This window comes from Tamandua tetradactyla, chromosome 4 (assembly GCF_023851605.1).
Source record: "Tamandua tetradactyla isolate mTamTet1 chromosome 4, mTamTet1.pri, whole genome shotgun sequence".
Taxonomy (NCBI): Eukaryota; Metazoa; Chordata; class Mammalia; order Pilosa; family Myrmecophagidae; genus Tamandua; species Tamandua tetradactyla.
This window is the reverse complement of record NC_135330.1, coordinates 124,023,212-124,167,390: the sequence shown is the minus strand read 5'-3', so window position 1 is coordinate 124,167,390 and position 144,179 is coordinate 124,023,212.

Genomic DNA, 144,179 nt, shown 5'->3' with positions numbered 1-144,179 from the left:
TTCCCATTGGTAAAGCCTTTGTCATAGAAAGAATTAACATCTCTGTACAAGGTCTGCATGTGGTACCACACACGTGCCCCTGTGGCATCAAAATGGAAGCCAGGGGTTGGAGTTAAGACACATGGCCTCAGTATGTAGTAAGATACTGTCTGGTTGTGCCTGCATATGGCTCTTCAGAACCCTCACAGACCTGACCCCTATAAGTCCAAGTGGACAAGAAATTGATGAGGGTAAAGGAATCTAATGTAATGCATCAGAAACACTCTTTTTTTTTTTTTTTTTTTCATTGAGACTTCCCATCTGTGGTTCATTTCTGCCTAGAACAGAATTCCCTCTAGCACTGCCAATTTCTACTAATGCTTTGGAACTCATCCTAAGTATTTCTTTCAGATAGAAGCATCCCATGACTCTCCTCTCTTCCTCCATGGACTTAAGTGAGGTGTCATGCTTTAATATCTTACGAGACCATTATGTCTTCTCCGCTTAACATATATCATAATTCATACCAATAGTTGCATTTGTAAGAATATTTATTTAATGTAAATCTCCCTATCTATATGGAATATCCATGGAAGCAGAGATCATTTTTCTTCAATAATATATCCCCCAGGTAAGAACAATATTTAGAACTTAATAGGTGCTTAATGAATATTTGTCAAATTAATAAATGAATTATTTTTACAATGATCTCTTCTTTGTCCTAATCTCCATTAAGAAGAGGTTATATAAGTATAAAATGTGTTTTCACAAGATAAATTGAGTATCTTCAGTCCACCTACAGTTTCAGGACAGTTTGCTGCAGTGTTAAGAAATGACTGAACAGATTTATTATTTACAGCAAATTCTGACAACATTTTTTAATGTCTTATGTAAAAGAATCTTTGCACACAAACTCCAAAGGTTATCAGCATATTGATGGACAGTTTTAAAGAAACAAGAGTTTTGCTTTTTACTTTTTTGTCAAAGTTCCTTGCTGGTACCCTTTTAAATTCAAAGACTAGAACTAACATAATACATCTTATCAATTAATATGAGATGCTGAATGTCAATTATTATTATTATTTTTTTTTGCAAGAGCAGGCACCAGGAATCGAACCCGAGTCTCCAGGATGGTAGGTGAAAATTCTGCCACTGAACCACCAATTGTACCACCCTGAATGTCAATTTTTCATTTCAAGAATAAATATTTTTAGAATTATATATTCAACTATAGCTGCCATAATTGTAAAATCATCCTTGTAATGATTAAATGGATCTTAAAGTTGGAAATATTATGTACAAAAAATATGGAGAAAAGAACTATAGCATGTTGGTTAAATATATATGTACAGATATCAAAGAATCCTGGTTTGGAATACAGGTTCCAAAACATACTAGGTATTTCACTTTGATCAGCTTTATTAACCTCGCGGATTGATTTTTTTTTCATACAGAAAATTGACCTTGCCATATGTCTTAGTTTATCGGCTACTAAAACAAATACCAAATAATGGGCTGCATTGAACAACAGGAATTTATTGCCTCAGGGTTTTGAGGTGAAGGAAACCCTGATTTGAACCCTGATTTCAGAGATATTGAAATCTGAAAAGAGAAAAAACAAAGGTTATCAATTGACCTAACATTGATGAAGTACAAAGGAATTTTGGAGAATTACATGAGATTATGAATGTGCAATATTTAACCCATATCTGAAATGTCAGAGCTTAATAAAATTGGTAATAAAAATGCAAATCTATACTACTATCTTTAAAATAATTGGGAGATATAATATAACCTATTGGAGTGCTTTTCTGTTCTATACCATGTATTTTCAAAGATTTACTTTAGAACTGGATATAGTAAGGGCTGGTTTAATCGTTTTTCGTTTTTTTTTTAATCATTCATATACTTTTGTCCTTTCCAATCATTTCATTTGGTTTCAAAATTCTAGTGTAGTGCTTTTGACTTTATAATAAAGAAAAGTGAAAAATGACTAAAGTGAAAACATTCTTTAGGCTTGCAATCTAAATGTGTCTGCCTTATTTTGATACATAAGCTTATTCATTATGTTGAAACTTGCTTGCATGTTTAAATAGATCTTCCATGCTTATACACTTGAGTCTTGTTTTCATTTAAACTTCTAACCGTCTATCATATTTCTCCAATACTTTCAAGATTCTATCATAGGGCACAACCCTACTTTGATGATTACATGTATATTTTCTAGCTATATGCATTTTTCTAAATCAGCCAGGGTCTAAATAAAAGAACGTCTCATTATACATAATTTTGTGAAGTACGTATTATTGTAGTTCTCTACTTTTATAAATCAGATAGGTTTTAACTCATTATAATAGCAATGACTGAAAAACCTACCTACACTACAATAAATTACTTTTGTTTTACAAATCTTTTTGTAATATATGAGATGTCTAAACATAATACTTTCTGATTTAGCAATAAAGCAAGTTAGTTCTCTGGTTTGTTAGATGACCAGTGTGAAAACCCTTAGTTGCAAAAAATAATAACTGGTTTTTCTTTTACTGTTCATACATTTTATATTTGTTTAGACATTTCATGCCATAGGAAAATTTTAAATCATCTCCTTTCCCTTCTGTTTTTGTTTTTATGCCTCTTCTCCTTTAAATTACTACAGAAATTGGATAAAAAATTAGGCACATTATTAAAAACAAAACTTCCATAAAAGAACATATTTATGTAATAGCATGATTTTTGAATTAATGGTGAAAAAGCCAACATATTTTGCAACTACCTGATAAAAATGTTAGTCTACCTTGGTGTTATTAAAAATTGTGATTACCTTTTATTTGTATACTTAAGGAGATAAAAGATTTCCATAAAGGCATGAATAATAGCTTGGGTATGAAAAAACACTGTGGGATGAGTTAATTACCTAATTGTAATAATATTTGCTGGTACTATCTTTGTTTTGGTATAAGAACCTAACCCTAGCATTATAACCACAACAAAATGTGTTGACACACACACACTCTCAAAATACACACTACACACCCACTTGTTAACTCACGCACATAAATAAGCAAAAGACAAGACATTCATATTTTTAAATATCTACCTGTTCTGTGGGGTTTGTTATTTCAAAATAAATGTTCTCAAGATCCCCTATTTATTAACTAGTCGTTAGGGACACAAACATTATCATTTTCTTCCTTGGCAACAGACCCCCACATTGATTTTTTTTTCTTTTGTTTTACATGGGAGGCTCCGGAAATCAAACAGAGTCTCCCGCACAGCAGGTGAGAATTTCTGCCATTGAACCACCATTGCACAGCAACCCCTATATTGAATTTTTAGCTGTCATGTAAACCCTCTACATAAAAACTATATGCTACTTTATCCATTGAGCTAAGTGTGGAAAAGTGATAAAACTGGTGTGGTATGATCTATATATTGCGTATACTTCAAAGGTGCCTTTAGAAGGTGAAGGATAGTGGTTTTTCCTCCTTTTCTCCTTCCTGCTTTCTAGAAAGTAAATGTGAAAGCTAGAGTTTGAGTAAGTCCCTTGGACTACACTCTGACTATGGAGGAGGAACAAGATATAATGTCTTCTATTTTTAATGCTGTACCCACATCAGCCTACTACTTGATTACTTTTATGAGAAAGATTGAACTGATTTTTCTGCAAAGCAAATTTTGTTTTAAGTTTTCCATCACAGCTTCTAATATTGATAGAGAAAGTGACAGTTCCTTTGTTATAACATAGTTAATTTTTTAATTGGACAAATAACATTCTTTGAATTATATTCTTTTGTCTTCCAACCCAACATTTTTTTTTTGTTCTTTAAACTCTAAAATCACTCAGCTTTTGCCAAAGATTTAGAAAGGTGGCAAAAGTGCCTTTCCCATTAACAACAAGAAAATTCAGATAACAAAAAAAATCAGAACTTTCCTTGAACCCATCAAGAGCTAAAATTGGGAACAAAAAACTAAAAATAAACAAAAGTTAAAGTTGGGGGGCCAACTAATAAGTCTGAAATCCAAGGAGTAGAAACCACCTTCAAGTAGAGGCAGGATTTGAACCTTGACTTCCCAGTGGCACTGCATAGGGGTAAAGGATACTCGGCAATATATAAGTGAGTGAAAAGGAATTTAAATAAGCTTTTTATGAGTGGTTAAAAGTATGGATGGACATGAAGGTATGAAAGCTCTACTGAGTATTCATAAGAATGAATCCAAGCAGAACCTGATCCTGGAGCCACTCTGGATGGTGATGGCCTGAAGAAGTAGACGGGTTTTTGTGATGGGAAAGGCATGAAACCCTATGGCATGAAAGCCTGAAGCCAGGGAATGATGAGTAGCAAAACCTGTCACCCCAGGGTACGACTGCAGAATGCTTGTGATTGGGGGAGGAATAAAAGAAAGAAATCCTTCTAATGCTGGGTGACAGACAGGAAAAAAGTACTGGACACAGGTTGATCCCATACTAATCTTAGCAGAGGTTTATTCCTGCTGAAAGATAGCAGGAAACTATCTTCTTTACAAGATCTACCAAAGAAACAAGGTAGAGTTTGGATGCCAGAGAGGGCAGAGTGTATCAACTAAGAAAGTCATGTTCAGTTTCATTGGACCTCAGGGACTGAGATTGACAGGAGTGTATGCCTCCTGTATTAGTTAGGGTTCCTCCTACAACCAGACTAGCAAACTATGGACAACAAGCAACAGCAGTCTACCGCTAAGGATGGAGAAAGGATGTGCAGAGTGTTAACTCCCTGGCATATACACAAAGGGAAAGTCAAAAGCTGAAGATGGAATGAATACTGATAGTCTGGCATCCGAGGCCCTATCTAAGAGCAAGGTAACATTAAAAGAATTTGAACCTGGTGGTGCATGAAGGTAACCACAGAAACCATAAAACCCATCTAGGCTTAATTCGCAATTACATTTATTCAAATCCCCTCTTTCCAAACAATCACAACCGAGCAGAAGTTTGCACATTCACGGAATGATATACTATTAAATGTGAACATTCTGAGACATTCAAAAAGCAAGAGAAAAGCAATTCACTTCTGAGAGACAAAATAATCAACCGGACCAGGTTCAGAAATAACACAGATATTGAAACTATTGGATAGTGAATTTCAAATAACTATGAATAATATTGAAAGAGGTGAAAAGGAGGAAAATGTGAATGAACAGACAGAAAATTTAAGCAGAAAGATGAAACTATAAGAAAAAATGTCAAATGGAAATGCTAGAAATATAAAACATAGTTTCTAGATGAAGAATATATTAAATTCTCCCCTATAAGCTTGATTCATCAGAGGACTCAATAAATTTAAACATAATTCAGTAGCAATCAATGAAAATAGAACAAAAACAGAAACTCACAAAACTTCAAAAATCTTGATTACTGCAGCTTTATAATAAATCTTGAACAGTGGAAGTCCTACAACTTTACTGTCTTTTTTTTCAAAGTAGTTTTGCCTAGCCTATAGACTTTGCATTTCCATGTGAAATTTAGTATAATTCCATCAATTTCTACAAAAAAAAAGCTTGTTGGGACATAGATTGAGACTTCATGGAAATCATAGATCAATTTAAGGAAAACTGAGGTCTTACTATTGATTCTTTCAATTCATGAAAATAGAGTATCACTTCATTTATTTAAGACTTGTTTATCCCTGTCAGAAATGCAAAATCTAGCTTTTGTTTGGAAAGATCAATAAAATTAATAAATGTCTGGTTGGAAATATTAAAAACAACAGAGAAAAGACACAAATAATCAATATCAGGAATGAAAGGAGGGGCATCACTATAGATTCTTCAGATATTAAAGGGATAAAAAGAAAACATTATTATCAGCTTTCGTGCTTACAAATATGACAGCTTTGATAAAATGGTCAAATTTCTTACAAGTCACATAATATCAAAGCTCTTCAAGGAGAAATTCATAACTTCAAGAGTTTAATATCTGTTACAAATATTAAATTTATTGTTTAAAACTACCAACAAAGAAAACTCCAGGTCTTGATGGCTTCAAAGTTAAATTATGCCAAATATTAAGGAATAAATTACACCAATTTTATATAAAAACTTCCAGAAAGTAGGTGAAAAGATCACACTTCACAGTTCATTTCTGCCATTACCTGATATCATTACCTTGATACCAAAAACTCACTGTGTCTATTTAAAGTTGTTTTATACCCGAGAAAGGCCATGTCCTTTCTCCTGATTCAATCTTGTAGGAGCCGCCATGTTTCTTTTAATCCTGATTCATGACTGTGAGGTGGAAACTTTGGATTGTTTCCATGGAGATGTGACACACCCAGTTATGGGTGGGACCTTTTGGATTGTTTCATGGAGATATGACACACCTAACTGTGGGTGTCACCCTTTGATTAGATGGAGATGTGACTCCACGCATTCAACGTTGGTCTTGAAAAGAGGAATCCTTTGGAGTCTTTTAAAAGAGGAGACATTTGGAGAAAGCTCAGAGCTGACAGAGACACCGCCATTTGGAGATGCTTGGAGTGTGGGCAGAAAGAACAGATACCTAGACTAGGAGGTTTGATATCATCACCATGTGCCTTTCCGTGAGATGCTAAGCAAGCCAGAATCCAGATTTTTGACCCAGAGGGCAAAAAGTTAAGGCCTGCAAATGTTTAGAGAGGAAACCACTAGAATCAGAAGCTAGAAGCAATGGAACCAGGAACAAGGACCAGCAAATGCCAGCCATGTGCCTTCCCATGTGACAGACATTGGCCTTTCTTGAGTCAAGGTATCTTTCTCTGGATGCCTTAGTTTGGACTTTTTAATGCAAACTGTAAACTTGTAACCTAATAAATTCCCTTTTTAAAAGCCATTCTAGTATTCTGCATTCTGATAGCATTAGCAAATCAAAACACTTAAAACACCATACAAATATCTCTCATGAAAATAAATGCAAAAATCTTCAACAAAATATTAGCAAGTCAAATCCAGCAATATGTGAAAATGTTAAGGCCTCATGACCAAGGTAAATTACTCCCAGCAATGCCAGGATGGTTCAACATTAAAGAAAACAGTGAGTCTAATATACACCCTGTGTTAGACTGTAAAACCTGCTGGAATGCAATATAACTAAAATGGAACACCTTTAAAAAGGGGAACTTAATAAGTTGCAAGATTACATTTCTAAGGAAGTGAGAGTGTCCAAATTAGGGCACCGACAAGAGGTTACCTTCCCTCTAGAAAGGCTGGAGGGTTTCCAGAGATGGTTCTGGAACACCTCTGTCAGCTGGGAGGTCATGTGGCTTTATCTGCTGGTTCTTTGCCCCTGGTCTTGTTGCTCTCTGTCTCTGTCCACGTGGAGGTTCCTCACTTTGCTTCTTTGGGGCTGGTCTTCATCTCTTGACTTCTCTTGGCTTGCTACCAGTTCTGGTTTGCTTAACATTTTATGGCAACATCTGCCGGGCTCCGAGCATCTCAAAACATCCGTGTCTTTTTTCTCCAAGTGTCAGCATCTGTGTCAGCTCTGCTTTGAAGTGTCTGTCGGCTGTCTGTTGGCTCTGTTGCCCTTGTCATTTCTAACTCTCTCCAAAATGTTTCCTTTTTATAAGGATCCCAGGAAACTAATCAATTCCCACCTGGAATGGATGGAGTCATATCTCCGTGTAATCAAAAGGTCACACCCACAATTGAGTATGTCACATCTTCATGGAGATAATTCAATCAAAGCTTCCATCTAATCAGGATTAAAAGAAACAGCTGCCCCACAGGATCAGGATTAAAACATGGCTTTTCCGGGGTACATAACAGCTTCAAACCAGCACATACCCTCAACATAGTAAAGAGGAAAGATAAAATAGTCATCTCAATAGGTGCAGAGAAAGCAACTGGCAAAATTCCACATGTATTTATGATAAAACATTTCATCAGACTAAGATCTAAAAAGATTTTCCTCAATTAGATATAGGGAATCTACAAATATCCTATATTTAACATAATAGTTAATGGTAAATCTTTAATCTAGTTTCATTTTACAGATTCTTCTATACACTGCAAAATGTTTAAAATTTTGAATAATAGCCATGCATGAAAATAATTTTAATTGCTGGCATTAAAATGAATGTCCTAAGTTTTAGGTGATGAGAACTCCCAAAGCAGCAAATTTCTAATAACACCCTGGCATTATGCTGCAGGCAAGGTGCACATGTCTAACTTGATCCGCAGCAGGGTCAAAGCGAAAATTCCATCTATGAGGAACTTTGATACTTTCTAATTGATCATAATGTTCCAGCACAGAAAATGATTGGCTCTTCCTGATTAGCATAACTGGAAAAACTCTTTCTGGCAAGTGCTTGAGTCATTGTGGTGAAAGGGCAGGGGTGCCATACTTAATTCCCAGATGTGTCCCAGATCACAGATTCAGAGGTTTTCAAACAAGAGAAAGCCAAGTATTCTGGTAGAAGGACACTGACATTTCCATGTGCAAATATTAGCTTTTCCAAAATGGTTAGCAGATATTGTTAGTACTAGGGAAAGGGAAAAATACATTTCAAGAGATTACTGGATACCTGCTCTGAGCAATTGCTAATCCCTAGCGAATCGGAACAGCACTGTGGTCCAACACTGGACATCAGGTTAAAATGCGATTTGTATCTGGCTTGGTCTCTCTATAGGTCAATAATGTATCTAATGGATATTCCCCATCCTCTGAGTGAATAGTTGGAATAGGCATGCATTAGTCCTGGATGCATGGAGTAGGGCTTTTGTGATGGGAAGGGTAAAGTGGGAACCTATGAGTCTAAATCCCCCTGTCAAAAGAGTAGCACAAAATAGGAAATCACAGGGATCAATGCCAAGGACCTGAATGTCAAGGTGAAACTTCTGTTAGATCCATGTATAACTCACTGCTTTGGTCTGTACTGAAGACAGATACTGCTTTCTTTCTTTTCTTTTCTTTTTTTTTTTTTAATTTACATGGACAGGCACCTGGAATCAAACCTGGGTCTCCAGCATGGCAGGAGAGATTTCTTCCTGCTGTGCCACCGTCACACCACTCCTTTTTCTTTTTGAAGACACATAATTCTTGGGAAATGACAATGAGATATGGTTAAATTAATCAAGTAATGACTACTAGTACAGATGATGTTCTAGAAATAGTCACATTATTGGGTCAGTTTGACACTGTCATTGCTACTTGATATATGGCTATGCACCTGGAAAATGGTCATCATTCCCCAATAACAAGAGCAAGAGGAACCCGACATAGTTTGCAGTCACCTAGCAGTTAATAGAAGCACACCTTCACTCATTACCTCTGGGTCATAACACCTGGTTCACTTCACGCCAATCAGTAAGAAGGAGGAGGTACCTTAAATGCCTTGACAAGACACATGCATACTAGCCAGTAGAAGATATAAACAAATATTTAAGGGTCTTGTATGTCAATGAATATTCTGGGGATATCATTTCTGCTATAGGTTCAAATAACCCCTTCAAGGAAAAATAAAATTTGTAGCCCTTTATTTTTCCTACCTCTTAGAGATAAAATGGTTTCTAAGATTCTGAATATTGGAAACAACAGAACACATTCTGCTGTGTTCCTATAACTCATTAGCTAGTTAACCCATTAAGGTCAAAGCAAGAGAAGGCCAGTGCATCTAGGCTACAGAGCAGTAGTGTTTGTCTTCTACTTGGAAGTTATAGCTAGTGAATGTGGCCTTATAATCATTTGTAGAAATAATGAATGAAGCTGTTCCCTATATATTATTTGACATATACACAAATTTTACATTTTCCTCTCTACTAACTCTGTTATTTAAAGTAAAATGTGTTTTGAAAGTTGAGTTGATAATTTAGGTATATAGGGGATACCAACCAAGAATTTGCTTGAATAGGAAGAGGAATGATTATTACCTAGAGTTGTATATAGTGATTGATAGAATTTGGAATCTTTCTTTTTGTCTAGAGAATTGGTGAATCTTTTTTTCCTAAAATGCATTTTTTGTAATGCTTGAGAGATTATGTTGCTACTATCATATTTTGCAAGTAAACAAAATGTGGAAGCGTATGCATGGATGTTGAATGCTCAAAGAGATGGTCTGTGGTGAATTTTGTAAATTGGCTCAATTGTTTCTTCAGCATGCCTTTCAATAATGAGAAGTCTTTGGCAGTCAATAAGATTGCACAAGTTAAATAAATTCCTCTGATATTTGTTAAGTAAGATATAGTCTGTCTTTCTGCCGCTCTTTCAGCCAGCAATACAAATCACAGGGAGGTGGCAGTTCAGAGGAAACATCTGTTGCTCAGTTCAGCATTTCAGTATCTGGTAACTGCTTCATGAGTGTTGAGAACTTCAGGCAGGGGAAAGGATTCTTCTACTTCTGAAGCACAACCTCACTTTGACAACATATTCTAGACATCATTAGTTCCTGGAGCAACTGTCTGGCCTCTGCTCATCTAGCCAACTTAATAAATTTGTAAATGCCTAATCCCCTCTATTAAATGTTTTCTGTTCAAATATCTAGGGTGGATTCTGTTTCCTATACTAATTTTATCTCTTTATCTCTAAACTCCCTTCTGCCTTCACTTATATCCTCTGTTTCAAGAACTGAACTTTTCTGAACACATGATGTGTTTTCATAATACATATTTTAGAATATTATCTTTCTCTGCCTCAAAACCCCCCTTTCCTTCTGAAAAATACCTTCTCCCTCTTAAAGAAAATGGTGAACAATTTCTTTTGTGAAGCCTTACCTGCAAATAGTTGGGCATTTGTCCTTTGATGCTCTCATCGTTCTTTTCACACATTCATATAGTATGTCTTTATCTAGAACTGTCATCGTTTATTCAAATTTCTTTCTTGAGGAAGTCGCTTATGCCTTATTAACTTTGGTATCCCTCATGTCCAGCATAGGTCCTGGTACACAGCAGTTGCTATGTATGAATACCTAAAAGTATATATGAGTTTTTTATATGAGTACCTAAAAGGACACAATTTCTAACTTTGTTGATGAACTTAAATGATATATATATGCTTATCTTAAATATTAAAAAGAAAAACAAAATAGTACTGTATTTTACTTCTGATTTAGGTACTTGTATAAGCTGCCCAATTAGAGTTGAAAAAAGCAAGCAAATTATGCTACAAATCAGGATCAATTTCTAATTCCAGTGAGTTGAAACGGCTGACAGTACTATATGTGTTAAGGAGTAGGAGGGTGGTTGTTTGGGAAGCAGAAAGTAGCCATAGTGTTCCAGGTTTTAAAGTTGTAGGTGGGAGGGAGTCATTCTGACGGGGATACATTCTATTCTGCCAAAAGCAGGGAGGTTTGTAAACCCACTCCCACTGAAGCCACAGATGGCATTAATGGGTAGCCACAGGAAGCTTTGGCAGGCATATTGTAAAAACTGGACAAGAGCCACCACTCCAGCATTTTCACAGGCGTGTGGAACAGCAAATATGTAAAAAGAATGACAGGAACAAAAGGTTTACATTTAGTGGTAATCTATTCCTCAGAGACCCTAAGTTAACTAACTGCATACAGACGTATAGTATTTTATTTTTGTGTGCGTGTACAAGCTGTTGGTTGAAACTGATCCAAACAAAAGGCCGACTATTTCCTTCATGGGATCAGAAAGAAAGATAGTCGGGCATCTTCTTTTTAGTGAAGTTGTATAGTTCTAGGATAGGAAATTCCAGAATGATCTGAGAGCAGGTCACATGAAGGGGCATGCCAAATGAGTCTCAAGTGCCAAAATATCTGAAGCAAGTCTTGAGAGTCAAAATGCTGAAACAGAGAAAGGTGAGAGAACCAGGGAGGTTTATAACAAGGAGCAATTGTTTAGTCAAAAAAACACTGTCACCGTAGATAAATAAACTAGAAAATGGTGGGTGTTGCAACGATTGATTAGGTCCACATATTAGGGATGAGACTTCTGCAGACACCATAAAATATGGTGAAAGCTAGTGGCCTGTGTGCCTTGGATTAACACAGAAAGAAAAAAAGCAAACTCAACAAAAGAGGGCCCTGACCAGAATCCAAGTTGAAACAATTCTCTGAATATTTTCTGTCTAGAGATATATGAAGTAAATAGCATGCTGATTAAAAGCATAGCCCGCAGGGTCAGCTCTACCTGCTTTTGAATCTGGTACTTGCCATGTAATTTTGTCAAGTTATTTGATCATTCTAAGCCTGTTTCCTTTTAAAGAAATTGTGCTAATGATATTTATTTCATTGGGTGGTGATTTCTGAATATTAGTTCTAGTTGTTCAAGGCAAATTAACTGTTTGTTAGTGTATATCTATGATTCTTTCTGCGGTATCAATTCAGTTATTTGCAACTACTTAATTTTTGTTACCTTATCAAATTTTGGGTTAGTAAAACTCTGTGAGGCAAGAATAACTGTGTAAATGCAATCAATTGTTGCAGTCAAATTCCTGGTACTCACAGATGGAAAACCAGATGAAAACTATCTTTTACAAAATGAATCCAAAAACTATTCCTATTTTGAGGTATCCTTTTTTACCCCTGGGCATTGACCCCAAATTTCTGTACTCTTAATCTACTTAAAACAAAATATTTCTGTAGTTTTAAATGTAAGTTTAGTCACCTTTCATTACATAGTCACAGGAAATGTAATCACCATTAAATTGAGTTGCCATTTCACTTGCAATATTTCTTTGGATCATATTTACTTGAAGAGTAAGTCTAAGTTTTTCTAAGATCAAGTATTTTCCCATTAATTAAACTTAAATAGCAGCATTAAAATCTCTGAGAACACTAGAGTCATGTAGAAGAAGGTCACTTCATAAATTGAATGTTCACAAAGACTGAGATTATTCAGTTTTTTTGGCTTTAACAAAATGTTGCCAGTCAGTAACTGCACTGTTGAACTATTACCCAATATCCAACAAAGTGAGTGTATAATCACCCAAATCCATCAAAAGAAATGGCATATTGATTAAGCAGTTCTACAATCTTTCTTTAGATTACACTCCAGCAGACTTCCTGAAAAGTCAATGGCAAACTGAGAATCAAATAAAGGAAATCTTTATAGTGTCCCCATTGATTTCCAAAGGGGCTTGGAAGCTTAAAGCCCACCGAAGTCCCCAGTAGGGTGCTGTGATTCTGACTGTTAGGAAAATAATCAGTATGTAAGCAGAAGTAAAATGAAAGTGGGAAAAGATATCTCATATTTAAAGAAATATAAATAAACACATTCTGCTTCTATCTAATAAAATCCTTGCCACAGCATTCTAGTATTCTTTTCAAGTCAATGGATTATTGCAGTATGCACAAAATGTGTTTGTTTTATAAACTATTGCTACCATGAATACATGCATGTGTGTGTGTGTAAGCACATCCATGAACACGTATGTATGTGTATATATATACAAAGATGTGTATACTTTATAAATAAACACAAATATGTGTATATATAAAATATATATGACAGATCCAAGTTTTAAATGAAATGAACATATTTGAATATTTTATGAACATTTTGTTTCACTTGGACTGAAGGGGAAAATATGGAGAACACATTTTCTCCATTTAAATTTTTAAGGGAGTTTCCAAAAATCCTTTCAAACTTTGAGAAAAAATGTTTTTTTAAATAACCAAAAGAATAAAAGTCCATTTCTACTTCTTGCCCATCAATTTCTGTGAGCAGAACAAACCTTTTTTTTCACTATATACTGCTGAAATGAGGGAATCGGAGCAGGATTGAATTTCTACGTGGCCTAAGAAGTGGCTTCTGGAGTTAGCACTAATTCTGCGTCCCACTCCCCTTGACACAATTTTTTCCTGAAAGATCTCTCTACTCAGGCTGATGCCAAAGTAAAACTGGGTCAGTCCTGAATCTCACTCAGGGGTTATGATTTAGCCATAGTATTGGTGATCATCTGAAAAGGCAAAAACATAGAGTGTCAAAGAAAAAATCTCAAACCTCCCAAACCAAATAAGGGTCTCATTCATTTTCCTATTCAATGCATTTAACATTAACAACCTGCTCTTCACCACCACCACCAGCAGTTAATTGCACCATAATTGAGCTCCTCTTTAAACTCTTCACTAAATCCTCACTACTTATATGGAATTTGCCCTCAAAAGGTCAGAAAACATAGGTAGCAAAAAGCATGGCCATCTAGCTCTAAATAAAACATCTATTAGTGCCAGTGCTGGAGATAAATATTAATGTTCATTATTGCTGTTACCGGACATTGATACAAACCTCAATGAATTTTGGGCAAAAGGTTACAGGGAAAAAAAAAACTATATAAATAATAATCAAAAAAAATGTTTGGCTACTCAAAGCCATATGATAAAAGCACAGGTGAAAATAATTACAGTAAAATTAATTAAGGAATTCACAAATTTTTTCCCCCTGAAACATGCTGGTAATTGAGAGTAATTTTTGTTTTTGCTTTTTTTTAGTTAATTAGAAAATTATTGCAATTTACTAATTCATTTGGAAATGTATTTTCCTCATGTAAAAACAAATGAACTCTGCTTCAAGTTGTAAATGGAGTCAGCGAAACAAAAACTGCAAAAACTTTGTCATCAATGCTGTTAATCAAGTTAAGTGTAATAGCTGCCAATGGAATGTGCCTTAAATATCACCTAAGAGCCTTTAAAGAATTGTGACCATGCAGAGATCCTTTAATGACTGACAGATACTAGGAGGTTGTCAATACAGCAGGTACCATATATGAGAAGCTGAGCCTCATAGACATTAAAAAATATAATCAGCAGCTTACGGAATAAATGCAGCATAAGCTGTTCTCAGAGTGAGCCCCACCTGGACATAGCAGTGAAAAAGGAGAATATTGTAATGTAAAACCCTGTGTTTATATAGATCATTTCCTTGAAAAGCTCTTAAATCCTTAACAGATTTTGAGTTCATCAATCCTTAAATTCTGATAGAGTAAGAATTGTAGACGTATGTAATCCTCAAAGTAATTATTTAGTGATCCAAGAAAGACAATTTTCTAGAAGCCTCCTCTGTTTTATGAATAGCTATGTGATCTTGATAAGGGGATTACTTTTGTTAGAAAAACTCAATCTCCAGATGGTTGGGAAACAAAGAGTATATAGATTTATCCTGTTTCACTATACATATTTCTATAAGGTACCTTAAATCCTATTTGGAACTCTGTGGTAAATAATTGTAGAAAAGATCAGGTCCAGGGCATCATATTATTCAGGTGGAATGCATGGTAATTTATATATAAAAAAACATGAACCTATCAGACACCCTGATTCTGAATAATACTTTTCCTGAACATCAGATTAGTCAATTTGAAATGTAGTCTATGCATCTGAATTGTCTTTTCTATTTTCACTTCTTTCCATTCCTAATGTCACAATCACAGTCAAGTCCCACTCAATGTCCAACAATCACAGCTTCTCCTGCCCCCAGAATGCAAGTTTCAAGGCAGCAGGGACCTTTGAATGACAAGTCCCTACAATATCTGCCTCAACAGTGGGAGCTGAATAAATATCTGCCAAGGGAATGAATTGACAAATGCCTGAAGAATAGATGGATATTTGTGTCATGCAACTCTACAACTCGTTCTGCACTTAACCTGATATGCTCATTATATTCTTATTGTACCAGACAGACTTTGTAGCTTATCTTTCCTCATTTCATTTCCCTTGATAAGAATGTCCTCCTAAAATCTTTTACAAGTGAAAATCCTATAAAATTTTAGGATGAAAATTGGAATCTCCAATAAACCATATCTTTTTTACGCTGTAGTTCTTGCAGATCACTTGTTCCTGTCAACATTCATTTAAAATTTTAATTTATCCTCCAGGTAATTGCAAAGAATGATCATTGTTAAATTGTGTATAGCATATGCTATATGCTCATTAAAAAAATAAGTTATACAGAAAATCAAGAAAAAAAATTAAACACCAAACAACCCACATATAGAACTTATCTTTAATAACATGTGTAGATCATTCTATGTGGAAATCTCTGGGAAAACATAATTTACAATGAAATTTGCTCCTAACCCAGAAACTTCTCCTCCTAGTTAGAAAAGAAAATTTAATTATTGAATAAGCATTAAGCAAGAATGTGATGCATCACATGCAAGAAATTTTGAAGAAGTCTGTCCCTTTTGTATAACTAAGCAGTTACAACTCATTTATATAAAGTTCTCAAGATAAATGATAACTAGTCCTTATAATTGGGATGTCTTTGGGTTTGTGAATTGCATCTATCTAAAAGGATTATAAAACTTCTTACATCACTATGATAGGTAGATAGCTACAATTAGGAACAATCACCTAAATTAAAAACTTTCATGGAACTGGGGACATGAGGATGCTAATTTCCATAATGTCTGCATTCAGAGAAATGGTTCCCAGGTCCTTGAGAAAGACATTCCTGAGTTGTAAAGCCCACCAGAGGCTTACCTGGCTTTTAAAATTATTTATATACATCTGAAAGGGCCAGAGAAAGGACTTACCATTAAAAGTTTTCTAAAGAATGCTCTAAAAAAAGTGAAGAGGGCATCACCTCTTTCCTTTTTAGCACCAGGGAATTTACTCCTACATATGCAGATGAAATTTTTAAAAAGAAAGAAAAAAGTAAGAGAAAGAAAGAAATAGATATACAGTATATTTTAGGAAAAAAGTAACATATTTTCATGTTGATTTTAGTGAAAATTACTTAATGTTTTAAATGTAAAAAAAAACGAGTTACGTTTTCTCATTTTATTCCAATAAACTGAATGGAGACTCAATGACTATTGACATGTAGATAAATATTTCATCACAACTACATATATTAATTCCTAAAAATTATTTATAAATCAAAGAAAAATATAATTCCAGAGTTACTACGATATATAAACTATGGGTTCAACATTACACATTATCTATCATTTCAATGATAAAAAAGATGTGAAATGAATAAAATACGTTTTCTAATTTCCTTCTACTTACAGGCTTTTTATCTTCTATAAAAAGCCATAATGCCCATAATTGTTTGCTCTTGGTTCTATATGCCTGCTCATTACTCTCTACAGGTATGGACAGGTGGATGGACAGATTAATGAATGGATATCGCTAACTGACACTTGTTCCATGGCTTCCCTGTTTTAGAATTTATTTTTTGATTTATTGATTATTTGGCTGGATTGCTTCATTGTTTTTTTTTATGTTGTTGTTGTTGTTATTCAGAAAAAGAGCTCAAAGTTATTTTTTCTTTCTTTTTAATTTGAGAATATCTGTCTTGTGCAATTATACATGAAGGAGACCTAGATTGAACATATAATCTCAGGCCACGCTTTCCTTCCTGTAGAATTTTGTAAACAACTTTCCAATAACTTCAAATATTGTATTGATATGAAGAATCTTATGTCCAGCTCATGCAAAATAATTTTGATACGGCAATAATGAATCAATAAACTGGGAAAGATGGTGATATGAATACAGGACCTTCACATGTAGATTTAGAAATAACTGAAAATTGTAAAAATAGGGAATTCATTTTTCTTGTGCATTTTTATAATTTGAGTATCTAGCTGCATAAATTATAAAAGTAAACTGGTCATAAATAGAGATCAGGAGGGCCTTATAAAGAAGGCAGCGATCAACTCAAAGCTTTCTTTTCCGTGAAAGAGCACTTTGAATGAGGACTGAGACAATGACAGCGCTCCCCTCCCATCATGTTCACCCACCAAGTTTCACAACTTGCAGGCAGCAGTGACAGCTTATGGGTCTAGCCCAAACAATAAGTAGAAAGCTGTGGGGCAAGATTTCTCCTGAAGACTTTGGTCAAGAACAGCAAATGACTTCTTAACATGGACATGGTATGCAAGAGCATTTCAGGGTTTCTCTGTTAGTTTGAAGCTTTATTTACCCCAGAAAAGATCATGTTCTTTTCATCTATTTGTGTGACTGTAGACCTATTGTAGGTGATTGGGTTATTTCAGTTGAGATGTGACTCACGCCATTCAAAGTGGGTCTTAATACTCTTACTGGAGTCCTTTAAGAGAGGATGAAAGAAGCTAAAAAAGAGGACACAGATAACAGAGAGGAAGCCCAGAGATGTTTAGAAAGAAGCTGAGAGAGGAAGCTCTTGAAGCCTGAAGCTGGAAGCAATGAAACCCAGGAGAGGACCAGCAGATGTTGCCATGTGCCTTGCTACCTAACAGGAGCCCAAGCTTGCCAGTAGCCAGTCTTCAGGGAGAAGATATCTTCCTGTTGATGTCTTAATTTAAACATTTTTCACAGCCTCAGAAATTTAAGCTTGTAAATTAATAAATCCCCATCATAAAAGCCAACCTATTTCTGGTATATCGCATTATATCAGCTTTAGCAAAAACAACAGATTTTGGTACTAAAATTGAGATGCTCAGTTTGCAGTTACTGAAAATGCTGGCACAGTGTTAAAAATGGGTAAGAAGAAGATTCTGGAAGAACTGTAAATTTTTAAACTAATAAATCCCTATTTTTAAAAGCCAGTCCATTTCTGGAATTTCATCAACTTTAGAAACCAGAACACCTTCTTACTGACCTGAGTGTCTAACTAATTTAGGGCTGTGGAAGGAAAACTGTAGAACTATAGGAAGATCTCAGAGAAGTAAGAATTTTGCAATGACTATCCCCATTCCTTAAATACTTTATTTTCTGGATATGTTATTATTTTCTTGTATATGAAAAGAAAATTATCAGGGGTGCAAGAGTAGTCCAGTGGTAGAATAATCACCTGCCATGTGGGAGACCTGGGTTCTATGCCCAGTCCATGTCCTTCCCAAAAAACAAACAAACAAGCAGAACAAACAAAAAGCAATCAACCAAACAAAAATTGAAAAATGGTGCTGCAATAACAGAATACTCACACGGAAAAATAATAAAATGTGACTCTGCCATAAAACACACACACACACACAAGGAGAATTCTCAAAGAATAAACTAATCATGGTTATACCAATCAAGTAGATCATCTATTCAGATTTACAGTAGCCAACACATTTTTTTTTAAATGCAGGACTTTTATCACAGTTTTAGAATTGTTCAATTTTTTATTAGTGATTTTGATACATGAAAGAGGAAAGAGTGAATTTCCTGTATAATACGAAACTGTTGAATGTAATATCAGCTATATATTGTGCAATGCAGAACACTAAGTGAAGAGTCATATATAGGAATATATTAGGAATATAGTCATATATTGAAGATTAGGAAATACTGCAAAGTGTAAGCATGTACCAACATAAGGAATCACTGTAACTATTCAGTTTCAGTTAAAATTGTGTGCTGAGAAATGGATTAAAAAAATAAACATTTGATATAAATGTAGCTCAGTGGAAATTTCATATATTTTTTTTCACCTGAAATACCCTTAGAGGAGTTTGTCTTAAGACTAAATACGATTTAATTTACTCTTTATTTTCTATTTTTATTTGATCTTTCAACAGGAGTAAACATAGTAACAGGAAAATAACAGCCCTAGTTGCATAAATTGCATACAATGTGCCAGATTCTATATTTTCTCAAAACAGAATAATTTCTATAATTATTGGAACAATTTTAGTAAAGAAAATTATTGTAATTTTGTATCTTAATTATTTAAATAGTCAAGTTATTTTCCCCCTTAAATGTTGAATTTCAAAAAAGTTTAACCAGAATTTGCAGGCACAGATTTGAGAGGAAGAAGATTCTGATTTCTCTCATTGAAAGGCTTACGTATTTTAAATTCATAGGTGTTGAGCAGAAAGATTACATCTTTTACACAGTCTGTAAGGATCATATATAATTTGTAATATATCAAGTTGAAAGTGACCCAAAGAAGAGATTTTGTTCCTAGTTGTGAATTTTAAATAGAGTAAATTATAATATTGCACATAATATCTTTGTTAATTCTGTCTTCAAGAAAAGAAATAAACTACAGGATCATTAGAGCTTTTTGTGAATTTAATGTTTATCTAGCCTCTTACTATTTTCTAAGGAATAGTTTTCAAGACTTTCTATATTTAGGACATTGTCATCTGCAAATAATGAAAGCTTGACTCTTTCTTATCAATGTGCATGCCCTTTTATTTCTTTTTCTTACTTAACTCTCTGACTAGAACTTCCAGCACAGTGTTAATAACAGTGGTGACTGTCAGTGGGCATACTTGTCCCATTCCAAATCTTCGAAGGAAAGCTTTCAGTCTTTTGCCATTGAGTGCAATGTGAGGTGTGTGTTTTTCATATATGAGTTTTATCATGTTGAAGATATTTCCTTCTAGTTCTATTTTTCTAAATGTTTTTATTAAGAAAGGATGGTCAAATTTGTCAAATGACTTTTCTGTATCAATTGAGATGATGCTATTTTTTTCCCTTTATTTTGTTAATGTGGTACATTATATTAATTGATTTGTTTTTTTATGTTGAACCATCTTGGCAAACCTAAGATAAAACCCACTCGATCATAGTGTATAACTTTGAATTTACTAGTGAATTAGATTTGCAAGTATTTTTGTTGAGGATTTTTACATTTATATTCATTAGCGAAATTGGTCTTGAACATTCTTTTCTTGTAAGTATCATTATCTGGCTTTGGCTTTAGGGTAATGTTGGCTTCATAGGTAGTGTTTCCTCTTCAATTTTCTGGAAGACAATGAGCATGATTGGCATTAACTCTTGTTGGAATAATTGGTAGAATTCATCTGTGAAGCCTTCTATCCCCGGACTTTTTTCTGCTGGTAAGTTTTTGATGATTGATTTCATTGTAATTGTTCTGTTGAGGACTTCTATTTCTTCTAGAGTCAGTATAGGTTGCTCATATGCTCCTAGGAATTTGTCCATTTCATCTAGGTTGTCTAATTTGTTGGCATATAGTTATTCATAGCATCTCCTCATTTTTTATTTTATTATTTTCATCTTCTTCCTTTTTTCGTTGTCAGTCTAGTTTAGAGTTTGTTAATTTTACTCATCTTTTCAAAGAACCAACTTTTGGTTTTGCTGATCCTATTGTTTTTTATTCTCAATTTCATTTATTTCTACTCCAGTCTTCTTTATTTCTTTCATTCTGTTTCCTTTGGGAACAGTTTGCTTTACTTTTTCTAGATCTTCCAGGTGTGCAATAAGTTACTTGATTTTAGTTCTCTCATCTTTTCTTAATATGTTTAGGGTTATAAATTTCCCTTTCAGCACTGCTTTCGCTGCATTCCCTAAGTTTTGGTATGATGTATTCTCATTTTCATTTGTCTTGAGCTATTTACTGATTTCCCTTTCAATCTCTTCTTTGACCCACTGATTTTTTGAGTGTGCTATTTAACTTCCATATGTTTGTGGACTTTTAGTTTTCCTCCTCTTATTGATTTCCAGTTTTCTTCTATTACGGTCAAGGGATGTGCTTTATATGATTTCAATCCTTTTAAGTTTACTAAGACTTTTTTTTTGTGACTCAATACACATGGTCTACCCTGGAGAATGACATATGCATCATTGAGAGCAGTGTTTATCCTGCTGTTTTGGTTTGCAGTGTTCTGTATATGTCTGTTAGGTTTAGTTCATGTATCACCTTATTCAAATTCTTGGTTTCCTTCTTGATCCTCAGACTAGATGTTCTAGCTAGAGAAAGGTGTATTCAAGTCTCCAAAATTATTGTAGAGACATCTCTTTCTCCCTTCAGTTTTGCCAGTGTTTGCCTCTTGTATTTTGAGGTTCCCTGGTTAGGTGTATAAAAATGTATGATTTTTGTTAGTTCTTGATGGATGGCCCCTTTTATTAAAATAGAGTGTCAATCTTTGACTCATAACAACATTGGATTTAAAGTCTTTTCTGTCTGGTATTAGTATAGCTATCCCAGCTATTTTTTGGTGGCTATTTACATGGAAAATCTTTTCCCAGTTTTTCTTTCAAGCTATTATTCGTGTCTTTGGGTTTAAATTGATCCAACCTATAATTGGATCCTGCTTTTTATCCATTCTATCAATCTGTGTCTTTTGATTGGAGAGTCTAATCCATTAACATTTAGTGTTAATACTGTAAAGGTAGTACTTACTTCAGCCATTTTATGCTCTAGTTTTATGTGTCATATCTTTTTGCATCTCTTTTTTTACCCTTTTAATTTCCCATACTGATAATCATTTCTTGACACTACTTTAAGCTGCTCTCTCCTGTCTTTTCCTTTCATTCTGCAGCACTCCCCTTAATATTTCTTGTAGGGCAGCCCTCTTGTTGATGACTCTCTCAGGTTCTGTTTATCTGTTAATATTTTAAACTCCCCATCATTTTTGAAGGACAGATTTCCTGGATAAAGAATTTGGGGCTGGCAGTTTTTCTCTTTCAGTGCCTTCAGTGTATCATACCAATGTCTTCTTGCCTCCATGATTCCTGATGAGAAATCAGGATTTAGTCTCTTTGCAGTTCTCTTGTATGTGACAAATTGCTTTTCTCTTGCTGCTTTCAGAATTCTCTTTATCTCTGGCATTTGTTATGGGACTCAGTGTAGGTCTACTATGATTTATCTGTTTGGAGTGTATTGTACTTCTTGGACATGTATCTTTATGTCTTTCATAAGAGCTTGGAAATTTTGAGGCCATTTTCTCTCCCAATATTCTTTCTGTACCTTTTCCCTTTCTTTCCTTCTAGGAAACTAATGTTGCATATATTTGCATGCTTCATGCATCTCTCAAATCCTTGAAACATTGCTCATTTTTTTCTATTCTTACTGCAATCTATTCTCCTGTCTGTAAGATTTCGATTCTCCTGTTTTCCAGCTTTCTGATTCTTTCTTCTGCCTGTTCAAATCTGCTGTTGTATGCCAATACTATATTTTAAATTTTTCTACTGTGTCTTTCTTCCTCATAATTTCTGCTGTTTTTCTATTTATATTTTCATATTCTTCCTTATAGTCCTACAATATCTTCCCAATGTCTTTTATATTTTTAGCCCAATTTCCCTCTTCAGCTGAATTGATTCAGTAGACCTGTTTGAACTTCTTTGATACATTGTTCCAAATTCCGTGTCTCTTCTGAGGTTAATTTTTTCCCTTTATTGGGCCATATTTTCCTCTTTCTTAGTATGGCTTTTAATTTTTTGCTGAGGTCCAGGTATCTGATTATCTTGATGAGTTTGCTTTTCAGGCCAGCATCTCTCTCTTAGCTAGGGTTTTAATGTTGATTTTTTTGTGTGTGCTTTGGCCCTGCCTTGATGCTTAGTTGCCTTTTTCTAGACATTTAGAATAGCCCAAGTTTAACTGATGAGATTTTTAAGCTCTTCTTTATCTGATATGAAGTACAATTTTTGAGATTGCACTTTTTGTGCAATTGTTTCACCTCTAGGAAAAAGTTTTCTTTCCTCTGTTCCTTCTCTGGGAATCTTGACCTGTTCTGTTTGTTTTCATACAGAATTTTCTCCCCAGCTCCTATGATTTGTTTACATTCTCTCCCTCACTCAGTGCCCCATTTTTCTTGTACTTTTCTGTTCTGGGAACAGTTGGTCTAACATAGTTCTATTTAACTTCACCTCCCTTCATTTTTCTCTCCCAGAGGCTTTCTGCCTCTTGTTTCTTTCTTGTTAGGGTCTCCTGCTTGGGGAGCCAGTGGGGTCAATCCAGAAAGGTGGATCACTCCAGAAAAGTCTGTTTTGTCTTTAAGTGGTCCAACTCACAGAAACTGCACTTTCCATCTGCAGCGTCTCTCTATATCCCCTCACTGGGGGCCCATATGCATGTGGCATCTACATACAGTTCCTGTCTGGGTCTGTGTGGACTTGGGACCCAGTGCCTAGATATGAATGGAGTTCTAGCATGCCCCTGTGAGTGTCTCTGAAGTCTGTAACCACAGTCAGAGGGAGGGGTGCCAGTTTATCTGTCTCTGAAGGACTCCCAAGCTGCATGTGACCAAGGGAGAGGAATAAGTGAGAATGATGTTCTGGGATAGCAATTTTCTACTTGATATTTATCTTTCTCTCACTTTAGCATTTGTGGAGTCCTTCTTCAGTCTCTATATCCTCCAGAGTTTTAGGTACGTGAAATTTGTCCTCTAGTCACTGAATTTCTGGGAAGTTTTTTTCTCAGGGAATTCTTTATTTTGCCATGTTGAGGGTGCCACCCAGCATAGCCTTTAAGATCATTCTTCTCTGAGGATGGCTTATCACTGGAGCTGGAGACTGGAGGACTGAAGAGACTTACTACCCTCTTTTCCTGATGTCAGAAGTTACATGTCCTTCAGGTGGGAGTACAATCTTTGTCATCTTGAGCGTCTGCCAAGTTAGCCATGCTAAAAGAAAAGTGTATTCATGGGAGCTGTTGAACTTTCAGAATCTCGTTCCTGAAGCACTCCATGTGACAAATGAGCTTGCTTAAGTGGGAAAACCTGAATCTGTCATTGAATCCACTTCATCCCCTTCTGCATGATGATATCACGTGGAAATGATATGTAATTAAGAGGGAAGGTGCATAGCAAAATTGAGACTGAACTTTTTTCAGCCTCAGCCAGGACTTCAACATGGTCTTTTCTGCCAAGTGGGAGCCAGCTCAGAGTTCACTGTACTTTCAGTCTGAGCTGGTTTTAGACTCAGGGCTATTTGCCATATATCTTCTACAACTTACCTTAAATGTCTCACTATTACCACTCTTCTTACAATTTGCCTAAATTCAGCTTTGAAGCTTTTCTCACTAGTATCTCTGATCCAAGAACCATATCATCTTTTCAATAAACTTTTATTTTCAGATAAATTCAGAAATCTTAACTCTTTCCTGAACTTTGTTTTTTTGAACTTATTTTTATTAACTGTCCACATGAATGTGACTTGAAAATTGACTTTTTCAATATCCAATACTAATGTTGAAGTTTGTTCATAAGGTGTGTGCTTTTAGCTTACACTGATATTCACAATTCCAGGTATTAAATAGGGTTCAGAAGGATAGCATACTTTATCTTCTTCTGTGAATATGAGGCCCTAGAGTATAATTTTTCTATAATTTTTTATAATCCTCATCAAAATGTTCCACAGAAATAATTTTGATGATAATGTAAATTTAAATTTTATTTTGAAAAACTAACTTACACTTCTCAAACAAGAAAGTAAATTTTAGGATTATAAATGATTTTTCAAAAATGCTACTAATTCATATAGATGCCACATACTTCAGAAGAGAGGGAAATATAAGAAGACTGAAATATTAGAGAAAGCCATATAGAAAATAAAAGTCTTGAAACTGGAAATAAGAAAAAAATTTTGGTCTAGTACTTGGCTTAATAGTAAACAATATATAAAAATAATATTTAAAACATTAAAGTAAAAATGGAAAGATAAATACATTGGCATGATGAAGGCTTCTATGTGTATAAGTAAACTATTATAGATATCATCATAGAAAGTCAACAGACAACATTAAATTATAAAAGCTCAATGCAAGGTATGATAACTTAAAAGTATAGTGATAACTAAAAGAGTGTTTTTCTCTTAGAAATGAGTTGGGGGAAAGAGCTTTGAGAACTTTTAAAGTTGTTTAATTTTTATATTTATTGCCATATAACATTTATTTTAAAAAATAAATGAAAAGCATACATTTGGCTAAGGTCCTACTTACAGTGGGTTCATACCCACAGGATTGGATTACATTTAAGAACATTTTGGGGGGTTCATACAACTTCAAACCACCACACTCTCCATGCAGCTTTCTTTTGTTTCCTGAGTCTGCTAATGCTTGATGCTAGATATACCCCTTTCATCTATAATGGATGGTATTTGGACCTACTGAATTTTATATATTTATAGGTGTGACGAAATCCAGATCATGATGAACAATTCTGGCTGCATAGCTTCTATTTTTTTTTTTTTTTTTTCTGGACCAGGGACCCATCTGGAGGTTGTAGGTTTCTGGCAAGTTACTCTAGTGCCTGGAACCCTTGTGGAATCCTATAAATTGCCCTAGATGTTCTTTAGGATTGGCTGAAATGGTCCTGGTTGGGGGCTGGCAGGTTATGATAGGTAGCAAGGTCTACCTGAAGGTTGTGTAAGTGCAAGTTGCAGAGTAGCCTCTCGACTCTTTTTGAACTCTTTCTGCCACTGATACTTTATTAATTATACTTCTTTCCCCCCATTTGGTCAGGTTGGAATTGTTGATCCTATGGTGCCAGGTCTGGATTCATCCTTGGGAGTCTTCTCCCATGTTGCTAGGGAAACTTTCAACCCTGGATGTCATGTTCCACATAGCAAGGCGGGCAATGATTTCACTTGCAGAATTGGGCTTAGAGAGACTGAGGCCAAATCTGAGCAACAATAGAGGTTCTCCAGAAGTAACTCTTAGGTATATAGGTAATCTAAGCTTCTATGCTACCTTCATAAGTTTCACAGTAGTAAGCCTCATGACCTATTAATTTGGGTGATCCTAAAGTTTGGCACACTATCAGGGCATTCCCTGATGGTAAGGTTTAAGTTCCATAGCTTTTCTCCCCTCCCTCAGGGGACTTTGCCATACTTTTTGATTATCTGGTTAATATACTCTAGGATGTTTCCAAGCATTACAATAATCTATACAGGATTAAAGGTTCTCTTTCTCATTCTGTGCTCTCTGCATTTCACTTGTTCAAATGAGCTATATACACCGTTAGATAGAATTAGATTATGCACTACAGAAAATGTCAGTTCCAGATCAAATAAACCTTTCTTCCATTGGTCTCAAAGAGTATGTGTGGTTCTAAAATATATGCACTGTCTTCCTTACCCCTATGTTCTGAGTTACTTTAACTCCAACCTGTTTGGCTTCATTCTTATCTCTATATATCAGGATATATATATAAAACAGCCTCTCAAATCCAGAAATAATAATCACCACTCTGAACTTAATGTGTCTGCTCTAAAAGATTGCAATCTAGGCCCCTGTTTTCTTATAAGCATTTTCTAAAGGTGACCATACCATTGTTGTTTTGTTTTGTTTTTTTGTTTCTGGCTTATTTTGTCTCACCAAATGTCCCACATGTTCATTCATCATTAAACTACTTAGGTAAAATGACACATCTTGCACAATGATGGTGACTGAGGCTACTAATGGATGAGCTTAGGTAGTCCACACTCATCCTTCAGTATCCAGTTAGTTCTACAGCAGACATATGAGTGAATCAAACAAAGATAGGATGAGCTCACCATCCTAAATAAATCCTTAAAGATGGCATTCACTTCTGCCATTCTCAGCACGATATGGTATTGTTCTCAGTTTATTACATTCTGAGGGATTCCACTTGGCCATTTGACTATGGTAGTTAAAGATAAGAATGAAAATTAATGAAATAAAAAAGAAACATATTTGACCAAATCAGCAGAGACTAAATTCAATTCCTTCAAAAATCTTTAAAAGATTTACAACCCTTAGGAAAACTGATGAAAAAGAAAAAAAACACCACAATATCAATAGCAGGAAGGAAAGCATATAGTCTACAGAGCCAGATACCACAAGAAAACAAAATTATAGACCACTATCCATTATGAATATAGATGCAAAAGTCTTCAACAAGATACTAGCAAACTGAACCCAACTGCACATTAAAAGAATTATACACCATGATTTAGTGGGATTTATCCCAGGTATGCAAGATTGGTTCAACATAAGAAAAAATCAATTAATGTAATAAACTATATCAATAGAATGAGGGGGAAAGACACATGATCATTTCAACTGATGTAGAAATGACATTTTAAAAAATCCAGCACCCTCCCCTGATAAAAATATTTTAAAAACTGGGAATGCAAAGAAACTCCCTCAGCATGATAAAAGGCATACATGAAAAGCCCACAACTAACGTCATACTCAACGGTGAAGGACTGAAAATTTTCTTCTAAGATCAGGGACAATGCAGGATGCTCACTGTCACCATTGTTGTTCAATACTGGATGGGAAGTTCTAGCCAGAGCAAATGGGCAAGAAAAATAAATCTTATTAGGATATACTTAACATCTCTGTGCCAAAAAAAAAAAAAACTTGAGATATTAAATGAAATGGGTAAATTCTTTATAAATATCTACTCCCCAAAATTAATACAAGAAACAAAATACAAAAAAATTGATGCAAGACAAAATATGAAATATGGATAGAACAAATAATCCAAGAATTATTTTTGTGAGATGTTCTAAGTTTAATAAGGACATTATAATAAAGGCACAATTCAGGCTACTCAGTCCCCTGAATGTGGTTGCAAACAAAACAAAACAAATTTTTAAAAAGCCAACAATCCAGAATTAGCAAATATAATCTAAACATCTGTTAAAAGAACACAGTAGCTTTGATTTATTTGAGGAATATACCTGGCTTAATTTACAAAAGGAAAAAGCAATCAATGTTGAAAAATTATCTTATTCCCTTAATTTTACATAATATGATAAAGTTTATCTTCAAAAAATATAGCAAGCACCATAATTAAATTGGGAAAGGCTGAAGAGCCCTGCCTTCTTGCCTCTGCTCACTCTAGGAATGTCAAGCATCACTCTCAAACACTTCCAGTTATAACTGTATCAGGAGCTTTGCTAATGCATTAAGGAAAATGTATTTAAAAATGCATAATGATTGGAAAGAAAGAAATAAAGCCGTCATTATTAGGAGAGATAATGGGATTATGCAGAAAATTCAAAGTAATCTACAGTGAAACTCTTAGAATAAATAGCGTAATTTTAGAATATGTTTGCATACAAAACCAATATAAAAATTTCAATTTTACTTCTATATGCTAGCAACAAAATTAGAATGTGAAATAAATCATATGCATGAAATACCTAGGAATTAATTTAGCAAACATCGAATACCTAAAAATTAATTTAACACAAAGTTTTAAGACCTCATTATTGAATAGTGTCTAAGATATTTTGATGTTATCAAGTCCCTCAAATTATATATACTTTCAACAGAAAATTAAAAACATATAAGCAGTACTTTCTGAAATTGGTAAGTAACTCTTAAATTTATATACATTGCAAATAGGCAGGGATAGGTAAGAGAATCTTTAAGAAAAGCAACAAAGTTACAGAACATGGTCTATCAGCTATCATAATTTATTATAAAGACAATACAATTAAACCAATAGGGTGATGGCACAAAGGAAGAAAAAGACTAATATAACAAATAGAGTCCAGAAACAGAATAGACCATTTATATTTATAGTGCACTGTTTTTATTAGATTTATGATATGTAATACTGTACTACAGTGAAGAATGGTTGGTTTTGCAAATAAATGGTACTGGATCATGTGTATAGCCATATGGGAAAATATAGCTTTGACCCCTTTCCTCACTGTTTTAGTTGGCTAAAGATGACAAAATGTAATATACCAGAAATGGGTTGGCTTTTACAATGGGGATTTATTAGCTCACAATTTACAGTTCTAAGGCTGTAAAAATGCCCAATTCAAGGTATCAACAGGACAATGTTTGGACTCTGAAGACAGGCTGCTGGCATCTTGGACCCCTCTGTCACATAGGAAGGCACATGGCCAGCATCTGCTGTTTTTCCCTCTTGGGTTTCACTGTGTTCAGCTTCTGGCTTCAGTGACTTCCTGTCTGTTTTCTGTGGGCCCTCTCTTAGCTTTTCAGAGGGACTTTTTCTGTGAGTTTCTCTGGTTTTCTGTGAGTCCTTTGCCTTCTTATAAAGGACTCCAGTAAAAGGATTAAGACCCATCTTTCATGAAATAACCTAATCAAAAGGTCCCACCTATAATAGGTCTACACCCACAGGAATGGATTCATTTAAGAACATATTTTCTGGGATCCATAAGGCTTCAAGCTACCATATTCCTCAACTATACAAATATCAGTTTCACATGGATTAGGGATCTAAGGTTGATAAGTATAGCAATAAAGCTCTGAGAAGATGATAAAAGAGAGTATTTCCATGGCTTAGGTATAGGCGAAGATTTCTTAACATTAAAATCACAGTTTACCAATACATAGAGTCTTACTCTAAAAATACGACAATAACAAGTGGTGATAATGTAGAGCGACTGGAATTCTCAAACCCGACTGGTGGGCATACAAATTGCTATAATCAATTTGGAAAACCTTTTAATAGCAACTGCTAAATTTCTAGATGTATATGAAATCTGACCCAGGAATTCCATTTATCTGTATGTGCATAAGAGGAATGAGTACACCTGAGTCATCAAAAAATGTAAAAGTGTGCTCAAAATAGCAGTATTCGTTATAATCCCAAAATGGATTCTAAGCAAATGTAAAATAAGCAGCTGTAAAATAATCTACCCTATTATAGCATATTTACAAAGTGAAATATTATAAACAATGAAAATGAATGAACTGTTATTATATAACAACATGCAAGAATCACATACTAATGTTTAATAAAAAATGCAAAGCACGCTGGTGTATGCATGCGATTCTATTTATAAAGATCAATTACAGGCAGAATTAATTTATGACAATACAAATCAGAACAAGTGTTTATCTTTCTTCTTACTCATCTTTCCATCATTTATATATAACATTCTGTAAGTTCTTCAAGCAGTATCAGTGTTCTTCCAGTGTAATAACACTCAAATTTATTTTCATTCAATTTTTCTTTATCTTTAATGTGAGCACCTGTTTTCTCAGCTCTGTTGTCTCCATTATAGTGGGGCTCACTGCAGGGTGGCAAGATCCCGATATTTGCTTTGAGGATGAACAAGCCCACATGTGAGATTTGGAAGTTAGAGTTCTCTGTGCTAGGATTTAGGACATAAGTTCTTCTATAACAAATTGGTATTTACATCTTTTTTGCCACTGCCATTGTGTGCGTGTTTCCTTCAAAAATCCACTAACTCATCGAGTGGCTGGACCGAAGAATTATTCGGTTATCACTAGGTCCCCTCATGAAAACATTATCTAAGAGTGTCATAGATCAAAAGAATACCTTTAACATATTCATACTCTGATGGTGAAATTGAATACTTTGATTTTCAGTATTTCAGTATAGTAAAGCAGAGAAATTTTATATTGACACCTATAAAATAACAGCAAAAATATCCTAAACCAGTATTAGAGTCCCTTCTAATAAATTTTCCTGTGATAAATATTTTTGACTACTCTGATCATTATTCATTATTGTTAACATAATCATTAATTATTGTTGGTCCTATAAAGTAGGACTTCCAGTAATAAGTGAAATTTAGCATAGAAAAAAAATTTTGCCTTAATTCCCTGTAGTCACGGCTATGGAAGCAAACATTATCTCTAATGCACAAAACCTCATCTCTAGTAAAAATCCTGCTTTTCAGTTTTATGCCTGTGCATTTAGATAAGCAGAGGTTAAGAACAGGAAAGAAACAGAGGGAGAAAGTCCTTTCCTGGTACTAGAGCTCACCACAGGGTAAAAGCAAAGAGATTAATATTACATTGCATTTAGCAGGTATCCAGGTCAAAAATTACCCAGCTCTGTGGAACTGCCTTATGTTACTCCAGCACTACTGGATCACTAAGTCAATTGGATGTGGTTTCTTTTTGACCATTTCCCTGCCTCCTTCCAGGGGCCTGCTGTTTGAACAGCATAAGAATAGCAGCAAACATGGAGAGAGAAGGCTAAGTTCAGCCCTGAAGAGAGAATATACGTGGTGTGAGAATTGAGGGCATAGATGACTCAGACAAGAGTAAAAACTAAACTGAAGTTTATGTGTTGTTTGTGTTCATCTTCCTTAGTTAGAAGCAAAATTTTGTTGTGCTTAAATGTCATTATGCAAGGTCCAATAAGTCTGTCATTGTTTAGCAGTCATTTGGTCAAGAAGGATCCAAGTTTTCCATATTTCAGAGAAAAACAGCACCCAAGTTGTAAATCACATCAGAATAAATATTATGAACAGTACAATATGACTAGGCACAATACAATATGGCAGGGAACCATAAAATATCCCTAGCCTGTATTGTTCTTACAAGAAAAATATCCTGAGGTTTTAAATGCTCATTTCCTCCAGAGTTCGCTGGCCTGTTCTTTGACCAAAAGTTCAAATGGTTCCTTAAGAGAGCCGGTGTGTGCCTTTCCACTTGGGGTTTCATCCAGCGGTGCGGTCACCTTTCACACAATGCGCAAGGTCCTGGGAGCATGGGACTGGACACATAACGCTATCAGCTGCTTCGGATCCATTAGCCTTTGGGACCTGTTGGCTCTTCACCACTATGGATGACTGCACTCTTTTTGGCCATACACGCCCCAACGCACATCACCATAGAGTCAGCTTATCCCTTCATTTCCCTGTGTAAACTTATTCAAGTAGAAATAGCTGTCGAAGAACTGACCTCTCAAATCCTAATGTAATTCTCATTCCAGTTTGTATAGGCACACCCTTCATTTCTCCTTATGTCTTTTGGTGATCATTCAGAAAAGAGGCTCCTTGAAGAGACAGGTAGAAGATAAGATGAATTTTATGTCAGCATTGCCATTGTAATGAAGACTTTGAATTTTTATTTGGGTATTCCTTGAGAGCTTATAAATAGCAGTCATTTATTAAAGTTAACAAATATAGTTAAGTACTTCTTTGTGTTACTTAGCCTCCATCAACTCTCAAATAGTCTACCCTTGTCACAGTGAGTAAGATCCTTCACAGGAGGTCATCTGAGGAGGAGTAGAGGGTTTAGACTCAGGTAGCTTTACTTTGGTTTTCTACATTTATCCACAAAGTGTCCTGGCAGAAGACAGTGGTAGAAGACGGTTCTTCAGTTTCCAAGGTAATTGCGATAAGACTTCTTAAAATGTAAAAGAAATAACTTGCTGGTACTGTTGGAGATTTCTTCTGACTGTAAAAGTGAAATCACTGATATTTTCAGTAATTCTTGGCACTTGGTTATACAACTTTATCCCAGTGATCCAAGGAATCATGTCTATGGACTTTCTCTCTATTGCTTTATTTATTTATTTGATGGTAACATATCTCACTTTTTCGCAAATGATCATTTTCTGTATAAAGAGTCCAGAAAAGGCAAATGATCACTTGGTCACTTACATAGCACAAAGAATCCAAAAAAGCAGGGGAAGAAGTTCCATCTGGCTGATCTCCTTAGGTGGCCAAAACTGAACATGGTCAGGTCAGTAGATGACAGCTTCCCACGCCCCACTTAGTGCCAAAGAAGAGAGACAAACCCACACTGCCTGAGTGTGGTTTTTATCTACCTCAGGGGAGGGTTCCCTGGATTTCTGCTCTGATAAGCATCTGGGGCTGCTTTTTCTTGGTTTCTGTATTTAAGAACTGGTTGGGCCTTTTTTTTAGACACAACATCTCCCAGGTTATAAAATAGCACACAATAGAAAAGGAGGTGGGGGTGGTGGAAGACCTGAGGATGACTTCTTAACAGGTGTCTGTGATTCCCTTAGTGACTCCATTGTGCCTCACAGGGCAGTGGCAGGCTGTAATAAGTGATGGGTAGACAAAGGTCCTGTTCCACCTGGCATCTAAGGTAAAATGTGGAAGTGATAGTGGGGAGTTGGAAAATACTCTCTTGTCAGCACTCAGTGGTAGAGAGACAATTCTCTTTAAGGAAATCTGGGTGCTGTTTGAAGGGAAGATAAGTAGCAGGAATCCTTGGAGTCATAAGGGACCAATGTAGACAGTCACTATTTCCTCCAGCCTGCATGTGGGAATAAAATTTCTATTTAAGAGGAGTTGTAAACTTGAAAGTTGTTATGCCAGAATTCTAGTTGTAATGAAGACTTGAGGTTCATTTACACTTTGTGTTTGTTTCTTTCTCCTTTAAGCTACAAGAATTCATTATTGAGTGCAAACACTAAACACTTTTTCATCTAAAAGATGAAATAGCTCGCCAACTGCTTATCAGCTGAAAGCAGTTTGTGGAAAATGTTCAAGGAACTTTTGAAAATCTATTTTATTTTCTAAAGAACAGTATCTCAGTACCCACGTGCTACTTACTGGAAACATAATCACACCAAATGTTGTCTCTTGGCTTCAAAATTATCTGATTATTTTCTCATATATTTTGTCATGAATAGACTAAGTTCCTGATATTTGAAGTGGGTTTTATTTCCATCATTTATTTGGACAGTTAAAGAGCTAGATATCGAAATGAAAATGTTTATTATTTTCCTTTGTTATTGTATAAGCTGGAGATAGGGATAAGGGCAGTGATGCAATGTTGAAGAATAGTCAGGACTAACTGGTATCTTTCATTATACTCCAGTTATCATTGAAGCATACTGAAAATGTTGGTACTGTCTAAAATGCTGAGTCAGGAAAGCAACCTGCTTATGGCAGTGTGTCCAGGAGAAATGATTTGGGAACATCAGATCTCAGGGGACCTGAAAGGTCTTCTAGAATTAAAATTTTCTGAAGTAAATCTTATCCGAATAGGTAAAAAATAACGTTTAGAAGGTTTCAGAACCCAAATGTTACAAAATTTCCAGTTTGTAACATAAACTAGATGTGTTTAATAATAAATAAAAATGTGATTTAGAGGGTTTCAGAGCCCAAAGGTTACAAAATTTCCAGTTTAGCAACAATAAAAACCATTGATTCCATTAGATGACTTTGGTTTTCCCTAAATATATGCTTTTTCCCAATGAATAAAAATGATCCAAAAAGTATGCATGGAAGTTGTGAGTGCCATTTTGCAAACATTTTGTGAATTTCAAAAAAACAAATCCTCACTACGTTGGCTTCCTGTTTTGAAATCTGTTCCTTGGGCTGCTTTTCAAATCTTTTCACAACCAGAAGTGTGTTTGGTTCCTCAAGTAATATGTTAATCAAGTAAGGTTGCTATTTTATTTTTAAATGAAGACAAAAGAGTCTAAGGTGATCAAAGACAATTTGCAATATGAAACTTTAATGTATAAATCAGGTCAGGATTTCATTCTTATCACTTCACTTTTAGACCAGTCTATAGAAAAACTCAGTAATGGTTTTAAAATAACTTCCAAATTAAATATGATCATTTCTTCATATATTTCACACTGTTTTCTGAGAAAAGATGATCTGTTATTAGTGTTCACAGCAATGCTCATTTATCATGTTATTCTGCTATAAAAACTCTTGCAATAAAGATATGTTGTTCTCTCTTGTGAGAATAATTTTTGTAGACTGGGAAATGGCTGCATTGTTTGATTGGAAAGGAAAAAAAAAATAATTGATGGTATGTCTCCAGCTTAAAAATTTACAGGGAAACAAAACATCAAATTAAAAACTACCATAAAACAATAAAAATATAGACAAACCATTATTTAAAATACATCACCTTAATGAATGAGCAGAAAACTGGTATATGCAATATGAGAAAGAAAATTGGTAATGGGGGTCAAAATCTCTTACTTTCTAAGCCATTAATCCTCTTGCCTAACAGTTCAGTTTTGTAATTCTGAACAACAGGTCTACATAAAGAAATATATTCCATTTCCCAGTCATAACCATAGGTTAGCAACATTGAAGTGGGGGGGAAAGCAGCCAGACTCCAGCTTGACACTGGGTCAAGTATTGTAGCTCACTTCCCATCTAAGCAATTTGTCTCATTCTCACTACAAAGCTCTGAAGATCATACCCATATATTACGGAGCTTGATGTTAAAAATTATCTTTAATGCACTGTGAAATTGTAGATGTGAAAAATATGTTACAGAGTTTCAGGATATTGGTTATACTTCCTAATGAAAAGGTTATTAATTCAACAGTTAAATGTTATTTCTCATTTTGGTTAGTCCACAAGTCTTCTGTTTTCCATTTAATGTATATTCTGTCTTATCATGGTATACAGAAAACACATTTTTAAATAAAATAGGCAAGGGAGAACACCATATCATTCTTTCATAATGTTTTTTCTCTGAAAAAGAATCTGAACGTTTGTAGACACTGGCACTCTTCCACATCTCTTACCAGAACATATTTCGATGTTTCTAAAATGTTTGACTATTTGTTAATGTATCCAAGAGCTTATGCAGAAGTTTCTTCATCATCTTAAGCCCATCTGCTCTTATTCCTGCCATGTTGGGTAAGAGATTTAAAAAAATTAATTTTAACTAACAGAAAATCACTAATTCTCCACTATACTATTGATATTTTGAAAACTCTTCTTGAAAAAGGAGACATTTTAGTTCACATGTTACAAAGACAACTTACTTTGCCTTCTAGTAATTCCTTGTGACTTTAGAAAAGGATTTTGTTTTTCATTTGTTCTTAAAATATCTCCACTAAATCTTTTGTATCCTTATTTTAGCAATCAAAATCTTACACATGGTTAATGTTAATTTAACAAATCAATGTTTTGGTGATGATCCAGTCCAGAGAGTTAAAAATCTTTTTCCTGCAGTCATTAATCCTCTTGTGCAATATCTAGGTTTTATAATCTTGAACCACAGGTCTCCATAAAGAAATATATTCATTTTCCCAGTAATACCCATAGGTTAGCACCACTAAAGTGTGTTTGTTGCCTGTGTTGGGTGGGGTGGGAGAGGTGGGAGCAGCCAGGCTCCAGTTTGACATTGGGTCAAGTCTTTTAGCTCACTTTCTGGAACACTTCCCATTTATGCAATTTGTCTCATTCTCACTACAAAGAAATGAAGCTCATTATCCAGAGTGAAAAAGTCACTAAGGAAAGGAAAATTTGATCGTTCAAAATCAAAAATGAGTATTTTGCTTCACCTATTGGGAATCTATATCAGCTTCAAGTTCAAAAGAAAAAAAAAAAAGAAGTTTTTTCTTATTTTCTAGTGCCCCTGGCCTGTCTTTTAAATCTCTGAAAATGATGTCCGATAGAACATTGCTTTATCGTATACTTCTAAGCAGTTTTTAGGATGCATTGTCTTCAGACCCTGCTTTGGCATTTCATAAATCATGTTAGAATATTGTTTGATACTTATGAATTACTTCACATTTCATTTAAAATTCATTTTTTTTTTTTAAAGGAAAGACAGAGAGAAGGAAGGAAGGAAGGAAGAAAGGGAAACATCTTTAAACATTTTCTTGTTTTATTGTATTTTGTTTTTCCGTTTTTTGTTACATGGGCTGGGGCCGGGAATCGAACCGAGGTCCTCCGGCATAGCAGGCAAGCACTTTGCCCGCTGAGCCACCGCGGCCCGCCCTAAAATTCATTTTTAATACTTGTCTACAAGCATGTCATCTGTTAGAAGTAAATCTAATTATTTTTTCATATTTGATATCACTTTAAATCATTTGTAAGAAGAAGTTACAGGAGTATTAATAAATATTAGTAAACATACTAGATGGTCATAGTGCATGATAAACTACTGGTTCAATTATAAAAGACAACCAAGCATTAATTGACAACACAGGTAAGATTTTAAATTTTCACAAACAAAAATTTACCACATATTTTTCAAGAAAAAGTACTTTAAGTATATGTTTAGAATTTATTTTTAATTATCATTAAAAGTTGTTTTTAATATGTGACAATATTTCAATAAAAGAAAACCAAATACATTATTTTACAAATCACTTGGTTGAAGAATTTTGCATTAGATAGCCAACCAGTATTTTTACACATGTGAATATTCACAATCAGATCCATGCTTTGTTTACTCAGTACTTGATTATAACACATTTTATGTAAAAAAGAATTGCCCTGTGGAAGTTTAGCTTGAGGAGATAATAGTGGCAGAGTACAGAATTATGCCAATTTGTCAAATAATTTAGATCTAAAAACACATTTTGCAACAAAACAGCTAACAAGAGCTCTTAAGTTTGTTTCTATATTCTTCAGAGGTTTATATTTAAATATTAATATTTTAGTTTAATAAAAATAGGGTATACTCAATACAAAAGCTTTTCAAATAGAAGCACAACAGAAAATCATTTGGGGAGTTAATTGTAAAGTATATTTTCTTCATTTTTAGTTTATTTCATAGACTCAGAAATAATATTCCTCATCCACTTTAGAAAAGTAATATTAATCAGTTGACACCACACCATCTCATTTCTTTGCATTTGAAAAAAAAAAAAAGGGAAGAAAGATTAGTATCAAAATTCATATACTCAGAAATAACAGTTAAGAGCAAAGACGATACATAAATCAAACCAGCAGATTGGCAATCAGGCAATGCACACTGATTTAAATATGGATTTTTAGAAGATTATAGTTTCCATACATACGATCTAAATCATTTGATAATCTTAGCAAGCTATTTAACTTACTGTGAAAGTCCCAATAAGCTGAATAAAACATAATAATTTTTTTCAACCAACATGCTGGCATAAATTTACTCTTCCTTGCTTTCAGTAACTTTGCACTATGGGAATGCCTCTGCCTCCCTTTTATGAAAAAAAAAGCATGTTAATTTTGAAATAGATAGGAAACCCTAATGATTTGTCTGCTAAATTAAAAAACTTTAACATTTAGAATGCATTGACAATGAGTGAGATCCAAGTAAGTAGTCGATCTGATTAAGTTCAGAATTTCTCCCTAAGTCTGAAAAAACATCAATGATGCACAAATAGGTTTTGCTGTTTTACAGAACATATTTGAAAACTGAGTTTAACTTTAGCTCTGAACACATTACTGGCATTATTTTGACAGAACATGATGTTTAAACACAAATGGAGAAATATCAGTTTCTATAAATACATTATCAAAGCAGCATTTTTCCTTAAAATAATAATACTAAAAAAAAATCTTACACAGTTTAATATGTCATTTACATGAGTAAATTTCAATCATAGACTCTAATAGAGGAACATAAGCTTGAAATTAATCCAGCATAATTAGTTAGCCAATATGTGAATCTTTTCCCTCATATTCATATCAGGTTGTCATTTAGCTTTGTATATGGAGAAAAAACAAGCATAACAGTATTAACACCACCTAATTAAGTGGCTATCCTTCCCAAAAATATTCAATGACTCCACACTGTCTAAACAATAAAATATAAACTATTTAAGATCAAACTATTTATTATCACATATCTCATGACCATATCATCTCCTCCAGCCAAACTGTCTCCACTTTGGAATGTGCTTTACCTTTTTTTGCATCATACCTTTGCATAAAGACTTTGCTAATCTTTTTTTTCCTTGCTCTTATTTCCACTGGTTCATGAAAGCCTAGCCAAAATTTTCATCCTAATCATAAGAGCTATGAGCAGGGTTTTTTCCTAAATTTCTAGTTTTCTTTTATTATCCTCAGGACTACTGATAATTAATAGAATGTTTGCATACTTATCAAGATTCTTTAAGGAAATTTAAGGCATTTGAAACACTCTCGCACAAAGATAAATCATAATTCTGCTTTTAATTGATGAACTTATTAACCAGTTTATTGTTGATATTTTTATTTAGTGGCATACTGTGAGCTTCATGTTATATTCATTTATTTTATTGTGTAGCAAGGACTGAAATACTTATATTAAAAAATGTTTCACAACGTGTTTATATGCTACAGTCCTATTAGTTTTTTTATCAAATAATCCAAGAACCTATTCATTAATTCTATTCCAAATAGCTGAGTCAGTGATTTTGTTAGGCTTTGATATTTTGTTACAATTTGTTTCTCAATGTTAGAATAAATCCAATGATTGTATACAGAAATCAACTATAATAATTTTTGTGTGTGATAGTACTAAAAAAAAACTTACACAGTTTAATAAGTCACTTACATGAGTGTGCTGGTTTGAAAGGATGTACAGACCCTAGAAAAGCCATGTTTTAATCAAAATCCCATTTCATAAAGGTATAATAATCTCTATTCAATGCTGTATGTTTGAAACTGTAATCAGATTATCTCCCTGGAGATGTGATTTAATCAAGAGTGGTTGTTAAAGTGGATTAGGGGAGATGTGTCTTCACCCATTTGGGTGGGTCCTGATTAGTTTCTCAAGTCTTATAAAAGAGGAAACATTTTTGAGAAAGTGAGAGATTCGGAGAGAGCAGAGAATGCTATAGCACCACGAAGCAGAGTCCACCAGCCAGCAATCTTTGGAGATGAAGAAGAAAAATGTCTCCCGGGGAGTTTCATGAAACAGGAAGCCAGGAGGAGAAGCTAGCGGATGATGCTGTGTTCACCATGTGCCCTTCCAGATGAGAGAGGAACCCTGACTGTGTTCACCAAGTGCCTTTTCAGATGAGAGAGAATCTCTGACTGTGTTTGCCATTTCCACTTGAGAAAGAAACCCTGAACTTCACTGGTCTTTTTGAACCAAGGTATCTTTCCCTTAAATTGGACATTTCTATATACTTGTTTTAATTGGGACATTTTCTCGGCCTTAGAACTGTAAACTAGCAACTTATTAAATTCCCCCTTTTAAAAGCCATTCTGTTTCTGGTATATTGCATTCCAGCAGCTTAAGCAAACTAGAACAATGAGTAAATTACATAATTGCATGTGCCACATTACTAAGTATATTTGGGTCAGGAGAGAACATCTATTTTCACTAAATATTAAAATCCACTGCTTCTAATTGTTTTGATCTGATTACTGGAATTTTTCACACACTAACTTCTTTTTCAATATGTGTCAATTGTGTTCACTGCCAACATAGCTCCACATATGGGGCTATAGCCATAAAACATGTCCCCTTGGCTCTGTGACTTCTGACTTATACCTAAAGTCCTAAATTCAGCAGCAATATCAGATGAGTGGGATGAGTTGATGCAGTGGGTGGGAGAAGTTCCTCTGAAAAATTATGTGTGAAGAAAGCTAGCAAAAACTTAATTATATAAGAAAACAATGGCGAAACAAAAAGTAACCTTTCAAAGTCAAACTCACTGTATTTCTGACTCAACACTGCCTAAGTCATGTAAAAGTCACCAACACTAGAGAAAGTATGATGGAGATGAAGATAAGTGGAAAGATACAGTGTACTTAATGATTAAATTACAAAGATTACCAAAAAAAAATGTAATTTTTTTACTAGATTGCTAGATTCCTCCTTACCATTTCCCCCCAGAGCTTAGGAAAGCAATTGGTTTCCTTGTGTGTAAGCATTTTAGCCTTATAGAAAATCGATGTCTGGGTATGTTCTCACTCCAACTTGAGAACAACCATCTTCTTAAATGTATTTTGTACACATTAGCTTCAATCTGTTTCTAGTCTTATTCTATGCCATATCCTTACTCATTTCATCATTTTTTGGTAATTTGGACTAGTCGCCATATTTCACATTCTTATCTCAATAGAGAGGTAGCTAGGTAGATAGATATAGATTTTAAGCAGTTCCTACTAAGTGGCCATCTTTTCTACATCAAGTTACAAGCTCCATAACAGTCACACAAACCAGAAACGTTTTCTCAACTTTCCTAAAAGTTTTCCTGGAGCACTTTCTTAAAACTTTTTTTTCCTCATTCTTAAACTCCTAAAATCTTTCTTTAGAATGTAATTATATGTTGCTTTTATCAACTTTACTAAATCAAAATAACTTCCTTTTTTTTTTAGTTGAAACCAGGCTTTATTTCTCCTCGTATTGCTTACAATTGTGAGCCCCAATTATTGCTCACAAGAATTCACCAAAAATGTGTTCATTTGATTAATAAATAGAACTTCATTATAACAATTATGTAGGAAAAAAATAACACGACAGGCTTATATGAAGAGGAACACCCTGTATATTCCTACTCAATAACTAAGGGTGTTACAATCAGGCACTTTATAATAGTAGTTACTATAAAATCAATCTTTCATATCTGTTGACAATTTGTAGTTTGAAATAATGCAGGCAGACTTGTTTTTCCATTATTTTGATTGGTGATCTTATTAATATCTCTTCACATCTATTTTATCATCCAAGAAAGACAGCTTTTAAATATCCTAGAATCAGCAAGGATTTGGAACCTTCTTCCAAGCCAAAATAGTAAGGTAAATTTCAGGAATGGACTAGGGAATTGTCAAAACTTGGAAGGAAAGAGAAAACCAATAAATTTTCATAGGTATCTAAAATTTTATTCAGGTCAGGGAAAAAGAATAACAAAAAGATATTTCTAGTATCAATTTTTACAGCTCTGCAGTCATAGAAGGTGTTCAGTAAATGTTTTGATTGTTAATCTAAAAAAGTCCATTATCAAAGAAATAGAAGCAGTAAACATTTTGTCTTCTATCACATAAGAAGGAAGACCTTTTCTGCCCTTTAGTTGATGTTTCTCGTTTTTTTGTCAGTGTTTCCTGGAGTGAGACAGCATTAAGGCTGATTAAGCTGGTTGTTAAAATTAAAGTGCACTTATCAAAATAAATGAACTAAGTACCAACAAAGAAATTTGGGAGTTTAAAGAAAATTATTTTAATATTCTTTCTTTGAGGAGCACACTTTGGAAACACTCTGTGTGTGAGTGTTTGTGTGTATATGTGTATCGAATTAGTAATTAAAATTATGGTGATCCTTTTAATGAGACTATGTATTAATAATTAATGCCAATTAATTAATAAATCAATAATTTATTGTATAAGAAAAGATAATGCATATGCTAGTTCTTTGCTCCAGATAACAAAGGAAAAATGCTTTACATCAATACACACTATTTTCTATATGTATTTTATCTTCGAAATTCACTGGGTATTTCAGGAAGGACTGGAATATCTTCTTTTGAGGGCATAACATGGCATGGTAGAAAGCTTCCAGGAAGTTAGGACAAAAAAAATATTTTCTACTCAAAGGTAAATGTAATGGTTCTGTTATGGGTAAAGGGCAGTACAGGCAGTGGAATTGTAGAGACTTGTTTTAATATGACTACTGTCACCAATTAGCTCTATGAATATACCCAGTAGTTAAAATCTCTGGGATTCAATTGAATCACCCATGGAATGTGATAAGATTGTATTTGAAATGGAATTACAAATGCCTGATATTATTTTGTAATTCGTCCTTGTCCACATGTTTAATAAGAGGTACACTTACTTTTGGGACTCCTGAGGCTGCCATAACTTTGTAAATAACTATTATTTTGCACTTGGTGTTTTTCCTTGAAACTTGACAGAGAAACGTGCAAAGTTCATGAGCTTCATCTGTGTTTTACAATCTTTAGAGTCTTTAGACTAGTTTCCTGGAACTGAAAGACTACCAGTAAACTAGTCCTCAGTATCCAAAAAATGTATGTCCCATGTAGAATAAACACAGCTCCAGTCACTCGATAATTGGGGAAAAAGCATAATGGAAAAATCAGGTGTTTCCTTTGTTAGGAGTTCATTAAGTATTCTTTTAAAATGAATTTTGTTATTACTCACTGAGAAATTATATATTAATAGTTCTGTGAAATTAGTAGGAAGGAAAACTCTCAATCAATGGGCCAAGTTATTTTTTTCAATGAGGAAATCAATGTTTAAAGAATAAAATGAATTTTAAGTCTTCTCACTGTGTAGTGTCCAAATCTAAGCTTTCTCCAAATCTCCTTTTACCTCTTTACAAACCACAGCTATTAAAACTGAAAGTCAGCACAATTCTTTGTCTTTGAGCTGCATTTTTATCTGTAATATAATAGCTAACATTTGTTGGCATGTCTGTGTTGTATATTATGCCAAGACACTTTACATGCATTGTATCATATAATTTTGCTCCAAACCCTATTCATTGAATATTTGTTGAATGCCTACTAGACAAGGAACTATTTTTCACACCATGTTATTAAATTATAAATAAATAAATGATCAAACAACAGACAATATATAGCTCATGTAGTTGGTTTAGGAACCTTGATTATTCACATTTTCCAGAGAAGGAAATAGACCAGCAGAGGTGATATGAAATAGTGACTGAGCCAGGGTTTGAATCACAGTCTGTTTGAATTTGAAAGATCATGTACTTTGCTTCTTCTTAGCATGAAAACCTGGGGTATGATGGACATTCAGCTAATTTTGATTGTTTCTATAAAACAAAGTTATTAATTTTATATTTTTAATTTTAGAAAGGTAAATTTCATTTTTATATTATCCAGTCAATTTGGCCTCCTAAAGACAGAAACTATACCTTATTAAACATGGGTCTTCATGGATTGGGAAAATTTCTGGCACATAGCAGTCTTTCAATAAATGTTTTTTGGATTATGGCTTTTATCTTTGATGAAACCCAAAGGGAGGCAGGTGAAGTGACTTGTGCAAAGCTGTTAATTCCTATAATTTTATGACCCTGCTCCATGTACCTCTGACTTCCCCAACCTGTGGCTAGCACAATCCTTCCTTCTTTGTGTCTCAAATTCTTTAGGCTCCAATTTTTATCTTTCTAATCCTACTCATTTCTACCTCTACACTTTCTTACTGTTTAGCTCCCTCAACTGCTTCCCTCATACTTCTCATTGTAACTCTGGCTTCCACCTCTCTGATACCCCATACATCTTGTCATTCTCTCTATACTGGACAACAGGTGCTCAAATTTCAACTACTACTACACAGCAGGAACAAAAGTATTAGTTTTATCAAATAAATCACTAAAGTAGTTCTACGATAGAGCCTGAACCCTATAACACTTTACATATATATTTCATCTGGGGCTTATCAGGTTTTGCCTTTTCAGAAACAATAACTTATTTATACAAGTCTCCCACTGCCCTCCTAGATTGCAATGTGACTTTCAGGATGGGATTGTGTCCTATTTTTACCTCTATGGTTTGCAGCATGTAGCAGGGTAGCTCATACATAGTAAGTGTTCAACAAATATTTATTGAATATTCCATTTTCTTCTCTAAAATTTTCATGTTTGTGAATCTAAGAAGGTTCACTCGAGCAATCAGTCTACTTATGAAACATTAATCATTGTCTATTTTCTTACCTTGATAGATATGGCTTTCCAAGTCTCTGAAGGGGTGATGACTTTTCTAGCTTTTCTTTCCAACAAAAATGATAGCTGATACATCACTATGTATTGTTATTCATATTCTGTATATCTATAACTGGTTTTGAATAAATTTCTACCAGTTGAAAATGTCTTAAATATAGTTTGTGATTTAATGCATCCTATAAACCATGGTCATCTCTATCTGGGGGAAAACTTTTCAAAGAAAAAAATTCTTTAAGCCTCATCAAAATCCCAGAATAAAAACAAAGAAGAAAACAAATGAAATAGTGGAGATATTTAAATGAATTAAGGAAATAGAAGGTATAAAACTTTGTGCCTATCTTAGTTCCATTTCATGTTGTTTAGGTAGTCACTTAACCAATGAAAGGCTTCAGTTAAGTATTTTGAACATAAGCAAAATTATTTGTTTAAATATGTTATGGTTGGGTTGTGTCAACTTGGCCAGGTGATTGTGCCCAGTTGTCTGGTGATTGCACAGGCATTTCATGGCTGGTTAATAAACTAGATGTCTGGTGTAATAATCATCAGCATGCTGATTATATCCATGGCTGATTACATCTGCACTTGGCCAAGGGAAGGGTCTTCTGCAATTAGTGACATTTAATCTAATCAGTTGAAGGGTTTAGCAGAGAAGTCAGAGGAAAGAATCTCCCTCCCACCTCAGCCAGCCAGCCTTTCCTGGGGGATTCATTAAGGATCTTCATCAGAGCTGTCAGTTCATGGTCTGCCCCATGGAATTTGGACTCATGCATCCCCAGAGTTGTATGAGACACTTTTATAAAATCTCATATTTATAAATACTTCTTGTCAGTTCTGTTTCCCTAGAAAAACACTGACTAATACAGCTTGGCACTGGGAGTGGTTCTTGAGAAACAGAATCTTAAAAATGGGTTTTTGCGATTGGTTTTCTATTTGGATTAGACTCAAAGGCACCAATGACTCTATTTCCAATAATCAAGATGGCACTGACAATCTGTTCTAGTTTGCTAGCTGCCAGAATGCAATATACCAGAAATGAAACAGCTTTTTAAAGGGGAATTTAATAAGTTGCTGGTTTACAGTTCTAAGGCTGAGAAAATGTCCCTATTAAAACAAGTCTATAGAAATGTCCAATTTAAGGCATCCAGAAAAAGATATCTTGGTTCAAGAAGGCCAATGATGTTCAACAGTTCTCTCTCAGCTGGAAGGGCACACAGTGAACATGGTAACATGGTGGTGTCTGCTGGCTTTCTTGTAGTTCTACAAAAAAGGACTCTCTCCAAAATGTTTCCTATTTTAAAGAATTCCAGTAAGCAACTCCGCCTTCAATAGTTGAAGACACACCTCCATGGAAATCATCTAATCAAAAGTTACTACCTACAAATTGGGTGAGTCACATCAATCAAAATGCTCTCATCCAGCAACATTGAATGAGGATTAAGGGACATGACTTTCCTGGGGTCCACTAGATTCAAACCAGCACGCAGTCCATGGCATGAATTGGCAATAGAGATACGCAAAAATCACCATTTGATTCTCCTAACTGTATGCTTATATGAGTCTAGGCTCTGGATGACAGCGTTTTTGACACCTTAGCAGAATTTTGAGGAGTTAAGAGGTATATTTTGGCTGGTTGCTTTTAGATACACTGGATACAGTTATAAAATAAAGGGATGAATTGAAGCCTTCAGATTTGTAACTTAAAAGCTATATGAAAGATATAAAAGTTGTTATTTGTGCCCTGAAAGAAAATATTATTTCCTGTGGTAACAGATTTGAGATCTCTAAAAACCAGGCCCAGAGTCTCATTATGTGAGTAGCAGATTTACAACATAAGCTAAAATCTCAAACTTGCAGGGTGTCTTCTGTTAAAATAAAGGCATTGATGAGAAAAAAATGGGATCCTAAAAATTGAGAAGGGGGTACATGGGTTGACATTGATGACAATGGGGACGCTGGAACCCTGGATCTGCTGAGCCTTTGCTAGATAAACTACTAATGGTCTGCCCTGAGGAAACAGCTTTCTAATCTCCAGCCTGCCTTCAGGAGATAGCTACCTGACCTAGTCTGCTGTGAGGAGTCTCCCATCCAAACTCCACCTGAATAGATTAAATCTTCAGTACCTGATAAACCTGTAAATACCTCCTATGGGAAACAGTCCTCACTCTTCTGTCTGGAGAGATTAATCCTATTTAACCAGATGAAAGTGAAAGGAAATGGCCCCAAAAGTCTATGGCCCCACTACTGCCACATTACATTTTCTTTCATAGCCCAGAGCTATGACCTCTTGGGGAGTTCCTTAAAATTAGTTGACTGAGGAAAAGAAAACTCAGGCCTGGTTTGCAGATGGTTCTGCACAATATGCAGAAACTACCTAAAAGTGAACAGCTGCAGCTCCTTTCTGAGATGTCCTGGAAGGAGAGTGGTAAGAGGAAATCCACCCAGTGGGTGGAAACTCAAGCACTGCATTGATTGTTCATTTTGCTTATAAGAAAACTGGCAAGAGGTACATTTATATACTGACTCATAGGCTGTTTCTCATGGTTTGGCTGGATGACCAGGAACTTGGAAGGAGCACACAATTGGAAAATTGACACAAAGAGGTCTGGGGAAGAGGTATGTGGATACATGTTCTGATTTGTTAGCTGCTGGAATGCAATATACCTAAACAGAATGGCTTTTAAAAAGGGGAATTTAATAAGTTGCTAGTTTACAGTTCTAAGGCCAAGAAAAATATCCCAATTAAAGAAAATCTACAGAAGTGTTCAATCTAAGGAATCCAGGGAAGATACCTTGGTTCAAGAAGGCTGATGAAGTTCAGGGTTTCTCTCTCAAGTTAGAAGGTACATGGTGAACACGGTCAGGGTTCCTCTCTCAGCTGGAAGGGTACATGGTGAAAATGGTGTCATCTACTAGCTTTCTCTCCTGGCTTTTCATGAAACTCCCTGAGAGCATTTTCCTTCTTCATCTCCAAAGGTCGCTGGCTGGTTCTCTCTCTGCTTTGTGGTGCTGCAGCATTCTCTGCTCTCCCTGAGTCTCTTTCATTCTCCAAAATGTTTCCTCTTTCACAGGATTCCAGTAACAAGTCAAGACCCACCCAAATGGGTGGAGACACGTCTCCACCTAATTCAGTTTAACAACCACTCTTGATTGAGTCACATCTCCAAGAAGATGATCTATTATAGTTTTAAGCATACAGTACTGAATAGAGATTAGACGAAATGGCTGCTGTCATGGTCAGTTTCATGTGTCAACTTGGCCAGTGGTGGTGCTTTTTTTGTCTGGTTGAGCAAGTGCTGGCCTCTCTATTGTGATGAGGACATTTCATAGAGTTGGGACATGGTGGCGTCAGCTGTATCCACAGCTGATTCCATTTGTGGTTGTCTAAGGGGAGTGTCTTCTGTGGTGAGTGATGCTTGTGCTTGGTCTGGTCACTGGAAGCCTTTTGGGGAGGATTCAGAGGAAATGGGCTCTCTTCCTGCTTCAGCTGGCAAGCTTCTTCTGTGGAGTTTGACGAGACCTCCATCGGAGTTATCAGCTTCATGGCCTACCCTGAGGATTTAGGACTCTGCATTCCCACAGTTATGTGAGATACTTTTATAAAATTTATATTTGTGAGTGTTTCCTGTTGACTCTGTTTCTCTAGAGAACCCTAACTAATACAACTTGGTACCAGAGTGGTTCTTAAGAAACAGAAACTTAAAAATGAGTTTTTATGAATGCTTTTCTACTCTAACTGGACTCAAAGGCACTAAGGACTCTGATTCCCATAATCAGAATGACACTCCCAATCCATGGAGTGAGTTGGCAAAAGAGATAGTCAAAATATCACCATTCAATTCTCCTAATGCTTCACTTGTAAGAAGCCAGGCTCTGGGGGATAAGGCTTTTGACATGTTTATACAGTTTTGTGGAAATAAGAGATATAGAGATGTTGGCTTGTTGTTGTTAGATACACTGGATACATTAAGAGTGAAAAGGATGGGTTTAAGGCTTCAAACGAGAAGCTGAAGTGTGGTCTGACAGACGTAATAGTTCTTATGAATATCCTGAAGGAGAATGCTATTTCCTGTAGCTGTAGACTTGAGATCTCTGAAAATCAAAGTCAGAATCTTATTGTTAGAGTAGCAACTTTATAATGTAAGCTGAAATCTCAGTGTTGCATGGTATCTGCTGTTAAAGTAAGGACATTGATTGTAAAGGAGTGGGACCCTGAAAAATGGAATGGTGACATAGGGATTGACAATGATGTTGGGGGTGAAGTTGAAACCCTAGGTCATGCTGAGTCTTCTCTAGATAATCCTGTAATAGTCTGCCCTGAAGATATAGCCGCCCCACCTCCAGCCTGCCTTGAGGAGTTGGCCACTCAAACTCTTCCTGAAGGGATTAGCCCTAGAGTGATTAATACTGTTTCACCAGATGAAACTGCAAATGAATGCCCTGAAGCAAATGGCTTTGAAGATATTTCAAATACTTTTCATGTCCCACTCCCATCACCCCTCATTTTTTCAGACCTATAACTAGACTAAAGCCCAACAGGCTCCTAAAGGTGAGGTAAGAAGTATCATACATGAGGAGGTATGTTATACTTCAAAAGAACTATGTGTTTTCCAATTTATATAGACAGAAATCAGGGGAATATGTGTGGGAGGAATATAAGGCTGGATCAGGCTGAATTTATTGATATGGGCCCAGTAAGCAGAGATTCTGCATTCAATGTTATAGCTCGAGAGGTTAGAAAAGGTATTAACAGATTGTTTGGATGGTTGGTTGAAACATGGATCAAAAGGTGGCTTACATTACCTGAGGTTTAAATGCCAGAACTTCCCTGGTATAATATAGATGAGGGGATCAAGAGGCTTAGAGAGATTGGAATGTTAGAGTGGATTTATCATGCAAAGCCTGTTCTTACATGCCAGGAATGTCTGGAGGATGCACCTTTTACCAGAATACTGAGAAATAAATTTGTGAGACTAGCGCCATCATCTCTGAAGAGCTCTGTAGTTGCACTTCTCTGTAGGTCAGATATTACTGTAGGAACTGCTGTTACTGAGCTGGAATCCTTAAACACAGTGGGTATGACCAGATCCCAAGTTGGCAGAAATCAGGTGGCAGTACTTAATAACAAAAAAACAGGGTAGATGTGGCTATTATAATAGACAGCAAACTCAAAGCAGGAGTCACAATTATATGACTTGCAGAGATTGGTGTTATTGGCTAGTAAATCAAGAGGTACCTAGAAATATGATAGAAGGGGAGTCTACTAAATTCTTGTTCGCACTGTATAAACAAAAGACTTCTAAGTCAAGTGAACAGAAGTCTAACCTGAATTACAAAAACACAGAGTCACAACCCCTTAATCAGTTTCCAGACTTGAGACAGTTTACAGACCCAAAGCCCCTTGAATGAAGGGGAAGCCATGTCCCTTTGGGGGAGAACCCTATTACACTGCCACAAATTTATACTGTTAATCTTCCTCCAAGCCTTCCCCAAGGAGACCAATGTCTTTTTACCAGGGCAATTGTGCACTTGGGAAAAGGAAGTTTTCTGATACTTCAGGGATTATTAGACACTGGTTCAGAAGTGACATTAATTCCAAGGGACCCAAAACATCACTCTGGTCCACCAATCAGAGTGGGGGCTTATGGAGGTCAAGTGATCAATGGAGTTTTAGCTCAGGTCCGTCTCACAGTGGGTCCAGTGGGCCCCTGGACCCATTCTGTGGTTATTTCCCAAGTTCCAGAATGTATAATTGCAATAGACATACTGAGCAACTGGCAGAATCCCCACATTGGCTCTCTAACTCATGCAGTGAGGGTTGTTATGGTGGGAAAGGCCAAGTGGAAGTGACTAGAACTGCCCCTACCTAGCAAAATAGTAAATCAGAAGCAAAACCAGATTCCTGGAGGGATCACAGAGATTACTGCCACTCTGAAGGACTTGAAGGATTCAGGGGTGGTGATTCCCACAACATCCCCATTCAACTCTCCTGTCTGGCATGTGCAAAAAACAGATGGGTCTTGGAGGATTATGGTGGGTTAACAAAAGCTCAGCCAGGTGATGACTCCAATTGCAGCTGCTGTTCCAGATGTGGTATAATTGCTTGAGCAAATCAATACATCCCCTGGTACCTGATATGCAACTATTGCTCTGGCAAATGCTTTTTTCTCAACAGCTGTTAATGAAGACCATCAGAAACATTTTGCTTTCAGCTGGCAAGGTCAGCAATATACTTTCACTCTCCTACCTCAGGGTTCTATCAACTCTCCAGCCCTATGTCATAATCTTGTCCTCAGGAAACTTGATCATTACTCCCTCCCAGAAGACATCACACTGGCCAATTATATTGATTATATCATGTTGATTGGACTGAGTGAGCAAGATGTAGCAACTACTCTAAACTTACTGGTAAGGCATTTGCAAGTCAGAGGATGGGAGAAAAATCCAACAAAAGTACAGGGGCCTTCCACTTCAGTGAAATTTCGAGGTGTCCAGTAGTGTGGGGCATGTTGAGATATCCCTTCTAAGGTGAAAGATAAGTGGCTGCATCTGGCCCTTCCTAGGGCCCACAAAGAGGTACAATGCCTAGTTGGTATCTTTGGATTTGGTAACAACATATTCTTCATTTGGGTGTGCTACTCTGGCCCATTTATCGAGTGACCAGAAAAGCTGCAAATTTTGAGTGGGGACCTGAGCAAGAGGAGGCTCTGCAACAGATCCAGGCTGCTGTACAAACTGCTCTGCCACTTTGGCCCTATGATCCAGCAGATACAATGGTGCTGGAACTGTCAGTGGCAAATAGAGATGCTGTTTGGAGACATTGGCAGACCCCTATAGGAGAATCACAATGCAGACCCTTAGGATTTTGGAGCAAAGCCTTACCATCTGCTGCAGGTGACTACTCACATTTGGAGAAACTGCTTTTGGTCTGCTACTGGGCCTTAGTAAAGACTGAATGCTTAACCATGGGCCACCAAGTTACCATGAGACCTGAATTGCCTATCATGAGCTGGGTGTTGTTTGAACCACCAAGCCATAAAGTTGGGTGTGTGCAGCAGCACTTTACTGTAAAATGGAAATGGTATATACGAGATAGGGCCAGAGCAGGTCCTGAAGGCACAAGTAAGTTATATGAGGAAGTGGCCCAAATGCCCATGTTCTCCGCTCCTGACACATTACCTTCTCTTTCCCAGACCAGAGCTATGGCCTCTTGGGGAGTTCCTTACAGTAAATTGACTGAGGATGAGAAAATTTGGGTCTGGTTTACAGATAGTTCAGCATGATATGCAGGTACTACCCAAAAGTGCACAACTGCATTACTACAACCCTTTTCTGGGGTGTTCTTCTGGTCTACAGGTTTTAGTTCCAAAAGGGGGAGCACTTCCACCAGGAGAAACAACAATAATTCCATTGAACTGGAATCTAAGACAGCCACCTGGTCACTTTGGGCTACTCATGCCCCTGGATCAACAAGCCAAGAAGGGGATTACATTATTGGCTTGGGTGATTGACCCTATTGGGGGAAATAGGACTGTAACTACACAATGGAGGTAAAGAAGAGTTTTCTTGGAATATAGGAGATCCCCTAGGGCGTCTTTTAGTACTACCCTGCCCTGTGATTAAAATCAATGGAAAACTGCAACAACCCAATCCAGCCAGGACTACCAATGGGTCTGAAACCTTAGGAGTGAAGTTTAGGGTCACCCCACCAGGCAAAGAACCATGGCCAGCTGAAGTGCTTGCCGAGGGTAAAGGAACATGGAGTGGGTAGCGGAAGAAGGTAGTGATAAATATGAACTACGACTATGTGATCAGCTACAAAAATGAGGACTGTTTTGTTCATGTTATACTATTTAAGTTGTAAGATATCAAGCTTAAGAATGAATATTACCCAAGGATTTGCAACCTTTTCTGGAGAGATTTAATGTGTTTCCGTTATATGCAGGACAGTTGAGTATTGTTAGGTGAAAGAAAAAATGTGCATTTTATTGTTTTTTTTTTCTTTAGAAATTAGGTATGGTTTAAGGTGATATGTATAGCTACCAAACTGACAAGGGGTGGACTCTCATGGTCAGGTTCATGTGTCAACTTGGCCAGGTGGTCATGTCTGTTTGTTTGGTTGAACGAGTGCTAGCCTGTTTGTTGTGATGATGATATTTCATATAGTTGGGTCATGTTCATGTCAGCTGCATCCACAGCTGATTCCGTTTGTGGTCGGCCAAGGGGAGTGTCTTCTGCTTCTGCAGTGGGTGAAACTTGGTCTGGTCACTAGAGGCCTTTTGGGGAGGATTCAGAGGAGATGCTTCAGCTGGCAAGCCTCTTCTGTGGAGTTCATTGAGACCCTCCATCGGAGTCGTCGACTTTGTAGCCTGCACTGCAGCTTTTGTACTCTGCCTTCCCATGGTTGCATGAGACACTTTTATAGATTTTATGTTTGTGTTTCCTGTTGATTCTCTTTCTCTGGAGAACCCTAACCAATACAGCTGCTTTTACAAAATGGGATTAGGATTAAAACATGGCTGTTGTAGTGTACATACATCCTTTCAAACTGGCACAATACACCTTTCTGAGTGAGCAAAAAACATGCAGATATTTGTGTCCCATGTTAATGCACACCAGAGCATAACTTTGGCAGAGAAAGGTTTTAATAATCAAGTGGACCATTCTGTGGATAAGAGTCATCCTCTTCCCCCAGCCACTCCTGTCATTGTCCAATGGGCTCATGAACAAAGTGATCATGGTTATGGGATGTAGGTTATCCATGGGTTTAGCAACATGGACTTCCACTCACCAAGGATGACTTCGCTACAGCCACTGCTGAGTGCTCAATCTGTCAGCAGCAGAGACCCACACTCAGTACCTAATATGGCACCATTCCCCAAGGTGATCAGCCTGCTATCTAGTGTCAGATTGATAATATTGGACCACTTCCATCATGGAAGGGACAGTGATATGTTCTAACTGGAATAGACACATATTCCAGAAATGGGCTTGCGTTCCCTGCATGCAAAGCTTCCACCAAAACTACCACCTGTGGACTTTTGGAATGCCTTATCCACTGTCATGGTACTTCACACAGCATTACCTCTGGTCAAGGAACCCACTTCAAAGAAAATGATATGTGGGAATGTGCACATGATCATGAAATCTCTGGTCTTACCATGTTCCTCATCATCCATAGGCAGCTGGATTGGTAGAACTGTGGCATGGTCTTTTGAAGACTCAGTTGTGGTATCAATTACGTGACAATTCCTTGCAGGGCTGGGGCAATATTCTCCAAAAAACTGTGTACGCTCTGAATAAGTGTCCACTACATGGTGCTGTTTCTCCCACAGCCAGGATTCATGTGTCCATGAATCAAGGAGTGGAGATGTGATTTGCACTGCTTACTATCACCCCTAGTGATCCACTAGAAAATTATTTGCTTCCAGCCCCTGAAATCTTAAGGTCTGAGGTCTGCAGGTATTAGTTTCCAAAGGAGGAGTGTTCCTACCAGGAGACACACAATGATTCCACTGAACTGGAAGCTAAGACTGCCACCTGGCCACTTTGGTCTTCTCATGCCACTGGAATCAACAGACATGAAAGGAGATAAATGTTCCATCTGGGGTGGCTGATCCTGATTACCAAGGGGAAATAGAGGCAGCTACACAGTGGAAGTACAGAAGTGTTTTCCTGGAATACAGGAGATCTCCTAAGGCATCTCTTGGTACTATCGTGCCCTGTGTTTAAAGACAATGGAAAGCTGCAACAACCCAATCCAGGCAGGACTATCAATGGCCCTGAAACTTCAGGAATAAAGGTTTGGGTCACCCCACCAGGCCAAGAGCGACAGCCAGCTGAAGTACTTGCTGATGGTAAAAGGAACATGGAATGGGTGGTAGAGGAAGGGTAGTGACAGACATGGGGATTATGATGGTATGAATATTTCTTCCTTGCTTTGATATGAATACGTGTATATTTGTACATAAAACATTTAAATATCTTTGTTTTCTTCTCTATCTTATCCTCTTATCATATGACATAAGTTGTATTGTTCAGGTAGTAGTATTTAAGTTATAGATTATCAAGTTTAAAGTGTATGTCACCTAAGGGCTTGCATCCTATTCTGGAAAGAATTAGTGCATTTTTGGTTTTATGAAGGACAACTGAGTATTATTAAGTGAAAAATATGTCTGTTATTGTGTTCTATTTAGATATTTAGCATTGTTTAAGGTGACGTGTATAGCTGACAAGTTGGCAGGGAGTGGACTGTTATGGTTAGATTCATGTGTCAATTTGGCCAGGGAATAGTACCAGTTCAAGGAAGCACGAGCCTTACCATTACTGTAAGATATTTCATGGCTGTTTAATAAACCAGAAGGCTGGTTCATTAAATTATCAGCAAATGGTTTACATCCATAGCTGATTCCATCTGTACTCAGCCAAGGGGAGTGATGTTTAATCTAATCAGTTGAAGGCTTTAAAAGTGAAATCAGAAGAGAGAAATCCTCTATCTCTCTGTTTCAGCCAACCAGCCATTCCTGGGGGATTCATTGAAGACCTTCCTCAGTTATCGTCTCATGGCCTGCTCTATGGAATTTGGATGCATGCATTCTCACAGTTGTGTGAGACACATTTGTAAAATCTTACATTACAGGTATCTCCTGTTCTCCTTAGAGAACCCTGACTAATAGAAAGTAAATCAAATTTAACTGAGATGGCCAATTAAAAGTATTTCTATAATCTTTTAATACTAAAACCCATATTTTAAGGTAACATACGTATAAAAGTGTCTTTAAACCCTCAGAATTCCTGAGAGCACTGTCCTGAACCACTTGCAAAAGTGGTTAAAAAAGAATAGCAAGGAAATCTTTGATTCTAACTTCTAAAAATAGATGATCTAATTAAGAATCTAGGACATCTATATAAACACCCCAAGAAATATATCGGTATTAATTTTATTAAATTATGAAAATAAAACAATTAAAACTGAACAAATTTCTTAACGTTTTACAAGTATATGTAATTTGTTTATTTCTAAGTTTGGCTATGCTGCTCCTATATCCATAAGAATCCACCCAAAGATCTCTAGTCAAAATAATCAATTTCCGGTCTTCAGTGTTTATCCATCTACCGTCTCCAAATCTGTTCATTTGATGAGCAGCCACAACCCCTTCTGACACCCAGAAAGAATGGGAATCAGAATTTATTCCATTTGACAAGACTTGGTTCTAATCAGCCAGGGTTGTTTTATTAATTATTACCTTCCACTATTTTGATTTTTTTACTAACAAGCTTAGGGGCAGATCTGCTATGGACTTGGAATCGTTACATTTATTTGTCCTAAATTCAGTACAGTATTCACTTAACTGTATAATGCTATCTCTGGATGTCTGAGTCACAGTATTGCTCATTAATTATCCAAGTGAATTGAGATCTCTAACTATTTTAATCATGATTTCACTGTCTGCAAATAGAGGGGGTATGAATAAAACTATCCTCAATATCCTTTTCACATCTAAAATCCCATTACTAAATTTCTGTTTTTCCATCTTCCTGTTTATAAAGCAGTTTATAAGAACACTGCAAGGGTTAATGAAATAATGTGCAGGAAATGTTTTGAACTTCTTGGGAGAAAGGGACGTTATAATTTTCTTTTCCAACTTGTCTTTATACCCATTCCACATTGCTAATAATTGCTTCTCGTTTGCTTATATATGTGCACAATAGTACTATGGAAGAAAAATGATATTCAAACATGATGCAGTCTCACAGGATACTCAACAAAAGTGATAAAAAACTGAAAAAAAGAAAGTGCCAGGCTATGAGTTGGTTGAGTGTCAAGGAAATGGAAGTTTTGTACTTTCTTGTGGTAGATTCAACTTATTTGACCTAGCAATATCACTTTTCCAAAAAATTTTTATACAGTCAATTGAGTACTCAATTAGTTTTCACACTGTGCTATTTATAGATTATATAGCATCAAATTCTTGCTAAGTATTTAAGCTTTTTTAGGTATATTGACACTTTTTCTTAGCACCTGCAAACTGTACTATAGCTTCGAAATATCACGATGAAGCAAGGTCAATTGACTTTATGAGTATGCAATCCAAAATTTATTACAAACTGAGCTGTGTTATTCTCTTGTCCTAAAATGTTTGACAAAGAGAAAACCTCTCTAGCAAAATAAGAAAACAGATGACCTCTGAGGGTTTTTACTGTTCTATGGTTTCATGCATAAAAAGGGCTGCCTAGAAATGGGAAACCCTGCCCCATTTTTACCAGGATACTAAAATAGTAGATGTAATTATTTTAGGAAATCAGGTGGCAGATTTAAAGTTGAATGACACTCCTCAGTGTCTTTCACGTCTACCTAGAAAACTAAAACTGAAAGCAAGGCAGCTAAATAGGTCAAATAAATTAAGCTAAGTCTACAAAATGAGACTGGTTTCCAATTTTTCAAGTTAAATCTTATTTGAATAAATATCACATGGAGAGAAACCGACAACAAAGCAAAACCACTTTCAGTTGAAATTATTGTCCTCAAGATAATCTGAAGTCCCTTATGTTCTTAGTCTTAAAGATAAGGGACTTGTTATATAGTTTACAAAACTTGGACCATAAGAGAGTATGTTTGGGTACATCCATACTCCAGAAACAGAACATAGCACTGCTGAAATATTCAGCCTGGTGACAGTCTTGTCCCAGTGGAATCTAATATTTGACAGAAATATACTAAACACAATTATAATACTTTGATATAACTCTGAAGTTTGTAGTACAGATCATCTTATACTTTGTGCATTGAATTGGTGGTGATCAAATGACCCAAACTTCTTAATATAAGACAAAATGATATTTAAGACCAATTGTACCTGGATATAATGATAGCAAATATCCAGAATAGAAATGTTATGAGCAGAAGACAAGGTCTGTCTGAAGGACAGTGTTGTAACTTATCAGACAGCAAATCAGTACTTGCTGGTGGGATCTATTGGAATCAAGATTCTTCCAGAAAAGCATAGTTTAGAATTACAATTAAATATTTATGAAATATTTCTTAGATTTCTCTATGGATTTCTCATTTGACTGACTCTTTTCTCTTACAATGTGCTTCACTTCCTCTCAAAACTATAGCATCTGCTACTTGCCTCTGACGTAGTGGTACACCAGGTTTGGAATTATATACCAGCTTCCCTGCCCCCCAAATTAACCCATATTACTTATCATTGTCTTCCCAGAACCTAACACAACACCCATCATGTGGTAGTTAAATGTATTTTCATTTAATTGAAATGACCTGGTCACTTGGTCAAACATAAAGTTTCATATTTCATTTTAAAAAGTCATCAAATTAGTAACTGAGCACAGTTCAGTGACCAAAGTAGAGAGTACAAAAATCATAGAATTTCTATTTATCATGATTCATGAAATATATTTAAATAAACAGCAAAGTACATATTGATATCCTTAAAATGGAATTGATTTTCATTCATTCATATCTGAGTAGTATTTTACTACCAAATATACACATATATTTAAAGTTCCATGGACAATTAATCATGTAAAACAATGGATTAAACAAAACTAAAATAGGTTGCTTTCTTGTAGGATCTTTCTGAATACGTAATATATAACTCTGGAAGGAAAGATATAGGATAAATAGTTTGCTAAAATTTAACAAGAAATATCAACTGAGCTATTAATCTTTGTAGTATTATTTGGACTTATCTGCATTGGAAGTTCTTCTACAATTATAGTGTAGGTTGAAAATATTTCTTTGATATCAGGTACATTTAAAATTACTTCTGTATCTACCTATTTCTCAGATTTGCTTCTTCTTTTAAAACTTAGGCTCTTTGAGGATATGAACTATTCTTGCTTATGGACACCCAATCTAAAAGAAAGGATTCAAGGAAATTTTTTTCTATGATATTAGATAAAATCTTGTCATTGACCCTCCATATGTATTTTGCCTTTTTGTCACAAATCCCAGAATACTCTATACAAATAAGTTGCTTCTTTCATTCTTCCAGAAAAGCACAAATTACACCCAGGATGAATCATAGGATACATTCAATTATGAGCATTAACTTGAAAATGGTACTATGTATGTAATTAGTTTTTTTAGGCTTCATAATTCATTGAGTGCTATTAAGTAAAATGAAATGCTGCCTGCATTGGCATTGCCAGAAGCAACTCCTCTCAGTCAAGTGACAGGGATTTTCCAAAAGTTAAAAGTAAAAGCAGGGACTTGCTGAGAAAATGGAATGTATCCTGCAAAAGTTACTGCTTAAACAACAATTGGGAAAAAGCTGGTTTCATTCCAATAGAGATAACCTTTCAGAAATAGACAAATATGCTATAATAGCCAATCTTTGCAATAAGCAAGCCAATGTCAAACAATTATGGCAACTTCCCCCTTTGGAAATTCCCCATTTGACTTTATAAGTCAATGTATTTTGCTAGCCTTTTGGGACTCTTAGTTCAGTTCACGATCTCCCTAGTTTAACAGTTTGTTTTCCGATAAATCCTATGTTTTGATTATATTTAGGGCCTTATTTCTTCTGACAGTACAAACATATAAGCAGTTTATTTTCTTCCAATAATAGCATTTTGCTGTGCCATTGGTGAGTAATTACCCTTAACAACAACTCATTCTAAGTAGGTAACTTTTCAGTGACCCTTAGTATTTAGAGTAATCTAATTCCCACTATTAAAAACTCAGTCCTAAAATAGATGATAAAGATTGCGATGGTATAGTCTAGGAATGCCTAGGGTGTATTCCTAGATTAATAGGAATTATAGTGACTAAATGTACAAATTAAAAAATGTTTTTGCATGAGGAAGAACAAAGGATTGTTATTACTGCAGGGTGCTGAACATAGATGGTAATTAATATTTTAAAATTTCAACTTATGTGTGAGACTAAAGCAGGGGATGTTTGTTTGGTACAAAATTTGTATTTTGACTAGTGCATCTCCTAATATAACTTATGTAGAGAGTTGGTTGAACACCATAAGTGCATGGAACCGTGGGTAGCACATGAGATTTTGTTGGTTTGTCTGGGGTGATGCCCCGATGAATCCCAGAGTGATTTGATCAGTGAGTGGAAGGGTGCTTGCAGGCTTGCAGGGTCCCCTTCAGGGAATGGTGAGAATGGGGGAAAATTCAACCTCCCCAAGTTGAATTCTTGATGTTCTCGTGGGCAGTGTGGACAGCCAAAGCTATCGGCTGGGCCCCCAGTCTTGGGGTTTGTTCATGTGAAGCTTAACCCTGCAAAGGATAGGTCAAGCCTACTTGAGGTTGGGCGTAAGAGTCACCCCCAAGAGAGCCTCTTTTGTTGCTCAGATGTGGCTGCTCTCTCCAGCCGGCACAGCAGGCAAGCTCACTGCCCTCCCCCTGTCTGTGTGGGACATGGCTCCCGGGGATGTGGACCTTCCTGGAAGCGTGGGACAGAGATCCCGGGATGAGCTGGGATTCAGCATCAAGGGATTGAGAAAAACTCTAGAATTAGCTGGGACTCAGCATCAGGGGATTGAGAGAAACTTCTCAGCCAAAAGGGGGAAGAGTGAAATGAGACAAAGTGTCAATGGCTGAGAGATTCCAAACAGAGTTGAGAGGTTATCCTGGAGGTTATTCCTACGCATTAAGTAGATATCACCTTGTTATCCAAGATGTGGTGGAGAGGCTGGAGGGAACTGCCTGAGGGTATGGAGCTGTGTTCCAGTGATCACATTTCTTGATGATGATTGTGTGATGGTATGGCTTTCGCAGTGTAGCTGTGTGATTATGAAGACCTTGTGTCTGATACTCCTTTTGTCTACCTTGTTGACGGATGAGTAGAACATGTGGAATAAAAGTAAATAATAGGGGGAGCAAATGTTAAAATAAATTTAGTTTGAAATGCTAGTGATCAGTGAAAGGAAGGGGTAGGGGGTATGGTATGTAAATTTTTTTACTGTTTCCATTTTATTTTTCTGTTGTCTTTTTATTTCTTTTTCTGAATTGATGCAAATGTTCTAAGAAATGATCATGATGAAGAATATGCAACTATGTAATGATATCGTGAATTACTGATTATATATGTAGAACGGAATGAGCATATATTAAGAATGCTTGTGTTTCTTTCTTGTAATTTTTTTAAATTAATAAAAAATTAAAAAAAAATCAGTCCTATTCATTTTCAAAAATCTTTCTCATGCTTTACTGAAAGTTCACCCCCACCCCCCTCATCACAGACTAGATTGTGGCTCTGGTGGATTCTCTTCCCCTTCCTATGCTAATTCATCCAGATATAGGCTGGTTGGGAAGTAGAGAGGAAAGAAATATGTCTAGTTAATTGACCTCCTATGGTCAAGTTGCAGTCCTTTCTCTGGTTGGCTGACACCACTGTTTTCATTCACGGACTGAGTCCTAGTGTTGCCAAGTTAACAGCAGCAACCGCCTCCCATGAGGAGAGGTTCCCACTCATGAAGCACATCTAGAAATCTATTATCCCACAGATTTCTCTTACATAATCACCCCTTTGTCCCAATATGTAGTGTTCTCAGGCAAGGAAATAGGACCCATTATCAACAGAAAACTCTAAGGGCTGCGGAAGAGTTACTCCATGAAAAAAATGCTATTTAAAATTAATTTGGAATTGGGAATCAGGTGCCTCCTTTCTTGGCAATGATCCACTGTAACCGTTTCTCATTGATATTCATTTTTCCCATTTTAATTTAACAAGGGAAGATCACAACATTGCAGTTTCCAGCTTTTGCAGAATTCCCTGAATTTTGTGATTTTTTTTCTCCTTACATTTCTGAAAGAGGACGACATAGTTTCTCTTTTTGAATGCAAAATACACCTGAAAGGCTACCTCCTTTCTCTCCTTAAACCTTCTGCTAAACTGGCCATAGTCTACACAGGGATATAACGTTCATTTTGCTGACTGGTGCTTTTCAGTAATACTTATATAGCTGGATTTAACACACTTTCTCTTTCACACACAAACACTCACACAGGCATGCATATATGGATTCTTGGGAATCCCAATTTCAAGATTCCACCATATGTAGCCTCACCATCTATAGCATCTCCGTATCCTAGCCTCGTAAGTTACTATCCCCTGCCTTATACCCTCCGTTCCATGATTTTGGGTACTTGAAATATGACTGTCTTGTAAATTAATCTTACTTGTGCGGATAAAGGTGAAAAATGTTAACAGTTTTCATATTTATGTTATTTTATATCTTTATGTGATGGCTAGTTTTATTTGTTGACTTGGCTAAGCAATGGTATCTAATTGTTTGGCCAAATGCTAACCCAGATGCTGCTGTTAAGGATTTTGTGGATATGGTTAGTATCTACTAGTGAATTGGCTTAAAGGAGAATAACCTTGACAAGGTGGGTGAGTCTCACCTAATCGAAAGTGCATAAAACTAAGGTTTCCCAAAGACAAAGAAATTCTGCCTCAAAACTAATACCTCCAATCTTATTTGAGTTTCCAGCCTTCTGGTCTTCCCTAAGGATTGGATTTGGAACTCAAGACTGCAACATCACACTGGCCAGAATATCCAGCCTGCCGATCTGCCCTATATGTTTTAAACTTGTCCACCCTCACATCGTGAGAGCCAATTCTGTTTCTGTGGAGAACTCTAATGCATGTTGCTAACTGAGTCTATGACACTTTTAGTTAGTAGGAAACTGCTGGCACCACAGAAAGATTAGACGAAGATAGATTATGCTACACATTTCTCCATGGAAAGAATGTGTTAATTGATGGTTAGTTATTATATAGATTAATGAATAAGGTTACTAAAACTCAGACACATGGTGGGCCAGGCTGAGACTCTTACTACAAATTTCTAAAATTATTTCAATATGATCCTCTGTTCTAACCTAAAATGTACCTTTAATTTATATATTTTTTACAATTCTACTGAATATAGGTCTTATTTCTAAATGTACTCACTGTTAATCTACCTGGTATGATTATTTTTTCATTTTTTATGGACAGTAAAAATCACATCTCCTTATATTTAGTTCTTTAAGTTTTACCAATGTGTTAGTTAGATTCAGTTGTCAACTTGGCCAGGTGAGCATACCTAGTCTTGTTGCTGCGGACATAAGCCAATGGTACGTGGACCTCATCTGTTGCTAATTACATCTGCAGTCAGCTAGGAGGCGTGTCTGCTGCAATGAGTGATGTTTGACTTAATTGGCTGGTGCTTAAATGAGAGAGTGCAATGTTGCACAGCTAAGCAGCTCTGCATTCCTCATCTCAGCACTAGCAGCTCAGCCCAGGCCTTTGGAGATGCAGAAAGAAGTCACCCCGGGGAAAATTGTTCGAACCCAGGGGCCTGGAGAGAAGACCAGCAGAGACCATCTTGTGCCTTCCACATAAGAAAGAACCTCAGTGGAAAGTTAGCTGCCTTTCCTCTGAAGAACCAACAAAATAAATCCCCTTTTATTAAAAGCCAATCCGTCTCTGGTGTGTTGCATTCCGGCAGCTAGCAAACTAGAACAACCAAACACATACAATTGTGTTATCATCACTATAATCATGGCTCAGAAGAGTTCCATCACTCTAAGAATTTCCCCGTTACCTTTTGTTGTCCCTTCCCCTCCCAGTCCTATCTATTGGCAAGCTTTAATTTGTTTTCTGTTCATAAAATTCACTTTGTTCAGAATGTCATAAATATGGAATCACACAGCATGCAACCTTTTGAGTTTGGCTTCTTTTACTTAGCAGAACACATTTGAGATTCATCCATGTGGTTGCAAATATCAACCATTTATTTCATTTAGTGCTGGGTAATATTTCATTGTGTAGGTCAGAAATTGTTTGACCCATTCACCCAATGAAGGACATTTACGTTTGTTCCTATTAGGGAAACTTATGAATAAAACGACTGTAGAACATTAGCTTACAGTTTTGCATAAAAATATTTTTTTTCATTTCTCTTGAGTTTGGGATTACTGGGTTATTTGGCAACTATATGTTTAACTTTCTAAGTAACTTTCAACATGTTTCTAAAGTGACTTTAATATTTTGCATTCCCATCAGCAATAGATGAAGGTATCTATAGCTTTAAAAGAATTCTGTATAATCAACCTTTTATTTTAGCCTTTTTAATAGGTACATAATGGAATCTCATCATTGTTCTAGCTTTCATTTTCCCTAGTGACTAATGGAGTTGACCATATTTTCATGTGCTTACTTGTTTTCAGTCTATCCTTTTGATGAAGAGTCTATTCAAATCTTTGCCCAGTTTTAATGGAATGTTTGCTTTTTTATTAAATTTTGGCAACTATTTATATATTCTGGATACAAGTGCTTTTGTCAGATATATGCACTGCAAGTATTTTCTCCAGTCTGTGGCTTATCTTTCACTCTTTCAACAGTGTCTTTTGCAGAGCATAAGTCTTAAATTTTGATTATGTTTAATTTGTCTTTTTAAGTATATCATTCGTTTGTATATATGCTTTTGTTGTTGTATTTAAGGACTATTTGGATTAACCAAAAGAAACAAAAATCTTCTACCTAGTATGATTTTGGGGTTAAATTCTTTGAGATAGTTTGGAAGTTTGTATGACTTGAGGATATTCTAATAGAAAACTTTACAGCTATAACTCAATAATTTTTAAAAAAATTTTATTGTGAAATATAGCATTTATACAAAAAAGCAATAAATTTCCCAGTACATTTTAACAAGTAGTTATAGAATAGATTTTAAAGTGTGTTATGGGTTACAGTTCCACATTTTTTTAGTTTTTCTTCTAGCTGCTCCAAGACACTGGAGACCTATAGAAATATCAATATGATGATTCAGCAGTCATACTCATTCGTTACATCCTATCTTTCTGTTATATTTCTCATTCTCTTTGAATAACATATATACATAAACGCAATAAATTTCAAAGTATACTGCAACAATTAGTTGCAGAACAGATTTCAGAGTTTGGTATGGGTTATAATTCCAAAATTTTAAGTTTTTATTTCTAGTGCTCTAAGGAACTGGAGGTTAAAAAAATATCAGTATAAAGATTCAGCACTCATACTCATTTGTTAAACCTGACCTTCTCTGTATAGCTCCACCACCTTTGATCTTTCTTGTACTCTTTAGGAGTACTTGGGCTATGGCCATTCTAACTTTTTCATGTTGATAATATGGGGTAGGGAGATGGAACTAGCTGATGTTTTAGAAGGGCTGGTCCCTCTGCATTTCAGGAGTTGTCTGGTCCAGGTACCCATCTGGGGGGTTGTAGGTTTTGGAAAGTTACCTTAGTGCATAGAACCTTTGTAAAATCTTATATAATGCGCTAGGTATTCTTTAGGATTGGCAGGAATGGTTTTGGTTGGGGTGTGGCAAGTTGTGATAGGTAGCAAGATCTAACTGAAGCGTGCTTAAGAGTGTCCTCCAGTGTAGCCTCTCAACTCTATTTGTACTCTCTCAGCCACTGATACCTTATTTGTTACGCTTCTTTTTCCCCCTTTTGGTCAGGATGGCATTGTTGATACCACGGTTCCAGGGCCAGGCTAATCCCTGGGGGTCATCTCCCACGCTTCTAGGGAGACTTTCATCCCTGAATGTCATGTCCCACATAGGGGAGAGGGCAATGGTTTCACTTGCAGAGTTGGGCTTAAGGAGAGTGAGGCCATTTTCGAGCAACAAAAGAGGTCCTCTAGAGGTGACTCTTGGGCATACCTATAGTTAGGCTAAACCTTTCTGCTATATACATAAGCTTCACAAGAGAAAGCCTCAAGATCCAGGGCTTAGCACATTGATTTGAATGTCCCTAATAGTTGGCACAGTATTCAGGGTTTCCCGGTGGTAAAGTTTAATAGCTCCATAATTTTTCTCCCATCCCTCAAAGAGCTTTGCCAATAGTTTTTGATTATCTGCTTAATATACTTTGGGATATATCCAGGTATTACATTAAACTATACAGGACCAAAGGCTCTCATTCTTATTCTGAGCTCCCTGTGTTTGGATTCTTTAAATGATCTATACAGACAGGTTGAGTTAGATTATGTGCTACAGAAAACCAAGGTTCTGGACGTAGTAAAACTTTCTTCCTTTGGTCTCAAAGAGTAGGTGAAGTTCAAAAAATGCAGGCAATGTCTTCCTTACCCCTGTATTCTCAATTACCCTAATCCTGCCCTGATCAGCTTCATTGTTATCTCTAAATGCCATGTTATGCATATATAAAACAGCCCTTCAAAATCCAGAAATAACAATTACCACTCCAGATATATAATAATTTTTAATTTTTATTATTACACAGAATTGAATTATTTTTTTTGTTTTGAGAAATATTTAAAGTCCTACTTTCTTTCAGTTATCCTCCTTCATTTCTTCTCTCCTTTATAAGATACCATCATAATTTAGTATTTTAGTTGATTATATGTCTTATTTTATCAAATGTTTAATTTTATACCTTTAAATATATTTCTACCTTTATTATTTAATATATCAGCTGAAGATAATATATTTTTTACTCTGGACCATGGGAAAATTAAGGAATCAGATAATCTATAAAAGCTCCCATTGTCTTCCCTTCATTTATCAAATTATAATAGCTATGTTAATTCTGTATTACAATGTTTCATAACATGAAAATTCTGCCCAGTAACTATAAAGCCCTCAGTCATTCTGGTATTAGCCCTATGTTAAATAGTTTCAGGCTCACTAACAATTTTGTTGCCAGTTTCTATTTATCTCTTAACAGGTTGGAATTTGCCCTCCATGTGTTTCCTTTAGCGAAGCTCATGATCTATATTCTTTGAGTTTCTGGGTGTTTGAAAATGTTTAATGCCTTTAAACTTGAAGAATAATCTAACCTCTGTTTTCTTGGTAGTACTTTTATAGCTCCTGTGGTATTTGCTTTGTAGATTATTAGCCATCAGTGAATGAGGTGAGCTCTTCCTGTACCAACTCTCTGGAGAGGATTGTTTTAAAGGAAGAGTATGTCAGCATTCCAGGCAGGCAGGCATTTTCCTGGTTCAATAGGGAAGCTCCTCATGACAGAAAACTCACCTGCAGAGACAAACAACAGAAGACTAGGTAGCACATCAGAGTCTTTTTCTTCTATCTCACATAGTGTTTTTTTGCAAAGAGGGAATTTATAGGTTTTTTGAATTATTGTCTTTTTTTCCTCTTGTTTTTCCTTGGGGCAAGAAGGGTCTGAGGAAGCCCCTTCTGCTAGAATGTTTGTCTACCAGACTCAGTCATCTGCTTTGACATTTGTGATTCCTGGCCCCTTCTGAGATCTGCAAATCAGGCATCTCCTTTTTTTTAGGTGCATGGTCCAGAAATTGAACCTGGGTGTCCCGCCCGGAAGGCAAGCATTCTACCACTAAACCACCTGTGCCCCCAGGCATCTTCTTTTTAAGTTCATCCTACACCCCTAGTTTGATCTTGATAGTAAATCTCTGACTGCCGGGTTTCAGATATCACCTAGTTTTAGAGACATATGTTTTGCATGCAATGTTATTGGAGAAAATTTCTGTGAGAAGTGGAAATTATATCATTACCTTGACATCTTAAAATCAGGAGTTATTTCATGAGGGTAGGTTTTCAAAAGAGGAAAATTTTTTTTTAAAAAATTAAGACAACAGATGCTTGATGAGGGAAGTGGAACTATCATTGGGGTGATTCCAGAAAGCATGAGTGGGGGCACCGAATCTAAACGTCAGTGCTTCTCAGTTTTAATATTGCTGGGCTTTGGGAATACTTTATCAACCTAATCTTTACATAAGAGTTTGACCATGTGATGCCTCAGAGAACTTTCCATCATTGATTGCAGAGACCAAGGTTAATAAGAAAAAAATAGGAGAGGTGATTTAATTAAAATTGAACAACACAACAAATAACCAATGTATGTAGTAACTAATTTCAAAATAATCTCTAAGCCTATCCAGAGTTCTTACTAAAAATAATAGACCAATGTTTAATACAAACAGAAATAAAAATTAGTTTAAAATATTAAGTCTCATTAGGATTTTTCTTTGACATCCAATTAGATGAAATTGATTCTTTCCTATTAAAGCAACCAGTCTGTTCAAGCTAAAGATGGTGTTGAGTGGCAGCAGATAGTATATGAGATAAATAACTTTGTGGATATATCATTTTCTTCAGTAATAAATGGAAAACAAACAAACAAAACCAAAAAAGTTTTAGCAGAGAGTCAGAAGAGCAGCGTATTTAATGTATGGTTTCAGGACCAGACCAGTGGAGATGAAATCCTGTCTCTACCCCTTATTGGGTGTATGGCTTTTATCCAGTTACTTAACCTTTTTGTTCTTCAATTTACTTATCTCTGAAATGCAGATAATAATAGTACATAACTCACAGGTTTGTTGTGGGATTAAAATAATTTGATATTTGAAAATTTGGTACAGAATACTTTATAAATGTTTGAGAAATAATTAACTAATGATCATGGCTTAAGGCTTGCTACTTTTTTTTTTTTTAATTGTGCAGGATATGTTAAATATTAACAGCAGTTAAAAAGAAAGGTTTGCGTGAAGAAGTTAGAATGGTCATTGCCCAAATATCCCTGAAGATTGGGTGAATGATCAAATGACAGGGAAGAGTTGGGGCAGAGAAGTTAGGATTTCACAACTGATTGTCAGTGCTGAATGGTGTAGATGTTTCTTTCTGGTTTCTGATGTATTGGAATGATCTGAGGAAAATGCCTGTAATTGTGGAACTAAAACCCATACTATACTTTGAAATTTGCTCTTTAACTACTTGCTAAACTGAACCTTAAAATTTATCACTTTTGTGTATTTCATTCACAATAAAAATGCTAAAAAAAGAAAGGTTTGCTTACGTAAGACTTTATCTTAGATTATTTCACTGCTAGAAATCATGTAATACATTCAATGTGAAAACTTCAGCTGCTGAAGGAAATATAAGCATTTTTTTTTAATAATTAGAAAATACATATATAAAATGGAAATTATTAACTGGTATACTATACCTGTACCTGGCGGGGCTCAACACATATTTGCTTTATATATGTACTTTTTAGTATAATAAAATGGCAAAATACAATGTGTAGATAAAAATCTCTTTAGGTACCCAAATGTGCAGATATATTTTGACATTGTTGAGATCACAATTGTATTTAATTACAAAAATAATATAACAAGAATTCTATTCTTACTTCCACAAACATCTTCAATGCTTACATGCTTAGAACCAAGAAACATCTATTCATTTTTGCTAGTTTGAAATGATGCATGTACCCTAGAAAAGCCATGTTTTAATCCTAATCCCATTTTGTAAAGGTAGCCTTTTCTTCTAATCCCTATTTAGTATTGTATGTTTGAAACTATAATTAGATCATCTTCCTGGACATGTGATTTAATCAAGAGTGGTTGTTAAGCTGGATTAGCTGGAGGTTTGTCTTCACCCTTTTGGGTGGGTCTTGATTAATTTCTGGTGTCCTATAAAAGAGGAAACATTTTGGAGAACAAGAGATTCAGAGTGAGCAGAGCAGAACGACATAACCATGAGAAGCAGAGTCCACCAGCCAGCGACCTTTGGAGATGAAGGAGGAAAATGCCTCCCAGGGAGCTTCACGAAACAAGAAGCCAGGAGAAGAAGCTAGCAGATGATGCTGTGCTTGCCATGTGCCCTTCCACTTGAGAGAGAAACCCTGAACTTCATCGGCCTTCTTGAACCAAGATATCTTTCCCTGGATCCCTTAGATTGGACATTTCTGGAGACTTGCTCTATTTGGGACATTTTCTTGACCTTAGAACTATAAACTAGCAACTTATTAAATTCTCCTTTTTACAAACCATTCCATTTCTGGTATATTACATTCCGGCAGCTAACAAACTAGAACAACTGTCAATGATGAGTTTCTTTCAGAACGGTCACATTTTATCAATAACTTATTTATTTACTTAATCATTTTGAAGATCTTCTGAAGAGACTATTTTCTCACAATGAAAGCAGAATAGAAAATAAGGTGATTATATTAATAATCTAGGAGACAAATCAATGCCATAGATCCTCAAATAGGAGACAGTCTTGTAAATCATTATTGTCCTAGGATATACATAAGATTTGCATATAATCTTGAACTTGAGGGGAAAGTAAAAGAAGGGAAGAGAGAGAGAGAATAACTTTCATTCATTTTAAAAAACTAAAAGGAAAAAAAGCTATAGGATCAGCCTAAGATAAGAAATGCTCAATGTATCATACTTTGCAAAGAATCTTCATAGAAAAGGTGAAAATCTCCCTTCATAAAATTTAGTTCATGCTGCAAACCCTATTCAAATTTATTTTTCCTTAGGTTTTATAAAAAGCACAAGTTGTTTTAAAAATGCAGATTTCAAAGGTGGTAAGGAATTTAGCTATTCTCTTTACTTGCTAATATTTAAATCTGTTGTTCAGGTAATTAAAATATAAATATTTATTTGTATTTAGTATTTATTGGAAAAGTACTTTAGGTTAAATAAATTTTGAATAGAATAAATTGGCCGGTGCAGATGGATCCAGCCCATTAAAGTGAAGGACATAGATGCACATATACAAATTGTACCCATACAACTACTTCAATGAAGAGCCACTGGGGAGCAGAACTAAGAGGAAGACAAGACATTTTCAATCAGGCTTACAACACATAATATCTAAAAATGTATGGTCAGAAATAGCAGGCAGATTATGCAGGTAGCTACAACCTTAACAAATGTCAGCCTGACCAGCTAGAATTTATAACAAGAGTCCAGACATAATTAATCACAAATAGGCTGCATGTCCCAGAAAATCTAGCATAATCTAGCAAAATGAGACAAAAAGTAATAAACTGAAAAGTAAGATGAAACTTTAGGCCTAAGAAGATGAACATGTATAAGAATGGCCTTGTAAGTACTGAGCAATAAGACAGACTATTGAGGCAATGCAGACTGTTGGAACATATGAATCTTTTTAGTAGCAATTGAGACATAAGATACAGAACAATCACGGGAATGCCATTTAGTATAGTACTATCTGAAAGATCATCTTGGCATACTATTTATATGACTTATTGAACCAAAAGCCCTCCCATTCAACACATTTGAACTGATCTCATTTGCCTTACTAAGTACACAAATAATTCTAGAACCTATAATAATGACCCAAGTACCCTCAAGTGCTGATTGAAGAGTTATGAGGATAGAAAGCCTAAAAATGATTATAGATATTCATAGGATTCTGGAGAACTAGTTGTGGGTGGATAGGTGGTGGGGGGTGTAAATTCTTAATAATTAAACAAATGTCTGCATGAAAGTACATTTAGCAAAATTACAGGCATAAATTTGCATTAAATTTCTATTGTAAAGAATAATAAAATGGTAGTTTATGACTCTTGGAGTTACAGTGCCACACTGTGAAAATATTAAATAAGCCCAAGTTCATGCTTAGAAATGTATGTTATGTACCCATCTGATTGAAAACTGATGCAAACAAATTTTATGATAAGCAATAATAATTGTTTTAAAAAGCAGTTCAAACAAATCATTATTGACGTAGTAAAAAACTTATTGTCCTTAAGATTGTAGAGGTTTTAAAAATGTTCTTCAGGGTAAACGGGGGAGCATCCCCTTTTCAGTGGGAGATAGTAAAGGAATATAAATCATAATCCAAGCCACACTTGCTTAAAGAAATTCTGGACAAACATTAATATCATTCATGGGCTTCTTTTGGAATTTTAAAAAATGTTTTGTGTCTAGGTGATATCCTTTAAAAAGTTAATACTGTATGTAACCCCTTATTTTACTCACTATTTAAGAAAGAGATGGTTTCGCTATACCATCTTGGGAGTATTGCAAACTTTTATCATGGGACCATACTGATTAGAATTATCTTAGCATATCTCAAACCATGTATTTTTTGAGCACCAATTATAATCAAAGGGCTGTGCTAGATAACATATGCAATTCCCATATCAAACATGTTAGAGATGCCAGGGGATGTGTGAAAGGAACTTCATTTTGGGAAACTAAAATCACTGGAAAGATATGTTGGAAAAGATTTTCAGTGGGAACATGTGATATATATAGCAATAGACGTGAAAATAACTTATTATAATAATAGCATATTAGATATGAATAGACAGAATGAGAGATGCCACTAGTTAACAGGATTTGAAGTTGAATGTAAATCACTGTGAAGCTATCAAGTAGATAGGTAAATATATATCATGATTATGTTTTGGAGAGTTGATATCTGGTAATTGTTGAAAACTTCATTATCAACCATTTTAAGATACTGGAGAAAATCATAAACAAAAAGAAATATTAAAGGGCAATATTATTTGATTTTTGACTATGCGGTTCAAAAATTAAGTCTATTTAAGTGGGTAATGTATAGATGCTTAAATAAAGGATGAAACTATTAATGCAAACAAGAGTGTTTGTTTTTCATCACTATAAGACTTTTAATCAGTAAAGATAACTCATCAATCGTTCTGCAAATAATCAACACACAAACTTTTTTAGTTTACACAATAAAATGCAATGAGAAGAAAATATATGCTGTACTTGAGTCATCTATACTTAATTTATCAGAATGATTTTGCTTTTTTCCTCTTAGCCCTAAGGCTTTATCAAAGTTGATGAATTCTTTGAGTTTCTCGTAAAAAATGTAGCCGTAAGTTTCCCTTTCCTGATTGGCAATCTGTTATCATTTTTGAAGAGCAAATTAATTTAAATGCCCTGAGTCCTGAAATTCTTATTAAGAATTACTGAGTAGATTGTGTGCTTAGTAGAATTCAAAGATATGTTCCTTATAATTAAGAACTAGTTGGTCAATGATTACTGTGTTCTGAAATAATGAGAGGATGGTTTGGAATGTTAGAAATAAAACACTTGTGGGGAGAGAGGACCATAGAGAAAAGAAATCTTGAGAAATTTTCTTTCAGAAATTGTCACATCTCCTCACATGGAGAAATGCCAATGTGTATAAGTCAGAAGATTTGCCATCCAACTTTACAGGGAAGACACAGAAACTCTTGATTTAAAAAAAAAAAAATGAAAACCCTATTTGTGGATTTAGTCTTATCTAATGATTAGAAGGCCTATAAATTATCATTAATAAGACATCACTAAATGAAATGCTACTGAATACTTCCTATCTACCAACTATTAAATGAGCTTGTTAGTGAATCAACATACTTAAAATTGAAAAAAATTAAATTTCATTTCATTTTTCTTTAGATTGGTGTATTAGTTTGCTAATGTTGCTGAAAAGCAATATACCAGAAAGGGAACCATGCTTTTTAAAAAGGGTATTCAATAAGTTACAAGCTTATAGTTCTAAGGCCATACATATGTCCTAACTAAGGCATCCAGAGAAAGATACCCTGGCTCAAGGAAGGGTGATCTGGGAAAGCATATGGCTGGCATTTGCTGGTCCTTGCTCCCAGTTCTGTTGGGTCCATCTTCTGATGCCAGTGGTTTTCTCTCTAAGCATCTGTGAGCATTCACTTAGCTGCTCTGGGAAAAAAAACTCAGTTTCATCTCTTAGCTTAACATCTGCCAAGGTTGGGGATTTCTTTACTTCACTGACTATTTCTGTGAGCTCTTGCTTAGCACCCAGGCAATTTCTGTGTTGATCTCCAAACGTCTGCATTGGCTCTGTCAGCTCTGAAACAACTGTTCTCCAAGCATCTGGATCCCCCCAATTTTTTTTTTTAAAGGACTCTAGTAAACAAATTAAGACCCACTCTGAATGGGTGGAGGCACATCTCCATCTAATCAAAAGGTCACACGCACGATTGGGTGTGCCACATCTTAGTGGAGATAATTTAATCAAAAGTTTCTGCCCTACAATATTGAATCAGGATGGAAAGAAATGCTGCCCCCACAAGACTGGGTCAGGATAAAAACATGGCTTTTCTGGGATTCATAATAATTTGAAACCAGCACAATTAGATTATAGATCATATTCACTGATATTTATTAAATAATTGAATATTTCTCAGCAGACAAGCAAATTTTTTAAAAAAATCTTATTCCTTATCTCCAACCTTCTAACATCATATATAACTTAAGGATATTTGAAGATAATATCTCATTATGGAAAGTTGCTCCTAAAAATTCATGTAAATACAGCCTATAAATATTCACAATAACTATAATTATTTTCATTGAAAAATAGCAAGTGAAAGTTATAACATATATTAGTCAAATACTTTATAGTAGTAATATTTATAAAATTGCATTTACTTCGAGTTCAATAAAATGCATGTTAAATCAAAATGAAGCAACAGAGGATAACATTTTCAATTCTACCTGCTGCAGCATTACTATTATAATGATGAATGCTGTCCTACTTATTCATCAGACTTGGACTCTGGAAGGCAGAGGGTAGGAAGTTGAGAATGGTAGGCTAAGTCAGAGTACAAGTCAGTAAATGTCTTTCTCTGACACTATGCTATAGAATTTTGGAAACTTCCTAAAAATTCCCATTCTTCACACTTCCTGCTACCCATAAATGACAAGGTCAAATGCACCAAGCCAATAGTTGGTGCCCACTGACATCAGCATCAGTGCTGAAGTGACTAGTGATGTTTTTGTCAACAGTGTCAAAGGAGAAAATAGCTCTCCTGGGTACTTTCTTTTTGCAGTGCTGAAGCTGAAAGCCCTAACCCTTGCTATGGCAGCAACTCTGAAAATTTCCGACACTGCTTTGTCCTCTCAAAGTTGCACAGAATGTGCACTGGAATAAACATATTTCTCTTCTTACTTTAAGTGTAGGCTTCTCAGTTCCAGATTAATTCATAAATCAGGAGGCTGAAACAGGATAATGTGAGTGCTGGTCACTGGAAGGCTTCTTTCCAAACTTTGTCACTGTTTTTTAACTACGCTACTGCAGCTGTAATCTTCCCTAAGTGATTTAACTCCCAAGAGTCCCTTTGTTCCCTTATATAAAAATCAGGTTGGGGGAGGGGCAGAAAGGCCTGCCACGCTTGTTGCATCCTGGAATCCTGAAGAGATATAATGCCTGAATCCTGGAAGAGGTATAAATTAGAAACAATCTGACACCCTGTTACAATAAGGTTCTTTCTTTTCCAAGACCACCTACTTGATATTTTAATGATCAAACATTAGACTTATCCAAAAAATATATATATAGCAGCATATTCCTCAAAAGTTTTATCTAAGGACTGGAACTCTTTTTAGGGGAGCTATTATGCAGACAAGGCAAGGATAGCATGACCACAGAACACAAAATTTAATCTGGAAGAGCCAGTGCTCATGCATGCACCTTTCTGGACTTGTCAGAATATCCATACTTAATGTTTAAATATCATACGGAATTGGAATTTTCATTCTTATTCACTTTCTAATACGTATTTTTCTGGAGAGGGAAAATCACTTATTTCTTTGTGACATTTCACAAAATAAAATTATATTAGAGAAATTATTAAGACTCTCTTATTTGATACTTAAATGATGGATAAACATAGAGAAAATGTCAACCCAATGTTAAAACTATATTGTATTGAAAATAATTTAGTGTGTACATCACTAATTATTCTGGAGGTAGTGTGGTTTGGACAAATAGTAGACAATTTTCTTGCTCTGAATCTTCAGTAATTTTTTGGAGTAAAACTGGACTTTGAGTCACACAACAAACCACAGACTTCTGAAAAATATTAATGATATGGAGTCAAATAGCTAAGAACCACAAAATTATTTGGATGAGAAAATAGCCCATAAGTGTTTCAGCAATGATTTTTCAGGAGCTTATAAAAACTGAACATACTTAAAATTCAGACGTGATTTAATATACATGAAAAAATTAAATACATTTTTCTCGCAGTCCATTACTGAGTGCGTGGCACTGTATAATCTTCACATGGGATGACTTACACAAAACACAAAACATGCACATTAAACAATTGTTGGTTTAAATGCCAATGGAAGCATTACACTTTGTATTATATCAGACAAACTATACCTGAGTCCAGCTTTTGCTATTATGGTGTATATGTAATGAATTCATTTGAAACAATTTCATTTCAAGATGAGATTTTGTTTCAGTTTGCTAAAACTGCCAGAATGCAATATAGCAGAAATGGGTTGGCTTTTACAATGGAGATTTATTAACTTACATTTTACAGTTCTTAGGCTGTGAAAACATCCCAGTCATCCACAGGATGATACCTGGACTCTGAAGAAAGTCTGCTGGTGTCTGGGACACCTCTGTCACATGGGAAGGCACATGGCTGGCATCTGCCAGTCCTTCTCTCCCAGATTCCATGGCTTTCAACTTCTAATTTCCAGTGGCTTTTTCTCTGAGCATCTATGGGTCTTCTCTTAGCATCTCTGGGGCTTTTCTCCCTCTGTGCTCTCTCACTGGGTATTTCTCTTTGAATTCTGTGGGCTTTGTCTGTCCTTCATCTTCTCATAAAGGACTCCCAGCCACAATAGGTCTGCCCCACAGGAATGGACTAAAAGAACATGACTTTTTTCTGGGGTACAAAGCAGCAAAGATGTGTTGACCATTAGTCTTCCAAGAAAATAAAAAATTGCAGACTAAACGTGTAAAAATATTTATACTCAATAACTCTAACATTCCATTTGGCTACTTATTTCTATTATATAAATGTAAGACATTCATTTTAGTGTTACACTTTAATCATTTGAAACTTGGAATATCTTTGCAGTATTACTCAAAGTATGTTTGTGCACTAGCTCCTCTCCCAGACTATTTGTTGCAGTCTATGAGATTTTAAGGAGCTTGTACCAGAACATAAAGTGATTAATTCACTAAATACACTGTTTAATTTACCTGACATTTAAATCATTTTATTTAGCAGGACATCCTCAAAGAAGGAAGCAGTGAGCTCATTGGCATTCTGATTCAAGTGTCTAATCTCTTTGTCCACCTTCACTTTGAGTAGGACTTTATGTGTCACTTTCACTTTTTTCCCAGTCCACTTACTTCAGTGGTGATGTACTTCCCTTTGACAACTTGCAAGAAAGCTTAACTTCTACATGCACTTCATTTCTTATTCTTTCTAGTAGATTTCTCCTTTCAATAAGCTTTGATATATGGTCTATAGAGTAAAGTTTAGAATTCAAAAGCACTATTTCTACTTAGGGGTTCATAGCTTCTTTTCATGTGGTATGATAATGAGACTTTGATTTTATTCAGTATGACATTCGTACTAACTTAGCCACTACGTTTCTCATAATTTATTTTTGAAATGCACTATTGATATAAAGAAGGGCTGCCATAGTACCCTAAAATGATCCTGAAAGCTTAAAATAGTTTGTCTGTGGTTAAATAAAACTAAGAGACATATGGAATAAATGAGTCTTCAATACAGTTTTATGCATCTAAAAGCGTAGGAACATTCTCTTGGATTAGGAGCCTGCCAAAACCAAGCACATTAAGGAAACACTGATTCAAAGCATGTTTCTGGATTATCTATTTATTTATTCTTGTCTTGGAGGAGAGTGCAACAGATGTGAGAAAAACTGATCAGTAGAACTGCTATAGATAATGTGCCTAAAGCACTATCAGAAAAAATTCAAAGCCTTAGATACGTAGTCTTTCCTTTCTTCTTCGCATTTTTTGTGTTTGATTGTACAAATGCACCATGTATATATCTCTGTATATATAAATACATATAGAGACATATATAGAAGAAAATGCACTTGTACATTTATTCACTTACATTCAATTTGTGAAGTAAAAGCAATACATAACTGTTCTAGTTTGCTAGCTGCCAGAATGCAATATACCAGAAATGGAATGGCTTTTAAAAAGGGGAATTTAATGAGTTGCTAGTCTATAGTTCTAAGGCCAAGAAAATGTCCCAATTACAACAAGTCTATAGAAATGTCCAATCAAAGGTATCCAGGGAGAGATACCTTGGTTCAAGAAGGCTGAGGAAGTTCAGGTTTTCTCTCTCAAATGAGAAGGCACATGGTGAACACAGTCAGGGTTCCTTTCTCATCTGGAAGGGCACATGGCGAACACGGCATCATTTGCTAGCTTCTTCTCCTGGCTTCTTGTTTTATGAAGCTCCCCGGGAGGCATTTTTCTTTCTTGGACTTCTGTTTCTCATGGCTATGTCCTTCCGCTTTGCTCTCTCTGAATCTCTCTCATTCTCCAAAATGTTTCCTCTGTTATAGGACTTCAGAAACTAATCAGGACCCACCAGAATGGGTGGAGACATGTCATCACCTAATCCATTGTAACAACCACATTCGATTACATCACATCTCCAGGGAGATGATCTGATTACAGTTTCAAACATACAGTATTGAATAGGGATTATTCTTCTTTTATGAAATGGGATTTAGATTAAAAGATGGCTTTTCCAGGGGGCATCCATCCTTTCAAACCAGCACAATAACCTTATGTTATTTTCCTATATCACGGAGTTGTTGCAAAAAAATATGCCATGTAATGTATTATTTGCATAATTATTTCTAGCCATATTCTATTAGACTTGACTTTTTTTTCCAAACAACCTTCAGAATTAGCCAAAAGCAAGTAAATAAATCAGGCAATTTTCCCTCTATCTAATGAGGGGTTTGAGTTAGGTTGCTCTCATTTTGCATAAATATAGGATAGGGAAATAAAACCATTCATCTAATCAATTATTTTATCAATTATTCCACGTTATTATAAAAAAGACTGTGTCCAAGACTTAGAAACCTGTTCTGTAGTGTTGTTTAATGGTCATATGCACACTCACCCACATGTGCCTCTAATAGTAATTATTTCCTCATATTGAGATAATTTCTTTCTGTCTAAACAATGGCTACTGACCAAGTGAAAATGTTTGTTGTTTAGATGATTGCATTTCCATTTATCCAAACATTTCCCCTCATGTGACAACAGCAGGTCTTCTTATTTAATATAGCTTTTAGGAAAACAGAGACGAAGAATTCCAAAATGACAATAAACCATTTAATTTGAGTTGATTTTATGACATACCCAGTTTTAGCATTTGTAGCTGCAATAAAACATATGTTAACTCCCTAATAAAACCTGAGTGATGTGGTAGCTGTCACCTCTTTGCATTGGGAAGTAGTGCACAAGCTATTACCTTGAGAACAGTTGTTCCCATCTCCTCTACAGATCCATATCATTCTCCAATTTGCATTCTGATAGAGAAGAAACAAATGTTACTTAAATCCCATCAAGTGTGTTAATTATACCGAGCTCTGTGAAATTATGGGTGAGAGAGCCAAAAGGAATTCTACAGCTGCATCCTGGGTCTCTTGAGCATATCTTGTCAGATTAATGTCTTTGTCACTTGTATGATAACCTTAAAATTGTTTTTTTCCCCTAAGTGGTATTCCCTAAATCTCAGTGATATGGAAACTCTCAAGTAAAGCTAAATAGCAGGTGTGCTTAGTGCTATTTATATAAATAATGCTGATATCTTTAGAGAAACAAGTCGAAATTCAATTTCAAAGTTTGAATTGAATGAAGAAATATGTCTTAGTTTTGCTTAATTTTAAATATTTCTCCTCATTTTCTTTGAAGAGCTCCTGAAGAATGGAGTAAGGAGATAAGAAATAAGTCCTGTATCCATGATAAAAGGAACAGATTGGAGTGTCACCTTGTACATACATTTCTCTGGTCTTTACATGGAAGAATTGTGGATGGTTCCCTTCAAATAAGCATTTTCCATCAAGTTTTTCTAGATTATGAGAACCTCAAAAGGTTCAACCATGTGTGGGTAGGAAACATTTAATGTGATTCTTCTCGTTCCTCAAATAAGAAAAAAGGAAAAGAGGTGGAAAAACAATGCATTAAAATGGAGTAGATTTTTAAGTTGTGCTATTTCTTTTCTGTTTATTTAAATTTTATAAGACTTGTGGCGGTATTGGGTAGCGGTTCTTGGCTCCATTCCAAAATTAGACAGTATGCTTGGGCTTAAAGCCCTGTTCCATTGCTTGTACCTGTGAGACTCTGAGTGAATTAATTAATTTTTCCATGTCTAAATCTCTTCATTCATATTTCAATGATGAAATTTCATAAGGTTATTGAGAGAATTCAATAAATATAAGTAATGTACTTAGACTAGGCCTCAGTGCACACAGCAAGCACTAACGAAAAGTCATCAATTGTTGCTAGAATCTTGAAGCAACAGTTTGGTGCAGAAGAATGGAAATGTTCCCATGTATTAGGCATGTGGTTAAATCTCTGAGAGGCCATCAGCACAGGTTAGCTCAAAGGAGAATTTCTTACCCAGGTAGACTTCATATCCAAAATATTGAATTTCATTTCCCCAGCAGGGGCCAATTTCCACCCGCAGAAAGCAGCAACTCTTCTTAGAAAGTCACCCTGTAACTGGGAAAACCTCAAATCATTGGAAATCTTTATCACATGTCAGTCCTATCTAAGAGACAAATCTAAGCTTTTCGGCTGAAAAATAGCCTGCAGCAATCGGCTGTCCTTAGTTTACTATTCTTTAGAAGAATGGTTTGGTTTGGCAATCAATGCCTTAGAGCCACCTAAGACCTTGACATTATCATTTTCTTTGAGGCCATTAAGAGGATTATTGAAAAAGCAGATAGTCAGTAATTTTATAGGTGAACTTGCAATTTTACTTATCACCGAATTCATCACGTTGAGAGCACAACACTTTTGTTTTCTAAGGATCCTTGTTGATATTTTAATTCCTTGGATTCAATTTTAAAAATCTACATTTTTTACATATACGCACTAACCAAGAGTCTCATTTACAAAAAAAATAAATCAGGCACTTCGCCTAGTGGTTTTCTATACGTTATATCATTTGATATTTAAAATAAACCCATGAGCAAATGAGAGTGGGGATTTCTAACTTCGTTTAATGAATATGATGTGGAGAGTGTTATTCTACAAGATGCCCTCATCGCTAAGTGTGAGAACAAAGTTTTAAATTCAAACCAACTGCCACTAAATCTAGTATTCATTTAATTATATTACACATTTGGGTGAGAACACATACAGACAAACAAGAAATCTTAACATCTGGGTGGCTGGTGTCAAAATCTTGGTCCATTTATATGTCACAAATACTGAAATTATCTTCCTCTGATTTTGAAAATGGATCCATAAAATTTCAAAACATTTAGACATTAGTTTTAGAAAAGTCCCAACTTAACACTGATGTTAGTTTGCCAAGCAGCCGGAATGTGATGTACCAGAACTGGAAAGGGGAATATAAGAAGTTACAAGTTTAAAGTTCTAAAAAAGTGAAAGTATTCAAATTAAGGCACCAACAAGAGGTTATCTTCACTCAAGAAAGGTCAATGTGTCAGGAACACCCCTGTCAGCTGGGTATTCATGTGGCTGGCATCTGCTGGTCCCTTTCTCCTGGGCTCTATTGTTCTCAGCCTCTGTCCCTGTGGTGATTCCTCACTTTGCTTCTCAGGTGCTGGCTTTCATCTCTTGACTTCCCTTGGCTCTCCCCATGTTCTGGCTTGCTTAACATCTCATGGTGACAGCTACTGGGCTCCAAGCATCTTCAAACATGTGTCTCTGTTCTCTGAAGCTACTGTTCTCTAAGCATCTACATCTACTCTATCTACTCTTAGACTTCTGTCATTTCTGTCATTTCTGATTCTCTCCAAAACGTTTCCTCTCTTAAAGGATTCCAGTAAACTAATCAAGACCCACCTAGAATGAGTGGAGTTACATCTCCATCTACTCAAAAGTTAATAGCCATAATTGGGCGTGTTACATCTCCATGGAGATAATCTAATCAAAAGATTCCAACCCTTATTATTGAATCAGGATTAAAAGAAGTGACTGCTCCCACAAGATTGGATCAGGATTAAGACATGGCTTTTCTCCTGCAACCCCATTATTCAATATACTTGGAGGAACTGAGTGTGGGGACATGAATGAACATTTGCCCACTAGTGTTGGTGGCACTGTTCACAACTGGCAATGGAGAGATGTGACCTAAGGGTACAAAGATTGAGGGAAAGAAGGGGAAACTGAGGTGTATGCATACGACAGTCTACTGAATGGCTGAAAGAAGGAATGAAGTTGAGAGGCATGCAACTCGGTGAATGAAACTTAAGACTATGTGTTGAATGAAACGGCAGAAACAAAAAGGCAAATATTATCATGCCTCACTCATATCAACTAAATATAATGTACAAACTCTGAAGTGAAGTCAAGAGCATGGCTTATCAGGTTGGGGCATGTTTTGGATCATAGATTGTAAGCTCTTACAGCAGTGAATATATATTCAGGAGGTGCAACTGTTATTTCTTAGTTCTGAGATATTGAGCTGTTTGTGTATAACCTGGTTATTCCCAGAAACTTTGGGTATTTATGTGACACCTGAGATTCAGAGTTAGAGGTCTGAAACCATGAAAGTCAGTATTATCCCTATCATAGTCAGGTTCATGTGTCAACTTGGCAAAGCGGTGGTACCTGTTTGTCTGGTTGGGCAAGTGCTGGCCTATCTGTTGCAGGAAGGACATTTCATAGAATTAAATCATGATCACATCAGCTGCATCCACAGTTGATTCCATTTGCAATCATCCAAGGGGACTGTCTACTGCAATGAGAGAGGCTTAATCTAATCACTGGAAACCTTTTGAGGAGGATTCAGAAGAGACAGGCTCTCTTCCTGATTCAGCTGCTTTTCTCTGGAGTTCATGTAGACCCTTCATCGGAACTGTTGACTTCACAGCCTGCCCTGCAGATTTTGGACTCTGCATTCCCATGGTTACGTGAGACACTTTTATAAATTTTATATTTGAGAGTGTTTCTTGTTGTTATAAATTTTATATTTGCAAGTGTTTCCTGTTGATTATGTTTCTCTAGAGAACCCTAACTAAACAACTTGGTACCAAGAGTGGTGCTTAAGAAACAGAATCTTAAAATGGGTTTTTATGAATGGTTTTCTACTCTGACTGGACTCAAAGGCACTAAAGACTCTGATCCCCATAATCAGAATGACACTTTCAATCCACGGAGTGAGTTGGCAAAAGAGATAGTCAAAATATCACCATTTGATTCTCCGAATGTGTCACTTCTATGAAGCCAGGCTCTGGGGGATAAGGCTTTTGACATGTTTATAGAGTTTTGTGGAAATTAGAGTGATAAAGATGTTGGCTCTCTAACTCATGCAGTGAGGGCTATTATGGTGGGAAAGGCCAAGTGGAAGCCACTAGAACTGTCCTTACCTAGCAAAATGGTAAATCAAAAGCAATACTGGATTCCTGGAGGGATTGCAGAGATTACTGCCACTCTGAAGGACTTGAAGGATTCAGGGGTGGTGATTCCCACAACATCCCCATTCAACTCTCCTGTCTGGCATGTGCAAAAAACAGATGGGTCTTGGAGGATTATGGTGGGTTAACAAAAGCTCAGCCAGGTGATGATTCCAATTGCAGCTGCTGTTCCAGATGTGGTATAATTGCTTGAGCAAATCAATACATCCCCTGGTATCTGATATGCAACTATTGCTCTGGCAAATGCTTTTTTCTCAACAGCGGTTAATAAAGACCATCAGAAACAGTTTGCTTTCAGCTGGCAAGGTCAGCAATATACTTTCACTCTCTTACCTCAGGGTTCTATCAACTCTCCAGCCCTATGTCATAATCTTGTCCTCAGGGACCTTGATCATTACTCCCTCCCAGAAGACATCACACTGGCCAATTATATTGATTATATCATGTTGATTGGACTGAGTGAGCAAGATGTAGCAACTACTCTAGACTTACCGGTAAGGCATTTGCAAGTCAGAGGATGGGAGATAAATCCAACAAAAATACAGGGGCCTTCTACCTCAGTGAAATTTCTAGGTATCCAGTACTATGAGGCATGTCAAAATATCCCTTCTAAGGTGAAGGATAAATTGCTGCATCTGGCTCCTCCTAGGGACAAAAAAGAAGCACAACACCTAGTTGATTTTTTTGGATTTTGGCAATGACATATTACTCATTTGGGTGTGCTACTCCCGCCCATTTATCAAGTGACCAGAAAAGCTCCTAAGTTTGAGTGGGGACCCGAACAAGAAGAGGTTCTGCGAAAGGTCCAGGCTGCTGTACAAGCTGGTCTGCCACTTGGGCCATATGATCCAGCGGATCCAATGGTGCTGGAACTGTCAGTGGCAAATAGAGATGCTGTTTGGAGCCTTTGACAGGGCCCTGTAGGAGAATCACAATGCAGACCCATAGGAATTTGGAGGAAAGCCTTGTCATCTGCTACAGGGCCTTGGTAGAGACTGAACACTTAACCATGGGCCACCAAGGTACCATGAGACCTGAGTTGCCTATCATGAGCTGGGTATTGTCTGAACCACCAAGCCATAAAGTTGGGCATACGCAACAGCACTTTATTGTAAAATGGAAATTGTATATGTGAGATAGGGCCAGAGCAGGTCCTGAAGGCACAGGTAAGTTACATGAGAAAGTGGCCCAAATGCTCATGTTCTCCGCTCCTGACACTTTACCTTCTCTTTCCAACACCAGAGCTATGGCCTCTTGGGGAGTTCCTTATAGTGAGTTAACTAAGGAAGAGAAAACTTAGGCCTGGTTTACAGATGGTTCAGCATGATATGCAGGTACCACCCAAAAGTGGACAGCTGCAGCACTACAACCCCTTTCTGGGATGTCCTTGAAGGACAGTGGTGAAGGGAAATCCTCCCAGTGGGCAGAATTCAAGCAGTGTACCTGGTTGTTCATTTTGCTTGGAAAGAGAACTGGCCAGAGGTACATTTGTACACTGACTCATGGGCTGCTGCTAATGGTTTGGCTGGACAGTCAGGGATTTGGAAAGACCATAATAGGAAAATTGGTGATAAAGAGATCTGGGGAAGAAGTATGTGGATAAACCTTTCTGAGTGGACTAAAAACATGAACATATTTGTGTCCCATGTGAATGTGCACAAGAGGGTGACTTCAGCAGAGGAAGGCTTTAAAAATCAAGTAGATAAGATGACCCGTTCTGTGGATACCAGTCAGCCTCTTTCCCCGGCAACTCCTGTCATTGCCGATGGGCTCATGAACAAAGTGGTTGTGGTGTTAGGGATGGACGTTATGCACGGGCTCAACAACATGGACTTCCACTCACCAATGCTAACTTGGCAACAGCCACTATTGACTGCTCAATCTGCCAGTAACAGAAATCCACACTTAGCCCCCAATATGGCACCATTTCTCCAGCTGACCAGCCATCTACATGTTAGCTGGTTGATTATATTGGACCACTCCCTTCATGGAAGGGGCAGCAATTTGTTCTAACTGGAATAGACACATACTCTGGATATGGGTTTGCTTTCCCTACACACAATGCTTCTGTCAAAACTACCATCTTGGGCTTATAGAATGCCTTATCCATTGTCATGGTATTCCACACAGCATTGCTTCTGTTCAAGGAACACACTTCACAGCAGATGAAGTGCGGGAATGGGCACATGCTCATGGAATTCTCTGGTCTTACCATATTCCCCACCATCCAGAAGCAGGTGGATTGATAGAATGGCAGAATGGCCTTTTGAAAACTCAATTATGGTGCCAACCAAGTGGCAATACCTTGAAGGGCTGGGGTAATGCTCTCCAGGAAGTTGCATATGCTCTGAATCAGTGTCTGCTCTCTGTTGCTGTTTCTCCCATAGCCAGCATGGGTCCAGGAACCAAGGGGTGGAAATGGGAGTGGCACCACTTACTATTACCCCTAGTGATCCACTAGGAAATTTTTGCTTCCTATCCCTGCAACCCTTAGTTTACTGGTCTATAGGTTTTATTCCAAAATGCTGAGTGCTTCCACCAGGAGTAACAGCAATGATTCCATTCAACTGGAATCTAAGACTGCCACCTGGTCACTTTGGGCTACTCATGCTCCTGGATCAGCAAGCCAAAAATGGGATTACATTATTGGCTGGGGTGATTGACCCTGACTATCAGGGGGAAATAGGACTGCAATTACACAATGGAGGTAAAGAAGAGTTTTCTTGCTCTATAGGAGATCCCCTAGGGTGCCTTTTAGTACTGCCATGCTCTGTGATTAAAATCAATGTAGAAGTCCAACAATGCAACCCAGCCAGGACTACCAATGGCTTTGAAACTTCAGGAATGAAGGTTAGGGTCACCCCTCCAGGCAAAGAACCATAGCCAGCTGAAGTACTTGCTGAGGGTAAAGGGAACATGGAGTGGGTCGTGGAAGAAGGTAGTGATAAATATGAACTGTGTCCACATGATCAGTTACAGAAACAAGGAACGTAATGCTGTTTAGTTCATGTTATACTATTTAAGTTGTAAGATATCAAGTTTAAGAGTGAATATTACCCAAGGACTTGCACCCTATTCTGGAGAGATTTAATGTGCTTCCAGTTATATGCAGGACAGTTGAGTACTGTTAGGTGAAAGAAAAAAATGTGTGTTTTACAGTTTTTATTTAGAAATTAGGTATGGTTTAAGGTGATATGTATAGCTGTCAATTGACAAGGGTGGACTGTGATGGTCAGGTTCATGTGTCAACTTGGTCAAGTGATTGTACCTGTTTGTCTGGTTGGGCAAGCACTGGCCTACCAGTTGCAAGGATGCCATTTCATAGAATTAAATCATGATCACGTCACTGCATCCACAGCTGATTCCATTTGTTATCAGCCAAGGGGAGTGTCTTCTGCAATGAGTGATGCTTAATGTAATCACTAGAAGCCTTTTAAGGAAGATTCAGAAGAGACAGACTCTCTTCCTGCTTTGGCCAGTGAGCCTCTCCTGTGGAGTTCATCCAGACCCTCCATCAGAATCATCGGCTTCACAGCCTGCCCTGTGGATTTTGGACTCTGAGTTCTCACAGTTACATGAGACACTTTTATAAATTTTATATTTGCAAGTGTTTCCTGTTGAGTCTGTTTCTCAGAGAACTCTAACTAATACAACCCCATGGCAACTGTTTAAAAAAATTGAAAGAGTAATCAGAATTCAGTTGGAGATATGATTGAAGCTGATTTGGACAGGACTAAGGTAATCAGAAAACAGGATGAAGGATGATATGGTCCATATTTTTAAAACTTCAACTTCTGCATGAGACCAAAGGTTTATTTGTAGCAAAATTTATATTTTGGGTAGTTTAACTTATATGGTGAGTTCATTCAAACACTATAATTATATGAATTTTTTGGTTGGCATGGCTTGGTATGATGCCCCAATGTATCCCAGAGTAATTTGGGCAGACTAAAAAACTATTTGCAAAATCTCCTATGGGGACTGAAGAGAAAGGAGGAAATATTAAACTTTCCCACCTTGGGAATTCCTGATACTCTCACAAGCAGTGGTGACAACCAATTCAATAGGCTGAGCCCTTGACCCTGGGGTTTGCCCCTATGAAACTTATTCCTGCAAAAAGGATTCTTGGGATGAGCCAGGACCTGGCATCGTGGGATTGAGAATGCCTTCTTGACCAAAAGGGAGAAGAGAGAAATGAGACAAATTCTCAGCGGCTGAGAGATTTCAGAGTCAAGAGGTTATCCTGGACGTTATTCTTATGCATTATATAGATATCCCTTTTTAGTTTATGGTGTATTGGAGTGGCTAAAGGAAAGTATCTGAAACTGCTGAATGATGTTCCAGTGGTTTTGATTCTTGAAGGTGAGTGTATAGCTATATATTTTTTACACTGTGACCATGTGATTGTGAAAACCTGTGGTTGACACATCCTTTATCCAGGGTATGGACAAATAAGTAAAAACTAAGGATGAAAAAAATAATGGGGGGGTGATATGGGGTAAAAAAAAATGGGTAGATTGCAATAGTAGTGGTCAATGAGAGGGAGCGGTAAGGGGTATGGGATGTATGAGTTTTTTTGTTTTTTTTATAATTTCTTTTTTGGAGTGATGCAAATGTTCTAAAAATGTTCATGGTGATTAATACAGAGCTAACTGATGATATTGTGAGCCATTGATTGGATACTTTGGATGGACTGTATGTGTGACGGTATGTCAATAAAAATATTTTTAAGAAAAAATATAGCTTTTCTTGAGCACATAACACTTTGAGATTGGCATAACTGATAATAGTGATAATATTTTAGAGAACAACATAAATTAGAAGAAAGTCATAATTGATGAATTCCTTAATAATTGTAAAACAAGGACATACCATTTTCCACTGGGGAAGATCAACTAAATGAAAAACAGAGAAATGTTTCTTTTTTCATCACAAGTCAGTTTCAATGACATTTTGTCAGATAATGAGTATGTTTAAACAACATGAGATAAATAATTTAAAACAAAACAACTCATTTTATCAGAATTGGGAATACATTTACTTTTAATGATTGTAAAGAAGTCCCAGAAAATCAATATTTAATGCTAAATGATGTGACTTTTATCAAGGTAGGAGAATCCAAGAGTCTTAAAACAGAGATAGCAAAGAAAACACAAATGAAAATCAGAGTCTCCAAAGGCACCGAAAGAGAAAAAGAGACTGTATGATTTCCAGGAGGAATGCATATAATTAGCTTTCTGTCAGAAATAAACTACACATGCCTCTGCTTCTGATTACTCTCCTTCCTACCTCATATAAATGAAAAATTCTTTGATGAACTTCTAAATACAAATTTATCCAAAAGCAGTAAGATATGTTTGTATAGCATTTAGGCCCACCATTCATTCATTTACTCATTCATTCACTCATTCATATTTGTTTATCAAGGATCTCATATGGAGGTGTTCTGCTAGTTTCCATGAACAGAGATGAATATAAGATAGGCTAAATGAATTCACAGTATGCCAGAACACCAAGGCAAATAGTCATACAAGCAGATGCATATGTAAACAATGCATATATAGGGACACAGAACATATCACATTGGGAGCACAAAGTACAGAGGTTCCTACCATCCTAGGAGAAGACTCAGGGAAGGTTTCCTGGGGGCAGTGCCATCAGAACTGAATCTGAAAGGCTGCATAGAAATTATTAGTTCAAACGAGAAGTAATTCAGATAAATGGAAACATTTCAAGTTAAACGAGCAAAACTTTGAAACAGATCAGCTTAATTTTGCCTGTATAGTTTTTGTTAAGAGAGTATGACAACTTTGTCAGGTGGTAGAAATAAGGGTAAAAGGCAGAGAATGGCTACAGGAGAGTGGAGATGGATCATAAAGGATTTTATTCTACAGATATATAATGGAGAGAAAACAAAGAATTTTAACATCCAGGGATATACCAAAATGTGGGTGTTAAACAGAGTACTTTGGAAGTTATTGATGAGGTGAATTGAGAGAGATGAAGCTGATAGTAGGTGAAAATGCAAGTTAGAAAACTGCTGTAATCATTGACCTGAATGAGACAGTAATATTACAGATCATCTGATGGGACCAATTCAAGAAGCATTAAGATTTAAGATGCATTATAAATAATAAAGGTGAGAGGAGAAGTCGAGGTCTGAACCATGGATACATGTTAGGTTTCTAGTTTGGGGAGAACAGAGATGGTATTATTGACAGTTCCTTTAGAAAATCTACAAGGCAGGCCCTGTTAAGGCCAAAATATGATGTGTACTTGTTGAGGGTTTAGTTGTACTTGTTTCAATACCTATGATATATCTTGGAAAGATGTCCATAAAGTGCCCCTATGCATGGGTGCAAAGTTTGTGAGATGTGTTGAGTATGGAGTTTGGGCATGGAGTTCATCAGCATTTATGATAGACTTTCTTTGAGTATGGTCCTAGGAGATCCTGAATCAGAATTGAATATGGTGCTTATTAAAAATGCAGAATTGAAGGCCTTACCCAGAGATTCTGAGTCATTATGTCTGGAAAAGGAGCTCAGTAGCTCTAAGTGACAGTAATTGTAATGTTACAGAAAGACACTTTAAAGGGAAGCAAGAATAAGAGTGAGAATGCCACTGGTAGTCACCAATATTTAAAGAAAAGAACAAGTGTAGGCTGGAAGTTTCAGTGAAAAATAAAATACTTGACTATTTTGTATCAGTTCATTTCTTAAAGAGATGTGTGTGTGTGTGTGTGTGTGTGTGTGTGTAGCAAATATACTGACACATTGGTGATAGTTTATCCTATATAATCCAATGACCCTATGTATATAAGATTATATAGAATAAACAAGACATCTTGTACCTTTTACTGGCCTTTTGAAGGAACAGAAAGTGACATTTTCATTAGCTTCTTCTCCAAAGGTTAGATTTACCCCAGGACAACAGAGCTGCTTGTTTACTAATAAAGTGATTTATATTTGTCTATGTTTTGGGTGCGTGAAATGTCTTTATGTACAAATGTGAAATTTAATTTCAAAGCGTTGTAATATGAGCAATCTTTAGAAGACTTTTCAAGTCATCTAAATAGGTAATGGGAGTATTCTTTCTCTGAAAATTTCCATGGTTGGCTCACTGGAAAGTTTCCTGGACCTGCAGCGAAATAAACAGAATTTCAAACTACATAGATGAAATAAGCCTTGGATTCAATTCAGAAGATAAGGAGAAATGAGCAGGTGCATAAAATATTTATCATTTTTAATGTTTATGAGAAAGATATACGGGAATGTGGATGAGAATGTTTTTCTTTATCTTCAATAATAAATATTTTACCTTCAAAAATAATGTTGCAAAATTCTCATTTTTGGATGCATGCTATACAGGGCTTAGCAGAATGATATTTGATAGATTTCTATGAGATAATGTTGTATAGTTTTAGAAATTATACGTATTATAATTTCTAGCCCATATGTGTGGAGGCACTGAAAAAAAAAAAACATGTCTATTCAAATCACCCCTATGTTCCTGTCCCTGTAGCTAATTCTACGTGACATTGAAATATCCACAAGGAAGTAAAAATACTGATATTGTATGTACGTGCTTTACTGTTCTTTCTCGAACTCATTGTATTGGACAGAAACCTGTATTTGGTCCCCGGATATTCCCTAAATATTAGTTACACTATTTTTCTAATCCAAACCGAATTTAATCATACTACCCAATTTGGGGAGTTTATACTGCCATCTCTGAAGAAAAACAGATTTCCCAGACATTGGTTTGTTATCCCCTGGTCTTTGACAGAAGTTAGAGTTTCCTTGCCTTCAACTGTCCACCCAGCTGCTAACCACTTAGCTCTGTTTCACGGGACATTATCACAAGAGTACTTCAATCAAGCGTAGGCTGAGTTCTGACTTGATTTCTGTAGCAGCTGGTAATTTATCCTACTAGCTAGTATATAAATTCGCAATGACTGCTTATCTCACTCATCTTCTCCCTTAATTTCAGGTCAATCTTTGTAGGCAATACTAGGAATCCTGTTTCTTAATACTCACCTTTGTTCTATGTAAGTTTCCAAAGCAGACAATTATCATAAAGCAAAATTAAAATGCAAATCTAGATCTATTGAGAAAGAAAGGAAGACAGACACAGAGAAGGGTAACTTTTATTCTCAAGTTCTCACAAGTGGCATCACTCCTAACAGAGTTATCACTATATGTCTTTAACTTTTTCTGTGGCACGTTACCAAGAGTTAGAGTGAGGAGGAAAATGGTGACTGAGGCATGAATCAAGTGAGATCATACAGAGAAAAAGCTTTTTGTAAATTGCAAAACATTAGAAAAATATGGATAAACTTTATTATGAACAGCGAATAAAAACAGCACTCTCATATTCAATTTTTAAGTATGTATGTCCATCTACCATTTCAAAAGTTTCTGGATGCAGTCACTCAGCAACTGTAAATAATGCTAGAGTAATAAGAAAGCAGAGAGTCAGGAAAAATCAGTACATTCAGTTTGGTTTTAACTCTCTTGCTCTTTAAAGCAGAACATCCTACTAATCAAACTAATCAAACCCTACTAATCAAACCGAATGGCTGGGTGCAAAGATGGGGCCGTGACCGCTTTTTAAAAATAATGCAAAAGTTCTTTGAGAGAAACAAGTGACATTGTTTTCCCACATGACAAAGTAAAGTGGAAAAAAAGAATAAACAAAGTCCCATTCAAAAACAGTTACTGAGAGACATGACTGTTTGGAATGATCTTGGAAAATATTTTTTCTGAATTCATCAAATTACTTCCGTAGCAGAGGAACTCTACTAACGTATTGACTTGATACTCCCTGATACTTGGATTATCTCCATAACAATGAACCCGGTCTTGTACTTACAGTCCCTGCTTGACACAGCCTGTGGTAGCTTTGCTGCCCAGGCCTCATCAAGGGAGTTGGCGATAAAGCAGCACTACCAGTGGTGGCAAGAAAAATGATGGCAGATCCCGTGGATGGAAAGACAACTAGCAGGCACATCATCAGATCTAGGAGAAAGCCACAGAGCATCAAAGAATTTCCCAGAATCATTAGCTGCAACAATGAAGGGAAATGCTACTGTCTGCAACAAAGCTGTAACCCCTGTCAGGAAAACTCACATCCACCTCCAGCATTTATCAATCACAGGCTTTTAAAAAGTTCAAACACATCCAAGATTCCATGAAAGAGTTTGTGGGTTAAAACTTCAATTTTAAATATAAATTTAACACCCTCGGAGAAGTCCCCTCCTCCCCCCCAAATACTTTTTGGTTTATGGTTTGATATTAAAAAAAATCTTTCTGTACAGACTATGCTAAAAGTTTCCTCAAAAAGTAAATTTGGCTTTTAAAAGACTTACTTTCATTCATACACTTAGAGCTTTAAAATTTTTCTTTCAAAATAAATGTTGGATTTCTAGGATATTAAAAAGTTTCCAATAACTAAAACTCAATCCATAGCATTATATCTGTGGTAAATAACATGTGTGATTTCATTTTTCTGGATTTGCCTACAGATGCTTCAACTCTATTCATCATTAGGCTCCTTAATCCTACAGAGGAAAAACAAGTTCTTAGACAGAATTATGTGAAACAGATTTATTTACTTGCACACAATTCAGTTACTGCACTGGTGGTGGGATCAATTCAATAAAAGCTGATCATTTGTAAAGCATCATATTGAAAGATAAGATACTTTACATTCCTTTTACTTTCTATACTCAGGGCTACACCCAATAACTAATTTCACCTAAACATATCATCACCTTTGGAGAAATACTTGGTATAAATAACCTTCAAAATAACAAAACTACTTTAAAAAGTTGATGCCACATCCTATTTTTTTCTTGTATCACCTGTAAAATATCAAATCATTCTGAAAAGTGCAATCTCTAAATTTCCATTAGGTCATCCTACAAAGTCAATTTTCTTAAAATTAATGCTTTTTAAATAGAAGAGGCTTGTTATTGTGCTTTTTTTCTTTGAAAACATAATCACCATCAGAAAATTCACAAACTAAAAAATCTACAATTAAAAGAACAATTTTTGGTGATAAACTATTATTTAAGATTGTTCAATCAATCTTCTATTTGAAAGAAGGGAAGATTTTTTATTCAAATCAGAGATTTTTAATACTGAAATCACAGTTCTTCTATGGGAGCTAATAAAGTTCTCTTCTTCTTCTTCAGTTTGACGACTTACTCTCAGCTCTGCCAACACTACAGTAAATTTCTGGGTAGCCTTGCTGACTGGTACAATTTGGTGTCCTTCCTTTGATGTTTGGATTACAACTAATGACAAATTATCCTGGAGCTGGAAAGGTTAGCAAAGTCTCCTTTGGGAGGATTTAAAAAAAGAAAACTCAGAGTAAAAAGATTATAATTACAAGCCATTTCTTACTAAATCATGCATTTTTTTCTCTTTTATTGCTCTTGTTTTTGAACAAGTTTAAGAAACACATTTTCTATCTTTTCCAAATATGATGAAATACAGCAAAACATAATACAGTCTGTTATTTAATTGTCAGTCAGCATTCATGCCTACAGAGATCACTGTAGAGCAATACATATTAAAATGCATCTTTTCTCTGTGCTAGTCAGAGATCTTGATCTGTACTATGTTATGTGCTGATATTTTTGTAAGATAATGATTTATTTTTTCATCTCTCTTCTAGAATCACTGTTCATTGCTGCAAGTTAAGGTCACATAGCTTCCAGTCTTATTATAACTGACAACTACATCTCAGTTTGAACTCCAATTCAATTTACACAGGTTTCCCTTTGCACATTTTCTCATATATTAGGTAAATAGAATGCTCACACAGCCTTAAATCAGTCAAAGGGCAGATAGATGATTTGTTGTACAAGCTCCCTCCAAATAGCTTGGCAAACAGCTCCATCTCTGATCTAAGGACTCTGACTCCCCTTAAGACAGAAACTCGTACCACTTTGTTCCCCTGGAGAAGGGGTGAGATTTTTTTATTGTTTTCTTTAACATTTCTTATAATCAGGGAAAATTGTTTGACATGCATGCAGATAATTAATGCCATTTGTTTCAAACAAACCTGTTTCTCAAATATAATTTCAGACGCCCTGCTAAGGAGAGTGAATACTTAGTTTCAAAGAGGGCTTGCAAATTTGCCTGTGCCAATTTACTTCTCAAATTGACTCAGTGATCAACAGTGCTTCAAGCTAGAAATTGATCAGGGGCCTCCGGCTCAAATGGTTACGTTTGCTGCTCTCCTGATTTTAATGTTCTGAATGCGTCTTCTCTTCCCAACCTCTGACCTATAGCACCTAAATATCCTCTTCCTCTATATTACCCGTTCTCCTTGTTGGTACCCAGATGTTCTCTTCAGTATCTGTTTCTGGCAAATAATTCAACATTTTTTCTGTTCTCTGGGCTCTGCTTTCTTCTTCTCTTATCTCCTTTCTGTTCTGAAGGTCCCATTGAAAACTAACAACAAGCGTGATATAGTCCCCATTTATACCACCTCCCTAATTCAGCAGAAAGTGTCCTTTACTACAGGTTGCCGATATGGACAGTATTATACCAATAATAAATGTTTAATGCTGATGTGACTATGTACCAGTGGTTTGTTAAATGCCATATGAATTGTTTTATAAAAATCAAAATGTGCATATTAATCCCATGTTTCTCCAGACAACACAAGGTTAGAGGTTAAAAAAAGCCAGGTTTCAATAAAGTAATTGCTTTTCAAATTTATTCCTAATCTACTTTTATGGGACCTCTCTCAGCCCCCAAATTTTCCTTCAAAGTCCCCATACCTGATATTATTTCTTGGAATATCTAGGTGTGCCTGCCTTGTGTTAATCAAAACTACTCTTTATCACACTCAATTACCATTTAACTCCTTTTTTCTTTGTTTCCTTGCATTTTCTAATCTTCCTATTTCACCTCTATAGTGATGCCTTCTCTGAAAATGCCTATTCAATAGCTTCCTACCTATTCATTCTCTATCCGTATCCCAAAATTTAATTAATGTTATTATAGTAAAAAGAATTTTCATGTCTAAAATCATATTAGTCATTTTTCTGTCTCCCTATACTAACATATAAACTTCGTGAAGGCAGGGATTTATCTTGTTCACCATGATTTCTCAGTTCTTCTAGGAAGATAAATGGTAATTACTCAATAAATATTTTTTAGTATCTTCTATCAATAAATGAGGTAATTTTCTTGACTATTTCATTTATGTTTAATCTTTGTATCACCGCAACTTAGCATATTCATTCATACATTCCACAAAATTTATTTAATACCTACTCTGTACTAGGCAATATAAAGAACATGAAAGAATGACACCTCACACTTTGTAAGCATTGAATAATATTTGTAAATACTCTTTCCAAAATTACATTAAGAAATAACCTAACTTAAGAAAAAATTGTCATGTGATAAATGTTGAATCGAGAGATTTATGATACCCCTCACTTTTTGATAACTTAATTTTAGAAACACTATGATCAATGACATGAACAGTACTGCAATTTGAGAAAGAAATAATTTAAGGCATAGCAAGTAAAGCTTTAAATGTTCTCATGTTTTATATTTGGCAAAATCAAAATTAAAGTTGTTTTATTGCTTACATTCTTTATATTAATTTCCCACAATATAAAATTGCCATGAGAATGCAAAGCTTTCTATGAGAAATGATATTCTTACATTATGATTTGTTTTTAAATAGTATTAAGAGAATGAGTTCATCTTCCAGTTGTGTATAATGTAAAATAAAGAGTATTTTAGACTCTAAAAGATTATGCTTGAATATGAATTATGAATCTATATAAAGTTAAATAGAGAACAGGTGCAATTATCTGAAAACATTAAGCCAAAAATTTCCTTTTCCTCAATTCTCTGAATATTTTAGAAGACAGCAATGTGGTACATTTTAAGTCCTTGTATTCTTATTGCAAATAAATCACACAAGAGAAAGTGTCCATTGTGAATGATTGCCTTAATTTGATACTTGTTGTTCTAGTTTGCTAGCTGCCAGAAAGCAGCACACCAGAGATGGATTGGCTTTTAATGAAAGGGGATTTATTTTGTTAGTTCTTCAGAGGAAAGGGAGCTAACTTTCAACTAAGGTTCTTTCTTATATGGGAAGGCAAAGGATGATCTCTGCTGCCCTTCTTTCCAGGCCTCTGGGTTCCAACAACTTTCCCCGGGGTGATTCCTTTCTGCATCTCCAAAGGCCTGGGCTGAGCTGCAAGTGCTGATATGAGGTATGCTGAGCTGTTTAGGCTGTGCTACATTGAGCTCTCTCATTTAAGCACCAGTCAATTAAGTCAAACGTCATTTATTGAAGCAGGCACACCTCCTAGCTGACTGCAGATGTAATCAGCAACAGATGAGGTTCATGTACCGTTGGCTCATGTCCACAGCAACAGAACTCGGTGCTTTCACCTGGCCAAATTGACAACTGAATCTAACTACCACAGAAAAGAGGAAATAAAACTCTCATTATTTGCAGATGATATGATACTGTACTTGGAAGAGCCTGAAAAATCTACAGGAAAGTGACTTGAGCTAATAAATTCAGCAAGGTGGTGGGATACAGAATTAATGTACAAAAATCAGTAATATTTCTATATACAAGCAATGACCTAGCTGAGAAATCAGTTAAGGAAAAAAATCCCATTCAAAACAGTAACTAAAAGAGTCAGGTACTTAGGAATAACTTAGGCAAAGTTGACAGCTGAATCTAACTACCACACCTGTTTATTAGCTATATATAAAAATATTTTGAAAAAGCATGAATGAACATCTTTTGGAAGCCCAGACCCTGTTTGAATTCACTGAAGGACCCAAAGTGATTAGAAGGTATGACTCTCTGGTTGGGAGTTTACAGTGTAGTTACCTAAGTAAAAATTTACATGATCATAAACCTTCAAGAGGGCAAATCAAAAGCACTGCATAATTGGCCAAAGCAAGTCACTTATTTGCACATAAATTTAAAGTGTTAGGGAGTGAAACCCTCTCATGTGTCCAAAAGTAGGTAATCTGGATCTTGTTAAACTGTAGTAACCATCACAACATCCATAAATAAAATAATTACTTAAAATGAATACACCAATATCTAAAAGGACAAAATTGGGAAAATAATACATAATTTATGAACTCCACTGCCATTACTTCTCTGAAAATTTTCATGATAAATCAAACTTAAAAATGTATCTATAACTGCATAGGATTACTGTTATTTATTTATTTAATATGATTATTATTTTTTCCATTGACAGGCATCAGGAATCAAATCTGAGTCTCTGGCATGGCAGGTGAGAACTCTGCCACTGAGCCACCGTCGCACCACCCTACACAATTATTTTAGTATGTTCCATCCCCACCCCCCACCTTGATTATGGAAGATTCAAAATGAGGGTGTCCTCCTTCTTGGAATTCTCTTTTTGATTTCCGAGTAAATGCAGTCTCTTGTAATTAAACTCACCACTTTTTCCTTCTTCAATGCAACCCGTAGCAGATGACGTTGGTGCCCCACCCATATCTTCTCACTCTTCCTTCCAGTGAACACTAGCTCCATTTTGAATAACCAAAATAGGACTTTCTGATATCTGGAACCCACTTTTCCACCTACACACAGGCCAGAAGTGTGAGGGAATTTAACATCTCCAGGGAGAGACCTTCAAACAGTGGTCTCTAAATACCCTGGCTCCCCTTTCTCTCATATGTTTTAACCATGAGGAAGACTAAAATTTCATAGCAGTATCAAGCTCTTTTTTCCATAGTGGTAACCTACTTGGTAACAGATCCCTCAGCGATGGCTTTCCTTCCTTGTTCCACTTTCTCCTCCACTATCAGTATTTCCTGGGATCACTACCCAGCTAAACTACTTGAATTCCTTTCTCAGCATCTACTTCTGAAGGAATCTGTAGTTGGTGTTTCCCAAACCTGCTTTTCCTCCATGATTTCCAAACCATGTATACCCTAGCACTATCCGTGCAGGTGGCAAGATAGAAGCTCAGGAGTCATCAATTATTTCTTTCTTTCTTCATCTAACCCATACGATTCTCATAAATCCATGTCCATTCTTTATTAATAATAAATTTGGTCATGCCAAAATCAACCTTGGCTAAAATTGTTATACCAGTTTTTATTCCATCTGTCAGCTTTGTTCTTTTCTTATTTATTCTCTATATGGCAGCTTAAATAATTCCACTTAAACTATAAATTTAATATGTCATAAAACTATCATTGGGATCCCCCTGTCCTTAGGAGAAGTTGAACTTTTAAATGTGTCTTCCAAGGGCCATCAGGTTCTGGTTCCCATTTATCACTCCAACTTTATTTCATCCCCACTCATCTTGTGGACTACCTATTTCAGTGTTGCTAGGTTAAGAGAAGTGAAGTTATCCTTAGAATGAAGAATTTTAAATGGAAAAGGAAATAAGGGTAAGATAAATCCAGTGGGAATAGGCTGTTAAGGGATTTAGTTCAACGAGCAAGAGCTTTATTGAGAACGAAACCACAAAGAATGGACAAATATTTGAAAATGTGGATATATGCAGAGTGAGAAATAATTGCAATATATAATCATTTATTTATTATAGGATTATCTAATAGATCATCTGTGGCACTTGTTGAGCATATGACATAAACAGAAAAAAAAGCTGACTTTTTTAGAAATGAAAGCAAGTACAAATTTTCTTGTACCTAGGTGAACAGAAATAGAGATGGTTGTGATTGTCTCAGATTATAAGAGACAATCTTTGAGAAATGACTGTGTAGAGAGTTTTAGGATACATTTTTGCCAATAGAGCAAGTACTCTATCATTTTTTTGTTTTATGCATAATGTGGACATTAATGTAACATTAGTAATTATATCAACTTGAATTATAGGATACAATTCAAGACATGCCCCTACAAGACTTCATAATTCCCATGTATGTCAAGGAACAAGTTGAAGTATAATGTGGTTCAATATAAGAGCTTTTCTCTATCCTGAGAGGAAAGAATTACCCAGTGTTTTCAAATTATATTTTTCATCTTAGAAAGAGTCATGTCCCTTCATAGGTATGCCATTAATTATTTACGTAGCATATGCATTTTGTGCTCAACATTTCCTATTAACAAAATAAAATAAAATATCTATTTATTGTTTATAGCTGTCTCTAGGAAGCAGTAATAGTTTTCCAGAAAGATTAAAAAAGGAAGACAGTATGGAAATGATTGTAGAGAGAGAGTTTAGAGGAGAAAATGTCATGTCATCACTAGGTCTTTTTAGATCTTCTCCCACAGTGCTGCCTTGTAGCACTCTCAAAATTTTCACAACTATCAATATTCACTTATAAATTATTTTATTCATGTCCTAATTACAGGCACTAGTTACAAAAACACTGCAAAATGAAAGACAAATTGCTTGGAATCAAGTAACTAGATGACATGCAAGCAAACAATTGCAAAGCATTATGAAAATTGCTGTTCTATAATTTTATATGCAAGATAGAGTGAGAATAAAGGGTAAGGAGTACCTAGAAAAATACCAAGCCAGGTAGTAAAATCATCAATTTTAGAGAGATGAATTCAGCAAGGACCATTAGAATACAAGTAAGGGAAACCGTTAAGTCAGTTGCTTGAGGTTATATCAGTAAAACAGCAGATTTAGAGCTTTTACTTTTTTTTTTTGCATGCATCTGTTGAAGTGCCATATATGTACCTGGGCTGGTTTGAGGGGATGTGTGTCCCTTAGAAAAACCATGTTTTAATCTAAATCCCATTTCATAAAGGCAGAATAATCCCTGTTGAATACTGCATGTTTGAAACAGTAATCAGATCATCTCCCTGGAGATGTGATGTAATCGAGAGCGATTGTTAAACTAGATTAGGTAACATGTCTCCACCCTTTTGGGTGGGTCTTGATTAGTTTCTGAAGTTCTATAAAAGAGGAAACATTTTGGAGAATGAGAGAGATCCAGAGAGAGCCGAGCAGAACAACATAGCCACAAGAAGCAGAGTCCACCAGCCAGCATCCTTTGGAGATGAAGAAGGAAAATGCCTCCCGGGGAGCTTCATGAAACAGGAAGCCAGGAGAAGAAGCTAGCAGATGACACCATGTTTGCCATGTGCCTTTCCAGATAGAGAGAAACTCTGTGTTTGCCATGTGCCCTTCCACTTGAGAGAGAAATTCTTGAACCAAGGTATCTTTCCCTGGATGCCTTAGATTGGACATTTCTATGGGTTTGTTTTAATTGGGACATTTTCTTGGCCTTAGAACTACAAACTAGCAACTTATTAAATTGACCTTTTTAAAAGCCATTCTGTTTCTGGTATATCACCTTCTGGCAGCTAGCAAACTAGAACAGTATCTTAATTAAAAAGCTTAATATTTTAAACTTACAAACATGATATGGGCTAAAATATTTTACATTATTCAATTGCATATTTAAAAATAAATCAAATGGAAATTGAAATATTTCCATTCAACTTAATCAGAGGAACATCACAGTGTGATGATGAGAGTAGGGATAGGATTCTAACATTCACACCAAATGGAATTACCTCAATTGTTAGGTAAAATAAGTCCTAAATGAAAATTTTAGTTTCAATCCTGAGCTGAGCCATTTATTCTGTATATATTTATAGAGTTTCATGTCTTGCATTTTTGCTAATTATTACTTCTCCATTCAATAAAATTTCTTGATTTTGCTCTAAGATCATTTATCAAAATCTAATTACCAGTAGTGAATTCTCACTCAAAGATTTTGGGAAAATATTGTGGAAGAAAAATATATAAGCAACTGGATATTACTTTGTTTACTCACCCAACTTTATTATTTAACATAAAAACAAGCATTCAATAAAAAAAAAGAAGTCATGAAATAAAGCATATAGTACAATTGATACCACACATTTATGTACATAGTGTTATAAAATGGTATATGTAAATCCTGCTGTTAACTAAAGAGTATGGAAAAATATTGTACCATTTTTTTTAGGCTACAATTATTAGTATTATATAGGGTCAATTTTTGTTAGTGTGTTTTAAGTGAATGAGATGACTAACATTTTGCAATTCACATGTCTTTTTGCTAATGGTACCTGAAGACAATTGAAGGTAGAACTGAAGAAATGTTACGTTTGGCTGACCAGAACTCTGAGTAAAGAACTGTGTCTAATCAATATGGACCTTATCAATTCTAATCCTAACCTGTTGATTGCTGCTTCTGCTCCTTCCTAGAGCTAAATAACATTGAAACAGCACAAAAACGACTCCGAAGTGTTAGTCAGTAGTCATGCAAAATGTTTTCTTCTTAACAGTCCGGTTATCCTTGAGTTGCACACAGTGAAGAGATGAGAATTTGGTTTTATTGTGTATATTCCATGCCATAAGCACCCCCTAAAGTGCTGTATAATGGAAGTCAATATTAGTCTGGGTAATTCTGATGCTATTGGATGAGTGCCCTGTGGGAGCTCACCTAGGGATATTAGAGCCCATTTTGTTGATAGGTAGGATGTTGGCTAAGACCCCGAGGGCATTCTTCATCCTTTTCTGGAAAGATGATTGATTTTTTTCTTCAACTGGAGAGTTCAAAAAGTGTCCAGAGGAGCTTAGTTTTTCAGTGTCTCGTAAAATGAACTGTGCAACTATCAATCCAGTGTGATTCACCTAATCATATGATCACTACATCAGATAAGGAGTTTCATCACATTTGATAATTCAAATGACTAAAATGCATTTACTACCGTTAATGGGCCAGTTCAATACAAGACTTACAAAATGAGTTTAAAATGATTCCTTTACTCTAAGTGCTCACTGTCTAGTCAGCTTGGCTTCCACATGAGCACATACTTATAATCAGGTGTGAAAATAAAAGATTATCATATTTTATTGGGGAGGGAGGGTGATGTGGGAGGGCTATTTACAATGGCATAGACCATGGTACTTGAACTGAAGTTTAAAGTCGATGTTTATTAGATTTGTCCAGAATTAAAAAGATGCATCAGTGTGCCGGTTTGAATGTACTCCAGAAAAGCCATGTTTTAATTCTAATACAATCTTGTGGTCACATGCCTATTGTTTAAAGTGGGAAACTTTGGACTGTTTCCATGGAGATGTGACACACCCAGTTGTGGGTGTGACATTTTGGTTAGATTACTTCCATGGAGATGTGACGCACCCACTTGTGAGTGTGACCTTTTGATTAGATGGAGATGTGACTCTACCCATTGAAGGTGGGTCTTGGTGAGTTTGCGAGTGTCCTTTAAAAAAGGGAACAGTTTGGAGAAACCTCCGATGCAGAAGCTTGGAGATATTTGCTTCAGAGATGACAGAGACACGGGTGTTTGGAGATACTTGGAGTACTAACAGAGTACTAACAGAGAGAGTGGATGCTAGATGTGAGCAGAGTCCAACAGGCTTCGCCATGTGCCTCCCTATCACATGCTAAGCAGGCCAGAACCCAGAGTTGTGTTCCAGAGGAGCTAAGTGAGGACCCACAGACGCTTAGAGAAGAAACCACTGGTATCAGAAGCTGGAAGTAAGGGAACTGGAAACAAGGGCCAGCAGATGCCAGCCACGTGCCTTCCCATATGACAGACATCAGTCTTTCTTTGGTGTTACGGTACCTTTCTCTGGATGCCTTAGTTTGGACATTTCTATGGCCTTAGAACTGTAAACCTGCAACTTAATAAATTCCCCTTTTAAAAGCCATTCCATTTGTGGTATATTGCATTCCAACAGCATTAACAAACCAATACAATCAGGAAAAAACAAGGGACTCATAATGGAAAAGATACATATTTCATGGTGCATTTGAGAAAACTGTTATTAATTCAGTGTGGCTTGATGAGACGATATAGAGAGGAAGCACTGAAGATAATTTAATCATATTGTAGAGAATGCTTGAATTTATTTAAAACTAATTTAGAAAAATTGGAAGATTGGGGGAAGAAAAGTAACAATTAAATCTGGTGTTTTTGAATGGGAATTATGGAAACTATGTGGTAGATGACCTAGAGAGAAGAGTTTTGAAATCAGAGAGAACTGTAAAAGATGTTAAGATTATTAAGGAGAAATAAAAAGGATCTGGAAACAATATTGAGAGTGGGGAGAAAAAAGAGAAGACCAATGAAAGAGAGTCTTTAGTCATAGAAAATATTGAAACTGAGTCATTGTTATATGTTTTCATTGAGCAAATGAAAGTCTGATAATACTCTTAACCAGTGAGAGAAAATGAGTATGATTGGCCATATTGAATTTGTGATTATCTGCAGGACATTCATATAACAACTTATTCTGCTTTATTTACATTCTGCCTAATTGCATGAACTGGAGATAGGAGAATGGCCAAGGCCAGAGATAAAGTTTTGGTCTTAAAATTATAGATAATATTGACTGGAATTAGACTTGAGTAAAGCCCCTTTTCCTTAGGAAAACAGGAAATGAAAAACAGCAAGAACAGAAGCATGGGGAAACTTAAATTTTAGGATTTGGCAAAAGAAAAGAAGTTGATACATACAGAGTCTTTATTAGTAATCTAGCCAGGAAGAGTACTGGGAGATGGGTCTAGATTCCAAGAAAAGAGGGAATTTCTGTAGAAGTTTCACTATACCTTGCCTCTATGTCCTTAGCTCCCCTGTGAGAATACTCTCGAGGTGCTGGTCAGACACTCCAAACCTCAGTCTCTAGTCATGCCTCTTTCAAATTTTCCATCTCCTAAATTTACATGTTTGGAAAAAAACGTATTATCTTGGATCATGTGTTATTTATGTTACATGAATACTTAAAACTCTCTCAAATTTGCTAAATTATACCCTATAAATGACCTTTAAATTTTAAATGCTAACTAACTTAAAGGAGGTTTCAAAAACTACAGAATGACTTTGTTTACTTATTTGGTACTGACAACCTAGGGTAACAGCAAAGAATAGCAGGTTCCTGAATGCCCCACACTCCTGTTTGGTACTCCTTTTCTCTACTGCCTGTTTTATCTATGTGTGCCAACTGCTCAACCTTTCTGTGGGAGGGGAACAGGATGGAATGTGTACTGCTGATAATATAAGATTCATATAGAATGTGCTGCAGAACATATTTGTATATCTTTATTGCCTATTTTATAGAATAATGTAAAATTAAAATAATTCAGACCGACTATCACAGGACTGATTTGTTTATCACAATATAATCGTTTTAAATGTGGGAAACCATAGAAACAGTCGTTAGAATAGGCAAAAAAAAAAAAAGCAATGATGTCTTTATATCTCACATTTGTTGCAGAGAGAATATGGGCACTGGTTCATCATTCAGTTTTACTTACTGGTAGTTTATTTTCTTGAGACATATATTGGCTTAATTTGAACAGATGGATTAATGTTTTAGATAAGCCATTTAGCCACAAGCTATTTTATCTTTGAGTTCTGTTTAGAACTATTCACCATATCCCACCATCGATCCATATTCTGAATTGCCCATTCAAGTCAATGATGCATTCTGAATAAAAATACAGAGAAGGATACAGAAATTATGAACAATGAGATGGGCATTATAAACTAAAATATTTTCCATTTTGTTTGGCTTATATGTTTGGGAGGACTATCTACTTTTTTTTTTTTTGTAATACTAAAAAGATAGCTGGCTGACTGAAGAAGTAGCAACACAGTCATTCTTTATATCTTTAGCAATTTTTTCTGCCTTTTTCAAATGAGAGCAGACAAGTATAATGCTCTCTGGTGACTACTTTTACCCTTTGTTCTTTATTCTTTTAATTGATGCTTGTAAAGAGATTCTGGGTTTAATAATCATTTTAAAAAACTTCTCTAGTTTACCGTGCCTAAAGGTAGTAGAGAATTTCAAGTACAAGGATTTCTCTAAACAAAATTGCAATGAAAACAAGTTATAAACTGTCAGTGAATTACGTAGGTGGTCATCTAATAGTCACATTCTTAAATAATGCTATCAAAAGTGATTAAATTGTAGACCATTCAGAGAGTGAGCAAAGGATGGTCATTTGTAGGAGATAGGATTAACATAAGACCTGCGGAACTACTTGGGAGTAGATGGCATTAGGGTGGTGGCGGCAGTAAGCTGCTTTATGTTATCTGATTTATGTAAGACAGTCTAGGAGGAAGAGAATGTTTGTTTACCCCAAATGGTTATTTTAAGTACGAAGGAAGAACACTGAAAGATAAGAACTTTGCTCCCTCAGGAAATGCATGCATGCCTATTGTCATTCTGTGGTATATAACCAGGATCTGGTTAAGAATAAAATTGTCTGAAGTCTGTCTGAAGTAAACTCAAGCTTCAGACTCCCTGAGCCCGTCTGTGTCTTTCTTTCTCTCCTTCTTCCTTTCTTTCTTTCTCATCATTCCTTAATATCCTTCGAGCTCTGTTCAAACAGGAAGCAACAGTCATTATCTGTCTCCACCATATTGCAATAGTGGAGAAACAAAATTCTTGAAGCTATCTCTTCCTTGAGCAATTCCTTAATAGTACTGCAATTCAATCTATATATGTCTATATTCTTGCCATTATGACTGAAACAATTGTCAAGCAAAAATCTGTGCAATCAATTAAAAATCATGCTTTTCATCTGTTCTAAAATATATGTATAGCAGATATTATTTGAAGTTCTAGAGATGAGGCAATGAGTAAGTCATTCATTACAGCTTTTCATGATATTCGTGGCAGGTCTTCATAGCACTAAACTATTTAGAAAATCCTCTCATGTGGTTTATGTATAGGGAATATTAAATAATATATTGAATGATGTAGCCTGCACTTATAATTCAAAATTGATTTCTTGTGGCCTTTTCTTGTTCCCAAGATAGAATATTAACCATATCCCCCCAAAATCACATTTGATGGAGAATTAAAATGGTCAAATAAATATATTCAAATGTTTATTTAGATTACAGAAATTCAGAGTGACTGTACATGTCAGAAAATCCTTCACAAATATTATTTCTATCAATAGGATTGTTGAAAGAGATTTGGTTTCCTGACTATATGAAATTACTCTCTGTGCCAGTTTGACTATTATGTACCCTAGAAAAGCCATGTTTTAATCCTGATCCAATCTTATGGGAGCAGCCATTTCTTTTAATCCTGAGTCAATATAGCAGGTTGGGAACTTTTTTTTTCCAGATTATCTCACCAGAGATGTGATACACCCAATTGTGGTTGTGATCTTTTGATTAGATGAGATGTGACTGTACTCAGTCCAAGTGAGTCTTGATTAGTTTACTAGAGGGAAAGCTTTCGGAGAAACCTCACAAATGACAGAACTGACAGAAACTTCAGAGCAGAGCTGACACAGTTGCTGACACTTGGAGAACAAGAGATATGGATGTTTGTAGATGCTTGGAGTCCAGCAGATGTTACCATGAGATATTAAGCAAGCCAGAACCTGGAAAGAGCCAATAAGCCAAGAGATGAAAGCCAGCCCGAGAGAAGCAAAGTGAGGAATTCCCACAGAAACAGAGGCTGAGATCAACAGAGCCCAGGATTGAGGGAGCAGCAGATGACAGTCATGTGACTTCACAACTAACAGAGCTATTCTGGACCCACCAGCCTTCCTTGAATTAAGGTATTTTTCACTGGATACCTTAGTTTGAACAGTTTCATAGGCTTAAAACTGTAAACTTGTAACTTCTTAAATTCCCCCTCTTTAAAAGCCATTCCAGTTCTGGTATATTGCATTCCAGCAATACATGTTCTCAATGAGTTTCTGAGTGATACTTTGTATTGCTGTCTGGGGATTGAACCACCTGCTTACAACAAAAGATGACCAGAGGGTAAGAAATTTGGCAGTCAAAATGAAAATTGAAAGTCTAACTTGTATGTTCAACTTGTAAAAGACTCAGAAGAAGTTCTTACAAAGAGCTGAAAGCAAATACAATTTTTCCTTAGGAAGCAAATTTGAATCTCCTGCAATATAAGAACGCACTTCCCATGGTATCTTAAAATATTACACCAAAAATCAAAATGACAGGGCTATTTAGTTTTCTGAGTAATTGTCTGCAAGAGCAATAGAAAAACATCATAATACTCCCTTTGAGCCCCTGATTATATGCAAACTGGCTTCTTCCTTAAGCCAATCAGATTAACTCATATCTACAGATGACAACATTGATTTATCTGCTCTGTGTAGTTACTTGAACTACACAACTTGGAAACTGACTGCCAAATGTAATTTGACTTTAGCAGACTGATTTAGCAGACCGACGAATGTTAGATACTTAACCTACTATAAGGAAATACAAGGAACGACATAAATTATACCATAAAATTCCCTGAAAGGTTGGTAAAGGGCATTACCAATAGCTTTGGAAATGGCACCGAGGGGGAGTTAAATCTAGAGGATTGAGTGAAAGGATTTTTTAAGAACTACATCCTGGAATAATTTCTTCACGCAGCAGGTTCTCTTCTCAGGCAACAGGGAAAACATTCCTAATCTAAAGGAGATTAAAAAAAGAAAAAAGAAAAACCGGGTGGGCGAAATGGGAGGAACGGCCAGGCACTGAGGTTAAGACAGCACTCTCATACTGGATTGTGCCCCCAACATTCTTTCTCCACTCATCCTCAGACTTCTAGTTTTCAGACTTATATCCTGTAGTAAGAAATCTGGAAGAGGTTGCCATGGTCTATTGAACTGCAGGAGAAAAAGCTTGCAAATAACTGACATCTAAGGGGATTACCAATGAAAAATTCTAACCAGATTGTCTTAAAAGTAAAGCCACATGTGCAAACCAACCAACCCAAGAAGAGCTTTCAAGGGGCTTTCTATTGACCATTTTAAAATACGACTAGGCACCCAAGTCTAAGTCATATGTGCAAAGCATCTATTTCGAAGGGAAAGAGAACAAAACAACCATGTAGAAGAAGGCAATTTTGAGGAACCTGAAGTTATGCAGTGAAAAGTTCAAAAAATATCACTGTTCATCAAAAAGAAATATGAGAATATATTGCATCAATATGAATGAAAGGTATAAAAATTGAACCTTGGGATAATGAAAGAATCTTAAAAACAGAAATGGGATTGGAAATTGGAAAAAAAGCCAATAAAAGTGACGAAAGAGAATGTTGAAGAATATCCTGGAAAATAGGAAATCAAAGACAAAGGAATGGATGATGAGACTAAAAATACAAAGGGCCAATCCAGCAAGGATAATATTTAAATAATGAGAGTTTTTAGGAAGCAAGGACAAAGAAAATGGAAGAGATGAAATTACAGGGAAGAGAATTTGGGGCTATGTTCGTGTTAAGTACACAGAACACTAAGCAAGCAAGAAGGAAACTTTTTCAGGAAAAAACAATAGTGTAAGAAAGAAGAGGTTTACTTCTTGTATACAATATGTAAAGGGTGCTTTCATTATCATCATTTCTTACTTTTAATCTAATCAAAATGGACAAATAACTACATTTTGAGGAGCAAGAAGAGTGTGGATATAGTGGGGTGGTGCAGGCAAGGCAAATAAAAGGAAAATACATATTTTCAAGACAATGAAGTTAAAGGATTATATCTAAAATGAAAAAAAATAAAATTATTATAAGCATGTTAATTAGAGCTAGAGTTGGCCGCCCTAAAATAAATATCTAAAAGGGTAAAAGTGGTTCTCTCCAGACAGGAGCAAGTTACATTACATGCATAAAACTGTTATAATAATGTAATCGTACCTTAATTTGGAAAGACCCATAGTTGCATTTGAATGATAAAATAGTATGACTGAAAAGTGACGTATACCCTGGGGAAAGGTCAGTGGTATAGACTGTAATGCATATAAATAAATCAATTGATAAGTAAATAAAATAACTGGGTTGTTCAAAGCAAAGCAGAATTATCTGCTTGATAAAAGCAGCTGAACAAAGCTGACAAGTGTAGATTTTGAAACCTGAGGGGAAAAGATACAACCTACCGAGTAAAGCAAAAGAATCCTGTCCAAGGGGAAATTTTAAATTTTATTAACCATAGCAACAGAAAAGGTATAACATCATGCTTTTATTAAAGGTAATGCATTCAGAAATGTCACATCATACAGTGTGACTGAGACAGTAGTTGAGAAATTTACAGATTGGATTCAAACTAAATATACTCTGTATATTTGAGACAATCATTTTAAGGGGCTGTTGTCAATGTATTCTGAATCATAAACTCTACTTTTTGTCAATTTCACTGTATTCTAAAGACACTTGACAACCTTCATTGCAATATATTGTGAACAATCCTTCAGTCCTGCAGCAACTCAGCTAGTGTTATCAACAAAGATGTGAAATGCTCTATAAAGGTAAAGCAGATAAAGTGGATCAATCTGGCCTCTGGCAATATAAACCCTCTGGCACATGTGAAATGCCACGATGATGCAGGCTCGGCAGCTGATATTGTGCTACCAAACAGGCTTCTATAAAAGCTGCAAAAAAGACAAACAATCAATCTGGTAGAAATCCCTGCAGATGTTTCAGAACTGAATAGAAATCCAGCTGTATGGGAGCCTCCCATGATGACACTTTAACATGATTAATTCATATATAACCTGTTCTCCCCAGTTTTCCAAACTACTATCTGAGAGTCTACCTTCAACCATGACATGGATACAAACATCAAGACCGGACTATTTCAAATCTGTATGGCAGCCCAAGGTTGTCTTCGTGCTTGTGCTTCCTTAGCTCTTGGCCCTACAGGGCTCGTACAGTCTTTATGCCATTTTAATCAGAAACCTCCGCTCTTTGATCAAAATTACCCTCAACAATTACGCTGGGGAAGACTGGTCAAAATGTCGGGAATCCTTCTTCTGGATATACTGCACATCCTTAAGATTTACATTGAGTAAAATCCCTCCGAATGTAGAATCTAGGTCTCTGCACTTCTGTTTCTCTTTTCTTGGCAACTTAGTGTGACAGCCGAGTAAGAAAGCTAAATATCCTTTTACCTTCCTACCTTGATCAAAATTTCCATGGCATTCTCACCGCTCCTTGTGTCAATTTTCTGAAAAATATAAATCTACCTCAAACTAAAGGCATTGAGCTTTCCCAAATATTTTCTATCTCTGAACAAAAAGACCTAAGTTAGACAACTTTCAGAATAAGGGCCCCAACTGTGTTTCTCCTGCCTTTTTATTCGTTCCATCAAACTAGATTTTTGAAGAAGGGTTACTAATCCTATTCCTAAACCTAAATCATTCATCCCCTCATAAGTCATTGCTGACATCTCCTAAACCTGACATTGTGCCAGGGGCTAATAATTCAAGAAAAATAAGATAGTCTCTGCACTCAAAGATTTTGCAATCTAGGGAGGAGGGAACACATTATATTTAATGTAAATAGGAGGTTGCAGAGGCTACAGTAAGAAGGGTGATGAGGATAGGGAAAGATTTTCTACATGTGACTAAGACAGGGATCCAATGATTCGGCTTAAATGCTGATTTAGACAAGTGCATAGCCCTCATCTTCAATAAAGTGAGATATGTTCCAACATAAAGGTAGAAATGTAAGTCTGTGGGAGGTTTTGCCTCTTCAGGATTCAATTTTCTTATTTGTAAATATAAGTAAGTTCTTTCAACTAACACTTTCACTTTTTCAATTTTACCTAGAGGTGGTAATAGATGTATGTGCAACTATATTATCATGCCTTTATTAATTACAATGGAAGTGGCTAAAATATGGCACAATCGTACAATGGAATATTACATGTGTACTAAAACTGCAAGCTATATACAAATATAATTATTTGCATAATATGCTTATGATACAATGACTGAAAAACATGTCAAATAATACAAAATGCATAATATTGGACTTTACAAAATTGTGAATGCATGTGTGTCTATGCAGGTGGTACATGTGGCTGTATACATAGAAAAAAGTCTTGAAGGGTCTTTTTAAAATGTTAATAAAGATTTCTGCTAACTTTGTTTCATTATTTGTATTTATTTGTTGAGGTGATCACTTTTTAAAGTTTATTCTCAAATTTAGAACATATATGTGCAGATAGTAAAATAAAACAAAAATGCTGAACTATATAATTTTCAAGTTCCACTACAAAATGTACAGTAAAATTCTATATAATTGTAAGTATAAGTAAAATAAAATGGCAGGATAAATATGAATATGGCAAATCTTAACTATCAAGGAAAACATGAAGAAAAAGCGCTAAGAGAAATTTACTACATTTAAGCTGACAATTTCATTGTTTGTTTGAAATAGAGATAAATCTAAATTGAATTAATTTATTCAAAGAAAATAACAGTTGTGTGAAGGAGTTTTCATATTTGAGTGGGAGCTTTCTAAGGCCATCTCTTAATTAATAAGCCATATTGTGCTTTCCCCATAATTAGTGACTTTTTTTTAGAAACAGAAGTCCAGAGAAATTCTAAATTTTCTGAAGTATTTAAAAGAAAAGCCTTAGAGCTCAAAATTGATATCTTATTAAGTAATGCATATAGTAAATCAACTGTGTTGAAAATAATATTACATAAAACTGTGTCAGTCTAGGATAAATAGTGGTGTGTGGTTGTCATATAATGATGTAGTAACCAAAATCTCCATTTAACATGGAACTATAACATACCATCTTAATTCCTTAAAGAAATTAATGTCAAATCTGGCATCTTTATTGTAATTATCGCATTTTTTGTCTAAAGTTTGTAATTTGCTTGATGTTTTACTCTTGTCTCAGCAGGTTTATATATAATATACATATATATATATAATTATTATTCTTTCATTGGTACTCCAAATAGTTGCCATATATTTATTATTATAGATTATTATAATATGGAAACTCCAGTCATTCCAGAAATTCTGGAATTTTCTGCCTTCTACTCTGGATTACTGTTTTCTACGGAGACTTAGAAAATATAATTTATATGAATTGAAAATTTAATCAAGCTTTACCTATTTCAAAGTTGAATATCACCATTATCATTTGTCAGTAAAGTAGACTTGTATGATGCCAGCCAAATTATCTCATGGTTGGTTAATTATATAGTACTTAGCATTTCTTCATTTGGCCATCTTGTCTGTAGCAATTACCACTCTAATGATGGGTACAATTTGTTCCTAGATTCGCAACACCTCTTTAAAATCTTGTATGATATATTGACAATAAACACACCTGATATTACAAGCAAGACAATGTCCATTCTATTCTATATGATTCCCTAGCAGATAGGTTAGAGTTAGATTCTTTGAAATAGCTCCTTGAAAGCTTTGGCATCTTTAACATGGATGGAAGAAATTGTCTATTTTCTCTCATTTGAAATGGAGCATTTGTCTCAATTTTCAGAGAGAGAAAATTTTTTTTTAGATAATTAAATATAGTAACACCAAGAAAAAGTTCAATAAAATATCATCACTTGCATTTTTGTGTTAAACTGGGGGCATGTTTAATAAGTCAACTACAACAAACACTAAAGACTTCTAACATTTATTGCCTTAATCTGCAAGTAATATTATCTGACTCTGTTATTTCTGGTTAAGTGCTTCTTTCTGGTTCAAGAGCCTGGTCCTACCTCATCGCGTCTGAAGAAATTGATATAGAATTACATGTGCAGAACTTTTAAATCCATGGTAAATAATATGTCATATTAGCTTAACATAAGTTACTGCCTGGAAATTGTCAGTTGCCTTAGCAGGTGCATTGACTTTTCTGGTTTCTCAAAGATCCTAAATGTGTAGACTAATGCCCAAAAACTGAGAACATATATACACATGCATACACACACACATGCACACACAAAACAAAACTGAATATTTATGCAATTTGTTCAGACAGATTAATAATAGTAAGTATTTAATTTGTGAGGATGATATTTTAGGTCCCAAAATAAAATTTTTTTCTTTACATCTTATCACATATAATGAGTTCTTTATATCACATTATATATTGTTGATGAATGTGTGTATATTGTGAATGAAAAAAATGTTTGAACGAAATTTCTGGATTCAAGTTGGTACTGCTATTTATATCAAGCATTATAGATTTTAAATTTAAATCTATGTCAAAGAAATATATGAAACCAAGAAAAAGAATGCTAAAATCCTAACGTTCTGAGTGTGAAATAAATATATCACATATTCAGTTTTGCTTCTTACATATATGTAATAATTGTATCTATGCAAAGTACAGTTTATAATTTCTTCATTGTGCATTCCATTATTTTAACCTATAATCTTGAATTGTCTATCAGCAAAGACCCTGAAGTCAAATAATCAAAATAATGATCATGCATCTATGTGATGATGTTAAGAATTACTGATTGCATATGTAGAATGGTATGATTTCTAAATGTTGGGTTAATTTCTCTTTTTTTTCCGTTAATTAATAAAAAAATAATAATAATTAGTTTCAGGATATTTATAGGACACTTGCAACTTTTTAATCATAATAGTCATTTTCTCTTATTTGTTAAAATATGTAAATAACAAATTACTGTTATGTTATTTACAAGTTTAAAAAGATAATCTCTTGTTAAACCATAACAGCTGCATTTGCTGATAAAGCTGAATAAGCTAGGATAGATTTCAAGTTAATTCTATTTTAAGTTACTAGTTTCAAACTAGACTGTTGAAACATTAAAATCACATATAATGTGTAAGGTTTAATAATTGATGCCACTATATTTAAATATTCTTATAAATTTTATAATTGTATGAATTGAAGATATATGAAATGTTTTCAATTAAAATGTTTTATATTGCAAATAAAAGCAAATGAAACTCATGTTAGTGAGCGAGAGAATTGATAAAAAATTTACTAGCTTTCTAAAAAATAGTATAAGCCATAAACTTCTTAAATATAACTATGACAATTTGCCAAATACATTAGGAAAGATTACTCTAAGCACGAAAACTCTTTCATTTCATCTTAGGAAATAGAATGGACAATCACTTTCATCATTATTATTTAGCATTGGCATGATTCAAAAGTGAAATAAGAACTATATAATAAAAACATTAAAAAAGAGAAACAAGTCCGGTAGAAACATTGAGAAATAAATATACTACTACAGCATTTGTTGAGTATGTGATTCTAGAAATACGATCTCTAGGTAAAGAAACATTTCTAGAAATAATAGAGTTTGGCAGTGTGGCTAGTTTCAAGACAAACACATAAAATTCTATAGTTTTTTTTTTTTCATTCTAGGAGTAGGTACATAAAAAGAAATGGGAGGAAATATTGCATTCATAATGTTTTCCGAAGTTTGATAACCTTGGAAAACTTTACCAGGATAGGCAGAATACAAAGTCCTATCACACTTTTAAGAAACATAAAGCAAGGTTTAAAATTTTTAAAATAGAATATACCATATTTTTTCAGGAAAGACTTAAAAAAAAGATAAAAAATATCCAGTTTCCCCAAATTAAAATATAAATTTAATCAGAGCCGATTTTATATTGAACAATCTTTTGTATTTGCTTTGGAAATTCTAAAAATATGTCTAACAGTTATTTAATGTCAGAATAAATTAGAGTTTTATATTAAAATAATTTAAAAATTCTTAGAATAAGCATATGTATATATATATGATAAATGATATCAGATAAAACATATAAGAACTAGTTATAATGTTACTGACACAATTGTGTCTTCATCTGGAAGACAATTAAATTGGATCTCTTCATTACTCACCACATTCAGAAAGAAAAGCCAAATGGTTTTAGACTTTTATGTAAAATCCACCTAATTAGTAAAATATACAAGAAATTCATGGAGGCTATATGTCAAATCTAGAGGCAAGGGAAATTTTCTGTAACAAGCAAGTAACTATAACATTAATGTTACATTTACTATATACAAATTTTGAATCACTGAATTTGAAAATATACCATGAACAAAACCTATGAAACTTTGGGAATTGGGGAAAGATATTTATAATAATAATGATTATACTAAAAATAAACTATAAAATGTGCAAGTAACCTAGTGAAAAGTGGCCTAAACATGTGCTTAGTCCACTCAGACAAAAGCAAATCTGAATGGCCAAACACTACAAAAGAGGATGCCAAAATTTAGCAGCTAGTGAATTAAAATGACAGAGACAGCAATTTGTATTTTGTGGACTGGCAAAAACAAACAAACAAAAAAGTGTGGTATTTCTTCTGCTTTGTGGAGTTGTAGACAGAAGCATATCTCATTTCTTATTGGTGGAAATATGAATTGTTCCAGCACCATGGAAAATATGTAATAACACCAATATATTTATTTTTTGACCCATTAATCATATTCTTAGAAATTTATTCCATGTAAATAAGAGCACTCATGCAAAAATATATATATTCAAGGATGTCAATAGCCAAATATTCCTCATGGCCAGTAAAGAAAAAAAGAAAACACATGCACACAAACAAAATTCCTACATAAATACCCATCATTAGGGAAATGTCAAGCCTTGCAGAAAATGTCATTTAGCTTTGAAGGAATGAAATAGAACTGTACAATTAACTGACATGGATTTCCAGGAGATATTTGGATCAGAAATGTATATAAAATATGATTTTTTTTTCTTTTTTACAAAATAGCAAAAATGACTACAAAGTTGTGTGTGTATATGTGTATATGTGTGTGTGTTACTTGTTTTATGTATTTGCATCTTTAGGTCAGCACATTGGAAATCAAGGGTAGTTAATTAAGTCATTAATATAAATGACCTTTGGGGTATGGGAAGGGTGAGGTGAAATATACCAAAACATTAAAAGAAAAACTAAAACAATGACTTGGAAAAATGCAATTTTTTTTATTGTGAAAAATAATATATATACAAAAAAGCAATAGATTTCATACTGCAACAGTTAGCTGTTTTCAGAGTTTACCTGATCGATTTCAGAGTTTGGTATGGGTTACAATTCCCCAACTTTAGGTTTTATTCCTAGCTGCTTCAAGACACTGGAGACTAAAAGGAATATCAATATAATGATTCAGCAATAATACTCATTTGTTAAATCTTATCTTTTCTGTTATAACCCTACCTTCAACTTTGATCTTTCTCCCAAATTTAGGGGTATTTGACTTATGCCTATTCTAATTTTTCATTTGGAAAGGGCTGTTGATAATATGGGATAGGGGGACGGAACTAGGTGATGTTCTGGAGAGTCTGGCCACTCTGCATTTCAGGACTTATCTGGCCTAGGAACCCACCTGTAGGTTGTAGGTTTCTGGAAAGTACTCACAGTGCATGGAACCTTTGTAGAGTCTCAGATAAAGCCCTACATGTTCTTTAGGGTCAACAGGAATGGTTTTGTTTGGGGGTTGCCAAACCATGATAAGTAGTAATATCTAGTTGACACTTGCATAAGAGCAGCCAACAGAGTAGCCTCTCAATTATTTGAACTCTCTCAGCTACTGATATCTTATTTGTTACAATTATGTTTCCCCTTTCAGTCAGGAAGGCATTATTGAACCCACAGTGCAAGGGCCAGGCTCATTCCTGGGAGTTATATCCCATGTTGCCAGGGAGACTTTCACCCCTGGATGTCATGTCCCACATATATGGAAGGGTAATGGTTTCACTTACAGAGTTAGGCTTAGAGAGAGGTCATATCTGAGCAAGAAAAGAGGTCCTCTGGAATTAATTCTTAGGTATAACTATAGGTAGGCTTAGCTTTTCCACTACATAAATAAGCTTCACAAGAGCAAGTCCCAAGATCAAGGTCTTGGCCTATAGACTTTGTTTCTCCAACTTTCTCAGGAAATGCCTTTAATCTGAGTACATGGTTTATGATGTATGCTCATTCCTGAATCAATCATTGTGCCCAGAGGAAGAGGTGGAAATCATGTGGTCCGTTCTTGAAGTCATCTTTCCTTGGCATCATGTAAATTCCCCAATAGAGAAATGGGGAAAATAAATTACACAAGAGAAAATAAATACTGATAAGTAATAACAAAACTCCCAAAGAGTCCATCAACAGTATTAACAATGTTCCTACGCAACTTTCTTGTCAAACATAAATTATCAAAAATGACCATCCTTATATGAAATAAATTCATATTCCACTCAAAGGAAGAACAACTAAAGTCATTGTTACCTGAGTCCTTTCCCAAGAGATTCTCTACTATCCATTGTTTCATTTCTTTGTTTTCTCATCAATCTTGAAGTCTTTAAATTATTTATAATTTTAATATACTTTATATTGTAGAGCAGTTTTAAATTCACAGAAAAATTGAGATCTGTATCTATAATCAGTTGACAGCATTTATGATCACCAAAGGAGAACCACATGTTAATATGGAGGGTCTTGAAAGTCATAACTAAGGTTTTCAGACATCAGAAGTATTGCCTCTTCAACTTCAGCATTGGTTATTGTTGGAATTGCCAGCCAGTCAGACTACCCTGGGAAATTGGTGTTAAGGAGTTCAATATCACCTTTCTCAGCATTTCCAGCTTACAGCCTGTCTTACAGAATTTGTAATTGCTAGCCCTTACAGCTGTGCAAGCTAGTTCTTTATAATAAATCTTTCTCTCTCTCTTCCTCCACATGCTCATATACACACACCCATAAATAGGTTCTGGAGAATCCTAATATAGGCATGTCTCAGCAAAGACTGGGCAGATCAAACGCTCTTGGATGACATGAGAGAAATCAAACACTATTGGGAGGGGAAGAATGAGCTTTAGGGAGTATTTAAATTTCCTTATTGCTATGGGTTGGCTTAAGCAATGGGAATTTATTGGCTCATGATTTTGAGGCTAGGAGAACTCCAATCATCATCAAGGTGAAGCTTTCTGTCCAAAGACTGGCATTATGGGATGGCTGTTGGCAGTCCTTGGTCTTTGGATCATCTGTCACATGACAATGCACACAGTGGCCTCTCCTGATCCCTTCCCTCTCTCCCAGGTTCTGTTGACATTCAGCTTCTGGCTGCTTCCTTCTGGTTTTCTCTCTGTCTGAATTTCATTCTGCTTATAAAGAACTCCAGTAATAGGATTAAAACCATCTTGATTGAGTAGGACCACACCTTCATTGAAGTAACCTCATCGAAAGGACCTATTTACAATGTGCCCACACCCACAGCAACGGCTTAAATTTAAGAATGTGTTTTTCTGTGGAGTATAACTACAAATCACCACAAAGAGTAAATCCACAAATGTCTACTAGAAGAACTGTCACTTATTGATTTTCTATATCTGCACTAGCCAAAGTGTGATATTGAAAAAAAACCTGGCTTCTGAGGTTCCCATAAGAGTTTTGGGTAATTATTTTATCAATAAAGTCAAAATGTTTGAAGATGTAGTTAGAGTTTACACATTTCATCTGGCTTCATTAAGATGGGAAAGTTTGCATCCAAAATTTGCTAGAGACAGATTTAACCATTCTTTCCATTCCTCTCAGATTTTGAATACTGTTTTTGATCTAACTATCATTGAGAACTGTTGACTGACAAACCTCACCAAGAGATAGACAGAGAGGGAGATTGAGAGAGAGGGCAATCCAGAAGTATACTTATCCTGCCTTACAGCTGGTACTTTTTTCATGAGGGCAAGATCGATGCACAAAGAGGATGAGTTAATCCACGTACCTTAATAGAAAGAAAATAATCTATGGACTTGGAAAGTCTAAGTTTCAAATCTGGCTCTACCCCTTACTTCCAACTTTGAGAAGTCACGTCTTCACTGAGCCTTTATCTCTTATTTGTAAAATTAATATAATAAAATAGTAACTGCACTCCTGTGAAGATTAAATGTAAATTCAAGGTCTCAGGATAACGATATTTGCCCACAATCGGCATTTAAATATTGCTTATACTATTATCATTATTCCTATTTTAAGAAGATTTGCAATACAAAAGATGAGTCAATAAGAAACTGAAAAGAGGAAGACTGGACAAAATCTGATGTGAAGGAGTATTAACAATAGACATCTAGAGGCTGGGATGGATGAAGAGGAAATATTCCTAGAAGAAGGGAGAGATTCTGTAGCCAGATTTGGTCAAAATGTAGCTTTTCTGACATGGAACTTCTAGAGGGACAGTTAGTAATACCATACAAGCATCAGAGATGCAGTGCAATTATAAAAACAAAACCCTCCCTGCTAAACGTTTTCTCCCCCAGGCCAGTGGTTTATTTTCTCCTGTTTTATGGACTCTAAGTGCAAATGTTTCATTATTTGAAAGCTTTTTAGACCTGATATATTGAGCTCTTCCCAAATACATTCAAACATGAATTTCTGTAATATTTTCTCTGAATTATTCTTTTTATTGACAAGCTTACTGTAAGTGAAAAAACAATCATAGACATTAAACAGATGTTTCAAACATGTGTTTAACAAGGGGAGAATTTCACTGGCAATATAAACAAATGTGTGACTTCCATCCAAGGGATTTTCTTTCCTTATGCTCTTCAGGAAAAATTAAAACATGTAAGCAAATAATAAAAATAATAAGCTTGCTCATTTATTTAATCTAATCATTTCTATATCCTTATGGAAACAAATATTTTGTTTAGAGGTAATCATTGTATTTTGGCAGTTCTGTTTCCATATAGATCCCCTTTACTCCTACCTTATAAGAATACTGAGAGAGTGGTGTAGGAATAACTTTTCCACTCATTTGTGTCATCAACTGACCAGTGTGCACTTACAATGAATCTTAGTCAATATTATGAACAGAAATCTAGTCTTTTTTAGTTAGAGAAAATTAAATAATGCAGAATTGTTTCTGGAAGACAACTTCATGAAATACACTGACTCCAAATGCAGCTACCTGGAGTTAAGCCAGCCAATGAAGCATTAATGTGTTGAGAAAATGAAGTAAGCACTTTGGCAAAAATTTAGGAATCACACTCAAATAATTGGGATCTTGCCTTCAGTAATAAGATAGTGTTCCTGTGTAATATACTGTTGGTATTGGTTCCCAGGTGTGGCAGTGAGTTATGCTGATGCCGACTAATTAATGAGCCTGGCTTGGATTCGTGGTGTGCTATCTAGTCATCGCACAGAACTGTTTTTCTTATATGTAAAGCAAACCTATGTTATATTTAACATCAGCATTTAAAAACCACCTAAGTGAACTGGTCTTCTTATCACGTCCCTCTACCCTGTAAGAAGGAAAGCAGATAGTCTGCCAGTGATTGCTATTTAAACCATGTCTTTTCAAAAAACACTGAAAGCAAGAAAGATGTTATTTAATCATATATGCTTGAATTATCACAATTATCATTTGGATGCATTTTAATTTTATAAATCACATTTTTGATATTGATATTAACATAAAATGGCAGAAAATATTCAGGGATGTAAACCATGATTCAATGATCTATTTTGGATTGTATGACAAAATGCACAATGTATGAATATATTCTGAATATTAGCTTTTAGTCACTTCATTCCATTTGAAAAATATGTTCGTCAAATTAATTTACAAGTACATTAAAGATTTAAAGAGAGAATTTGTATCTGTTGTTAAAGGGGTGTTTGTGGATTTCATCCATTAGCAAAACTTTTTGAAGCCAAGTTTTAGCAGGAATGGGGCTCTCTCTCACTGTAATGAGGTAAACAGGCCTAGCCTGCATGGAACCAAACTAAAACAAACCGATTTTCTAAATAGTTTCTCTAGCTGGAGGACAAAGTTTGGGAAAAAAACAAAACAAAAACAAAACAAAAAAAAACCTTGCCTTGCTGGGAAGTTGCAATAGTCTGTAATAGAGTAAGGGAAAAGAAGAAACAGAAAAAGATTTACTTACAAAAACAGAAAAGCTACAAAAGCAGAAGTGTCTTTCAGCTGTTACAAGTTTATATCATCCTTTATTATAATTTTCTTTGGGCATTTAAACAGGGAATGCTTATGTCAATATCATTCCCGGTATTATGCGATATATAGGAACTAAATAAGTAAAGTAAATGATATATGCCATACCTATTAGGTTATAGTGACTCTATAGGGGAACAAAATTACATATCTACATTTAAGAAAATATTTAAAGTCACATGTTAAAATGAAACAGAAGCATACGGTGATATTGTCTAGACACATTCCAGAAGGTCTTCAGGGTCACTAACATTTCTATCTAAGAGTTAATAACCAGGTAAGTTTATTTGCAAAATCTACCCCTTCCCGTGATCATAATTTTAGATTGGTAGCAGAATAATTAGGTTAATTTTATTTAGAAATTAACTAAGTTTCAGTCACACTTTTGTGGATATTATATTATTCTTCTTGGGATAATTAAAATCACCCTAAATGCACTGCGACCAGAATTAGATATTCCTGGATTATATAATTGACCACAGAATATTTGTGGCCACTGCTTTTAACTAAACCAATTAGCATAATTTAACTGCTGCTTGGAATAACTTCCTGAGTTTTCTATCACTATCATTCATTCATTTTATCTTGTTCTTCAGGCTCACATGAACCCCACTTTTCCATACTTACATTCATTCAATTATCCAAGAAAGATGCATTCTTTTACCAAGTCATACCAATTTTCCCCTCACTCATTCCAGTCATCCTCAGTCTTTTTCCCTCTGTCCCACGTCTCATTTGTCTTACTTCAAGCTTTTCCCATCTGTGGCTGCTTCTTTTTTTTTTAATCTGAAAACCTCTTCCACAAATGCTCACTGACATAATCTTTCACTTCATTCATGTCTCTGCTAATTGCCAACTCCTCACCTCCAAGGAGTCTTTTTCTAATCATTCTATATGAAGTTATGTGCTTCCTCATCAATCTCTTCGTAGTCAGTCTCATTTTGATCTTTTCTTTCTTTACAGGCATTTTTTACTGCTTGAAATTATGTTATATAATTATATATATAATATATGTATGTATGCATATATTAGGTAAATAATTTTATTTAGTAATACATTAGATTGTAAACCTCATGAGGACAATTGCTTTGTTATATCAGCCTTATGTTCTCAGCACAGAGCATTTCCTGGAACATAAGGGACCTTCAGTAATAACTGTTGAATGAAGGAATTCTTTTTTCAAAATCTTTAATAAAGAAATATTCATATTTAGTAATTATTTAAGATTTTATGTTGGAAATTGTGTTTTGTGTGCGACGCATAGCTTTTGCATGTAATCTGACACTTTTATAACTGTGGTCAAAAATGTTCTTGAATATTGTTTCTTCATTCAGTTGTAAAATTTATATATATATTAGGTTTGAATTTTTGTGGTCTGGTATTAGTTGGTGATAACCTTAGAAATGAGAAGGGAAAAAAAAGCATGCTAATGAAGCAACAACCTCAGAAAACACAGCAAAACAAGATCCTAGAGGAAAATTTACCAGTAAAAGAGAGTGAGAAATGGAGCTAGCTAAATTCTACCGAAATATATCCAAGGGGCATTGAGCTAATCCCTGAGGAGTAGCATAATTACAAAAGAATCAGCAGTTCCCTACTTCAGGGAATGAGAAGCAATATTTAAACATTCTCAGTGTTTGTAATGTAATGGGGACATTCCTATCTTAAATTTACAGGAAATTTCTAGCTTCTCTCTTCTTTCAGAATATAAGATGAATATTTTGAAATTTTACCTTTATTCTAAACGAGGAAGAAAAGTTCAGATTTCAGCCTTCGGTATTTGTGTATTAACTTTTCTAAGAGTACATAAATTCTGCAGCCTTGTGATCTTAAAATATGGTAATATGAAGTGAAGGAAGAACATATTTTGTTCCCCATGTGATCTTATAGAATCTGATTAAATCATTCAAGTTATTGAGCAGGATATGTGAACAGGTGGGCCTTCTGTCTTCTCCTGAATATTCAGATGGCTTGGCTAATTGGAACGTGATTGTATTAGTTAGATTCACTTGTCAACTTGGCCAGGTGAGCATACCTAGTCTTGATGCTGCAGACATAAGCCACTGGTACGTGAACCTCATCTGTTGCTAATTACATCTGCAGTCGGTTAGGAGGCGTGTCTGCTGCAATGAGTGACTGGTTTGACTTAATTGGCTGATGATTAAATGAGAGAACGCAACGTAGCACAGCCTAGCAGCTCAGCATTCCTCATCTCAGCACTAGCATTTCAGCCCAGACCTTTGGAGATGCAGAAAGAAGTCACCCCGGGGAAAGTTGTTGGAACCCAGGGGCCTGGAGAGAAGACCAGCAGAGACCATCCTGTGCCTTCCACGTAAGAAAGACCCTCAGTGGAAAGTTAGCTGCCTTTCCTCTGAAGAACCAACAAAATAAATCCCCTTTTATTAAAAGCCAATCTGTCTCTGGTGTGTTGCATTCTGGCAGCTAGCAAACTAGAACAGTGATAAAAAGAGAATTTCAAAACACAGAATCTCAGAAATCAGGTATAACTACATCTTTTAGTTTATCTTTCACATTTTGTTGATTTGCTTGACTTGATGACCTATTATAATAGTACCAGAAATGAATACTCTTACTTTTCCCTGAGCTTCACTGTCTTTAAAGTTAACATTATGGCATTTAGTTAGCAACTATGCGCCAGTTAATATTTTTCTCCAATTAATTTTTTTAGTACTTAATATAGTATTTTCTCCCTTTAGTCATATCAAAAGTCTTTTATAAGCAGGGTTTTTGTATTATAATTTTTCTGTGTTCTTTAAGTGTTCACCACGTCATTTATTTTTATTGATATTTATTTTGATTGTTACACAAAGTCTTTCCTAAAACATAATTTTGACCAAATGTATAAATATGTTGATATTCAATGTGTACATATTGAATTCACCATCTTACATATAACTACCTAAAATCTCCTTTGTTTTTTCACATTAGTTATTCCCTACATTTATATTTTTGTAATTAGTGAAACCATTTGTTCATTCAATCAAACTAAACACCTCAGATTCATCCATTTTTCTCCACAATTCTTCCTCAGCCCTCAGGTACTAATAGCAGTCAGATAGTATTAATTATACTTCATTAATTTCTCTCATAGTCGTCTCTCATTTTTAGCTTGATGTCTGCCCCCTGGTTAAGATCTTCACAATGCTTCTAAATGGTTTTCTAGTTTCTGATTTTTATGTTCTCTATTTTATCTTTCATTATCCTTTCAATGTATTTTTCTAAACATGGATTTTAAACAAGCACAGCCGTGATAAAAACATACACTCAATCGCATTATAAATGGATTACTGTTTAAATTTCCTACATTCTGTATTTAGGCCCAATGTACCTTTCAGATCTTATCTTCTACTATTCTTCTATATTACATTCTCCTTAAATAAGAATACTGGTCCTTCCCCAATAAATCCTTTATTCCTTTGTATTTATGCAATACTTATGCCAATTCTTCTACATGAGAGGAAAGGTTTCCCTTCTAAGTGAAATGAAATACTATTTTTACTTTGAAGTCCAGCTCAAATAACACTTCCTCCCTGACTGTATTTCTTATTTTACTAATCACTCCATTACTTTAGTATAACATTTATGCACTAGTCTTATTTAAATACCATGGTTTCCTGCAATACATTAATTGTATTGTTTTACTCATCTGTAGGCTTCGGTATCCCTGAAAACCAAAACTATGTCTTGCTCAATTTTATATGTGCAGAGGGAAACTAAATAAGATCTTACAAGTGGCGTAAAGTCTATATAAAGAAATTACTGAAACCGTCAATAAATTACACAATGAATGAAGAAAGGAAAATACAAATGACCCATAGACCTGCAAAGTAAGGATGGTGGAGAGGTAAGCAAACATGAAAAAATGAGGCTAGGGTTGAAAAAAATGAGCCTGAAACCAGAATTGTCCTGTTTCTATTCCTTCTAAAGGTTAGTTAGCTTGGCTTTTCCTCTACTGTTGTGTGGCACACTTCCATCCTTACATTTCTCCCTTTAAAGTAAATTATTTCAAAGGATATGCTGACCCTTAGCCCTAACTAAACTATCCATTAATTTGGATGCATCCATGTCTTGCACAGTTAATTATCTTTTCATGTATGCCTATGAAGTTCTTTATGACACAAGCTTTACCTATAATCTTTCAGTATTTCTCTCTCTCATAACATATAGCAGTACTTTACACCTAATAGGTGGAAAGGAGAAATTGATAGATTGAGTGGTTTTGCAGATCACTGTGGAAACTATAACCTGTTATGTAAATCAACTTGTAGGTGTGACTGTGTGTGAGTGTCTGTGTGTGTGTGTGTGTGGAGTGTGTCTGTGCATGTGTCTGCTGTGTGGATGGGATGGAGAATTCCATCCTGGGTCCAATGTCCATGCCATGGAACTCCAATTTTCCTTGCAAAGAAATTTACGATAAAAAGACATTCTGTACTTTGCAAAAGATGGAAAGTGACTTGATCAAAGCCACAGAATTAATAAATAACAGAGCTTTTGTAATATTACAAGCCTTATTCTAGGGTCCATTCAGGGTTCCTTCTTGCTGCAGCAAGTTGACATCTCCTTAGAGGTTAAGTACAGAGATCCAGTTGTATTCTGTTAGCTACTGTGTTAGTTAGGGTTCTCTAGAGAAACAGAATCAATAAGAAACACTCACAAACATAAAATTTATAAAAGTGCCTCACGTGATCACAGGAATGCAGAGTCCAAAATCCGCAGGGCAGGCTGTGAAGTCAACAATTCTGATGGAGGATCTGGATGAACTCCACAGGAGAGGCTCACTGGCTGAAGCAGGAAGAGAGCCTGTCTCTTCTAAATCCTCCTTAAAAGGCTTCCAGTGATTAAATTAAGCATCACTCATTGCAGAAGATACTCCCCTTGGTTGATTACAAATGGAATTAGCTGTGGACGCAGCTGATGTGATCATGATTTAATTCTATGAAATGTCCTCATCGCAACAGACAGGACCACATTTGCCCAACCAGACAAAAAGGTATCACCACTTGGCCACGTTGATGCATGAACTTGACCATGACAGTCCACCATTGTCAACTTGCAGCTATACATAGCACCTTAAACCATACATAATAAAACACACATTTCTTTCACCTAACAATATTCAACTGTCCTGCATATAAGTGGAAACACATTAAATCTCCCCAGAATAGGGTGCAAGTCCTTGGGTAATATTCATTCTTAAACTTGATACCTTACAAATTAAATAGTATAACATGAACTAAAGCATTACAGTGCTAGTTTCCGCAATTGATCACGTGGTCGTAGATCATATTTATCACTACATTCTTTCACTGCTCATCCATGTTCCCTTTGCCCTCGACAAATACTTTAGCTGGTTGTGGTTCTTTGCCTGGTGGGGTGACCCAAACCGTCATTCCTGAAGCTTCAGAGCCATTGATAGTCCTTCTTGGATTTGGTTGTTGCAGTTTGCCATTGATTTTAATCACAGGGCATGGTAGTACTAAAAGACACCCTAGGAGATCTCCTATATTCCAAGAAAACTCTTCTTTACCTCCATTGCACAGTTGCAGTCCTATTTCCCCCTGATAGGCAGGGTCAATCACCACAGACAATAATGTAATCCTATTTTTGGCTTGTTGATCCAGGGACATGAGTAGCCCAAAGTGACCAGGTGGCAGTCTTAAATTCTAGTTCAGTGGAATCATTATTGTTTCTTCTGGTGGAAGCACTCCCTCTTTTGGAACTACAAACTGTAGACCAGCAGAGCTCAGGGTCTCAGGGACAGGAAGTACAAATTTCCTAATAGATCACTAGGGTTAATAGTGAGTGGTACCACTCCCATTTCCACCCCTTGGTCCCTGGACCCATGGATCCTGGCTATGGGAGAAACAGCACCATACAGCAGACACTGATTCAGAGCATATACAGCTTCCTAGAGAACATTACCCCAAACTTTCAAGGTATTGTCACCTAATTGGTACTGTAATTGAGTTTTCAAAAGGTCATTCCACCATTCTATTAATCCAGCTGCTTCTGGATGATGGGGAACATGGTAAGACCAGAGAATTCCATGAGCATGTGCCTATTTCCACACTTCATTTGCTGTGAAGTGTGCTTCCTTGATCAAAAGCAATGCTATGTGCGATGGATAAGGCATTCTGTAAGCCCACAGGTGATATTTTTGGCAGAAGCATTGCATGAAGGGAAAACAAACCCATATCCAAAGTATGTGTCTATTCCAGTTAGAACAAATTGCTGCCTCTTCCATAAAGGGAGTGGTCCAATGAAATTAACCTGCCACCAGGTAGCTGGTTAGTCACCTCAGGGAATGGTGTCATCTCAGGGGCTGAGAGTGGGTCTCAGCTACTGGCAGATTGGGCACTCAGCAATGGCTGTAGCCAAGTTGGCCTTAGTGAGTGGAAGTCTATGTTGTGAAGCCTATGCATAACCTCCATCCCTACCACCATGACCATTTTGTTCATGAGTGCTGGGGAAAGAAGTTGACTGGTATCCACAGAACGGGCCATATTATGCACTTGATCGTTAAAACTTTCCTCTGCTGAAGTCACCCTCTGGTGCACATTCATATGGAACATGAAAATGTTCATGTTTTTAGCCCACTCAGAAAGACCTATCCATATATGTCTTCTCCAGACCTCTTTGTCACCACCGATTTTCCAATTATTGTCTTTCCAAGAGCCAAGAATCCAGACAAACCATTAGCAACAACCCATGAGTCAGAATACAAACACACTTCTGGCCAGTTCTCCTTCCAAGCAAAATGAACAACCAGGTGCACTGTTCGAAGTTCTGCCCACTGGGAGGATTTCCCCTCACCACTGTCCTTCAAGGACACTCCAGAATGGGGTTGTAGTGCTGCACCTGTCCACTTTAGGGTGGTATCTGCATATCATGTTGAACCATATGTAAACCAGGCCCAAGTTTTCTTTTCCTCAGTCTATTTACTATAAGGAGTCCCCTAAGAGACCATAGCTCTGGTTTGGGAAAGAGAAGGTAATGTGGCAGGAGCAGAGACCATGGGAATTTGGGCCACTTTCTCATGTAACTTACTTGTGCCTTCAGGACCTGTTCTGGCCCTATCTCACATATACAATTTCCATTTTACAATAGAGTGCTGTTGCGCATGCCCAACTTTATGGCTTGGTGGGTCAGACAACACCCAGTTCATGATAGGCAACTCAGGTCTCATGGTACCTTGGTGGCCCATAGTTAAGTGTTCAGTCTCTACCAAGGCCCTGTAGCAGGCCAAAAGATGTTTCTTGAAAGGAGAATAGTTATCTGCAGCAGATTGCAAGGCTTTGCTCCAAAATCCTAATGGTCTGCACTGTGATTCTCCTTAGGGCCCTGCCAAACGCTCCAGACAGCATCTCTATTTGCCACTGACACTTCCAGCACCATTGGATCTGCTGGACCATATGGCTCAAGTGGCAGAGCAGCTTGTACAGCAGCATGGACCTGTTGCAGAGCCTCTTCTTGTTCAGATCTCCACTCAAAATTAGCAGCTTTTCTGGTCACTTGATAAACGGGCCTGAGTAGCGCACCCAAATGAGTAATATGTTGTTGCCAAAATCCAAAGAGACCAACTAGGCATTCTGACTCTTTTTTGGCTATGGGGGGCTAGATCCAGCAACTTATTCTTCACCGTAGAAGGGATATCTCAACATGCCCCACACCACTGGATACCTAGAAATTTCACTGAGGTGGAAGGCCCTTGCATTTTTGTTCGATTTATCTCCCATCCTCTGACATGCAAATGCCTTACCAACAAGTGTAGAGTAGTTGCTACTTTTTGCTCACTAGGCCCAATCAACATGATATCATCAATATAATGGACCAGTATGATGTCTTGTGGGAGGGAGAAATGATTAAGATTCCTGCAGACAAGATTATTACATAGGGCTGGAGAGTTAACATACCCCTAGGCAGGACACTGAAAGTATATTGCTGACCTTGCCAGCTGAAAGTAAACTATTTCTGGTGGTCTTTTCTAACAGCTATTGAGAAAAAAGCATTTGCCAGATCAATAGCTGCATACCAGCTACCAGCGAATGTATTGATTTGCTCAAGCAATGATACCACATCTGGAACAACAGCTGCAATTGGTGTTACTACTTGGTTGAGGTTATGATAATCCACTGTCATCCTCCAAGACCCATCTGTTTTCTGCACAGGCCAAATAGGAGAGTTAAATGGGGACATGGTGGGAATCACCACCCCTACATCCTTCAAGTCCTTAAGAGAGGCAGTAAACTCTGCAATCCCTCCAGGAATTCAGTATTGCTTCTGATTTACTATTTTGCTAGGTATGGTCAGTTCTAGTGGCTTCCACTTGGGCTTTCCTACTATAATAGCCTTCACAGCACAAGTTAGAGAGCCAATATGGGGATTCTGCTAGTTGCTCTATATGTCTACTCCTATGGTACATTCTGGAACTGGGGAGATAACTACAGAATGGGTCTGGTGGCCCACTGGACCCACTGTGAGATGGACCTGAGCTAAAACTCCATTGGTCACCTGACTTCCATAAGTCCCCATTCTGACTGGTGGACCAGAGAGATGTTTTGGATCCCCTGGCATTAATGTCACTTATGAACCAGTGTCTAATAATCCCCAAAATATCTGATCATTTCCTTTTCCCCAATGCACAGTTACCCTGGTAAAAGTCTGCCAGTCTCCTTGGGGAAAGCTTGGAGGAAGATTCTCAGTATAAATTTTTGGCAGTGTAATAGGGGTTCTCCCCCAAAGGGACCTGGTTTCCCCTTTATTCATGGGACCTGGGTCTGTAAGCTGTCTCAATTCTGGAAATTGGTTAAGGGACCCTGACTCTGTGTTTTTGTAATTCAGGTTAGACTTCTGTTAACTTGACCAAGAACTCTTTTGTTTATATAGTTTGAACAAGAATTTAGTAGCCAATGCCACCAATATCTGCGACTCATATGATTTTGACTCCTGGTTTGAGTTTCCTGTCTATTATAATAGCTTCGTCTGCCCTGTCTTTGGCAATTAAGTGCTGCTGCTTAACCTGGCTTCTGTCAACTTGGGATCTGGTCATCCCTATCATGTTTAAGGATTCTAGCTCAGTGACAACAGTTCCTACAGTAAAATATGACCTACAGAGAAGTGCAACTACAGAGCTCTTCAGGAATGATGGCGCTAGTCTCACAAATTTATTTCTCAGTATTCTGGTAAAAGGTGCATCTTACGGACATTCCTGGGGTGTAAGAGCAGGCTTTGCATGATAAATCCACTCTAACATTCCAATCTCTCTAAGCCTCTGGAACCCCTCATCTACATTATACCAGAGCAGTTCTGGCATTTCAACCTCAGGTAATGTCGGCCACCTTTTGATCCATGTTTCAACCATCCAAACAATCTGTTAATACCTTTTCTAACCCCTGGAGCTATAACATTGAATGCAGAATCTCTGCTTACTGGGCCATATCAATAAATGCAGACTGATCTAGTCTTGTATTCCTCCCACCATTATCCCACACCCTTAAAATCCATTGCCACATACATTCCCCTGATTTCTGTCTATATAAATTGGAAAACTCACGCAGCTCTATTGGAGTATAATGTACCTCCTCATGTGCGATATTTGGTATTTCACCTTTAGGGGCCTGTTGGACTTTAGTCTATTTATAGGTCTGGAAGAAATGAGGGGTGGTGGAGGTGGGTCATGAAAATTATTAGAAATATCTTCCAAACCATTTGCTGCAGGGAATTCATTTGTAGTTTCATCTAGTGAAACTAGATTAATCACTGTAGGGCTAATCCCTTCAGGAGAAGGTTAGGTGGCCAACTCCTCAAAGCAGGCTAGAGGTGAGGCAGCTATGTACTCAGGGCAGATTATTACAGGGTTATCTAGAGAAGACTCAGCATGACCTAAGGTTTCAACTTCACCCCCAACATCATTATCAATCCATATGTCATCATCCCATTTTTCAGGGTCCCACCCCTTTACAATCAATGTCCTCACTTTAATGGCAGACATCATGCAACATTGAGATTTCAGTTTACATTGAAAAATTGTTACTCTAACCATAAGATTCTGAGTCTAATTTTCAGAGATCTCAGGTCTACGGCTACTGGAAATAAAATTTGCCTTCAAGATACTCATAGAAACTGTCAGATGACACTTTAGCTTCACATTTGAAGCCTTAAGTCCATCCCTTTCACTCCTTAATGTATACAGTGTATCTAACAACAACCAGCCAAGATCTCTATACCTCCTGTTTCCACAAAACTCCATAAGAGTGTCAAAAACATTATCCCCCAGTGCCTGGCTTCATACAAGTGGAAGCATTAGGAGTATCGAATGGTGATATTTTGACTATTTCTTTTGCCAACTCACTCCATGGATTGAGAGTGTCATTCTGATTATGGCAATCAGAGTCCTTAGTGCCTTTGAGTCCAGTCAGAGTAGAAAACAATTCATAAAATTCCATTTCTAAGATTCTGCTTCTTAAGAACCACTCCACTCTCAGTACCAAGTTCTATTAGTTAGGGTTCTCTAGAGAAACAGAATCAACAGGAAGCACTTGCAAATATAAAATTTATAAAAGTGTCTCACATAACTGTGGGAATGCAGAGTCCAAAATCCACAGGGAAGGCTGTGAAGCCGACAATTCTGATGATCGGTCTGATGAACTCCACAGGAGAGGGTCGCTGGCTGAAGCAGGAATAGAGCCTGTCTCTTCTGAATCCTCCTTAAAAGGCTTCCTGTGATTAGATTAAGCATCACTCATTGCAGAAGACACACGCCTTGGCTGATTGCAAATGGAATCAGCTGTGGGTGCAGCTGACGTGATTATGATTTAATTCCATGAAATGTCCTCATTGCAACAGACAGGCCAGAACTTGCCCAACCAGACAAACAGGCACCACCACTAAAGTTGACAAACTTTAAAGCTGTCAAACTTTAGTTGAACCACTAAAGTTGTTCAAGTTGACACATGAACCTGACCATGACAGCTACCAAAACATATGCTTTGTTCATTTCTGTAAGATGGTCTGGCTTAATTTCAAACTGAAACATTAGAATGAAAAGCAGCAAAATTATTTTTTTTCATTTCCCAATATTCTGAACTATTACTTCTCTCCCAAAGTGCAGGCATCTTGATAATGTGAATGTCATATACTGTGGCAGTAAACCGAAATTTAATTGATCCATCATTTTAATCCATGTTGCGATGCTGACAGGAAGATCTGAGGTACTGGAAGATCATTTGAGGTGCACCAAATACCTCTGTGATTTGATATATCATCAGTTTTGCAATAGTCATTTCAGGCTTAACATGGAAGTATCAGTAATGAAAACATAAATTATATTTTGAAAATCTCTTAACGCTTTAAAACAAAAGCGAAACCTGTACGAAAGCAAATATATGACATGAGGAGTGAAGTGAATATTAAGCCACTCATGCTAAAGTACCATTTCCAGACTGAACTCCTACAGTGCAACAGTGGAAACGCATTTCCCTAAAAGGAGTTAACTTGACCCACTGTGCATTGTTTTTGGTGACATAAAACCATGTTACAAACTATAGGTATATGCACTCAGGATTTTCTCCTCAACATTTGAGAAGGTTTGCATAACAGCTACTCTTTCTCCCACCGAGCAAATGAGCCAACAAGGTAAGGGGAAGAAAGAGGAGGTAGAGGAAATAAATAAGGGAGAAAGGCATATAAAGGTTTTATTATTTCTTTCAGCACAAAGAATCCCTGGATTTCTTTTCAAACACAGAGCACCAGTTTTCCCTCCTCCCCAGCCATTGCATCTGATATAACTTCAGAGATGGATCAGTTCTTCAGCTTTTAGTTTCTGTTAAAATGCAGAATGAAAGACACACTATAGAACTTTAATTTAGCTTTTTTTTTCCTTCCTGACAGAAACAAAAACCCAGAGGAAGTTCAGGCTTTTTGGAAGAGATCCTGAAAGCACCACTGAAAATCAAGATTCAAAGGATGAACCATTGTCTAGGCATCCTGTTTTCCCAGGCAATGTTGTGTTCCCCAAGACTTCAGTGTCCCCTGAGGATGCTTAAGTAAATTAACTCATAGCGAGGGAGACATCTAGTGATATCCATACCATTTAAATAAGGATTTGAGGTGCTCAAAAGGGAAAATGCGGTAAGTAAACTTGGTAAAATATATTGAGAGACCTGGAAACATGTTAAGCTTTACTGAAAATAAAACCAACATCAAAAATTAATGACTGTGTAGAAGTTCAAAGTGGATGAGAAAGAAGAACATAATTTGTAAATGTGATAGAATTTATATTACCAACTCTTAGGATTCTCAAACTATATTCTCAAAATATAGTTTTCAGCAAGGATATTTATTTGCAAATGCTGTAGTGTTTTGAATTTTACTTGTAAAGACTATTGTCTTATCAGAGAATATACTGTAAAAGAGAATAACTTTGCAAGCAGAGGGTAGAAAAAAGATCATCATCCCCATACTGGGAAGTGTTTTGTATGTTTTTTTTTTTTTGCCCATTGACTTTAATTAATCTCTTTCGCTGGACTTCTGTGAGCTGGGAAAAGGTTTCACTTTTATTTTTAGAGCTTGCTGGCCAGATGGGGTTCTTTGAACTCTCACTGCTCTAACTCTGCCAACCACAGAACTCATAGCTAAAGATTCTAATTTGTTTTACAACAAGACAAAAGTAGAACAAGAGACCTTGTGGGCAGTGGAGTGGGGAGGTTAGGGTGAAACCTAAGGACATAGATGGCTGTTAGTAAGGTAGACAAACAGTGCCATCTCTTCTATTTCTTCATCCCAACTATTATAAAAGGTCTTTGATTGGGGCAGGCTAATGCTGGCTCAGCAGGCAGAGTTCTTGCCAGCCATGCCAGAGACCTGGGTTCGATTCCTGGTGCCTGCTGATACAAAAAATAAAAAACGATCCTTTGACTAAAGAAACCAGAAATTGTCTTATTTTTTAACCATTTGCTATTATCTCCAAAATAGCAAGCTAATAGGGAAGTTTATTTTTTTTCTTCTCATTACAATATTTTTCACAACATGTTGGGAAAAATCTTACCCATTGTAGTTTATGGATAAAATTGGTTTTATTAATATAAATTTAAATGTCATAAATTTAAAAAACAGAGTATAGTAAGAAACTACATATTAGAAAAGGCAGACAGAAGGCTTTTGTGAACATTTTTAAACATACAAAGACTATTCAATGGATTTAATTCCAAAATAATGCACTTCACCGTACCTTACTGCTTTCATACTAGTGAAAGAAGCGATTCACAGAACAACGAACTGGGGATTCCTGCTGAAACTGGGGCTCTGTATTGTCTGCCTGTTCCTATCACCATCTGTGTTTAGGATAAATTTAGCTCACTATTGGCATCTCATTTTATCTCTGATCTAGGGCAACACAGGACAAAAAGCATTAGCAAAGGAAAGGTAGCTAAATGGAATTAAGAAAATATGAAGTAAGAATTAGACAGGTTTTAAACAATTGCTTATGTTAAGAGGGCATAGTCAGAGGGGATTTAGCTAGTTTCCCAGTTGGAAGCTGGCTGAGTCAAAGAAAGAATAAGAAGAGGAAGCTTCCTTCCTTCCTTCCTTCTTTCCTTCCTTCCTTCCTTCCTTCCTTCCTTCCTTCCTTCCTTCCTTCCTTCCTTCCTTCCTTCCTTCCTTCCTTCCTTCCTTCCTTCACTCCTTCTTTCTCCCTCCCTTCATCAAGCATTTACTGAATAGCCAACTATGTACCAAGTAACATGATAAATATTAGATATCTTGATATGTGATTACTAAGAAATCCTTTTTTCATTCACAAATTTGAAAGATACTTAATAAGAGCCTATCATTTTAGGTTCTCTGTTAAACTTAGGAAATTACTGGTAAACAGTATAGACATATGTCTCTCTTCATGGAATTTGGTGTCTGTACCTAAACAGTAAGTGTTTAATATTCTGCTTAAGTAAATTGATCAATAAGTCAGTGACAAAACCAAGAATAGCAGTCATAAATCTAAAACCCATGCACTCTTTTCTCTAACCTAAATTAAATGTTAATTAGCATTGCTTTGAGAGAAAATAAATATTATGGCCATTGTCTCTAATGCTAGTCGAGGTTTTCAAAACTGTGAAAATGCAGCAGTTAAAAGCATCTCAGAAGCCAAGGAAAATCAGCCCATGTATACTGCTCTTCTATAGTACTCCATAATTTGCTAATTCATTGTCTATATCAGACTTTCTAACATTTTAGTATAAAAATTAAAAGCATGCAGGAAAATTGAAAGAAATCTGCTGTGAATAACCATATAACCACTATCTAGTTTCTATGATTGTAAACATGTTGCTATATTTGCATTAGACTCTTTTTCAAATTTCAAAACCAGAAGCCTTTGGTTTAAAATAAAGAAGCAAGGTTCTAACATAGACAACTCAGAATATCAACAGTAATTCTATGGTCATATTAGACAATCATCATTTATCTAGAAAATCAAATGAAATCAATGAGAACTTTGTTCAGAAATGAATGATGATGTCTTCACACAAAAGAAAACATTCAAAAGTCTTCATGCCCATTAGAATCAAATCATTATGGGAAAATATCTCACGTTAAAGGAAAGAAATGGTCTTAAACTATCTTGACATACAAATGAAGAAACTGAGTTCATAATGTTTATTCCCATTTTGATTAACATTTCATTATCTGCTATAGGGACAGATCCTTCAAAATCAATTTAAACTGAGCTAAAATAAATAGTTCAATAAAAACAAGTGAGGTTTTCTTTTTTATCAGCACACTGTTTTCCTCCCCAAATTCTTATCTTTATCAACAGAACAATGACAATTAAAATTATTCACTTCTTTAAAAGTGGTGTTTGCATTTGTTGATGTTACATTTTGCAAACATTAGTATAGTGTCAGACAAAAGAGTTGCAAAAATGCATATAGTTTTGTGTAGTAAAAGGAACAGATGTCTGGGAATTTGTAGAGCTATGTTCTACCACCATGATCTATGAGATACTAGTTGTGCAAACTTCTGACATTCAAATATCTTTTGGGTTAACATTTCCCCTTAATAAACAGAGAGGGGGAAAAGGGAGGGAGAGAAGGAGGGAAGGAAAGAGGGGCGATAGATTGAGAGATTGAGATTGGATGAAATTCTCCTTCAGAGTCCATAATGTGTACATGAATCCTCTCCGGAGAGCTGAGGTCTCACTAAACAGACTGAGGGATTTGGATTCTTCCAGTAGTTGTGGGGATTAGATAGGAAGTAATCTTTTATTATCTTTGTATCAATTTTACTAAAATAGTAATAGGCTTTACAGAGCCTATAGTAATCTAATAGTAATAGTAATAATAGTAGGCTCTACAGAGCCTAGCAGAGATTTTCTCCTGAGGCTCCTCCTCATTCCCAGGATTACTCAGCATGATCTTGGTCCAGCCTTGACCAGAGCTCCACCTCCATCATTTAACCTTGCCCACCTGGACCTTCAGACTTCCCTGGTTAGGAATGGAATTCCAAGGTCATGTGGTTTTGCCTCACCCTTTTTATTTTAACTCAGGACCCAATTACCTTTCACTTTTACCTTTCAGGTTCTATTTGCAGAACAAAAAGGATGACAATAACATCCAGCATTGACATAGAGCTTTGTCAGGCTGTTTTCTAAGCATATTCACTCATTTAATCCTCAAAAACTTTTTGAGATCGTTCACATTTTCAATTGACAAAACTGAGTCACAGAGAAGTAATTTGCTCAGTAAAGATTATAAGGTTAAGAAACTCTAGGTCCCAGGATTTGAACCAAAGTAATTTGCTTTAGCATCCACACCCTTTTGGAGGCAGAATGCCCTGCATTTACAGTTGTATTAGACACACAATTTAGATTCACACCCAAAAGAACATTTCACAGGCAATGAGTGGCATTGGACGATACTTCCATTCTTCAAATATTTATTTTAGAGATCACAAACAACAGACAAAGAACAAATCAATTATTTCAGTCTTGCATATTTCTGTGTTAAATTTAACCAGACTCCATGTTCTATCAATGGCTGTAAGCAGCAGAAAAATATTTTAAATGAGTTCAATATCCTCAAAATGAAAATTTGAAAAATTTACAGAAAAGAAATTTAAAATAACTTACAAAGCTGTACAACTTCCCCTAAATTTCAAAATACAGGCCAATTATATAACCAAAAGTTTTGCTATTAAACATCATTGATCCCAACTTGATAATATTCTTTATCTTACAGATATCCTTGGCTATTCTTTTGAATTTTTATTCTTTTGAACTTTACTGTCCTTTTGTTCCTTTATTCCTTACTCAGTGGAATTGCCCTGGGTTAATCAGTATCTTTATGAATAATCTCTCAAATTATATTTCTTGTTTGTCAGATCTTTTTCTGTGTCTCAGCAATTTTCATAGGATTTATTTTCTGTGGGTGGAAAGGGGATTCAGTTCTAGTACCATATCATTTTTATGTTTTTTTCTTTGATTCTCATTTTTTATCTCCTTCCTTCATTACCAACAGGCAACCATTATTATATATTGAATGTATATAATTTTGTATGTATATATCCTTGTAAAATATGTAATGGTCTTTTATATGTATAAATAAATGGTATTGTATTTTATTCTGCATTCTGTTTCTTACGTTTTTTCACTTAATTCCCTGTTTTAAATGTACCTCTATCCATTAGTAATGACTACTGAACTGCATTCCATTCTTTTGTCCATCGTTACCTGTTTTTCACAATCAAATTATCACTTCCCCCAATAATGCCACAATTAATATTCTTAAACCTTCTGTACCTTTCTTTGCTGTCATAATTAAGTTCTTCTTTTTAGATTTTCTCTCAGTTCCTGATTATTTCTGGGTCTATGGAACTATTATTTATTATTACATTTTTTTAGATTACTTTTTGAAGGGTCGCAGGTATTCGGTGGCACTGACAATATTTATTAGGAGTTCCATCATTCAACATAAATTGCTCTATTAAATCAAATAATAAATATCAGTTACTCATTTATTACATGGAAAATAAAAGGGTACATGTGTTTCTCCTCTTAAAAAGAAAACTGAAAAAAACAGAACCAAAACTGTGATAGAGTCTTTAGGAAGGAAGAATTGAATCACGTCTATAGACACCTATTTAACCCTAAGAGAGGCATTCTAATTGTGTCTGATAGCCACTGACTCATGTTCTCCTTGAAACAAGCCCCCAAGCTCCCTTATGTCCCATGTTCTGTATAAACAGGATGTGAAAATAATCCCCACTGGAACAAAGATATTTAAAGTATTAAGTTACTCAGATTTGTGGAAGTGCTCTCAAACTGTTGTTAAAATCCCATTTCCCCAGATAGCGCACTGCTACGTTACACTGGTTTCCTTAGTGTCATGAGAACTACTGCATCAGTAGAGGTTGCTTTAGCACCTCCTCCAACTAGGATTTTGACCAGGAATCAAATATTACACTGGGCTGGGGGTGTGAGTGACTTTACGTGGGAACAATTTTCAATCTTTGCTTCACTGCGGTATCAAAATATTTATTTCTCCCATATCTGGGTTACTTATGCTGAAATGGCTCCAGTGATTCCTTCCTGGTCAGATTCACAGGCCCCTGCCTCCTGATAATCCGTCGATGGATCACATTCCCACACAGCCTTATCTTTAATACCCTTTTGTCAATACTGTGAGCCATTGATACCGGAGCAAAAAAAAAAAAACATGTTTGGGCCAAACAATACTGTTCATTTAGACTAGAAAGTGGGGAGGGGAATCTTCTGCAGAACCACGAGACACTCAGGAGAGGATGGGCATATTACATTGAATTTGTTCACCTAAGTCTTAAAGAGCCAAATAATACTTCAACATTAAAAATACGGATATATTCATGAGCCAGATACAATGACTATCAATTGCTTCCATTTCTTTTTCAAAACAGGACTTTATTTATAACACAGAAAACAAATAGCATCAGTACATGAGCGAAGTACAAAGAGCAAATTCACTGGAACTTATAGAAAGAACTCTCTTTCTCTCTTTCTCTCTGTATATATAGATATAGTCAACTAAACCTGGGGTGGGATTAAGGAGTGGGGAGTGGCGTGGGAGTAAGGAATCAAGAACCAAGATACTCAATGTTCCATGAACTAGAAATAGGCCTCGAATTCTGACAAAGCCATATTTGAAATGCCTAGTTTGCATTAAGGTTCTTACTAATAATTGACCCATTATTAGCAGGTCTTTCCAAAAAAGATGTAAGTTTAAATGCTGTTTCTTTTTCTTTTACTTTTATCCAAATTGCTGAATGCATACTCTAAAATATGTCCTTAAAAATGATTTATAAGCTTAATTATCTACATTATTTATAATCTTATTTAGGTAAATGTCAAATCTGCTTTACCTTGTCTGGGTACCAACAGGTTAGGAAAAATAATGCTAGCTTCAATAAAAAGTGGTTACGGTAATTAAAGCTATGGATAATCCATTCACAATGATCAAGAATTCTCTGGGTGAGCTGAAACCAGAGAACTCTAAACTGCACAATTCACTACTTCCTAAAAGACAAACCTAGACTTTTGAAGGCACTTTATTTTTCAAAGCCCAAATACAGTATAAATAAAAATATGATTATATTATGATCATCTTTTTCCTTCAAAAGATGTGAAAAGGGATGAAAGAACTATTGACCACATTTTGTCAGCATTAAACCATGGCCATCAAAGACACAGGGACTTAATTTGGTGACTTTGGTACATTTCTTGATATTACTGGATGGTTTAAGTGAAGTGATAGAAAAGAAATGGTTTTGCCCACTTAACATGCTGTATTCCTGTTTTTACGAAGAAAAACAATGGATAAACCGTTGTACATAAACTCATCCAGTTAAAGTCATTTTAAAAGCTCTAAAATTTATTTTCAACCACTTTTAAAATGCTTACTATTGTATGCGATTTTGATTTTCTAAGTTTTTTTTAAGCCTCATAAAATCCTATCATCACCTAAATTTACAGTTAAGAAAACTGAGGTCAGAAAGCGTAAATCACAACAAGGGATGCAGATGCTAAGTGGAAGAGCTAGAATTGAATCCAGGCAATTTAATAATAGTGTCTCTGACTTTAAATATCACACTATATGAATCTGGTTGAAACAGTTAATCGGCAAGGGAAGTGAGGAGGCGAGAATCTTCCATCTTCTTTGAAGAGCAAGATTTCACAAAATGGAAGCAAAAGGACCTAGATGACCCCTTATTCTATATCCATATGCACATGTAGGAGTTAAAAATGACTTCAGGACTGTCGTTTTTCATGATCCACGGAAACTCTTACTCGTTTGCTTCTCCATCACTATCACAGCCCACTTTACATTCATTCCTTGCCTCTCCCCTTCAATGAAGTTTCCATCCAACTCTTTAATTTGATGTTTGTAGTTTTTGGAGAGCTGTTTTCCAGTTATTAAAGACCTCAGAGCTCTCATAAGTGCCTTTTTAATATCATTTTCAGCAATTTCCTAAGGTTTGACAACTGAAAAATGAACTAATCTGATTTTTCCTATCCATTCTTTTTAAATCAAGTATGACCTTGATAGCTACTTTCTTCAATATAATGCCCAGTGTTCTTATTTCCACCTTTAAGTGCTTTAGCATTTGTTTTCCTAATTCTATCGGTATCGACTCCTCCTGAATTTTCTCTAGCTAGCCCCAAAACATGTCTTTCTTCTATGAGGAGATGATCTCAGGCTCTTTTTTTTTAAATGTAATTTTATTGAGATATATTATATATTCATATACCATACAGTCATCAGAATTGTATAATCAGTGGTTCAACATATCATCATATAGCTGTGCAATTGCAATCACAATTGATTTTTGAACATTTTCATTACTCCTCCAAAATAAAAATAATAATAAAAGTAAAAACAAAAGTGAAAAAGAACTGCCAAAACATCCCATACCTTCCCCCATTATTTCTTTATTAATTTTTGCTCATCTATACATATACTGGATAAAAGAAGTGTCAGTCACAAGATCTGACTTTGTGAGGGTCATTTCTCCCGTACATTTCTCACTGCTGCTCCACTTGGGCAATCGGTTCTGATTCTATTAGAAAAGTCTTAGAGAGATCATTTGACCATAGAGTGAAAGTATAGTTCGTGGTTAAAAGCATGTGCTTTCGGGCCAGACTGCCTTGGGTTTCAATCACTTGTCACTCACCAGTTGTTTCTAACTGAAAGGTTACTCTCTCTGTTCTTCAGTTTTGTACACAAAAAATGGGGAATATAATAACACCTTCCTCATTGGATTGTTTTGAAGATTAAATTATTTTTTAAAAATCAGCACTCATAAAAATTTGTCTGACATAATAATTGTTTAAAAAATGTTTTCTGTCATTATTATTACTAAAGTATGCTATTATGTAATATTTATGCTAGGAATTTTATAATTAAATAAACATGAATTAAATGTGAAAATGCTGCATTGTAAAATTAATCTGCTTACTTCTATTTCCCCTTTACTTTAATTGCCTGTTCATCCTTTTAAATATCCCCATGTTATTTTGCTTCACAGTAAATGTTTCTGTTTATTTAATAATAATAAATTAGGTTGGAAATGATTAAAGAGACTGTAAAAATGAAAGGGAAAGCTTTAAACCTTAAATTTTACAGGCATTATTTCAAACAGCAATGAACATAACAATGAAATTTTAAATAATTTAAAATATAGTTAAAACAAAACTAACCATAAAAGGTGTGATATCATTCAATAGCTGTTAATCTAAATCAATATGCTTTTAATCATCAAGTGGCATTTAATTAACCTGCGGTAACTAGCTTATTAATTTTAAATTAAATCATTATTTGAGACACTTCATTTAAATTGTACATAAATATATTTTCTTACTACTTTGTACTTACAAAGATTTCATATTTTCTGAAATGAAAGTTGAAAGAATTTTATTGAAACCTCTCACATATACTTGCTGAAAATCATATACTTTTACTTTAAGTACTCTATTAATTATAGGCCTGTCATTTAGAAGTTGAAACCAAAACTAATAACACGAACAAATAAGAAATAAATAAAACAAGTTTAGAAATTATGTGGTCAACTGTTCAACCTTATTGCCCCAGAATAGATATCATGCACTTCCATATATAGATTTATAGATATAAAAATAAAATCCTGTCAGTTTAATCCAATACTCAATTTTTTTTTCTCAAATTGTTAAAATGCTTTAGGTTTCTTTTGTTTTCTATGCTCCAGTTCTGGAATCAACTGCTTCTCCAAGGAACTCTAGCTCCTTTTGTTGCAGAAGAATATTTTTATAAATCTGGGCACTGGGTGTTAGCTGATTACTACCAGAGTTTCACTGCTTCTAGACTTTCTTAACAGATAGCTCTAGGTAATATGTGTGTGCATGGGTTAACATTAAGTCATTGGTGATATGCATGTTGATGAGGATGGGTTATAAGGAATGTGCTAGGTACTACCAATGACTTAATGTACTATGTAGTAGTAATAATATTAAGTACCTAGGAATATTCATGGGGTAAATAAATGTATGCACGATAAAGCATAGCATGGGTTAACACGCACACACACACACACATCTATCTATCTATATGCATTTTTAAAAATGCATGGATTCACATGAGTTCATACTTGTCCACTGGACTCCAAGCTGGCACAACATTACAGTGCTCTCCCTTTTGTTTCTATGAAACTTCTTTCTCAGAGGGTGAGTGTGATGGTTTGAAGCTGTGTGTACCCCCAAAAAACATGCTCTTGGATTTAATCCATTCATTTGGGTGCAAACCCATTGTAAGTAGGGCCATTTGATGAGGCTACTTCAGTTAAGGTGGGGACTACCTGACTCTGAATTGGTCTTAATCTTCTTACTGGACTAATTTATAAGAGAATGAAATTCAGGCAGAGAGATAAAAAGTCAAGGAAGCAAGAAGATGAAATCAACAAAACAAAAAAAGAAGGGAGAGACCAACAGACCCTACCATGAGCCCCGCCATGTGGCAGAGGGGCCAAGGATTGCCAGCAGCGGGTCTTCAAGAAGAAAGAACAGCTTTGATTTGGACGTTTTCCTCGTCTCAAACTGTAAGCTAATGAATTCCCATTGTTTAAGCCAACCCATTTCATAGTATCCCCTCAAGTATCTTAGGAAATTAAAACAGTGAGAAACTCTGCTCCATTATGTTTTATATTAATACCAAGAATATATATAGGCACATAAAAGAAGTTGCCTATACTGTGTTAAAACAAAAATTATCTGGATATAATTCGGTAGCTTGGTTCCTTAGCAGATATATTTTTTTTCAATTTTGGTTTAGCTTTCATTCCACTGGAGTATTTCTGTAGTGGTGGTGGTGGTGGTAGTTTTGCTTTGTTTTGTTTTGTTAATACCATGGGGGTATACTTCATGAGTCCTTTCATCTAAACAGATTAGCTAGATAAACAAGGGTAGTAAGCATGAGAACTAGTCTTCCACCTTCAAAATTAGGTAGAGGTGACTGAGTTGTATTTTTCATTCCATTTATGTCCTCCTTGATTCTGAGAATGAGAAATGATTTTTATTGAATCCTTGGTATTTTGGGTATTGCGTTAACAGCCACTGGATCTTATTTTAGCCCTCTGTTTTATCTGACATTCCCTAACACTTTTCCACTAGCAGAAACGTGGGACACTGCCTTGTCACTGCCAATTGAAGATAGAAGTCAATTTTTCCTACTCAGCCACTGCTAAGAGCTGGGAAGGGGAGTCCTCTTTACTCCTGGGCAGAGATGGGAATTCCTGAGCCCTGCTCAGCCTCCACTGGTGACTAGGAGCTGTTGAAGTGCCTCATTTCTGCTCTCCACATGCCTCCACTGATATGATGGGTGGTGGTGGGGCATTCAGTACTGCTGGGCAGTAGGTGGACGGCCTGACTCTCCACTAAGCTTCCTATGGCAATTCATCATCATGGAGTGTGTGGGATGCCTCAGTATCTGAGAATGGAGGTGGGCACCCAGCCTCCTGAGGGCGTCTCTACTGACACAGAAGGTGGGTATGGTTAATCACTACCTCCCGGTAGGGGTGAAAGTCCCTACACAAGTCTCCTCTGACACCATCCTGGTGGAGGAAAAGTGGGATGCCTTGTCATGAGCTGGTGAGTGTGGACTATTAAAAGAGTGAAAGTCTAAGCTCCCATTTTTCCTTTCTTGGTATGGGTATAGGTAGTACAGTTTTTTTTTTTTTTTCATGGTATTTGGCTGGAGTCTAGTGATTGTTGTTTAAAATTTATCAATGTGGTCAGACTGCTTCTGTCCTGATCCATTGGTTAGAGAGAACACATTTTTGGTGGGGATTTTCTTGTCTGCTTCTGTTGGTGTTTTTGTATTCCCAGTCACTTCACCTCCGATTGTGGGATATTTAAGACAAAAAGAAAATCATACATTGTGTCCCAAGAAACTTAGTCATGGACCCAAATCTTCTCTCTAATGTTCAGAGCCTTCTATTTGCTTTATAAATAATACCCACAGTTTTTAATTCCACCAAGCAGGAGGAATAGGGGAGAGTACATTGACTCCATCTTCCCAGTAACAGTAGGAATTATTTTTTTCATGGTTTGAGTGACTAGTTATCTATTAGTGTGTGTGTTTGGGTGTGTGTATGTGGCTATGTTATGTAAGAAAACAGTGACTTTTCTT